The sequence below is a fragment of the Chiloscyllium plagiosum genome, unplaced genomic scaffold (assembly GCF_037043375.1).
Source record: "Chiloscyllium plagiosum isolate Xiang-an unplaced genomic scaffold, Cpla_swu_hap1 HiC_scaffold_29, whole genome shotgun sequence".
In the NCBI taxonomy this organism is placed as follows: domain Eukaryota; kingdom Metazoa; phylum Chordata; class Chondrichthyes; order Orectolobiformes; family Hemiscylliidae; genus Chiloscyllium; species Chiloscyllium plagiosum.
Genome location: NW_028270167.1, coordinates 86,159,361 through 86,303,539, shown reverse-complemented (window position 1 = coordinate 86,303,539; position 144,179 = coordinate 86,159,361). Strand labels below are relative to the sequence as shown.

The following is a 144,179-nucleotide window of genomic DNA, read 5'->3' as shown; positions in this document are numbered from 1 at the left end:
CATTGATGGAGTGGGGTCAAACTGCTGTTCCACGAGTCAGTCACATTGACACTGTGTGGTCAGTCTGCTCGTGTGAGGTCATTCTGCTCTTGCCTGTGTGTGTTATATTGACCGAGTGTGGTCATTCAGCTATTCCCTGGGTGTGTTACATTGACAGAGTGGGGTCATTCAGCTATTCCCTGTGTGTGGTACATTGACAGAGTTGGTTTACCTGCTCTTGGCTGTGTGACTTAGTTTGTCAGAGTGGAGTCAGTCTGCTCTTGCCTGTGTGAATTACATTGACAGAGTGGGTCAGGCTGCTCTTCCCTGTGTGGGTTACATTGACAGAGTGGGGTCAGTCTGCTCTTCCCTCGGTGCGTTATATTGACAGAGGAGTGTCAGTCTGCTCTTTCCTGGGTGGGTACATTGACAGGGTGGGGTTAGTTTGCTCTTTCCTGTGTGTGACATTGACAGAGTGGGGTCAGTCTGCTCTTCCCTGTGTGTGTTACATTAACTGAGTGGGATCATTCTGCTCTTCCCTGTGTGAGTTGGTTTGATAGAGTGGGGTCAGTCTGCACTTGACTGGGTGACTTATTTTGCAGTGTGAGGTCAGTCTGCTTTTGCCTGCGAGGGTTATATTGACAGAGTGGGGTCAGTCTGCTCTTGCCTGGGTGAGTTAAATTGACAGTGTGGGGTCATTCTGCTGTACCCCGGGTCTGTTACTTTGTCAGAGTGGGGTCAGTCCACACTTCACTGGGTGAGTTACGTTGACATACCGGGTCAGTCTGCTCTTCCCTGGTGTGTTAGCTTGACAGAGTGAGGTCAGTCTGCTCTTGGCTGTGTGAGTTACATTGACTGAGTGGGGTCAATCTGCACTTCCCGCGGTGTGTTACATCGACAGAGTGAGGATCAGTCTGCTCTTCCCTGGGTGGGTTACATTGACAGAGTGAGGTCAGTCTGCTCTTCCCTGGGTGGGTTACATTGACAGAGTGGGGTTAGTCTGCTCTTGTCTGTGTAAGTCTGTTTGTCAGAGTGGGTTCAGTATGCTCATAGATTCATAGTCATAGTGATGTACAGCCTGGAAACACCCACCAGATATCCCCACCCAATCTCGTCCCACCTGCCAGCACCCGGTCCATATCCTTCCAAACCCTTCCTATTCATATACCCATCCAAATGCCTCTTAAATGTTGCAATTGTACCAGCCTTCAGCACATCCTCTGGCAAGTCATTCCATACACATACCACCCTCTGACTGAACATGTTGCCCCTTAGGACTCTTTCATGTCTTTCCCCTCTCACCATAAACCAATGCCCTCTAGCTCTGGACTCCCCAACCCCAGGGAAAAGCCTTTTGCCTATTTATCATATTCATGACCCTCATAATTGTGTAAACCTCAATAAGTCTCCCCTCATCCTCCATTGCTCCAGGAAAAACAGCCCCAGCCTGTTCAGCCTCTCCCGATAGCTCAGATCCTCCAACCCTGGCAACATCCTTGTAATCTTTTCTGAACCCTTTCAAGTTTCACAACATCTTTCCGAAAGGAAGAAGACCAGAATTGCACATAATATTCCAACAGTGGCCTAACCAATGTTCTGTACAGCCGCAAAATGACCTCCCAACTCGTGTACTCAATACTCTGACCAATAAAGGATGCATACCAAATGCCACCTTCACTATCCTATCTACCTGCGACTCCACTTTCAAGGAGCTATGAACCTGCACTCCAAGGTCTTTTTGTTCAGTGACAGTCCTGATAAGATTTGCTTTCCCAAAATGAAGCACCTCGCATTTATCTGAATTAAACTCCATCTGTCACTTCTCAGCCCATTGGCCCATCTGGTCCAGATCCTGTTGTAATCTGAGGTAACCCTCTTCGCTGTCCACTACACCTCCAATTTTGATGTCATCTGCAAACTTACTAACTGTACCTCTTATGCTCGCATTCAAATCAATATATAAATGACAAAAAGTAGAGGACCCAGCACCGATCCTGTGGCACTGTACTGGTCACAGTCCTCCAGTCTGAAAAACAACCCTCCACCACCATCCTCTGTCTTCTACATTTGATCCAGTTCTGCATCCAAATGGCTAGTTCTCCCTGTGTTCCATGAGCTCTAACCTTGCTGAGCAGTCTCCCATGGGGAACCTTGTCGAAGGCCTTACTGAAGTCCATATAGATCACATGTACTGCTCTGCCGTCATCAATCTTCTTTGTTACTTCCTCAAAAAACTCAATCAAGTTTGTGAGTTTCTCATGCACAAAGCCATGTTAACAATACCTAATCAATCCTTGCATTTCCAAATACATCCACATCCTGTCCCTCAGGATTCCGTCCAAAAATTTGCCCACCACTGAGGTCAGGCTCACCGGTCTATAGTTCCCTGGCTTATCCTTACCACCCTTCTTAAACGGTGGCACCATGTTTGCCAACCTCCAGTCTTCCAGCATCTCTCCTGTGACTATCGATGATAAAAATATCTCAGCAAAAGGCCCAGCAACCACTTCTCTAGCTTCCCACACAGTTCTTGGGTACACCTGATGAGGTCCTTAGGATTTATCCACCTTTACTCGTTTCAAGACATCCAGCACTTCCTTCTCTGTAATCTGGACATTTTGCAAGATGTCATCATCTATGTCCCAACATTCTATATCTTCGAAATCCTTTTCCACAGTAAATACTGATGCAAAATAGTTAGTTAGTATCTCCCCCATTTTCTGTGGCTCGATACAAAGGCCGCCTTTGAGGCGCCCTATTCTCTCCATAGTTACACTTTTGTCCTTAATATATTTGTAAAAACCCTTTGGAATCTCTTTAATTCTATTTGCCAAAGCTGTCTCATGTCCCCGGTTTGCCCTCCTGATTTCCCTCTTCAGTATACTCCTACTGCCTTTATACTCTTCTAAGGATTCACTCACACGATCCTGTCTATACCCTACATATGCTTCCTTCTTTTTCTTAACCAAACCCTCAATTTCTTTCGTCATCCAGCATTCCCTATACCTACCAGCCTTCCCTTTCACCCTGACAGGACTATTCTCTCACTGGTTTCTTGTTGTCTAATTTCTGAAGGCTTCCCATTTTCCAGCCGTCCCTTCACCTGCAAAGATCTGCCTCAAAACACCTTTCGAAGGTTATTGCCTAATACCGTCAAAATTGGCCTTTCTCCAATTTAGAACTTCAACATTTAGATCTGGTCTATCCTTTCTATCACTATTTTAAAACCAATAGAATTATGGTTGCTGGCCTCAAACTGCTCCCCCACTGACACCTCAGTCACCTGTCCTGCCTTATTTCCCAAGAGTAGGTCAAGATTTGCACCTTCTCTAGTAGGGACCTCCACAGAACCAGAAAATTCTCTTGTACACACTTAAGAAATTCTAAACCTTTAACACTATGGCAACCATTCCCATATTTCAATCTTTCTCTTTGTTTTTGTAAATATCCACTGACCTGACCCCTGCTCCCATCGCACCTCTGTCAGATTACACCGCTATCCACAATCGTATTCATATGATTGGCCAGAACACTGGTCCCAGCACTGTTCTAGTGGAATCTATCACAATGGGATAACTCATTTTTCCTGAATACCGAATCAAAACCATTTCTTCTGAGAGTGTTGTTTGATTTTGAAATCTTCCTGCAAGCATTTGGGATCGCTCAGTATCCTGCATGTGACATCTTTTGTTCTGTGGGTGTAGCTGTTTCCTCTGCCGCCTTCTGTTGCTGCTGCCCTGAGATCCTGGGCCCACAGAATTCTCCACTCTTGAGAGAAGAGTCGAAAGATGATGTAGCACAGGCCAGGAATGGAGACAGGGATTTTCCAGATCTCCGTGAGACTCGGTATCATTTCATATGTGTAATCCTCACGACGTCAGTTTAATTTCTGAATTTGTCTATTTCTTTGTCTCTTGTAGCTGCTCAGAATTCCTGACTTAGCGGTTGGAGGGGAAATTGAAGTCTTTAAAGAGCATCCACTCCCATGTGGTTGAAGATGCCCTCCCATGCATCGTATCCACGTCCTGCACCTCTGCCCTCGAGCCCCACCCCTCCAACTGCAACAAGGACAGAACCCCACTCGTCGTCACCTTCTACCACACCAAACTCTGTATAAATTGCATCATCCGCCGACATTTCCGCCACCGACAAATGGACCCCACCACCAGGGATATATTTCCCTCTTCACTCCTATCCGCTTTGCGCAAAGACCATTCCCTCCATGACTACCTGTTCAGGTCCACATCTCCTAACAAGCCACCCTTCCCTCCTGGCACGTTCCCCTGTCACCGTAGGAATTAACCCTCGGCCCACACCTCCCCCCTCATCTCTGTCCAAGGCACCAAAGCAGCTTTCCACATACATCAAAATTTCACCTGCACTTCCACATAGATCATTTATTTTATCTGTTGCTCCCGATGCGGTCTCCCCTACATTGTGGAGACTGGACGTCTCTTAGCAGAGTGCTTTATGGAACATCTCTGGGACACCCGCACCAATCAACCCCATTGCCCCGTGGTCGAACATTTCAACTTCCCCTCCCACTCTGCTGATGACATGTAGGTCCTGGGCCTCCTCCATCGCCACCGCCTTATCTCCCAATCAACTCTAGGGTATCAACGTGGACTTCGCCAGTTTCCTCATTTCCCCTCTCACCACTTTACCCCAGTTCCAACCTTCCAGCTCAGCACCGGTCTCATGACCTGTCATAACTGTCAATCTTCCTTCCCAACTGTCCGCTTCACCCTTCTCTCCAACCTATCACCTTTACCCCCACCTCCATTCACCTATTGCAATCTTAGCTACCTTCTCCCCAGTCCCACCCCCTCCCATTTATCTCTCCAACCCGAAACTACCAGCCTCATTCCTGATGAAGGGCTTTTGTCTGAACGTCGATTTTCCTGCTCCTCGGATGCTGCCTGATCTGCTGTGCTTTTCCAGCAATACACTCTTAACTCTGATCTCCAGCATCTCCAGACCTCACTGTCTCCTAAATGTGAGATGTTGCATTCTGGTGAGGTGAACCAGGGCAGGACTTATACAATTAATGGTAGGGTCTTGGGCAGTGTTGCTGAACAAAGAGACCCAGGTGTACAGCTGCATAGTTTCTTGATAGTGCAGTTGCATGTCAACAGGGTGGTGAAAAAGGTACACTAGCTTGGTACACTAGCCTTCATTGGTCAGTGCATTGATTAAAGGAGTTGGGACATCACACTGTACAGGATAATGATAAGGCGACTATTAGAATACTGTTATCAATTCAAATCTCCCTGCTGTTGGAAAGTGTTATTCAACTTTAAAGGGTTCAGAAATGTTTTATCAGGATGTTGCCAGGACTGAGCGTTTGAGCCATTGGGAGTGGGTGAAAAGACTGGGGCTTTACTCCCTGAAGCATTGCAGGCTGAGGGGTAACCTCATAGAGGTTTAGAAAATCATGAAGAGCATGGAGAAAGTGAATAGCCATTATCCTTTTCCAAAAGTAGGGGAGTACAAAGCTAGATGGCACAGGTTTAAGGTGAGAGGAGAAAGATATAAAAAGGACCTGAGGGGTAACTTTTGCATGTAGTAGGTGGTGTGTGTATGGCAAGAGCTGCCAGAGGAAGTACTGGAGGTGGGTATACTAACAACATTTAAGAGATATGTGGATGGGGATATGAATTGAAAGGCTTTAGAGGGGTATGGGCTAAATGCTATAAAATGGCACTAGATCAGTTTAGAAAGACTGATCTGCATGGACGAGTTGGACTGAAGGGTCCGGTTCCATCCTGGCTAACTCTAGGACGCTATCTGCAAGGCACAAGTCATGAATGTGATGCTATACTCCCCTGAATGTGTACAGCTCCACAGCACTCAAGAAGCTTCATAATCTCCAGGGCAAAGGAGCCTCTTGCTTGGCATAACATCCCATAAACATTTGTTCTATCCACCAGTGACGCTCAGTGGCAGCAATGTATATTATCTACAAGACGTGCTACAGAAATTCAGCAAAGATCCTTCGGAAGCACATTGCAAAACCATGGCCACTTCCATCTTGAAGGACAGCACATACATGGGAAGACCACGAACTGCAAGTTCCTTTCCCATTCACGCAGCATTTTGTCTTGGAAATGGGATAACCTTCCCTTCACTGTCACTTGGTTAAAGTCCTGGAATTCCCTCCCACAGAACATTGTGGATCTAACAACAGCACATGGGTTGCAGAGATTCAAGTGCAATTAGGGACTTCAGGTTGCTCAGGCTGCAGCACCCATATCCCATAAAGAACAAAGAAAACTTACAGCCCAGGAACAGGCCATTCGGCCCTCCAAACCTGAGGTGATCCAAATCCATTGTCTAAACCTATCACCCATTTCCTAAACATCTATGTTCCTCTGCTCCGCATCTACTCATACATCTGTCCATACGCACCTTAAATTAATCTACCATTCCTGCCTCTACCACCTCTGCGTTCCAGGCACCTACCACCCTGTGTAATGTCTTGCCACGTATATCCCCCTTAAACCTTTCACCTCTCACCTAGAACGCATGACCTGTCGTTATTGAGTCCCTCACCCTGGGAAAAAGGTTATCTCTATCTACCCTGGCTATACCCTTCATGGTTTTGTAGATCTCAATCAGGTCCCCCCTCAATCTGAGGATCTAAAATTTGAATTTAGGCAACATGTGTATATAGAGTTTTATTAACCACAAAATAGTTTTTAATTTAAAAGAATACTATAAAATGGCTGAGAATAATGACTGAACCCTGTGAACCTATACTGCTGATTTGCAGAATTAAGCTGAAATTCAAAGACAAGAGGGCAATAGAGTTTTCATAAAATGAACACTGACACATTAATTGACCATTCGAACTAAGCTTGAACTGCTACCATGGCATGATGATTTATGTAAATAAGATTTCTTTTCCAAGGAATATCATTGGATTAACATGTTGTCAATCATGTCAGCATATTACAGTTGATTGGACTTTTCTTGTAATTAAGAAGAGACTTTGATGGGCCTTTGTAACTGGTGTGTCCACATGAAGAGTCCAAGAATGCTTGTTGTGGATGACCACTCCCAGCAGCTTGACACTCTGCACTCGTTCCACCTCTGTGGTGTTAATGTGTAGTGGGGGGGCATGAGTAACATCCCACCAAAATCAATCATGAGTTCCTTGGTTTTGCCAGCATTGAGAGCTAGGTTGTTCTCAGTGCACGATTTTTCCAGGTCTTCCACCTTCTGTCTGTATTCTGTTTTGTCGCCATCTGAGATTCGACCGACTATGGTGGTGTCATCAGCGAACATATAAATGGCATTAGTCTGATATTTGGTGACGAAGTCATGGTATACAATGGGTACAGTAGGGAGCTGAGTCCGCACCCCTGGGGGGCTCCAGTGTTGAGTGTTAGTGAGGGTGAAATATTGTCCCCAATCTTCACTGATTGTGGCCGGTGAGTCAGGAAAGTGAGGGTCCAGTTGCAGAAAGTGGGGCTTAGTCCAAGATCACTAAGTTTAGTAATCAGTCTCGAGGGGATAATAGTGTTGAAGGCTGAACCGTAGTCAATGAGTAGGATGCTTATATAGATGTTCTGGGTGTCAAGATGTTCGAGGGAGGAATGAAGGGCAAGTGATATGTCATCTGACATGGATCTGTTGGACCGATAGGCAAATTGGAGTGGGTCAAGAATAGTGGGGAGGCTGGAGTTGATCAACGCCATGACCAGCCTTTCAAAGCACTCCACAACCACCGAAGTTAGGGCCACAGGGTGGTAGTCATTGAGACATGCTGCATGAGTCTACTTAGGCACAGGGATGATGTTGGCCATCTTAAAACTGGCAAGGACAGTGGCCTGCTGCAGGGAGAGGTTGACGATGTTTGAGAAGATCTCTGCCAGTTGATCTGCGCATGCTCTGAGTACATAGCCTGGTACTCTGTCTGGTCTTATCGCTTGCCTTGGATTCACACAAAGGAAAACTGATCTGACCTCTGATGCAGTGACTGTTGGGGTAGGTTCATCAGGTTTTCACACAGAGGGTGGTACGTGTATGGAATGAGCTGTCAGAGGAAGTGGTGGAAGCTCGAACAATTGCAACATTTCAAAGGCATTTGGATGGGTATAGCAGTGTGACCGCAGACAGGTTGTGTGTTTCACTGACGCTGGTTAAAGGTTCAAAGTTCCGGCAGTTTGACAAATTTAAACCAACCCCCACTTTCATTCTTCACCAAGCACTCGCTGCCTCTCTCTCTCTCTCTCTCTCTCTCTCTCTCTCTCTCTCTCCCTCTCTCTCTCCCTCTCTCTCTCCTTCTCTCTCACCCTCTCTCTGTCTCTCTATCCCTATCTCTCCCTCTGTCTCCCTCTCTCTCCCTCTATCTCTGTCTCTCTCTCTCTCCCTCTCTCTCTCTCCCTCCCTCTCTCTCTCCCTCTCTCCCTCTCTCTCTCTCCCTCTCACTTTCTCTCTCTATCTCTCTCTCTTTCCACCCTCCCTTTCTCCATCTCTAGTCTTTCTCCCTCTCTGATATAATCTTGTCCATGGTAATCATTATTCGCCTTTTAAAAGATAGCCGTGTTTACATTTGACAAGATTCCCTTTTATAAACTGGGGCACTGTTTCCCAGCAGTCTCTATGCCAGTAATGCTGTGGGCCATTGACGCACAGGGAGATCCCACAGGGTACTTCCTTCCTGCTCCAGAACGTGCTCCAATCCCACTTTTCTATCTAGCAAGAGACCTTGGCTTTCTTTGAGAGTCCTGTTTTTAAAAAAAAATCATTCCCTCCATCCCTGGATTTAATGTTGTGGATGGTACTTTCCAGAAGGAAGTGATTGGAACTGGACGGTGATGGGATATTGGAGAGCCCCGTTCTCTCCCCCCTCTCCCAGATCCTGTCTCCCTTTCCCAGCCCAGCTACAAAGACACATCTTATCCCTCTAACGCTCCCTCCTTCCCACACACACACTCTCTCTTTGTCTGGATCTTGTGTTTTTTTACCCCATTGTCTCAGAAACAATCGCCTTGTGCTGCAAAATATTTCCATCTCCCCCACTTCAAATACCCACGAGTCACATTGCTGTGTGTGGGACGGTTTTATTTATTTGAAAAACCAACAAAAGAAAGCTGGGAGGGTGTGAGAGAGGGGACAGAGAGAGAGAAAGAGAGAGAGAGAAAGAGAGAGAGAGAGAGAGATCCCCACACAGATACTCAGGGAATTGAATTGAACTGGCCAACCTGCATGTTATTTATGCGATTATCACATTTGATCACACAAGCCTGTACACATCTCACATTACTCTGACATTAGAGCAAGTCTTTGGAGGGAGTTTCTCATTTAAGGTTTTAATTCCCTCCTTGGAGAGTCCTGTCTGTTGGACACTGTCTGGGGATTGATGTATTTGTATCAAGTCCCAAGGCCCTGGTTACTTTAACCCCAGGCTTCAAAACTGTTTTAAAAATACAGGGCCGCAATCCGAAAGGAACATGTTACGCAGAGGAGATTAAACCTCAGGGTAAATAAGCACACAACTCACGTGGGCCCCCACGGGGTGCAGCCTGTCGATCAGGCCTCAGGACCGTGTCCCCGCTGGGGAAACCTCTTGTTCAAAGATCTCCTGATCCTAAAGTAAAATTTGAAATGACGGGTTAGCTAAATAAAACACTCACTGCCTGCAATGACAGTATTGGGGCAGCTAGTGCACAGCAAGATCCCACATGCAACAATGCAGCAACAGCTAATTACTCTGATCATTTCTCCCCTCTGTGATACTGTGTCGGTTTAATTATTTCCTGTCACCCCAGAATCAAACGTTACAGCAATTTCACAATCTCAAAATGCTTCTCCTCTCTCTCCCCTTCTGTTTTTTTTTGCTCTCTCAATTTTTCACTCAATTCCTCTCACTCTCTTTCTCCCACTGTCGAATTTTCTCAATCTGCCCTTTCTACAACCCACATTACTCTGACTTTATGACAAGTCTTTCGAGAGGGTCACATCATTTGGGATTTAATTCTGCCCTCCGGCAGTCCTGCCTCTGAGATCCAGGGGATTAACATACTCTAACCCCATTCTGGGTTAGTGGTGCTGGAAGAGCACAGCAGTTCAGGCAGCATTCAAGGAGCAGCAAAATCGATGTTTCGGGCAAAAGCCCTTCACCAGGAATAATGAAGACACCCTGACACAAACAGGGCTGGGACGGCAGGGGGTATTTACTGAGGATCTCTCGGGAACGTACTGCTGGACATGTGGTTCCCAGCATCAAATGCTCTTTCGCTGTCCCTATTTGTCTGTCTGTCTCTTTTATAAATTAGATTACATTACAGTGTGGAAACAGGCCCTTCGGCCCAACAAGTCCACACCGACCCGCCGAAGCGCAACCCACCCATACCCCTACATTTACCCCTTACCTAACACTACGGGCAATTTAGCATGGCCAATTCACCTGAGCTGCACATCTTTGGACTGTGGGAGGAAACCGGAGCACCCGGAGGAAACCCACGCAGACATGGGGAGAACGTGCAAACTCTCTCTCTCTCTTTCTTTCTTTCTTTCTTTCTTTCTCTCTCTCTCTCTCTCTCTCTCTCTCTCTCTCTCTCTCTCTCTCTCTCCCCTGAGGAATAGGATCTATTTATGTTTAGAAAAGAATGAACTTATCAGTGAAAGGCAACATGGTTTTGTGTGGGGGAGATCGTCCCTTATCAACTTAATAGAGTTCTTCGAGGAAGTGATCAAGTTGATAGATGAATAAAGGGCTGTTGATGTCATATACATGGACTTTAGTAAGGCGTTTGATAAGGTTCCCCATGGTAGACTAATGGAGAAAGTGAAGTCACATGATGTGCATAGTGTTCTAATTAGGTGGATAAAGAACTGATTGAGCAACAGCAGACAGAGAGTAGTAGTTGAAGGGAGTTTCGCAAAATGGAGAAAGGTGACCAGTGGTGTTCCACACGGGTCAGTAACGGGCCACTGTTGTTTGTAATATACATAAATGATCTGGAAGAGGGCCCCGTTTGTATGATCAGCAAGTTTGCAGATGACACAATGTTCGGAGTAGCAGAAATCATAAGGGCCTGACACAGAATACAGGAGGATATATATAGACTGGAGAGTTGGGCGGAAAAGTGGCAGATGGATTGCAATCCAGACAAATGTGAGGTGATGCATTTAGGCAAGACTAATTCTAGAACGAATTATACAATGAACGGAAGAGCCCTGGGAAATGGATGTGGACGCTTTGGAGAGGGTGCAGAGAAGGTTTACGAGGATGTTGCCTGGTATGGAAGGTGCTAGCTATGAACTGCAGTTGAGTAGGTTACGTTTATTTTCATTATAAAAAGGTAGATTGAGGGGGGACCTGATTGAGGTTCACAAAATCATGAAGGGTATAGACAGGGTAGATAGAGATAAGCTTTTTCCCAGCGTGAAGGATTCAGTAACAAGAGGTCACACTTTCAAGGTGAGAGGTGGAAAGTTTAAGGGGGATACACGCGGGAAGGACTTCACACAGGGGGTTGTGGGCATTTGGAATGGGTTGTCAGCAAAGGTGGTAGAGGCAGGCACGGTAGATACATTTAGGATGTGTCTGGACAGATGCATGAGTAGGTGGGGAGCAGATGGATACAGATCCTTTGGAACTGACCGACAGGTTAAGACAGTACATTTGGATTGGCTCAGGCTTGGAGGGCCGAAGGGCCTGTTCCTGGGCTGTAAATTTTCTTTGCTCGTTTTCTCTCTCTGTCACTGTGTTTCTCTGTCTCTTTCTGTCTCTCCTTGCCCTGCTCGACATGCAGCCATTTCTAACTTAACTTTCAATGTCTTATTTCCTTTCCTCTTCTCAAATATATCAGCAGCGATTGGGAATGAAAAGCATTGATCACATGCCTACACTTCAACATCCACATTTCCACTCCTGCCTTCCCGCCCCCCCACCCCCCCCCCCACCCCGCCAACTGCCCCACCCACCCGACACCAAACTGTGCCCAGTACACGACTGTGATTTTTATGGGGAGTGTGCACAGGTTTTGTCAGGGGAGAGAGTCAGTGAGGGTCTGAGCTCAATTATCATCACATAAGTGCCTGTTTGTCTGTGTGTGTGAGAGAGAGAGAGACAGAGAGAGGAAGATCATGCCTGGTGTGTGTCCATCTGAGTGCACAGTTTCAGTGTCAATGCAGTCACTCCTTAATGTGACTGTGTGTAAACCATGTGTTCATGTACCTGACCCAGGTATGATTCACAAACCATACACCGTCCCTCACTCTCATTCACTCGCTCTCTCACACGTGTACACGCACACACACACCCTCGTATACCACATTCAGTTCTTCACGCGCACTCTCTCTCACAGGTACACTCCCTCTCACAGGCACAATCTCTCTCTCAGGCACACCCTCTCTCGGATGTACACTGACATACAATGTGCATACACACACACACTTCCTTTCACATGCACACACTCTCTCTCACGCACACTCTCTCGCACGCACATACTCTCTCACACGCGCACTCTCTCTCATAGGTACACTCCCTCTCAGAGGCATAACTTCTCTCTCAGGCATTCTGTCTCTCGCAGGCACACCCTTTCTTGGAGGTACACTGACATACAATATGCATGTGCACACTCTTCCTTTCACATGCACACACTCTCTCTTAGATGCACATACTCTCTCTCTCTCGCACACATTCTCTCTCACACGCGTGCACATTCTCTCTCTTTTGTGTATGCGCACGTTCTCTCTTGCACACATTCTATCTCTCGCACACATTATTTCAGGCATGCACATTCTTCATCTTTCCCACATGCAATCTCTTTCTCTTGCACCCACTCTCTTTTGCACACGCTATCTCTCTCACACAGACACGATCTCTCTTGCATGTGCAAACGCTCACATACTCTCATACACACACAAAATCTTTCTATTGTGCACGCATGCACTCTGTCTCTCTTACAAGGATGCACACTCTCTCTCACAGGCACACCCTTTCTCGGATGTACACTGACAGACAATATGCATATACACTCTTCCTTTCACATGCACACACTCTCTCACACATGCACACACACTCTCTCACATGGACACACTCTCTCTCACAGGCACACACACTCTCTCACATGGATACACTCCCTCTCATATGCACACAGTATCTCTCACATGCACACACTCTCTCTCAAATGCACACACTCTCGCTCACATGCATACACTCTCTCTCACATGCACACACTCTCTCTCACATGGACACACTCCCTCTCACATGCACACAGTCTCTCTCACATACACACACTCTCTCTCTCACATGCACACACTCTCTCTCACATACACACTCACTCTTCCGTGGACACACTTCCTCTCACATGCACACACACTCACTTGCACACACACTCTTTCTCTTACATGCACCTACTCTGTCTTGCACGCACAATCTGTCTTGCACACGTACACATTTCTCTTTTGCGCATGCACACGTTCTCTCTCGCACACGCACTCTCACATGCACACAATCACCCTCTCTCACACACATTCTCTCTTTTTTCTGTATGCTCACATCCTTTCTTGCACACGCACTCTATCTCTCACACGTGCACGCTCTGTCTCGCATGCACACACTTCCTTTCTCTCGCATGCAATCTCTCTCTCTCTCATGCATCCACTCTGTTTTGCATACACTATGTCTCTCACACACACCCGCTATCTCTCTTGCATGTGCACACGCTCATTCTCTCTCATGCACTCAGACACTCTTTCCCTTGTGCATGCGTGCACTCTGCCTCCCTCGCACAGGGACACGCTCTCTTACAAGGACACGCTCACTTTCTCTCACATGCACAGTCTATTGCATACACGCACACTCTTTCTCTCTGGTTCACACACACTCTCTTTCACCCACACGCAGTCTCTTTCTCTCATGCAGGCACACACACTCTCTCTCTTTCTCACATGCTCTCTTTCGCACACATTCTCTCACATGTTCTCTCTCGCACTTTCTCGAAGACACACTCCCTTGTTTGCACCCACACAACCTTTCTGACACATGAACACGCACTCTCTCTCTTGCATATGCACACTCTTGATTTCATACGTACACTGTCTTTTGCACACACGCAGAATGTCTCGCTCATGTACACACTCTTCCCCTTGTACGCACGCGTACTCTCTCTCTTGCATACACACATACTTCCTTTCGCATTTGCATACACTCTCTCTCATGCATTTGGACACACTCTCACATTCTCGTAAACTCTCTCTCTCCCATTGACATAAACTCTCTCTCGTGTGTTCGTACACACTTTCTCTCTGTCTCTCTCTTGCATTTGCACCGTACTCTCTCTCTTGCTTTCGCACAAACGCTTTCTCACGTTCGTGTACACTCTCTCTCTCACATTCATGTACTGTATAAAACAGTGTACTTGTCTGAGATGGGGATTTCTATAGGAGGGTCTTGTATGACCTGCCTCCCTCTCCTACGTTCCCTGGAGGTCACCCATCTAGCTGACTGCATCTTTGGTTTATCTCCCTCCCTGCAACTGTCATCCTTCACACCCCTGTAAATTCCTTATTGCCTCTAACGGTCGCTCCAACCTACAAAGGTAGGCAATCTGATAGGACTTGCAACAAGACATACTTTGTAGAAACATCATTCCCAGTACCATGGAAACTATCCCTAATCTCTCACGTCCGACATGAAGAGGACATCATTCTCCCAAAGGCACTCTCACTAAAGTCCAACAATCCATACACCGAGAAAATAGCACAGTCTTACTGCTCGAAAAACACTGCCCTCAGATAATTTGGTATCTGTGTTTTACATTTTTTTTAAAAAATTAATCAAGAGAGATCTCAATCAAGCATATGCACAAAATACCCATTCAAATCATTATTGTATATTTAAAAAGAGGTGTAAGGAAGGATTTTTAAAAACAAAGTGAGCAGTTCCCCTGCTGTGAGTTTTCTCCACAGCTGTGAATTTTACTGTTTGTTTTTCTGAGACTGAACTCCATGTTCAGAGCTTGAAACCAAACAGCACAGGATTTCAGCTGGGAGGGTCACTGCAGGGTCAGAGAGCGGTGCAGGGTCACTGCAGGGTCACACGGCTGTGCGGGGTCGCTGCAGGGTCACAGTGCTGTGCAGGGTCACTGCTGGGTCACACGGGCTGTGCAGGGTCACTGCTGGGTCACACGGCTGTGCAGGGTCACTGCAGGGTCACAAGGCTGTGCAGGGTCAATACAGGATCACATGGCTGTGCAGGGTCTCATGACAGTACAGGTTCAGTGCAGGATCTTTGCAGGGTGAGGGTCACATGGATGTGCAGGGTCATTGCAGGGTCACATGGATGTGCAGGGTCACTGTTGGGTCACGGGGATGTGCAGCGTCACTGCTGGGTCACACGGCTGTGCAGGGTCGCTGCTGGGTCACACTGCTGTGCAGGGTCATTGCTGGGTCACACAGTGATGCAGGGTCAGTGCTGAGTCACACGGTTGTGCACGGTCACTGCTGGGTCATACCGCTGTGCAGGGTTATTGCTGGGTCACACGGCAGTGCAGGGTCACTACTGGGTCACACGTTGATGTAGTGTCAGTGCTGAGTCACATTGCTGTGCAGAGTCACTGCTGGGTCATATGGCTGTGCAGGGTCACTGCAGGATCACATGGCTGTGCAGTGTCATTACAGGATCACACAGCTGTGCAGGGTCACATGACAGTACAAGTTCAGTGCAGGATCTTTGCAGGGTCAGGGTCATATGGATGTGCAGGGTCACTGTTGGGTCACGGGGATGTGCAGCGTCACTGCTGGGTCACACGGCTGTGCAGGGTCGCTGCTGGGTCACACGGCTATGCAAGGTCACTGCTGGGTCACACAGTGATGCAGGGTCAGTGCTGAGTCACACGGCAGTGCAGGGTCACTAATGGGTCACACGTTGATGCAGGGTCAGTGCTGAGTCACATGGCTGTGCAGAGTCACTTCTGGGTCATATGGCTGTGCAGGGTCAGTGCTGGGTCACACGACTGTGCGTGGTCATTGCTGGGTCATACGACTGTGCAGGGTTACTGCTGGATCACACAGTGATGCAGGGTCTCTGCAGGCTCACACGGCTGTACAGGGTCACTGCAGAGTCACATGGCTGTGCAGGGTCACTGCTGGGTCACATGTTTGTGCAGGGTCACTGATGAGTCACACGGCTGTGCAGGGTTACTCTGTAGTCCCACAGCTGATCAGGGTCATTGCTGGGTCACACGTCTGTGCAGGGTCAGTGCTGGGTCACACGACTGTGCGTTGTCATTGCTGGGTCACACGGCTGTGCAGGGTTACTGCAGGGTCACACAGCTGTGCAGGGTCACTGTGTGGTCCCACAGCTGTGCAGGGTCGTTGCTGGGTCACATGGCTGTACAGGGTCATTACAGGGTCACACAGTTGTGCAGGGTCACTGTGGGTCACACGGCTGTGCAGGGTCACACAGTGTGCAGAGTCACTGCTGGGTCACATTTTTGTGCATGGTCACTGCTGGATCGCATGGCTGTGCACGGTCACTGTAAGTTCACACGGTTATGCAGACTCACTGCAGGGTCACACGGCGGTGCAGGGTCACACAGTTCTGCAGGGTCAGTGCTGGGTTATACGGCTGTGCGGGGTTAGTGCTGGGTCACACAGTTGTGCAGGGTCAGTGCTGGGTCAAATGGCTGGGCAGGGTCACACGGTTGTGCAGGGTCACTGCAGGGTCACACAGCGGTGCAGGGTCACACAGCTGTGCAGGGTCAGTGCTGGGTCACACAACTGTGCGGGGACATTGCTGGGTCACACAGTTGTGCAGGGTCAGTGCTGGGTCACACGGCTGTGCGGGGTCAGTGCTGGGTCACACGGCCGTGCGGGGTCAGTGCTGGTTCACACAGCTGCAAACGGTCACTGCTGGGTCACACAGTGAGGCAGGGTCTCTGCAGGCTCACACGACTGTGCAGGGTCACTGTGTGGTCACACAATTGTGCAGGGTCTTTGCTGGGTCAGACGGCTGTGCAGGGTCACTGCTGGGTTATGTGGCTGTACAGGGTCAATGCTGGGTCACACAGTATTGCAGGGTTACTGCAGGGTCACACGGCTGTGAGGGGTCAGTGATGGGTCACACGGCTTTGCAGGGTAACTGCTGGGTCATACAGCTGTGCGGGGTCAGTGCTGGGTCACACGGCTGTACAGGGTCAGTGATGGGTCACACGGTTGTGCAGGGTCACTGCAGGGTCACACAGTGAGGCAGGGTCTCTGCAGGCTCACACGGCTGTGCAGGGTCACTGTGTGGTCACACAGTTGTGCAGGGTCAGTGCTGGGTCACACGGCTGTGCAGGGTCAGTGCTGGGTCACACGGCTGTACAGGGTCAGTGCTGGGTCACACAGCTGTGCAGGGTCAGTGCTGGGTCACATCGCTGTGCAGGGTCACTGCAGGGTCAGACAGCGGTGCAGGGTCACTGTTGAGTCACACGTGCTGTGCAATGTTACCTGTGCGCTTCTATCTCAGTGTTTCTAATCTCTACATCCATGCTTACTATGCTCTGCCTGTTTCGATCGTAAACAAAGATTTTTCTCTGTAATTTGTTGTACATGACAATATATAAATCAAATCAAATCAATTCAAATCAAACTTTTCAAGAAAGGCAATAAAGATAGATCAGGAATAACAGACCAGTGTGTGTTATATCAGTGTTAGAGAAAGTATTCGAGAAAATTTCAGAGGAGGGAATTAATCTCAATTTCAAGAGACACATCTGCTCATGGAGAGTCAGCACAGCTTTGTCAGAGTAGGGTCATGCCAAACTAATCTGGTTGAACTTTTTGAGCAGGTGACCAGGTGTGTAGATGAGAGTAGTCCAATTGTTGTAGGTTGTATGGATTTCATAAAAGCCTTTGATCAGGACCCACTTGGGAGATAACGAAGGTAAAAACACATGGTTGGAGTAACTTGGCAACTTGACTCTAATATTGGTTCAGTCGGTGATAGAAGGCTGCTTGGGTAATTGGAAGCTGGTGTGCAATGGTGTTCCACGGCTCTCAGTGCTGGGTGACTCATTATTTGTCATAATCACAAATGACATTGATTAAGGTGTATGTTTGTGTGGGGAGGGAGTGGGCTCACTGGGGGCATGCAGGGTAGGCATGGTGATTTGGGGGCAGATACAAGGGGAGATGGTACATATGTTTAAATATTGCACAAATATGGACCGAGTAGTTGGCCGCGAGAGAAATAGTCATCAGTTATAGATAGATCCAGACAGATTGGTCAGACAGGCAAATTAGTGACAGATGAAATTTAACCCTGATAAATGTGAGGTGGTGCATTTTGGAAGAAGTCACAAGACAAGGCAACACTCAATAAATGGCAGAACACCAGGACACTTAGAGGAACAGAAAGATCTTGAGGTGAATGTTAACAGATCCCTGAAGGCGGAGGACATGTTAATAGGTTAAATGAGGCAGACAGGACACATGCCCTTCCCAATCGAGACATCATTTATAAGAGCAGGGAGGGGCTGCTTTGTTTGGGTCACAGTCTGAGTATTGTGTACAGTCCTGGTCACTGCACGATGGGAAGGATGTGATTGTAATGAAAGGAGTGCAAAGGAGATTCAGCAGAATGTTGCTTGAGCTGGAGCAATGTCACTGTGAAGAGAGAGGCTGGATAAGCTCAGGCTGCTTTCTTTAGAGCAGTTATCGGGTTGTATAGGACTGAGGGGTGTGGACAGGGTGAATAGAAAACAGATATTTCCCTTGTTCAAGGGCAGATATTAAGGTGACATCATTTTAAGCTGGAAGACAGGAGGTTTCGAGGGGACATGAGGAAAGATCTTCTCACCTAGAGGATGATATGGGCCTGCATTGCACTGACCGGGAAGGTTGTTCAGATGGGAAACTTCACAACTTTTAAAATGTACTTGTATTAACACTTGAGCTGTCACATCATTCAAGGCAATGAGCAAAGCGATGGAAAGTGGAAGTGATGTGAACTTAATGTAATTTTGACAGAACAAATCGGATAGGCTGAAGGCCCTCTGCTGTTCTATGTGATTCTGCCATTTGACGATTCTGAAGGGAAGGATCTGGATTCGTTTCGGAATTTTTTTTTGATTTGTTTTGAGAAAATCTTACCTCTTCTAGATTCTACCTGTTGCTGTGATCAGCATCAGCATCAGGTTTTGTATTAGAGTGCTCGATCACAGGTCGAATTTCCCAAATGAGTTGGATAACTGAATGAACAAGGAAAGCAGTGGTATAACAGTGTGCAGTAGAAGGGATCACAAGAGGCTTTACAACATGAGGTACTGAATGACTGAGTATCCTCAGCAAAATGAAGGGCATCACTGAAAAAACAATCAAAACCATTCAGAATTTGATGGGAGTGATATTGTTTGAAATAATACAAATCTTGTTGTTTGAAGAAAATTTGCAATTAACATTTGAGACCCAATGGGATCAGATTAATCCAGTCTTTGGGGTATTCAGGAGAGACCTAAATCTCACGGGTATCACATCATTAAAATAAACATTTTGTTGTAATCTGTTTGTTCAAAATGAAGATGTGAACACAGTTTCCCAGTGGAGATACCACACAACATAAAATAAAGACTGTGGAACTGTGTCAGCTCCAATACCCAGCAAATTCTCCAATTCTGACAGACTCCCAGCACCAGGAACGGAGAGGTTGTTCCACAAGCAACAAAATGCATCTTCCAAGGCAATTGGTCAGAAAAGTGTACTACACCATCCTTGCCTGTGTTAGTATTCCTGGTAAGTCTTGGGACAATGTAAGTTGTATTAAATCATATTTATCGCATTAAATCAGACTTGTTTCCATGTTATTAATGGTAATTATTTTATTTCCATTTAGCAAAGACAATTCTAATGCCAGAAAATTGTATCCTCACTGACTGAGTTTTGAGTGAGTAGTTTGTCAATTAAGGGGCTCCTCAGTAATGTGCAGCATGTCTGTTCCTCTATACTGTGCAGAATGGGTTTGCACTGAATCCACAATGATGGAGTTTGACTGAGTACTGACCCTCGCTGGCCAAGAAAGTGTTTAGCAAGACAACACTCTCTCTCTCACTCTCTCTCTCTCTCTCACTCTCTGTCTCTCTGTCTCTCTCTCTCTCACTCTCTCTCTCTCATTCTCTCTCTCTCTCACTCTCTCTCTCACTCTCTCTCTCTCACACACTCTCTCTCACTCTCTCTCTCTCTCACACTCTCTCTCTCTCACTCTCTCTCTCTCTCACACTCTCTCTCTCTCTGTGGTAGTTCAAACCCTGCTATCAGTCAGATGGGTTTTGTAACAACCCACCTCTCAGTGCCACTTGGTGTTTCCCATTAAAATGGACAGTATCATGAACAGTGAGGAAAGTGATCAGAAATTGCAGCAGCACCTTGATCAGCTGGGGAAGTGGGCTGAGAAATGGCAAATGGACTTTAATTTAGATGTGTGAGGTCTTGCATTTTGTAAAGTCAAATTAAGGTCAGAGTTTCACGGTGAATGGTCTGGCCTTAAGGAGTATAATGGAACAGAGTGATCTTGGAGTTCAGGTTCACGGTTTTCTGAAAGTGGAGTCAGAGTTGGACAGGGCAGTGAAGAAGGCTTTTGCAACACTGGTCTTCATCAGGCACAGCACTGAGTGTAGAAGTTGGGAAGACATGCTGCAGTTGTATTCAGTTTTGGTCACATTGCTATAAGAATGATGTTAGTTAAATGGAAAGAGTGCAGACAAAATTTACAAGGATGTTGCCTGGACTCAATGGTCTGAGTTGTGGGAGAGATTGGCCTGAATTGTCCTGGATGTTGTCAAGTTTCTTCAGAGTTGTTGGGGCTGCACCCATCCAGGCAAGTCGACAATATTCCATCACACTCCTGATTTGTGTCTTGTAGGTAGTGGACAGGCATTTGGGGAAGTCCTGAGATCAGTTACTCACCATGGCATTCCGAGAATGTTGTGTACTACTGATCCAGATCTCCAGGAATCCCTCTAAGTGAAGATATTAATGATCATGAAATGGTACTGAATGGGGATGACGAAGCTCAGGCAGGACCCTCTGATTGCTGTGGCCTCACGTTGCTGGGAGGATGTGTCATTGTCGAATTGGACTGAGTGGGGGTTAATGCTGGAATGATATTTTCTGGGCCAGTGTTCTTGCTTTTCACAGCTCGCTGTAAAAGCAGTATTGTAGTAAGTGTTCAGCACTAACAGCAGAATACTCATGAACTCAATTGCAAGTTTTACTGGGAATATCTTGCACTGTCCAACTGTATTGTGTGTGTGTCAATAGCCTGAAGCGACGGAGACAATGTGATTCAGTGAACATTTTTCAATTTGAATATAACAGAGAGTGGGTTCCTAGCCAAAGGGGAATAACAAACTCCAGTCTCCAAATGTTACTGGGGGCATTTCTCAAAGTAAACTTACACTGAGTATGGGTTACTAACTGGAGGAGAACAACCTACTCAAGTGGTCTTGTGTAAGTAGGAGTACTTCTTACTGTAGAATTTCACTGTTGTGGAAAACTGGATGAAACGGAATATCTGACCACAGTGGGAAGTAGGACCATATAGATATGAATCCCATGGTTCTTCATTTCTGGGAGATTTCTCATTTCTGTCTGTCCACTGTCAATGTAGTTTGTAAAAAATACAATGGATTGTAACTGGGAACATCTTTGTTCAATGCTAAGTTTTTAAAGTGAAATGTTCCATTGGAGATGAACAGATGTGATAATAGTTTTCAGAAAGGAAAATGGCAGAGAAATAATGTTAATTCAGTAAAATACCCAGTGGACATATTATGCTGATTTAAATAATACGTTTGGTCCTGATTAATCTTTGTGAAGTTAGGACAAGTTGAGGGACATTGCTGTGCGAATGGACATTCATCAAGATTGAGATCATAAAATGGAATCCCCTACATAAGGGCCCGGGTATCCTTGGAGAAGATGCACGCGGTGTCCAGCAACACCCTGGAGTTGTTCAGGGAGAGGTGGGCGCCGCAGGGAGTGGAGTGCTTTATTTCCCCCTCCAACTCTATTTTGATTTAGTCCCTGCCCTCTCCTTCACTGTTTGATCACACAGCATTGTCTTTTGTGAAGGGCACTGCTTGTCACTGGCCACTCGGGTGTCTTCCTATCTTCCTTGTGGTGGAATTTGAATAAAGATTCGTACACCCTGTGTCTCTCACTGTGTCTCAGACCTGCACACACACACACCATGGATGCTGGTGAAAACATAAGCACTACCGCAGTTAGGTGGTAGTGTGGGGGTAAATACGAACAAAAGAAGAAAAGAAGAAAAAAAGAAGAAAAGAAAAAATAGAAAAAAGAATAAAAATGGAATCCCTATAGTGTGGAATGAGGCCATTTGAGACACACCAACCGTCCAAAGCATATCGCAACCCATTCCTGTAACCCTGCATTTCCTGTAGCTAATCCACCAAGCCTGCACGTCCTTGAACTGTGGAATGAAACTGGAGCACTCAGCGGAAACACTCCGCCACCTCCCCCCCCCCCCACCCCACCCCCACCCCGTACACCTGGTGATGGAATTGAATCTAGTCTCCCATGTACACCAAGACTAGGAAAGGATAACAGATTATACTCACTAAAGGATATTAGTGAGTGAGATGTTTTCTTTGCTAACAACTGACAACCGTTCATTACCACCATCAGACAGTAGAAGTCTTGATTTAGATCGAACATTGGTCTCTTAATTAATAATCTCGTGATAAGATATTGAGGCCATCATCTCTGCTCATCTTTCACATTGGCCTGAATCCAAAGTGGTAGGTTCAGATGCCAAGCAATAGTACGTTATTCCCGTTCTAAATGGACCCCGTCTAATTCTATGGTTGCACCCACGGGTCCTAGTATCCCCTCCTGACAGCAACAAATTCCCAGCGTCCGTCCCTTCTAAGCCACGCATTATCCTGTGAGTTTCTATCAGATCTCCCCCCAATCTTCTAAACTCTAATGAATACAATCCCAGGATCTAGCCATTCATCATATGTTAGACCAGGGTTACAGGTGATCAATTTGAATTTCCGCTGGACACGCTCCAGTGTCAGTATGTCCTTCCTGAGGTGTGGGGCCCAAAACTGGACACAGTACACTAAATGGGGCCTAACTAGAGATTTATAAAGTCTCAGAAGCACATCGCTGCTTTTATATTCCAATCCTCTTGAGATAAATGACATTGCATTTTCTTTCTTGTCCACAGACTCAACCAACAAGTCAACCTTCAGAGTATCCTGAAAGAGCACTCCCAGATCCCTTTGTACTTTGGTTTTATGAATTTTCTCACCGTTTAGAAAATAGCCCTGTATTCTGTTTTCCAAAGTGCAAGACCTCGCATTCGCTCACGTTGACCACTCCCCGAAATTGTCTAAATTTTTCTGCAGCCTCCCCACCTCCTCAGAACTACCTGCCTGTCCGCCTGACTTTGTATCATTGGCGAACTTTGCCTGGATGCCCCCAGTCCCTTCATACAAGTCATTAATATATAAAGTGAACAGCTGCAGCCCCAACACTGAACCTCGTGGGACACCATATGTCACTAACCACCATTCCGAAAAATAACATTTTACCCCAACTCTCTGCCTTCTATCAGTCAGCCAATCCCCAATCCATGCCAGTAGCTCACCTCAAACACCATGGTCCCTCACCTTGCTCTGCAACCTCCTGTGAAACACCTAATCAAAGGCCTTTTGGAAGTCTAGGTAGATAACATCCACTGGGTTTCCCTGGTCTAACCACTTGTTAACTCTTCAAAGAATTCTAACAGGTTTGTCAGGCACAACCTCCCCTTACTAAACCCATGCTGACTTGTTCTAAGCTGACCCTGCACTTCCAAGAATTTAGAAATCTCATCCTTTACCTACAACCGAGATTAGGCTAATCAGCCTATAATTTTCCATCTTTCGTCTTGATCATTTCTTGAACAAGAAGGTTACAAGAGTGATTTTCCAATTATTTGAGACTTTCCTTGACTCCAGTGATTTTTGAAAGATCACAACCAATGCCTCTGTTACTTCCTCAGCCATCTCCCTCAGAACTCTAGGATGTAGCCCATCAGATCCAGGAGATTTATCAATTTTTAGACCGTTTGGTTTTTGTTTTAGCGCTTTCGTTTTTTGTAATGGCTACCATACTCAACTCGGCCCCCAGTTCTACTTAACTGTTGGGATATTACTCATGTCTGGGTTTGGGTGGAGGCTGTGGTACACAGTGTTCGACAGGTGGAGGGGAGTCCATGCCAAATGTCGAAGTTCTCCTGATTGCATTGGGTATCCAAGCTGGGACATGGTGTTGGATACACTGGTGAATATCTTCTTAGTTCAGCTTGCTAGGATGTTCAGAGTGAGGAGCTCAATGCTCTATCATTGTTTTGTTCATATTTGAGACACCATTCATTCTTAGACATGGTTGAGTGATCCAGTGCCTTGCACTGTAATTCATGTTGTGTGGGTGCAGAATGTTGGAAGTAAACTCAACTGTGAAGGCTCCAAAACTAATTAAGGATTTTATTGTAATCCATGTCTGGGTTAGATGTATCCACTCTTTGTTTTACTGACCCTGGGAGTGTTTGTGTGGATGCTGTCATCTAATTTACAACTCCAGCGAGCCTGAGCAATGTATAAAGCAGAATAAATCAACCACTGTCAACCCCAGAAAATGTTGAATACGTCACTGTGTTTCTGAGACTAACCTGCTATTTGTGTTCATCCCTATGTAATTTCAAAGTGAAAGTGATTCAGAATCTTTAACATTTGTGATATGGAACAACAATTATCTTTGTGCTATTCCTGATGAAGAGCTTTTGCCGAAAACGTTGATTTTCCTGCTCCTCGGATGCTGCCTGACCTGCTGTGCTTTTCCAGCACCACTCTGATCTAAACTTTGGTTTCCAGCATCTGCAGTCCTCACTTTTGCCTAAAATACTTATAGTCTGGGCTCAGGCACAGATATATTTGATCAGTAACTTCAAGTCTCTTTTTTCCTTTCTCTCTGTCTTACAGTAAGTCTAGTGGTGATCCTAATCCTAGCTCGGGGCAAGTGTGGTTTGTCTAAAGTACCACTCATTATCTGGTGGCCATGACAACATCTGATCTGCTATTCATTGCTTTCGAAATCATACTTCGCTGGTTTCCAACATATTATTATCCACGGTGTTTCCTGGACATCACTCCTGTGTGTAGTGTCATCTATGTACTGAGCTGCTGGGCCATTGATTGTTCTGTCTGGTTCACCGTTACTTTCTCTTTTGATCGATTTGTTAACGTTTGTTTTCATCAAATGAAAACTAAGTATTGGACAGAGAATACTTCAATTAGGGTTCTAGCAACAATCTGTATTTTCTTTTCTTTTAAAAATATTCCCAACTATTTTCGATTTAAACCCGAAAATGTCATCAAAAATGTTCCATGGTACTGTTCTATCAGGTCCAGTTACTATACTGACCGCCGGTGGGCAAGTTTTCAATACTTTGAGCGATTTTTAACACCAATGCTCCCATTCACTTTTATTCTCTTTCTTAACATTCTGACTGTCGGACACATCTCTGAAGCCATTACGGTGCGTAAGGGGCTCAGGGTTCAGAGAAAAATAGAGAATGACCCAGAGATAGAGAGCAGAAGGAAATCTGTGATATTACTCTTTGCCATATCTGCAAGTTTCATACTTCTCTGGTTGCTGGATATTTTACGTTTCTTTCGTGTCGCTCATTCCTTGGATTCCACTGCTTTCGATATCTTTTCACAAGCCTCATATATGCTGCGGGACCTGAGCTGCTGCACCAATGCACTTGTTTATGTAGTGACACAGAACAGTTTCAGAAACCAGTTAAAGCATGCCCTGAAATATCCAGTTATAAAAATAATCCAATTGATGAATAAATCCAAGTAACAGAGAGTGAACATTAAAGGCAGCAGATAAAGGAATGAGGGGTCCAGGTGAGGAATGGACTAACAGGAGAAGGAGGAGCAGCAACACGGTAACACTCCTTTCCTAACGGACAAGGAATGATTCCATCTGAGGAGCAAACCCAAAGAGACTGGAGGAGCAAAACAGTGGGAAGTGTTGTCAGCAATCAGCAACCGTTAATAGAAAGCTGTATAACAAAAGTATAACTGAAAGAGGAATCCGACATGCACAGAAAAACATCATCCCAGCAACCAGTTGTCAGTGAGAGAACCAGATACAAGGTCAATGACCTGGAGGCAAGTATCATCGGTCACTGCAGGTCAGAGTGGGAACAGCAATGGCAGTCTTCTGCCCTCACGGAATTAACTCATCCACTCATCTGGACACAAGTAAATAAAAAAGGGAGAGTTCCTATTACACAGAGTAATATACTGTAAATAATCCGTGTCTTTTGATTACAGATGTATTTTCGGCAATGATTTCCTTTCTCTGGTTCCATTCCCTTCCCCCCTGGCCTGATGCCGATATCAGTCCCTCTCCTTATTTGTTTCTTTCCACCAATCAGCCATTATGTTGGTGGGTAATCCACGGCCCAGTCAGAGGGCTCAGTGACAGGCCGTTCCGACACTGCGTAATGGGGTTGGATGTGGCAGATGAGCCGACCCCCTCAGTGCTGCCATGAGAAGGTTTTGCGGTACTCACTGACTCCATCGAGGTCAGTGGGAACTGACTCTGGATGAACTCTGTTTGCTTGGGCCTTCATAATGGAGCCTGAGATCAATTGAAAGATTGATGGACCATCACCATCTGTAAAACAGCTCCTAAAAGACAACCTTATATCAGCTCATGATTGGCCGGTCTGATCAAGGTTCTGTTTCACACGGAGGTAAATCTACTTCACTGTTCACTACACCACCACCACCTGCCATCTGCCACCTTACTAACCATCGGAAACAAGCAGGAGGCTGGAAGAACACAGCAAGCATCAGGAGGTGGAGAGGTCAATGCTTTTGGAGTGAGGATAAAGGGAGCTGCTGATAAAGGGGTGGGGCATGGGGGAGGGTTTTGGGTGGGGAAAGAGGCGGAGTGGTGAGGTGAACATAGATAGTGGGTATGGCCTGGTTGGTCAATGGGAGGAATGAATCTGGTTAGTGGTAGGGAGAGGTGGAAGGGTTGGGTAGGGGGTGGGAAGGGAGTTAGGGAATGGGGAGGGAGCTTATTTGAAATTGGAAACTCAGTGTTGAGTCCTCCGGTCTGTAGGCAACCCAGGTGGGAAATGAGGTGTTGTTCTTCCAATCTGCGATCTGATTCATTGGACCTTGTATTGGTTAATGGGCCTGGCCAGCTAACTGATCTTTCACTTGGACAGCATTTTAGATACAGTGATCACAACTCCTTCTATTTTAAGATCGTTATGAATAAGGATAAGTCAGGACCTTGTGGGAAGGTACTGAATTCGGGGAGGCTAAATTAAGACAGTATTAAGCAGGAGCTAGGGAGAGTTAATTGGGAAGAGCTGTTATTGAGCAAGTCCACATTTCCCATGTGGGAGTTGTTTAAAGGCCTGCTGATCGGACTTCAGAATGGGCATACTCCAGTACAGAGGAAGGACAGGGTGGGCAAGGGACTGTTATACCAGCTCCAGTTACTCTGAAGACCATCCGTGAGAAAGGTGTAACTAGTCCGAAACATTTGCACACAATTTTTATCATTCACTTTTGTTCTGTTTCTCAATATTCTGACAGTAAGACAAATCTATGAGGCCGTAAGGTGTGTCAGCGACTGAGGGTTCAGAGATACATAGAGAATGAACAGAATTCTATGTTCTTACTCTTTTCCATATCTGCCAGATTCATATTTCTCTGCAATGAGACTGATACAATCCACACTGACAAACGGTGTGTCCTCTGCTGTCAGTGAACCATCCCCAATTCTAACGGATACAGACTCTCTTCATTGGCACTGAACCCACCATGACCAGGGGAAAGACAACTCTCAATATGCGTCCCACTGTACCCACCTACCCATTATCTCCATCAATCCCATGCATGGGGGTTTGAACAACAAACACAACAAACAGCAGCCCTATCCCCAACTGAAGCAGACACAGTTTCTCAGGTCAGTAGAATAGCTCAGTGTCAAGCTCGGACAGTGGAGATCTCTCTGCTGGGTAGAGCAGTGGCACCTTATCTCAGCCTCTCTCTCTGTCTGCGTCTGTCCCTCTTGTGTTTAAAGTGATACAATGCCATCCCCTGTTGGCCTCGCCGCGCCACTGCACAAGCAGCAGATTTCTTTTTCGCTGAGATAATTTGTTCCTGTCCATGTTCATTCTATTATCTCTAAACTGCAGTCCCTCTATCGCTCCCTTCTTCCCACACACACTCTCTGTCTGCATCTGTGTTTTTTTAACCAACTTTGTTTCAAAAACAATCACCTTGTGCTGCAAAATATTTTCATCTCCCCCACTTCAAATAACCACGAGTCACATTGCTGTGTGTGGGACGGTTTTATTTGTTTGAAAAATCAATAAAAGAAAGCCGGGGAGGGTGTGAGAGAGGGAAAAGAGAGAGAAAGAGAGAGATAGTCCCTCCCAGATACTTAGGGAATTGGCCAACCTGTGTCTTATCTGTGTGATTATCACATTTGGTGACTCTTGTTGCAATGTAGGCCACTCTGCAGATAGTTTGAGACACAGCAAGATCCCCCAATTAGTATTACTTTGATATTAGAACAAGTCTTTAGATAGAGTTTCTCATTTAAGATTTGAATTCCCTCCTTGGGGAGTCTTGTCTGTTAGACAGTCACTGGGGATTGATGTGTTTGTATCAAATCCCAGGCACTGGTTACTTTAGCCCCAGGCTTCAAATTTGTTTTAAAAATGACAGGGCCATATTCCGACAGGAACCAGTTAACCAGAGGCCCCTAAAACCCAGGGTTCCCCCGCCCTCCCAGAGGAGATTAAAACTCGGAGTAAATAAACACACAACTCACGTGGTTCCCACGGGATGCAGCCTGTCAACTAGGCCTCAGGCCTGTGTCCCCCTCTGAAGGCTGTTCTTTTCTGGCTTCGAACATTTTGGATCTTCGCATAGCAGCTTTCCAAACAAAAGTTCTTCGGGATAAAAGAGGGAAAAGTTTACTTGAAAGGGAGAGCGAGAACATTTTGAAGGCAAATTACACACTAAGATCCCAGGTTTAAAATCACCCCCCCCCCCCACCATCGCCAATGTATTAATGTATCTAACACAGTCAGCAGTTAGGATGGTGTGGGAACAGATCTTACCAGGGATTGTAGGACGATAGTGAGGGAAAGGCGTCAGATTACTACACTCTGCAGTGACCTGGGAATAATTGCCATTCACTGAAAACAGTTCCCAGCTTGTACATGCCTGTAGCTCCCTCCAGTCTGAAAGTCTCATTAACCTCTATCCTGTCTCCTGTGTCTGAGCCAATGGTGTATTCATTCTCAGGATAGGGACAACATGGGGCTAGATACAGAGTAAATCTGCCACCATACTGTCTGCATCAAACACTCCCAGAACATGTGCAGCATGGGGTCAGATACAGAGTATAGATCCATCTGCACTGTTTCTCTCAAACACACACAGGATAGGGACAGCACGGGGTTAGGTACAAAGTTAGGCAGCATTGTAGACAGTGCAGATAGGTACCTTAACATTACAAAGGGATATTGATAGACTGGGTAAATGGGCAAATCTGTGTTAGATAGAGTTCAGTGTCAGCAAGTGTGTGGGTATCAGGTTGGAGTACAGAGAGGGAGCACAAAGGAGGTTTACAAGAATGATCCTGGAGCTAAGGGGTTACATTCTGAGGGGAGACTGGACAAATGAGATCTTTTTCCTCCAGAATTGAGAAGGTTAAGGCGTGATCTGATCAAAGCCTTCAAGGTATAAAGAGGAGGAGACAGGAACAATCAATATCAACGATTCCCACTGGTTGGAGATTCGAGACCGAGAGGGAGCAGAGTCTGAGAATGAGGGCCCAGAGCGTTCAGGAGCACTTTGATACACTAAGGGTGGGAAAGGTTTGGGACTCTCTTCCACAAACAGCAGTGGACGCTGGATCAGTCGTTCAGGTTAAATCGGAGAGAGATACATTTTTGTTCAGTGAAGATATTGAGGGATATGAGCCAAAGAAAGAAATGTGGAGTTAGGCCAATGATCAGCCATGATCTCATTGAATGATGGAACAGGCTCGAGGGGCTGAATGGCCTCTTCCTGTTGCTATGTTACAGAATAAAGATCCCCCTACACAGTCCCCATCAAACACTCTCAGGGCAGGGATATGATAGATAAATAGTAAAGCTACCTCTACATTGTCCCCGTCAACCACTCCCACGACAGGGACAGGTTGGGGTTAGATACACAGTAAAGCTGCCTTTACTGCATCCCCATCAGCCCCTCCCAGGGCAGGGTCAGCACAGAGTTAGGTCCAGAGTTACGCTCCATCTACACTGCCCTCCCAGGATTGCTTAATGGAGCTTTAATATTCGAAAATACTTATGTTATTCTGTCATTCTTTATCCCTCAGTAAGTGTGTGTGTGCATGTGTGTGTGCATATGTGAGAGAGTGAGAGAGAGAGACAGAGACAGAGACCAGGCCCCTGCATTACTGGGTCAGGTACTCCTGTACACCAGTACTTAAGAGTCATAGAGTCACGGAAACAGACACTTCGGTCCAACTCATCCATGCCGACCAGATATCCCAACCCAATCTCGTCCCACCTGCTAGCACCTGGTCCATCTCCCTCCAAGCCTTTCCTATTCATTTACCCATCCAGATGCCTTTTGAATGTTGCAATTGTATCAGCCTCCACCACTTCCTCTGGCAGCTCATTCTAAACACGTACCACCTTCTGTGTGACAAAGTTGCCACTTTGGTCTCTTTTATAATCTTTCCCCTCTCACCCTAAACCTATGCACTCTAGTTCTGAATACCCCCATCCCAGGGAAAAGACCTTGAATATTTTCACTACCCATGCCCCTTATGATTTTATAAACCTCTATAACTTCAACACCTCAGACTCCGACGCTCCAAGGAAAACAGCCCCAGCCTATTCAGTCTTTCCTTATGGCTCAAATCACAACATCCTTCCGAGACCAGAAGTGCATGCAATATTCCAACAGTGGCCTAACCAATGTCCTGTACAGCTGCAACATGACCTCCCAACTCCAGTACTCAATACTCTGACCAATAAAGGAAAGCATTCCAAACGCTTTCTTCATTATCCTATCTACCTGCGACTCTACTTTCAAGGAGCTATGAACCTGCACTCCAAGATCTCGTTGTTCAGCAACACTACCGCGGATCCTACCATTAAGTGCTGCTCATATTTGCTTTCGCAAAACACAGCACTTCGCATTCACCTCAATTAAACTCCATCGGCCACGTCTCGACCCATTAGCCCAAATGATCCTATTGTAATCTAAGGTAACCTTCTTCGCTGACCAGTACACCTCCAATTTTGGTGTCATCTGCAAACTTAATAACTATATCTCTTATGCTTATGATGAAAAGTAGTGGAATCAACACTGATCCTCGTGGCACTCCACTGGTCACAGGCCTCCAGTCTGAAAACCAACTCTCCACCTCCCACCCTCTGTCTTCGACCCTTGAGCCAGTTCTATATCCCACGGATAGTTCTCCCTGTGTGCCATGAGATTGCTAACCAGTCTCCCATGGGGAACCTTGTCGAACATCTTACTGAAGTCGATATAGATCACATCCACCATCCTGCCCTCATCCATCCTCTTTGTTAATCCTTCAAAAAAACTCAATCAAGTTGAGATACATGATTTCCTACACACAAAGCCATGTTGAATATTCCTAATCAGTCCTTGCCTTTTGGAATACATGTCCATCCTGTTCCACACAAAAGCCGCCTTGCTGATTCTTAAGGGTCCTTATTTTCTCCCTAGATACCCTTTCGTCCTTAATGTATTTGTAAAAGCTCTTTGGATTCCCCTCCACCCTATTTGCCAAAGCTATCTCATGTCCCCTTTTTGTCCTCTGATTTCCCTCTTGTATATGCTCATACTGTCTTTAAAACCATTTAAGGATTGACTCAGTCTCTCCTGTCTATACCTGACCTGTGCTTCTTTCTTTGTCTAAACCAAAACCTCAAATTCTCTCATCACCCAGCATTCCCTACACCTACCAGCCTTTCCTTTCACCCTTACAACAAGTCTGTGGACTTCCGTAGTCTCATTTTTGAAGGCTTCCCATTTTCCAGCCATCCCTTTACCTTTGAACATCTGCCCCCAATCAACTTTTGAAAGAGCCTGCCAACACTCACACCAAGACACACACACACAACCCCAATCAGCATTTGAAAGTTCTTGCCTATACCGTCAAAATTAGCCTTCCTCCAATTTAGAAATTCAACTTTTCAATCTTGTCTATCTTTTTCCATCATATTTTAAAACTTCTGGATCGCTAGTCCCAAACTGCTCCCCTACTGACACCTCAGTCATCTGCCCTGCCCTATTTTGCAGTAGTAGGTCAAGTTTTGCACCTTCTCTCGTACATACATCCACAGACTGAATTAGAAAATAATCTTGTGCACAAATAACAAATTCCTCTCCATCTGAACCCTTAACACGATGGCAGTTCCAGTCTCAGTTTAAAATCCCCAACCATAACCACCCAATTATTCTTACAGATAGCTGAAATCTCCTTACAAACTTGTTTCTCAATGTCCCTCTGACTATGAGGGGATCTATAATACAATCCCAATAAAGTGGTCAGCCCTTTCTTATTTCTTAATTCCACCCAAGTAAATTCCCTGGATATATTTCCAGGCATATCCTCCCGAAGTACAGCTGTTTCACCATCCTTTATCAAAAACACCACTCCTTCTCCTCTCTTGCCTCCTTTTCGTTAGATTAGATTACATTATAGTGTGGAAACAAGTCCACACCGAACCGCAACCCACTCATACCCCTAACCTAACACTACGGGGAATTTAGCATGGCCAATTCACCTGACCGGCACATCTTTGGAATGGGGGAGGAAACTGGAGCACCCGGAGGAACCCCACGCAGACACGGGGAGAACGTGCAAACTACACACAGAGAGTCGCCAGAGGCGGGAATGTGAGGCAGCAGAGCGAACCACTGTGCCACTGTGCCGTCCTTTCTATACCATTTGTATCCTGGAACATTAAGTTGCTAGTCCTGTCCATCCCTGAGCTATTTTTCTGGTTTAACACTGAGGTATTCTCACTGGCACTCTCAGTGTGCTCCACTATTAGTACTGGCCCACCATCAATTCTGATCCCAATGCAATAAGGCACAATCTCAGTATTGATCCTCTGACAAAAAAGGCACTCCCTCAGAATTGACCCTCTGACAAAGAAGCACTCCCTCAGGACTGATCATGTGATGGATCTCCAATATCTCAGTACTGACCCACTAATCATGTGACACACCCTCAATTTAGATCCTGCATTATGAACCACTGCCACAGGATTGATGCAATGTAGCGCTAAGTTGGAGAATCGGTGCAGGGTAGCACTAATTAGGAGAATTGGTGCAGGGTAGCATTGAATGGGATAATCAGTGTACGGTAGCACTAAATGGGAGAATCAGTGCAGGGTAGAAACGAAATGGGTGAATCGGTGCAGGGCAGCATAAAGTGGGAGAATTGGGGCAGTGCAGCAATAAGGTAATTTAGGGACTTGATGCAGGGCAGGCCATAATTAGAGAATACTGGTAATGGAAGCAGACATGGGAGATTTGTTGCAGGGAAACACTAAATGGATAACGTGGTGCACAGTGGGACTAAATGAGAGAATTGGGGCCTGGCACCAGTAAATGGGTGAATTAGTGTAGGGCACCTCTAAATGGTAGAGTTGGGCTGGGCATCAGCAAATGGAAGAAGGAGTATCGGGGTATGAGCAAATGGGAGAACTGGTGGGGCATCAGTCGATGGATTTGGTACACAGAGCAATTACATTAGAAAATTAGTGGGAGTGCCAATAAATTAGAGAATTGGAACAGAGCAAGTCTAAATGGGAGAATAGGGACAGGGAAGCAATAAAAAGGAGTTTCAGTTCAGCGCACCACAAAATGAACAAATGTGAGTAGGGAACCAATCCGTGTAAGAAGTATATCAGAGAACAGTTAAATGTGCATCAATAATTGGAGACTTGCTAGAGAGAGTGTACATGTGAGAGAGAGATTGCGAGTGTGTTAGTGAGAGAGTGTGCGTGCGTGCATGAGTGAGAGTGTGCATGTGCGAATGAGAGAGTGTGCGCACATGCAGGACTTACACAGTTTATGGTAGTGCCTTGGGAGTGATATTGAACAGAGAGACCAAGGGGGGCAGGTACATAGTTCCTTGAAGGTGGTGCCACAGGTAGGCAGGGTGGTGAAGGAGGCATTTGACAGGCTTGCTTTTATCGGGGACAGCACTGAGCCAGGAGTTGGGATATCATGTTACAGCTGTACAAGACATAGGTGAGGCCACATTTGGAGGACTGCATACCATCATGTTCACCCTGCTATGGGAAGGAGGTTATTAAACTGCAAAGGGTCGGAAGAATAGAAGCAGAGAGGCATGGGCTATTTTATAAATGGGGAGAAAATTCAGAAATCTGAAGTGCTGAGAGACTTCGGAGTTCCCGTCCAGGATTCTCTCAATGTAAACTGCAGATTGAGTCAGTAGTTAAGAAGGCAAATGCAATGATGGCACTTATTTTGAGAGCACTTGATTATGAAAGCAGGGATGTATTTCTGAGGCTATATAAAGCTCGGATCAGACCATATTTGGAGAATTGTACACAGCTTTGGGCCCCATATTGTAGGAAGGATGGACTGATCCTGAAACGTGTTCAGAGGAGGTTCACGAGACCGGTCCCAGCGACGAAAATCTAAACACATGAAAAATGTGTGCGGACTCTGGGTCTATACTCAATGGAGTTCAGAAGGATGAGGGAATGGGGGAATCTAATAGAAACTTACAGAATATTGAATGGCCTGGACAGAGTGAAAGTTGGGTAGATGTTTCCATTTGGTTGGAGAGACTGGGACCCAATGGCACAGCCTTAGAATAAAGGGAAGAGCTCTTCAAACAGAGATAAGGCGAAACATGTTGAGCTAGAGAATGGGGAATCTGTGGAATTCATTCCCACTGTAGGCTGTGGAGGCTCAGCTCACTGAGTATATTTAAGACTGAGATAGATAGGTTCTTCATTGTCAATTCCAGAACCTGTTTACAGTGAATGCCTGAGATAATGTCAATTCCAGCAGCGTATGGAGCGATTTACTTTGTATCAAATTCTATTTTCTACCTGCCCTGGCGATTTAAATGGTGTCAGTTTAATGGGAGCTTTATTTTGTATGGAACCCTGTGCTCCCTCTGCCCTGGGAGTGTTTGCTGGGAACACTGTTTAACCTCTACAACATGGATCCTATGAAGATTGATGGGAGACTGTGTAAATGGAATTGTCAGGGTCCAATTCCTTCACGTGGATGAGAGAAGGTCTCCAATTGGAGTTGTGAGAAAAATTGGTGCCCGTGGGACTGAAGGGTCAGTAACAGAATGAATACACCATTGACTCAGTCATGAGACAAGACTCAGAGTCATGAGAGGATAATGATGGTTTCAGACTGGTAGGAGCTACAGGCACATACAAGTTGGGAACTGTTTTCAGTCAAAGGCAATTATTCCCAGGTCACTGCAGAGTGTAATAATCTGATGCCTTTCCCTCAATATCCTCCACCAATCACTGGTAAGATCTGTTCCCACACCATGTTCCATCCTAACTGATGACTGTGTTAGATATTTTGATACATTGGGGATGGGCAAGGGGGGTGCTTTTAAACCTGGGATCTTGCTGTGTAACTTGCCTCCAAAATGCTCTCGCTCCCCATTTCAACTCATCTTTTCTCTCTTTTATCCTGAGGAACTTTTGTTTGGAAAGTTGCAACATGAAGATCCAAAATATTCGAGGCCAGGAAAGACCAACCTCCAGACGGGGAGCATGGGCCTGAGGCCTGAGGCCTGGTCGACAGGCTGCACCCGTTGGGGCTCACGTGTTTATTTACCCCAAGATTTAATCTCCTCTGGGGGACTCTGAGTTTTAAAGGCCTCTGGGTAACTGGCTCCTGTCAGATTGTGGCCCTGTCATTTTTAAAACAGGTTTGAAGCCTGGGACTAAATTGTGTCAATTCCCAGGATCTGAGAGGCAGGACTGCCGAGGGGAGAAATAAAACCCAAATGATCTGACCCTCTCTAAAGACTTCTCATAGAGTCAGAGTAATGTGGGTTATCGAGAGGGCAGGATGAGAAAATTCAACAGTGAGAGAAAGAGTGAGAGAAGCGTTTAAAGAATTGAGAGAGCAGGGGAAAGAGAAGGGAAGAGAGGGGGAGAGGCATTTTGAGATTGTGAAATCACTGTAATGTTTGATTCTGGGGTGACAGGAAATAATTAAACTGAAGCAGCATCACAGAGGGGAGAAATGATCAGAGTGATTAGCTCCGGCTGCATTGTTGCATGTGGGTTCTTGCTGTGCACCAGCTGCCCCAATGCTATCACTGCAGGCAGTAAGTGCTTTAATCAGCTAATCCGTCATTTCAAAGTTTTTCCAAAGCTTTAGCATAAAAATGTAGCTCATTGCCCGATATATTTATGTTTGGGTGTTGCTGAGAGATTGACTGTGTCACTGAGAGAGGAAACCTGGGATCTTGATGTGCGATCATTCTGTAATGATTTTTCTCTTTTCAATGAATGCTGTCTCTTTCCTCCCAAGGGCCACTTGAAGATTCAAAGAGAGAAACTTTAGGATCAGGCGACCTTTGAACAACAGAGGGTAATGAGCGTTTGAGACTGGAGGGAGCTACAGGCACATACAAGTTGGGAACTGTTTTCATTAAAAGGCAATTGATCCCAGGTCACTGCAGAGTGTAATAATCTGATGCCTTTCCTTCACTATCTTCCTCCAATCCCTGGTAAGTTCTGCTCCCACACCATGTTCCATCCTAACTGCTGACTGTGTTAGATATTTTGATACATTGGGAATGGGCGGGGGTGATTTTAAACCTGGGATTTTGAGCTTGCCTTCAAAATGTTCTCGCTCCCCTTTTCCACTAATATTTTATCTCTTTTATCCCGAGGAACTTTTGTTTGGAAAGCTGCAATATGAAGATCCAAAATGTTCGAGGCCAGGAGAGAAAAACTTCCAGACGGGGAACATGGGCCTGAGCCTGTTCGACAGGCTGCACACTGTGGGGGCCCACGTGAATTGTGTGTTTATTTACCCACCAATCCAATCCGCAGGAACTGATTCTGAATAAATAGAACATTGCAAAATCATCACCAACGCATCCATGGTTTCTCGAGCCACCACCTTCAGTACACTGGCATGCAGATCATCAGGTCCTGGGGACTTCTCAGCCTTCAGACCTAACAGTCTCTCCAACACCAATTCCTGCCAAATATAAATTCCCTTCAGTTCAGGTCCTTCAGCCACTATTACATCTGGAAGATTGCTTCTGTCTTCCCGAGTGAAGACAGATCTAAAATACCAATTCAACTCTCCTGCCATTTCTTTGGTCCGCGTAATAAATTCACCCATTTCTGTCTTCAAGGGCCCAATTTTAGTCTTAACCATTTTTTTTTATTTTCATATACCTAAAAAAGCCTTTACTATCCTCCTTTATATTTTCGGCCAGTTTACCTTCGTACCGTATTTTTTATTTGCGTATTTCCTTTTTAGTTGTCCTCTATTGTTCTTTCAAAGCTTCCCAGTCGTCCGATTTCCCACTCATCTTTGCTGTGTTATACTGCTTCCCTTTTGTCTTTCTATGGTCCTTAACTTCCCTCGCAAGCCACGGCCACCCTGCCTCCCCTTAGGATCTTTATTTCTTTTTGGAATGAACTGATCCTGCACCTTCTGCATTATACCCAGAAATACCTGCTGTTCCACTGCCATCCCTGCTAGAGTATTGCACCATTGAACTTTGGCCAGCTCCTCCCTCATTGCTCCATAGGTCCCCTTATTCAATTGAAATATTGTCACTTCCGATTCTTCCCTCTTCCCTTTCAAACTGCAGATTAGAGCTTATTGTATTGTGGTCACCACCTCCTAATGGCTTCTTTACTGCGATGTCCCTGATCAAATCCGGTTCGTTGCACAACACCAAATCCAGAATTGCTTTCTCCCTGATAGGCTCCAGTACAAGCTGTTCTAAGAATCCATCTCGGAGGCACTCCACAAACTCCCTTTCTTGGGGTCCAGTACCATCCTGATTCTCCCAGTCTACCTGCATGTTGAAATCCCTCATAACAACTGTAGCAATATCTTTGTGACAGGCCAATTTCAGCTCCTTATTCAACTTACACACAACATCCAGACTAGGAGCTGCACGGTGGAACAGTGGTTAGCTCTGCTGCCTCACAGTGCCAGAGACCTGGGTTCAATTCCCGCCTCAGGCGACTGACTGTGTGGAGTTTGCACGTTCTCCCCGTGTCTGCGTGGGTTTCCGACAGGTGCTCCTGTTTCCTCCCACAGTCCAAAGATGTGCAGGTTAGGTGAATTGACCATGTTAAATTGCCCCTAGTGTTAGGTTAGGGGTATGGGTGGGCCGCGCTTCGGCGGGGTGGTATGGACTTGTTGGGCCGAAGCGCCTGTTTCCACACTGTAAGTAATCTAATCTACTGTTTGGGGGCCTGTAGAAAACTCCCAAGATGGTCTTTTTAACCCTTAGAATTTCTCAGCTCTATCCATATTTAGTCGACTTCCCCTGATGCTAGGTCCCTCTGCGTAAGGGACGAAATATCATTCCTCACCAACAGGGCTACCACACCCCCTCTGCCAGTCAGTCTGTCCTTACAATAGAGATGTACAGCACAGAAACAGACCATTCGGTCCAACTCATCCACGCCGACCAGATATCCTAACTCAATCTCGTCCCACCTGCCAGCACCCGGTCCATATCTCTCCAAACCCTTCCTATTCATATACACATCCAGATGCCTTTTAAATGTTGCAATTGTATCCACCACTTCCTCTGGCAGCTCATTCCATACACGTACCATTCTGTGCGTGAAAAGGTTGCCCCTTATGTCTCTTTTATATATATACCCTCTCACCCTAAACCTATGCCCTCTCGTTCTGGACTCCTCCATCCCAAGGAAAAGACTTTGTCTATTTCGCATTTCCATGCCCCTCATGATTTTGTAAACCTCTATCAGGTCACCCCCTCAACCTCCGACGCTCCAGGGAAAACAGCCCCAGCCTGTTCAGCCTCTCCCTATAGCTCAAGTTCACCAACCCTGACAACATCATTGTAAACCTTTTCTGGACCCATTTCAAGTTTCACAACATCTTTCCAATAGGAAGGAGACCAGAATTGCACGCAATATTCCAACAGTGGCCTAACTGATGTCCTGTACAGCCGCAACATGACCTCCCAACTCCTGTACTCAATACTCTGACCAATAAAGGAAAGCATACCAAACGCCTTCTTCACTAGCCTACCTACCTGTGACTCCACTTTCAAGGAGCTAAGAACCTGCACTCTTCAGCAACACTCCCTAGGATCTTACCATTAAGTGTATAAGTCCTGCTAAGATTTTCTTTCCCAAAATGCAGCACCTCGCATTTATCTGAAATAAACTCCATCTGCCACCTATCAGCCCATTGGCCCATCTGGTCCACATCTTGTTGTAATCGGAGGTAATCCTCTTCGCTGTCCACTATGCCTCCAATTTTGGTGTCATCTGCAAACTTACTAATTGTGCCTCATATCCAAATCAAATCAGAAAGTGCTAGAGGAAGTCAGTGGGTCTGGCAGGAGATGTGGACAGAGAAACAGAGTGAACTATTTCAGTCCTTTGTGCATCTTCTTCAGAACCCATTGCCCGGGTGGTGGAGTGCCTGGGCGATAGCTTTATAACAGTTTCACCCTCGGGTGATCTTTGAAACAAACAGCAATCTACTTGAATCCCTGGATTTTTCTGCAGGTGACATTTTTAACCAACCTGTTCAGACATGTCATGTCCCACTTGTGAAGTAGGTGTGCCTTGAGAATACAGGCCTTGTTAGTACGAGGGGAGTTCCTCAGGGTGGAGTCTCAGGGTCAACCATCTTCAGCTGCTTCGTCAATCACTTCCCCTTCAGAAGTGGGGATGTTGGTTAACGATTGGACAATATTCGGCATCATTTTCAACTGCTCAGATACTGTTGTACAGCATATCCATATGTTCAGGTTGTGAGTTTGCTCGCTGAACTGGTAGGCTTGTTCTCATTTTACTGCTCCTCGGATGCTGCCTGAATTGATGTGCTCTTCCAGCACCACTAATCCAGAATTGTTCTCATTGAGAACAATCTTACAACCTGAACCTAAACCTGAGCTAAAAAAAATCTCAAAAACGGCATATCCTTATGTAGCAAGACCTGGCCTGCATTTAAAATCTGCACAAGTGGCAAGTAACAGCCATATCAAATCTGTGCCTGGCAAAGACCATCTACGAGGAGAAAGTGAGGTCTACAGATGCTGGAGATCAGAGTTGAAAATCTCACCCTCGGAACGCGCAGCCCTCCACTCCCTCCGTTGCAACCCCAACCTCACTATGAAACCAGCAGACAAGGGAGGCGCGGTAGTAGTTTGGCGCACCGATCTTTACACTGCTGAGGCTAAACGCCAGCTCGCAGATACCTCCTCCTACTGCCCCCTTGACCATGACCCCACCCCCCCACCACCAAACCATCATCTTCCAGACCATCCATAACCTCATCACCTCAGCGGATCTCCCATCCACCGCCTCCAACCTCATAGTCCCACAACCCCGCACCTCCCGCTTCTACCTCCTGCCCAAAATCCACAAACCTGACTGCCCCGGCCGACCCATCGTCTCAGCCTGCTCCTGCCCCAACGAACTCATCTCTGCATATCTCGACACAGTCCTGTCCCCCTTAGTCCAAGAACTCCCCACCTACGTTCGGGACACCACCCATGCTCTCCACCTCCACCTCCATGATTTTCGCTTCCCCGGTCCCCAACGCCTTATCTTCACCAAGAACATCCAGTCCCTGTACACCTCCTTCCCCCATCACGAAGGACTCAAAGCCATCCGCTTCTTCCTTTCCCGCCGTACCAACCAATGCCCTTCCACTGACACCCTCCTTCGACTGACTGAACTGGTCCTCACCCTGAACAACTTCTCTTTCCAATGCTCCCACTTCCTCCAAATAAAAGGAGTAGCCATGGGCACCCGCATGGGCCCCAGCTATGCCTGCCTCTTCGTAGGATATGTGGAACAGTCCATCTTCCGCAGCTACACTGGCCCCACCGCCCACCTTTTCCTCCGCTACATCGATGACTGTATCGGCGCCGCTTCGTGCTCCCATGAGGAGGTTGAACAGTTCATCCACTTCACCAACACCTTCCAGCCCGACCTCAAATTCACCTGGACCGTCTCAGATTCCTCCCTCCCCTTCCTAGACCTTTCTATTTCTATCTCGGGCGACCGAATCAACAGGGACATCTACTACAAACCGACCGACTCCCACAGCTGCCTAGACTACACCTCCTCCCACCCTGCCCCCTGTAAAAACGCCATCACATTCTCCCAATTCCTTCATCTCCGCCGCATCTGCTTCCAGGAGGACCAGTTCCAAAAACGTACAACCCAGATGGCCTCCTTCTTCAAGGACCGCAATTTCCCACCACCCCCCCCCCCCCCCCCCGCCCGACATGGTCGACGATGCCCTCCACCGCATCTCTTCCACTTCCCGCTCCTCCGCCCTTGAGCCCCGCCCCCCCAACCGCCACCAGGACAGAACCACACTGGTCCTCACCTACCACCCCACCAACCTCCATATACAGCGTACCATCCACCGTTATTTCCGCCACCTCCAAACGGACCCCACCACCAAGGATATATTTCCCTCCCCTCCCCTATCAGCGTTCCATAAAGACCACTTCCTCTGTGACTCCCTCGTCAGATCCACACCCCCAACCAACCCAACCTCCACTCCCGGCACCTTCCCCTGCAACCGCAGGAGGTGCAAGACTTGCGCCCACACCTCCCCCTCACTTCCCTCCAAGGCCCCAAAAGAAACTTCCATATCCGCCACAAATTCACCTGCACCTCCACACACACCATCTATTGCATCGGCTGCACCCGATGTGGCCTCCTCTATATTGGGGAGACAGGCCACCTACTTGCGGAGCGTTTCAGACAACACCTCTGGGACACCCAGACCAACCAACCCAACCACCCTGAGGCTCAACATTTCAACTCCCCATCCCACTCCACCAAGGATATGCAGGTCTTTGGACTCCTCCATCGCCAGACCACAACAAAACGATGGTTGGAGGAAGAGCGCCTCATCTTCCGCCTAGGAACCCTCTAACCACAAGGGATGAACTTGGATTTCACCAGTTTCCTCATTTCCCCTCCCCCCACCTTGTCTCAGTCAAATCCATCGAATTCAGCACCGCTTTCCTAACCTGCAATCTTCTTCCTGACCTCACCGCCCCCACCCCAGTCTGACCTATCACCCTCACCTTGACCTCTTTCCACCTATCACATTTGCGACGCCCCTCCCCCAAGTTCCTCCTCCCTAACTTTTATCTTAGCCTGCTGGACAAACTTTCCTCATTCCTGAAGAAGGGCATATGTCCGAAACGACGATTCTCCTGTTGACTGTATGCTGCCTGACCTGCTGCGCTATTCCAGCACCACATTTTGACCTCTGATATAATCCAGCCCCACAGACACTGACACCAATCTCCCCCGTCTGATATAAACTCGCCCCACAGACACTGACACCAATCTCCGCCTGTCTGAGATAAACCAGCCCCACAGACACTGACACCAATCTCTCCCTGTCTGATATAAACCAGCCCCAAAGACACTGACACCAATCGCCCTCTGTCTGATATAAACCAGCCTCACAGTCACTGACACCAATCTCCCCCTGTCTGATATAAACCAGGCCCACAAACACTGACACCAATCTCCCCCTGTCTGATATAAACCTGCCCCACAGTCACTGACACCAATCTCCACCTGTCTGATATAAATCTGCCCCACAGTCACTGACACCAATCTCCCCCTGTCTGATATAAACCAGCCCCACAGACACTGACACCAATCTCCCCCTGTCTGATATAAACCTGCCCCACAGTCACTGACACCATTCTCCACCTGCCTGATATAAACCATCCCCTATGTCACTGACGCCAATCTCCCCCTGTCTGATATAAACCAGCCCCACAGTCACTGACACCAATCTCCCCCTGTCTGATATAAACCAGCCCCACAGACACTGACAACAATCTCCTCCTGTCTGATATAAAACAGCCGCGCAGTCACTGATACCAATCTCCCCCTGTCTGATATAAACCAGACACACAGTCACCGACACCAATCTTTTCCTGCCTGATATAAACGAGCCACACAGTCTCTGACACCAATCTCACCTTGTCTGATATAAACCAGCCCCACAGTCACTGACACCAATCTCCCCATGTCTGATATAAACCAGCCCCACAGACACTGACACCAATCTCTCCCTGTCTGATATAAACCAGCCCCACAGACACTGACACCAATCTCCCCCTGTCTGACATAAACCAGACCCACAGTCACTGACGCCAATCTCCTCCTGTCTGATATAACTCAGCCCTACAGTCACTCACACCAATCTCCCTCTGTCTGATATAAACTAATCCATAGTCACTGACACTTATCTCCCCCTGTCTGATATAAACCAGACCCACAGTAACTGACACCAATCCCCTCCTGTCTGACATAAACCAGCCCCACAGTCACTGTCACCAATCTCCCCCTGTCTGATATAAACCAGCCCCACAGACACTGACACCAATCACCCCTGTGTGAAATAAACCAGCCCCACAGACACTGACACCAATCACCACTGTCTGATTTAAACCAGCCCCACAGACACTGACACCAATCTCCCCCTGTCTGATTTAAACCAGCCCCACAGTTACTAACACAAATCTCCCCCGATCTGATATAAATCAGCCCCACAGTCACTGACACCAATCTCCCCCTGTCTGATATACACCAGCCCCGCAGACACTGACACCAATCTCCCCCTGTCTGATATAAACCAGACCCACAGTCACTGACACCAATCTCCCCTTCTCAGATATAAACCAGCCCCACAGTCACTGACACCGATCTCCCCCTGTCTGATATAAACCAGACCCACAGTCACTGACACCAATCTCCCCTTGTCAGGTATAAACCATCCCCACAGTCACTGACACCAATCCCCTCCTGTCTGACAAAGACCAGCCCCACAGTCACTGACACCAATCTCCCCCTGTCTGATATAAACCAGCCCCACAGACACTGACACCAATCTCCCCTGTCTGATTGAAACCAGCCCACAGTTACTGACACAAATCTCCCCCGGTCTGATATAAATCAGCCCCACAGTCACTGACACCAATCTCCCACTGTCTGATATACACCAGGCCCACAGACACTGACACCAATTTTCCCTGTCTGATATAAACCAGACCCACAGTCACTGACACCAATCTCCCCCTGTCAGATATAAACCAGCCCCACAGTCACTGACACCAATCTCCCCCGTTCTGATATAAACCAGCCGCACAGTCACTGATACCAATATCCCCGTTTCATATAAACCAGCACCACAGTCACTGACAACAATCTCCCCCTGTCTGATATAAACCAGCCCCACAGTCACTGACACCAATGTCACCCTGTCTGATATAAACCAGCCCCACAGACACTGACACCAATCTCCTCCTGTCTGATATAAACCAGCTGCACAGTCACTGATACCAATCTCCCCCTGTCCGATATAAATCAGCCCCACAGACACTGACACCAATCTCCCCGTGTCTGAAATAAACGAGCCACACAGTCTCTGACACCAATCTCGCCCTGTCTGATATAAACCAGCCCCACAGTCACTGACACCAATCTCCCCATGTCTGACATAAACCACAGTCACTGACACCAATCTCCCCATGTCTGATATAAACCAGACCCACAGACACTGAAACCAATCTCCCTCTGTCAGATATAAACCAGCCCCACAGTCACTGACACCAATCACCCCTTGTCCCTTATAAACCAGGGCCACAGACACTAACACCAATCACCCCTGTCTGATGAAAACCAGCCCCACAGTCACTGACGCCAATCTCCCCCTGTCTGATATAAACCAGCCACACAGTCACTGACACCAATCTCCCCCTATCTGATATAAACCAGCCCCGCAGACACTGACACCAATCTCCTCCTGTCTGATATAAAACAGCCGCGCAGTCACTGATACCAATCACCCCCTGTCTGACATAAACCAGACTCACAGTCACTGACACCAATCTTTTCCTGTCTGATATAAACGAGCCGCACAGTCTCTGACACCAATCTCACCTTGTCTGATATAAACCAGCCCCACAGTCACTGACACCAATCTCCCCATGTCTGATATAAACCAGCCCCACAGATCCTGACACCAATCTCTCCCTGTCTGATATAAACCAGCCCCACAGACACTGACACCAATCTACCCCTGTCTGACATAAACCAGACCCACAGTCAGTGACACCAATCTCGCCCTGTCTGATATAAACCAGCCCCACAGTCACTGACATCAATCTCCCCATGTCTGATATAAACCAGCCCCACAGTCACTGACACCAATCTCCCCCTGTCTGATATAAACCAGCCCCACAGACACTGACAACAATCTCCTCCTGTCTGATATAAAACAGCCGCGCTGTCACTGATACCAATCTCCCCCTGTCTGATATAAACCAGACACACAGTCACTGACACCAATCTTTTCCTTTCTGATATAAACGAGCCACACAGTCTCTGACACCAATCTCACCTTGTCTGATATAAACCAGCCCCACAGTCACTGACACCGATTTCCCCATGTCTGATACAAACCAGCCCCACAGATACTGACACCAATCTCTCCCTGTCTGATATCAACCAGCCCCACAGACACTGACACCAATCTCCCCCTGTCTGACATAAACCAGACCCACAGTCACTGACACCAACCTCCCCCTGTCTGATATAAACCAGCCCCACAGTCACTGACGCCAATCTCCTCCTGTCTGATATAAACCAGCCCCACAGTCACTGACACCAATCTCCCTCTGTCTGATATAAACTAATCCACAGTCACTGACACTTATCTCCCCCTGTCTGATATAAACCAGACCCACAGTAACTGACACCAATCCCCTCCTGTCTGACATAAACCAGCCCCACAGTCACTGACACCAATCCCCTACCTTCTGACATAAACCACCCCCACAGTCACTGACACCAATCTCCCCCGTTCTGATGTAAACCAGCCGCACAGTCACTGATACCAATATCCCCCTGTTTCATATAAACCAGCACCACAGTCACTGACACAAATCTCCCCCTGTCTGATATAAACCAGCCAAACAGTCACTGACACCAATCTCCCCCTGTCTGATATAAACCAGCCCCACAGACACTGACACCAATCTCCTCCTGTCTGATATAAACCTGCCGCACACTCACTGATACCAATATCCCCCTGTCTGATATAAACCAGCCCCACAGACACTGACACCAATCTCCCCCTGTCTGATATAAACCAGCCCCACAGTCACTGATACCAATATCCCCCGTTTCATATAAACCAGCACCACAGTCACTGACACCAATCTCCCCCTGTCTGATATAAACCAGCCCCACAGACACTGACACCAATCTCCCCCTGTCTGATATAAACGAGCCACACAGTCTCTGATACCAATCTGGCCCTGTCTGATATCAACCAGCCCCGCAGTCACTGACACCAATCTCCCCATGTCTGACATAAATCAGCCCAACAGTCACTGACACCAATCTCCCCATGTCTGATATAAACCAGCCCCACAGTCACTGACACCAATCTCCCCTTGTCTGATATAAACCAGCCCCACAGTCACTGACACCAATCTCCCCATGTCTGATATAAACCAGACCCACAGACACTGACACCAATATCCCTCTGTCTGATATAAACCAGCCCCACAGTCACTGACACGAATCTCCCCTTGTCTGTTATAAACCAGCCCCACAGACACTGACACCAATCGCCCCTGTCTGATGTAAACCAGCCCCACAGTCACTGTCGCCAATCTCCTCCTGTCTGATATAAACCAGCCACACAGTCACTGACACCAATCTCCCTCTGTCTGATATAAACTAATCCACAGTCACTGACACTTATCTCCCCCTGTCTGATATAAACCAGACCCACAGTAACTGACACCAATCCTATCCTGTCTGACATAAACCAGCCCCACCGTCACTGACACAAATCTCCCCCTGTCTGATATAAACCAGCCCCACAGACACTGACGCCATTCTCCCCCTGTCTGATATAAACCAGCCCCACGGTCACTGACACCAATCTCCCCCTGTCTGATATAAACCATCCCCACAGTCACTGACACCAATCTCCCCTTGTCTGACATAAACCAGCCCCACAGTCACTGACACCAATCACCCCCTGTCTGATATAAACCAGCCCCACAGTCACTGACACCAATCACCCCTGTCTGATTTAAACCAGTCCCACAGACACTGACACCAATCTCCCCTGTCCGATTTAAACCAGCCCACAGTTACTGACACAAATCTCCCCCGGTCTGATATAAACCAGCCCCACAGTCACTGACACCAATCTCCCCTTGTCTGATATAAACCAGCCCCACAGTCACTGACACCAATCTCCCCTTGTCTGATAAAAACCAGCCCCACAGTCACTGACACCATTCTCCCCCTGTCTGATATAAACCAGCCCCACAGTCACTGACACCAATCTCCTCCTGTCAGATATATACCAGCCCCACAGTCACTGACACCAATCTCCCCCTGTCTGATATAAACCAGCCCCACAGTCACTGACGCCAATCTCCCCCTGTCTGATATAAACCACCCCACAGTCACTGACGCCCATCTCCCACTGTCTGATATAAACCAGCGCCACAGACACTGACACCAATCTCCCCCTGCCTGATATGAAACAGACCCACAGTCACTGACACTAATCTCCCACTGTCTGATATAAACCAGCCCCAGAGTCACTGACATCAATCTCACCCTGTCTGATATAAACCAACCCCACAGTCACTGACACCAATCTTCCCCTGTCTGATGTAAACCAGCCCCACAGTCACTGACGCCAATCTCCCCGTGTCTGACATAAACCAGACCCACAGACACTGACACCAATCTCTGCCTGTCTGATATAAACCAACCCACAGTCACTGTCACCAATTTCCCTCTGTCTGATTTAAACCTGCCCTGCAGTCACTGACACCAATTTCCCCCTGTCTGATTTAAACCTGCCCCACAGTCACTGACACCAATCTCCCCATGTCTGATACAAACCAGCCCCACAGATACTGACACCAATCTCTCCCTGTCTGATATCAACCAGTCCCACAGACACTGACACCAATCTCCCCCTGTCTGACATAAACCAGACCCACATTCACTGACACCAACCTCCCCCTGTCTGATATAAACCAGCCCCACAGTCACTGACGCCAATCTCCTCCTGTCTGATATAAACCAGACCCACAGTCACTGACACCAATCTCCCTCTGTCTGATATAAACTAATCCACAGTCACTGACACTTATCTCCCCCTGTCTGATATAAACCAGACCCACAGTAACTGACACCAATCCCCTCCTGTCTGACATAAACCAGCCCCACTGTCACTGACACCAATCCCCTACCTTCTGACATAAACCAGCCCCACAGTCACTGTCACCAATCTCCCCCTGTCTGATATAAACCAGCCCCACAGACACTGACACCAATCACCCCTGTATGAAATAGACCAGCCCCACAGACACTGACACCAATCACCACTGTCTGATTTAAACCAGCCCCACAGACACTGACACCAATCTCCCCCTGTCTGATTTCAACCAGCCCCACAGTTACTGACACAAATCTCCCCCGGTCTGACATAAATCAGCCCCACAGTCACTGACACCAATCTCCCCCTGTCTGATATACACCAGCCCCGCAGACACTGACACCAATCTCCCCATGTCTAATATAAACCGGACCCACAGTCACTGACACCAATCTTCCCTTGTCAGATATAAACCAGCCCCACAGTCACTGACACCAATCTCCCCCTGTCTGGTATAAACCAGCCCCACAGTCACTGACACCATTCTCCACCTGCCTGATATAAACCATCCCCACAGTCACTGACACCAATCCCCTCCTGTCTGACAAAGACCAGCCCCACAGTCACTGACACCCCTCTCCCCCTGTCTGATATAAACCAGCCCCACAGACACTGACACCAATCTCCCCTGTCTGATTTAAACCAGCCCACAGTTACTGATACAAATCTCCCCCGGTCCGACATAAATCAGCCCCACAGTCACTGACACCAATCTCCCACTGTCTGATATACACCAGGCCCACAGACACTGACACCAATCTTCCCCTGTCTGATAAAAACCAGACCCACAGTCACTGACAACAATCTCCCCCGTTCTGATATAAACCAGCCGCACAGTCACTGATACCAATATCCCCCTGTTTCATATAAACCAGCACCACAGTCACTGACACAAATCTCCCCCTGTCTGATATAAACCAGCCCCACAGTCACTGACACCAATGTCCCCCTGTCTGATATAAACCAGCCCCACAGACACTGACACCAATCTCCTCCTGTATGATATAAACCAGCCGCACACTCACTGATACCAATATCCCCCTGTTTCATATAAACCAGCACCTCAGTCACTGACACCAATCTCCCCCTGTCTGATATAAACCAGCCCCACAGTCACTGATACCAATATCCCCCTGTTTCATATAAACCAGCACCACAGTCACTGACACCAATCTCCCCCTGTCTGATATAAACCAGCCCCACAGACACTGACACCAATCTCCCCCTGTCTGATAAAAACGAGCCACACAGTCTCTGACACCAATCTGGCCCTGTCTGATATAAACCGGCCCCGCAGTCACTGACACCAATCTCCCCATGTCTGACATAAACCAGCCCAACAGTCACTGACACCAATCTCACCATGTCTGATATAAACCAGCCCCACAGTCACTGACACTAATGTCCCTTGTCTGATATAAACCAGCCCCACAGTCACTGACACCAATCTCCCCTTGTCTGTTATAAACCAGCCCCACAGACACTGACACCAATCGCCCCTGTCTGATGTAAACCAGCCCCACAGTCACTTACGCCAATCTCCCCCTGTCTGATACAAACCAGCCCCACAGTCACTGTCGCCAATCTCCTCCTGTCTGATATAAACCAGCCACACAGTCACTGACACCAATCTCCCTCTGTCTGATATAAACTAATCCACAGTCACTGACACTTATCTCCCCCTGTCTGATATAAACCAGACCCACAGTAACTGACACCAATCCCATCCTGTCTGACATAAACCAGCCCCACCGTCACGGACACAAATCTCCCCCTGTCTGATATAAACCAGCCCCACAGTCACTGACGCCATTCTCCCCCTGTCTGATATAAACCAGCCCCACGGTCACTGACACCAATCTCCCCTTGTCTGACATAAACCAGCCCCACAGTCACTGACACCAATCTCCCCTTGTCTGACATAAACCAGCCCCACAGTCACTGACACCAATCTCCCCCTGTCTGATATAAACCAGCCCCACAGTCACTGACACCAATCACCCCTGTCTGATTTAAACCAGCCCCACAGACACTGACACCAATCTCCCCTGTCTGATTTAAACCAGCCCACAGTTACTGACACAATTCTCCCCCGGTCTGATATAAACCAGCCCCACAGTCACTGACACCAATCTCCCCTTGTCTGATATAAACCAGCCCCACAGTCACTGACACCAATCTCCCCTTGGCTGATAAAAACCAGCCCCACAGTCACTGACACCATTCTCCCCCTGTCTGATATAAACCAGCCCCACAGTCACTGACACCAATCTCCTCCTGTCAGATATATACCAGCCCCACAGTCACTGACACCAATCTCCCCCTGTCTGATATAAACCAGCCCCACTGTCACTGCCGCCAATCTCCCCCTGTCTGATATAAACCAGCCCCACAGTCACTGACGCCCATCTCCCACTCTCTGATATAAACCAGCGCCACAGACACTGACACCAATCTCCCCCTGCCTGATATGAATCAGACCCACAGTCACTGACACCAATCTCCCACTGTCTGATATAAACCAGCCTCAGAGTCACTGACATCAATCTCACCCTGTCTGATATAAACCAACCCACAGTCACTGACACCAATCTCCCCGTGTCTGACATAAACCAGACCCACAGACACTGACACCAATCTCTGCCTGTCTGATATAAACCAACCCACAGTCACTGTCACCAATTTCCCTCTGTCTGATTTAAACCTGCCCTGTAGTCACTGACACCAATTTCCCCCTGTCTGATTTAAACCTGCCCTACAGTCACTGACACCCATCTCCCCCTGTCTCATATAAACCAGCTCCACAGTCACTGACACCAATTTCCCCCTGTCTGATATAAACCAGCCCCACAGTCACTGACACCAATCTGCCCCTGTATGATATAAGCCAGCTCCACAGTCACCGACACCAATCTCCCCATTTGATATAAACCAGCCCCACAGTCACTGAGACCAATCTGCCCCTGTCTGATCTAAACCAGCCCCACAGTCACTAACACAGGAATGCTGCCTGAATTGCTGTGCTCTTCCAGCCCCATTGATCCAAATCTGGTTTCCAGCATCTGCAGTCATTGGTTTTACCAGTCTCCCCCTGTCTGATATAAACCAGCCCCACAGTCCCTGACACCAATCTCCCCCTGTCTGATATAAACCAGCTCCACAGTCAGTGACGCCAATCTCCTCCTGTCTGATATCAGCCAGCCCCACAGTCACTGACGCCAGTCTGCCCATATCTGATTTAAACCAGCCCCACAGTCCCTGACACCAATCTCCCCCTGTCTGATATAAACCAGCTCCACAGTCAGTGACGCCAATCTCCTCCTGTCTGATATCAGCCAGCCCCACAGTCACTGACGCCAGTCTGCCCATATCTGATTTAAACCAGCCCCACAGTCCCTGACACCAATCTCCCCGTCTGATATAAACCAACCCACAGTCACTGACACCAATCTCCCCTGTCTGATATAAACCAACCCACAGTCACTGACGCCAATCTCCCCCTGTCTGATATAAACCAGTCCCACTGTCACTGACACCAATCTCCCCTTGTCTGATATAAACCAGCCCCACCGTCACTGACACTAATCTCCTCAGGTCTGACATAAACTTTGATTCCCATTCTTCCTGGTAGGAATGGAGGGCCATGTGTGTAATGTTCAAGTCAGTAAGAATTGTCAGCAAGAATTCATCAACTTTCTTTTTGGACATTTTAATGCCGGGGAACTTTTCAGATATCAAATTTCAGTTCTTTTCCCAGGGAGCAAGTTCCATTTGAAGTAGAAATTCATAATTATTTGCACACTAATTGTCTGTGATATTTTTCTGAATTTGACAGAATGATCACAGAGAGCTGGTTTTAAAGGGTCGCTATACCCTGAAGAAAGCTGTCAGCTACGATGACAATAATCTTCAACTCTACTCTCGTGATAAGGAAGTAACTTCAGCAGAAGCAAGCCCTAACTGTCAGGACGAACTTGATTCAATGCTTGATGGCACAAGCAACAGGAGTAATGGAATATTCCAACCTCTGCAGTCACTTGTAGACTTGTTGGTGTGGGAGCTGACTCAATCCACTTGCACTGGTTGAACAGGTCACTCCCAGGTGTGAATCTGCTGATGGGTCAGAAGTTGGATGAAGTTGTGAATCCTTCCTCTCACACAGGGCAGGCGAATGGCCACGACACAGCTCCGAACGCGGAACTCTCCAAATGTTGAAGATGCTGTTATGAAGTTGAAGGTGTATACTGTACCTTTAAGGGAGAGTGAAGGATGTTTTAGCAGTGAGAGCAACTGTCGTGTGACGACTATGACTTGAAAATATGTAACATTTGGTTGTAAACTAGATACCTCAGTAGTTTGACCACCATTTGAATTCAACCAATCCATTTAAATTATGCCCCAGTATACTAAAACCCAATGGAATGTGAATCTTACCGTTTTGACAACTTAGAACCAGTGAGATGATCCGATATTTGGGGTATCAAAGGTCAGCATTTTGAGAGTTAGCAAGAGAGAGAGAGAGAGAGAGAGAGAGAGAGAGAGAGAGAGAGAGAGAGAGACTGCCATCCAAAACACTCTCGATCAAAGGTACTTTTTTTACCCTTGCAGCAGAAGTCTAAAGCCGACCCAGGGAGATCTACAAACAGGAAGATCGACACTGGAGATGGCAGCCGCTGTCTGGCTTTGAAACTTAATATGTTGCACATTTTAATCGGGGTTTATTGGATCAGTATATTGTTATAGAGTTGGACATAGAAAGGAGATCTTTAAGAGAAAAGTGGTTCAGAGTTGTAAATAGTTATTGTTTACATAGAACATAGAAATGTACAGTACAGAACAGGCCCTTTGGCCCACGATGTTGTGCCAAGGATTAATCCTAATATAAAATAAAATAAAATAACCTACACACCCCTCACTTCACTGCTATCCATGTGCATGTCCAGTAGTCGCTTAATTGTCCCCAATGACTCTGCTTCCACCACCATCGCTGGCAACAGCATTCCATGCGTTCACAACTCTCTGCGTAAAGAAACTACCTCTGACGGCCCGTTTAACCTTTCTCCTAAAAACTTAAAACTATGACTCCTCGTGCCAGTCAATCCTGCCCTGGGGAAAAGTCTCTGGCTATTGACTCTGTCTATTACTCTCATTACCTTGTATACCTCGATCAGGTCTCCTCTCTTCCTCCTTCTCTCCAGAGAGAAAAGTCTGAGCTTCGTCAATCTCTCTTCATAAAGCAAGCCCTCCAGTCCAGGCAGCCCTGGTAAACATTCTTTGCACCCTCTCCAAAGCCTCTGTATCTTTCCTATAGTCGGGCATCCAGAACCGGACACAATATTCCAAGTGTGGTCTCACCAGGGGCTTGTAGAGCTGCAGCGAAACCTCTCGGCTCTTAAACTTGATTCCCCTGTTAATGAAAGCCAAAACACTATATGCTTTCTTAACAACCCTATCCACTTGGGTGGCATATTTGCGGGAACTATGTACTTGAACACCAAGATCCCTCTGTTCCTCCACACTGCCAAGATCAGGTCTTTAATCCTGTATTCAGCATTCTAGTTCGACCTTTCAAATTGCATCATTTCGCATTTATCCAGGTTTAATTCCATCTGCCATTTTTCAGCCCAGCTCTGCATCCTGTCTATGTTGTGCTGCAGCCCTCGATACTATCAACAGCACCTCCAACCTATGTGCCATCTGCAAATTTACTAACCCACCCCTCAATCTCCTCATCCAAGTCATTTATAAAAACTACAAAGAGCAGAGACCCAAGAACAGAGCCCTGTGGGACCCCACTCAAGACTGACCTCCAGGCAGAACTTGCCATCTACAACCACTCTCTGCCTTCTGTCAGCTAGCCAATTCTGAATCCAAATCGCCAAATCTTTCAAAACGCATACCTCCTGACTTTGTGGATGAGCCTACCATGGGGAACCTTATCGAATGCCTTGCTGAAGTCCTTATACATCACATCCACTACCTCGACCTTCATCGATCTGTCCTGTCACTTCCTCATAGAACTCAATAAGATTTATGATGGATGACCTGCCCCTCACAAAGCCATGCTGACTGCCTTTAATCACGCTTTGTTTTTCCAAATAGTCATAAATTCTATCCCTCAGAATTCTTTCTAAAACCTTGCTGACCACAGACGGAAGACTGGCTGGCCTGTAATTGCCAGGGATTTCCCTACTCCCCTTCTTGAAAAGAGGAACAACATTCGCCTCCTAGCAATCCTCCTGTACGACTCCCGTGGAGAGTGAGGATGCAAAGATCTTCACCAGCGGCTTAGCAACCTCCTTTCTTGCTGCCCGGAGTAGCCTGGGATAAATCAGGTCTGGTCATGGGGACTTATCAATCTTAATGTTTGCCAAAATTTCCAGCTCATCAACTTCATCAATCTTGATCTGTTCCAGCCTGTATCCCAGCTCCTCAAAGTTCTCATTCACAACAAGGTCCCTCCCCTTAGTGAAAACCAAACCAAAACCTCATTGAGGGCTTCCCCTATCTGCTCAGACTCCACTCACAAGTTCCCTACGCTATTCCTGATTGGCCCTACCTTCTTCCTGATCATTCTCTGTTCCTCACGTATGTGTAAAATGCCTTTGGATTCTCCTTAATCCTTCTTGCCAAGCCTTTTTCATGCCCCCTCCTGGCTCGCCTCAGTCCATTTCTGAGCTCCTTTCTAGCAAGCCTGTAATCCTCTAAAGCTGTGCTGGATCCTTGCCTCCTCCACCTTACGTAAGCTGCCTTCTTCCTTTTGAGGAGAAGCTCCTCTGTTCTCGTTACCCCTTCTTACCTGTCTCAGAGGGACATATTTGTGCATCACTCGCAACAACTGCCCCACATGGCTGCTGTGCCCTTTCTATGGCACAATTGCTCCCAGTCTGTACGTCCCAACTCCTGTCTGATCGCGTCATAATTTCATTTTCCCCAGTTAAAATATTCACTTTTTAAAATGTTTAATGTTCACTTTTAGGGTTAAAGAATAAAATTGATATTTTTAAAAAAATAGTGGTATTTGGGAGTCCTCTGTCCCTTTACCAGATTACGAGGCAAGGTGAGTTTTTCTGTGTTTGGTTTAAATTGCAGAAGGGCTTACGGATCTTTTTTCTGTGCTGTAGATCTCTGTAACTCCATGCTGTCCAGGTCCTGTCTGCTGTGGATGGTGCAAAGCTTTTCCGAGGCTGTGCATCTGGTTATAACACTCCTGCTTCCAAGTTCAAACACCGAGAGCATTCAGTTCCTGATTCATTGTGTTGGATCAGATTTTGACTGTTTTTGGTTTGGTTTGAGTTTCCTTTCTCTGGCCCTCTCCTGATCCCCTGGAAAAGAAGTTTATAAAAGTGATTACTGTCAGGACAGGAGAGAAGTTCAGACCATTTCCAGTATTGGTGAATTATTTGTCCCTGTCATGTTCCCCCCTCCCCCAGAGCTGTGAATGCCTGTCTCCCCCACCCCCAGAGCTGTGAATGCCTGTCCACCCCCTCCCCAGAGCTGTGAATGTCTGCCCCCCCAAAGCTGTGAATGCCTGTCCGCCCTCAAGCTGTGAATGCCTGTCCCCCCCGAGCTGTGAATGCCTGACCCCCGAGCTGTGAATGCCTGTCCCCCTCCCCCCGAACTGTGAATGCCTGTCTCCCTCCCCCGAGAGCTGTGAATGCCTGTCCCCCCTGCCCCGAGCTGTGAATACCTGCCCCCCTCCCCCAGAGCTGTGAATGCCTGTCCCCCCCACCTCCAGAGCTATGAATGCCTGTCCACCCCACCTCCAGAGCTGTGAATGCCTGGCCACCCACCCAGAGCTGTGAATGCCTGTCCACCCCCAGAGCTGTGAATACCTGCCCCCCTCCCCCGAGCTGTGAATGCCTGTCTCCCCACTCCCAGAGCTGTGAATGCCTGTCCCCCCCACCTCCAGAGCTGTGAATGTCTGCTCACCCACCCAGAGCTGTGAATGCCTGTCCACCCCCACCCCCAGAGCTGTGAATACCTGCCCCCCCTCCCCGAGCTGTGACTGCCTGTCCCCCCCACCCCCAGAGCTGGGAATGCCTGTCCCCCCCAGAGCTGTGAATGCCTGTCCCCCCACCCCCAGAGCTGTGAATGCCTGTCCCCCCACCCCCAGAGCTGTGAATGCCTGTCCCCCCTCCCCCTGAGCTGTGAATGCCTGCCCCCTACCCCCAGAGCTGTGAATGCCTGCCCCCTCCCCCAGAGCTGTGAATGCCTGTCACCCCCCTCCCTGGGTCAGTCCCACAGGCCCCGCCCCATCCCCATTGTCTCCGTCACTGGGACCGCAGGCCCCGCCCACTCGATGTGCGTCACCAGAATAACCGCGCATGCGCCTCGTCCCAAACAAAATGGCGGCCACGACCCAGGTCCCGTGAATTAAACTCAGGGCTGAAACCGCGGGACCCGCTAATACTTCGCGGGACCTTTACGCGGCATTACCAAGACTGATCGCACCACCTCTCCCACCGCTGGCTCTATTATTCCTCCAGAACCACCCTCTCCCCGCCATGATCTGGAGACTGAAAAAGGGGCCTTCAGTCAATGTGCGCATGCTCCAACGTGCTCAATACGGCGCCTGCGCACTGGTGTCCGTTGGGGTAGCCATCGCGCGCCCTCTTCAGGAATGTCCTAGAACCTCACCCTGCAGCCAGGTCTCAGGGAGGACCATTCAGTCAGACTGTGGGCTTCTCACTCACTTTCCTTCTCTTTAATTAGCTTCACAGATTATGTGGAGGGGACAGTCTGTGGTCAGGAAACAGAACCAGGTATCATATTAGAATTGGAAAGATTGATTTTTATTTTATGTTTGGAATATTGTTCAATTCTGAACTTGGAAGGAGAAAACACCAAGTGAGGAGAAACTGTGCACCTGTCCTGTGTGTGGATGAAATCATCTGAACTGTCAAGATATAATCACAGTCACGCTGGGAGAAAGGATGGAAATATGAGGACGGTGAAGGAGGATTCAAATCCCCACCTCAACTGGAAATTCAGCAATGCACTCACACTGAGGAAAGGCCATTCATCTGCTCCAAGTGTGGGAAGAGATTGACTTAGTCGTCTTAACTGCAGGCAGACCATAGAGTTCACCCAGATAAAAGAACTTTTAAAATGACAAGACTGTGGAAAATGCCATAGAAATTCTGGGCAACTGAAGTGCCATTGATGTATTCGAACAGAGGAGAGACCATTCAGGAGTTCTCACTGCGGCATTAAGTTCAGGCAATCATTTCAACTGGGTAGAGGCTGAGAACCTGCTCTGACTGCGGCAAGGCGTTCATTCAGTCATCCAGCTGCAGATATATCGGCAAACCCAGACTGTTCCCCTGAGCCGAATGAGAAGGCATTCTGTACCATATCCTATGTGCAGAAACACCGGTGAGTTCACACAAGGGTGAGACCATTTTGTTGCGCTGTGTTTAGGGAGGGATTTACTCACTCTTCTGCCCTACTGGGAGGCCAGTGAGTTCACACTGAGACCAGGCCTTTTAAATGTCCAGAGTGTGGGAAGTGCTTTAAAGGTTCCAGGAAACTGATGTTCCACCAACATGTTCACAATGATGAGAAACCTTTCTGGGGCTCACACTGAAGGACCAGGTTCAGTCAATCATCTGACATCAAACATCATTTATATGAATAGGAAGGGTTTGGAGGGATATGGGCTGGGCGCTGGCAGGTGGGACTAGATTGGGTTGGCATATTTGGTTGGCATGGACAGGTTGGACCGTAGGGTCTGTTTCCATGCTGGACATCTCTATGACTCTATCAGTGAGTTCACACCAGGGAGAGGCCATTCACCTGCTCCGTGTGTAAGAAGGATTTGCTCACTCCCTCAACCTGCTGAGACAACGACGTGTTCATAAGGAACTACAGCAATGAGATTGTGCTGTTAACCACATCCAGGCCCAAGCCATGTTCACTGAGTCTGTTTATGCTCAGGTTAATTAACCTGTGTGAGACGGGTTTAATATTTTGGATAAAAGTCAAATAAATTAGTTTTGCATTAGATATATTGAGCCATTTTAGCATCTCTGACGCAAGGTAATTCCTTTTTGAAGGGATCACCCCCACTGTGGCATTTCACCATTGGCCCTACTGAAGGTTGAAGGTTCATGGATTAAGAACTCCCGAAATGGACTGGAGGACAGTCAAGTTTCAGTATCTAAAGGAATAGCTGGTGAGAAACAAGGGAAAACCTGACTGAAGGCTGGGCTTTCCTTGTCAGTGTACATCTAGGGTGAATGGTACCTGATTCCCTGATCTGTCTGACATTCAACCAGGTTGGTATAAGATGGGCTCAGTTTCTTCGAGAATACGGACAAATATTCCTCACAACTGAAGGCATTAAATGTAGCCATTAGAGAAGTGGAAAGGTCTTTAAAAAAAGATAGTGAATTATTGTTATAGAACTGAACAAAACCGAAATGTTGCTAAAAGAAAAACAAAATTGAACATTTCTGCCCTACACTGGTCAGGATTAGAAGACAAGTAAGCAAACTGAAACAGGGAGAACCAATTGATGAGTGATAGGGATTGCCATGGAGATGGAGCAAAAGCTATTACGATTTGGGTAATCCACGATGAAGGATGGGAAAAGCTTTGGCTGTAAGAACTGCTCGCTTTTAGGGTATATTAGGTGTTGGAAGTGAGTTTCTCGAATTCCACAAGCAGTAATTACTGTTTTTAAGCTGTTGCATTGTTTTGGAAGTTTGGGAGAAAAAAAATCAAAACACTGACACTTTAAAAAGAAGGAGGTGAACAAAGGTAGTGACCACATGGTCAGGAAGAGAGACAGAGAGACAGAGAGAAAGAAACTTACACTGCTGACTGACACAGCAGTGAATCTGCACAGTTACTGCCTTTGCTGTTTGAGTTCAAGTGTTTCCCGACATTGGGGTGCGTTGGAGAAAAATTGAAAAACAGTGAAATTCACAACTGACATCCGAAGAAACTATGTTTGAGAGCACACAGCACAGGAGCAGATAAGTGCGTGGTTTTTCAGTGTAATATTGCTGTCATTTTTAATAGTGAATGGAGTTGTTATTTTTCGTTTTTTTTTTTAGATCTGTCCATTGATTAAAATTTAAAAATATGAAACATAGATACTCAGTTAGACTGGATTATTGTTTTTTTTTTTAGTGCATAAGACTATGCTATTTTCTGTAGTTGTTAAGGTACAAAGATGGCCTTGAGTGGAGTGATGTGCTCTTCCTGTCAGCTGTTGGAGATTAGGGAGAGTTTCCTTAATACTGATGATGATGTCAGCAGTAAGTGTGTTTGGTTCTGAATCCTATCAGATCGCATCGATCAGTTGGAGCGGCAGTTTGAGGCAATGAGGAATTTACAGGAGCTAGGGGCATCTGAAAGATGATAGTTTTAAGGAAGGGAGAAAAACCAGGAAAAGTAGTAGAGGGAGGCAGGAAGTGTAGGAGTTTCCTGCGGCTAACCCCATCTCAAACAAGTATGTTGTTTTGGAAAATGTAGGGGGTGATTGCCTTTCAGGAGAACGCAGCATGAACAGCCAAGTTTCTGGGACCGAGCCAGGCTGTAATGTAACAAGGGGTATGTCAGGTACCAAGCGATCGATTGTGAGAGGGGACTCTCTAGTCAGAGGCACAGACAGATGTTTCTGCGGCCGACAGCGATAAATCAGAATGGTGTGTTGTCTCCCTGTTTCCAGGATCAAGGCAGAATATTCTCAAAGGGCAGTGGGACCAGCAGCAGGTCACTGTGCACACTGGAACGAATGACACAGGAAGGAAAAAGGATGAGATGCTGAAGAGAGGAGAAAGAAAGTGAGGCAGGAATTTTAAAAGGAGGTCCTCGAGGGTAATCTGGATAACTCCCGATGCTGTGAGTTAGTGAGGCGAGGAATAGGAGGATCGAGCAGATGAACGTCTAGGAAAAAGTGAAGACTGCAGATGTTGGAGATCAGAGTCGAGAACGTGGTGCTGGAAAAGCACAACAGGTCAGGCAGCATTTGAGCAGCAGGAGAATCGACATTTTGGGAAAACGTCCTTCATCAGGAATGAGGCTGTGAGCCAAGGAGGTGGAGAGATAAATGGAAGGGGGTGGGCCTGGGGTAAGGTAGCTGAAAGTTCATTAGCTGGATGGAGTTGGGGGTAAAGGTAAAAGGTGGGAGGGGAGGGGAGGGTGGAGTGGATAGGTGGGAAGGAAGATTGACAGGTAGGACAGGTCATGAGGGCGGTGCCAGTTGGAAGGTTGGGGCTGGGATTGGGGGAGGGAATGTTGAGGGGGAGGAGAAATGAGGAAACTGGTGAAACCCACATTGATAGCGTGTGGTTGCAATGTCCCAAGGCAGAATGTGAGGCATTCTTTCTCCAGGTGTCGGGTGGTTAGGGTTTAGTGATACAGGCCCAGGACCTGCATGTCCTCGGCAGAGTGGGAGGGGGAGTTGAGAGGTTTTCAGCCACAGGGTGGTGGGGTTGGTTGGTGCGGTTGGTTGGTGCGGGTGTCCCGGAGATTTTCTCTAAGAGCTCAACAAGTAGGCGACCTGTATCCCCGATGTAAAGGAGACTGCATCGGGAGCAATGGATACAGTAAATGACGTGTGGAAGTGCAGTGAAAGCTCTGATGGATGTGGAAGGCTCCTTTGGGGCATTTGGGAAGTGAGAGGGAGTCCGGGACACAGGTTTTGCAATTCCTGTGGTGACAGAGGAAGGTGCCAGAAGGGGAGGGTGGGTTGGTGGGGTATGGGGTGTGGACCTGACAAGGGAGTTGCGGAGGGAATGGTTTTTACAGAAAGCAAATAAGGGTGTGGATGGAAATATATCTCTGGTGTTGGGGTCCATTTGTAGGTGGTGGAAATGGCAGAGGATGATGAAATGTATCCGGAGGTTGGTGAGATGGAAGGTGAAGATCAGGGGGATTCTGTCCTTGTTTAGCTGTGGGAGCCGGTGGGTTTGTAGAAGATGTCTGTGTTGAGTCTGTCACTGTTGATGGAGATGGAGAGCCCCAGGAAGGGGAGGGAGGGCAAAGTCCAAATGAATGTATAGCTGTGGAGCTGGTGTATGGGAGAAGGGATCACATTTTAGATCACTCGAAGCCCTTCTCGGGTAGGAGTGACCTATACAAGAAGGATGGGTTGCACCTGAATTGGGAGGGAATTAGAGGGAGATTGCTGCAGTTGCTTGGGAGGATTTAAAGTAATAAGGTGGGGGTGTGGGACCCAGGGAGATAGTGAGGAAAGAAATCAATCTGAGACTGGTACAGTTGGGAAGAAAAGCAAGTCAAACAGTCAGGGCAGGCAGGGACAAAGCAGAGAACAAGGTAGGACCGATAAATCAAACTGCATTTACATTAATGCAAGAGGCCTAACACGGAAGGCAGATGAACTCAGGGCATGGTTAGGAACATGGGACTGGGATATGAGAGCATTTACAGAAACATGGCTCAGGGATGGACGGAACTGGCAGCTTAATGTTCGAGGATACAAATGCTACAAGAAGGAGAGAAAAGGAGGCAAGGCAGGGGGGGGGGGGGGGGGAGTGGCGTTTTTCATAAGGGATAGCATTACAGCTGTACTGAGGAAGATATTTCTGGAAATACATCCGGAAAGTCATTTGGGTGGAAGTGAGAAATAAGAAAGAGATTATTACCTTTTCGGGACTGTACTATGGAGCTCCACAAAGTCAGCGGGAAATTGAGAAACAAATTTGTAAGGAGATCTCGGTTATCTGTAAGAATAACAGGGTGGTTATGGTAGGGGATTTTAACTTTCTCACTGTAGACTGGGACTGCTGTAGTGTTAAGGGTTTAGATAGAGAGGAGAAACTGAGGTCTGCAGATGCTGGAGATCAGAGCTGAAAATGTGTTGCTGGAAAAGCGCAGCAGGTCAGGCAGCATCCAGGGAACAGGAGAATCGACGTTTTGGGCATAAACCCTTCTTCCTTAGATAGAGAGGAATTTGTTAAGTGTGTACAAGAAGATTTTCTGATTCAGTATGTGGATGAACCTACTAGAGAAGGTGTAAAACTTGACCTACTTTTGGGAAATAAGGCAGGGCAGGTGAGTGAGGTGTCGGGGGGAGCACTTTGGGGCCAGCGACCAGAATTCTATTAGTTTCAAAATAGTGATGGAAAAGGATAGACAGGATCTAACTGTTAAAATTCTAAATTGGATAAAGGACAATTTTGGCAGTATTAGGTAAGAACTTTGAAAAGGTGATTGGGTGCGGAGTTTTGCAGGTAAAGGAATGGCTGGAAAATGATGAAGTTTTCAAAAATGAGATAATGAGACAGTGTGTTCCTGTTGGGGTGAAAGGCAAGGCTGGTAGGTGTGGGGAATGCTGGGTGACTATAAAAATTGAGGGTTTGGTCAAGAAAAAGAAGGAAGCATATGTTAGGTATAGACAGAATAGATCGAGTGAATCCTTAGAGTATAAAGGCAATAGGAGTATACTTAAGAGGGAAATCATGAGGGCAAAAAGGGGGCATGAGATAGCTTTGGCAAATGGGGTTAAGGAGAATTCAAAATGATTCTACAAATACATTAATGATAAAGGGGTAACTAGGGAGACAGTAGGACCCTTCAAGGATCAGTAAGGCAGCCGATGTGTGGAACCGCAAGAGATGGGGGAGATACTAAAGGAGTATTTGCATCAATGTTTACTGTGGAGAAGGACATGGAAGATATAGAATGCGGGGTAATAGGTAGTAACATCTTGAAAAATGTCCAGATTACAGAGCAGGAGGTGCTGGATGTCTTAAAATACATAAAGGTGGGTAAATCCTCTTGCTGAGATATTTGTATCATCGATAGTCACAGGTGTGGTGCTGGACAACTGGAGGTTGGCAAACATGGTGCCACTGTTTAAGAAGGGTGTTAAGGACAAGCTAGGGAACTACAGCCCAGTGAGCCTGACCTCGGCGGTGGGCAAGTTGTTGGAGGGAATCCTGAGGGACAGGATGTACATGTATTTGGAAAGGCAAGGACTGATTCGGGATAGTCAACATGGCTTTGTGCTTGGGAAATCATGTCTTACAAACTTGATTGAGTTTCTTGAATAAGTAACAAAGAGAATTAGTGAGGCAGAGCGATGGACATGATTTATATGAACCTAAGTAAGGCATTCGACAAAGTTCCTCATGGGAGACTGGTTAGCAAGGTTAGATCTCATGGAATAAAGGAAGAACAAGCCACTTGGATACAGAACTGGCTTGAAGGTAGAAGACAGAGGGTGGTGGTGGATGTTTGATCATCGGACTGGAGGCCTATGACCAGTGATGTGCCACAAGGATCAGTGCTGGATCCACTGCTATAAGATTTGGATGTGAACATCGAGGTATATGTAGTAAGTTTGCAGATGACACCAACATTGTCGGTGTAATGGACAGCGAAGAAGGTGACCTCAGAATATAACGGGATCTTGGGCGGCACGGTGGCACAGTGGTTAGCACTGCTGCATCCCAGGGCCAGAGACCCGGTTCAATTCCCGCCTCAGGCGACTGACTGTGTGGAGTTTGCACGTTCTCCCCGTGTCTGCGTGGGTTTCCTCCTGGTGCTCCGGTTTCCTCCCACAGTCCAAAGATGTGCAGGTCAGGTGAATTGGCCATACTAAATTGCCAGTAGTGTTAGGTAAGGGGTACATGTAGGGGTATGGGTGGGTTGCGCTTCGGCGGGGCGGTGTGGACTTGTTGGGCCGAAGGGCCTGTTTCCACACTGTAAGTAATCTAATCTAATCTAATCTAATCTAATCTTGATCAGATGGGCCAATGGGCCAAAGGTTGGTAGATGGAGTTTAATTTAGATAAATGCAAGGTGCTGCATTTTGGAAAGGCGAATCAGGGCTGGGCTTACACACTTCATGGCAATGTCCTGGGGAGTATTGTTGATCAAAGAAACCTTGGAGTTCATAGTTCCGTGGAAGTGTAGTCCCAGGAAGGCAGCATAGTGAAGAAGGCATTGAGTATGCTTTCCTTTGTTGGTCAGAGCATTGAGTATAGGAGTTGGGAGGTCATGTTGCAGCTATACAGGGCAATGGTTAGGCCACTGTTAGAATATTGCGTGCAATTCTGGTTTCCCTCCTAAAGGAAGGGTGCTGGGAAACTTGAAAGGGTTCAGAAAAGATATACAAAGATGTTGCCAAGGTTGGAAGGTTTGAGCGACAAGGAAAGGCTGAAGAAGCTGCAGCTGTTTTTCCTGGAGCGTCGGTGTCTGAGGGGTGACCTTATAGAGGTTTGTAAAATCATGAGGGGCATAGTTCGGGTAAATAAGGTTTTCTTTGTTTCAAGGAAATGTGACAATGATGTTCCAGGTGTGATTCAGTTGGTTAAACCACTCTGCATTAAGCCAAACAGAATTTATTTAAACACTACGGTTGAAACACAAACAAAAGAAAGTGGCATTAAGAATAAGTAAACAATTGGAAAACATAACCGACTACTTGATACAGTAACTTACTCATTTCCTGATCCAATGTTGTAACATCTCATAAACACACCCCTTGGCAAAAAGGTAAATTCAAACTTGTATTCTTACAGGCGGAGGGAACAACATCCAGAGAAATGCCCGAGTGCTCAGTTAGGAATCATTTACTGAAACTTGCAACCTTCTGATACTCAAAACATCTTGGAATTGCTGCAGCGAGACCAAAACTAGAAGAACCTGAACTGGCCACTCTTTTTCCATTGTCAAACTGTTTTTAAGAAAAACCCACAGGCACTCGGGACTCTTTGGCACCTCTGCCTTTACAATCCCTCTTCAAAAAAACAGGCCAAAGTAACCTTTTTAAAGTGACAGCATCCTCACACCCCCCACTCCCCCTGCCCCCCTGACACACACACACACACAGTCTCTCTCTCTCTCTCTCTCTCTCTCTCTCTCTCTCTCTCTCTCTCTCTCTCTCACACACACACACACACACACGGTCTTTCCCTCTGTCATGCACAGACATGGTCTTTGTGTGTCTGTCGGTCTCTCTTTCTCTCTCACACACAGGCATAATTTCTCTCTCTCACACACACACACGTACTCGCACACACACACAGGCATGTGTTTCTCTCTTTCTCACTCACTCACTCACTCACACACACACACTCTTAGGCATCGTGTTTCTCTCTTATACACACACACATACGGTCTTTGTCTCTCTCACACACACACACAAGCATGGTCTTTTTCTCTCTCTCTTTCTCACTCACTCACTCACACACACACACAGATATATGGTCTTTTATGTCTCTGTCTCTCTCTCTCTCGATCTCTCTCTCTCTCGATCTCTCTCACACACACAATGAACTGTTATCTTTTTTTCATTTTATGGGTTGTGGGTGTCACTGGCTGCCAGCATTTTATGCCTCTCCCTAGTTGCCCTTGAGAAGGTGGAGGTGAGCTGCCGCCTTGAACTACTGTGGTCCACCTGCTGTGGGTTAACACCCAATGCCATTAGGGAGGGAATTCCAGGACTTCGACCCAGTGACAGTGATGGAACGGCATTATATTTTCAAGTCAGGATGGTGCATGACTTGGAGGGGAACTTGAAGGTAGTGCAGTTCCCACACATCCGCTGCCCTAGTTCTTCGAGATGGAAGTGGTTGTGTGTTTGGAAGGTGCTGTCTGACGATCCTCGATGAATTTATGCAGTGCATCATGTAGATAGTAGCAGCAGTGTGTACTGAGCATGTGTGGTGGAGGGAATATACACTTGTGGATTTGGGCTGCTTTTCCTGGATGGTGTCAAACTTCTTGAGTGTTGATGGGGTTGCACCCATCCAGGCAAGTTGGGAGTATTCCATCACACTTCCAACTTGTACATTGTAGATGGTGGACAGACTGCTGTATTCCTTGCTGCAGTATTCCTAGCTTCTGACCTGCTGCTGTAGCTACTGTGTTTGTGGTAAGTGCAGTTGAGTTTCTGGTCAATGATAACCCGCAGGATGTTGACATTATGGGATTCAGTGATGGTAACATCATTGAAAGCCAAGGGGCAGTGGTTGGATTGTCTTTTATTTTTGATGGAAATGTTACTTGCCACTTGTCAGCCCACGCCTTGATATTGTCCAGATCTTGTAGCATTTGAACATGGACACCCGAATCTGAGGAGTCGTGAATGGTGAACAGAGTGCAATCATCGGCGAACATCCCCACTTCTGACCTTGTGACGGAGGGGAAGGTCATTGATGAAGCAGCTGAAGATGGTCAGGCCGAGGACACTCCCCTGAGGGTCTCCTGCAGAGACGTCCTGGCCCTGAGGTGAATGACCTCCAACAACCACGACCATCTTCCTATGTGTCAGGTATGACTCCAACCATCAGAGAGTTTGCACCCATTGATTCCCGATTTCCGATGGTTCCTTGAAGCCACATTCAATCGAGAGCAGCCTTGATGTCAAGGACTGTCACTCTCACCTTCCCTCAAGCACCCAACCGTTTTGTCCATATTTGGATCAAGGCTGTAACGAGGTCAGGAGCTGACTGGCCCTGGCAGAACCCAAACTGGGCATCACTGAGCAGCTTATTGCTGAGAAAGTGCTGCTTTATAGCACTGTTCATGATACTTGCCATCACTTTACTAATGATCGAGAATAGACTGATGGGGCGTTAATTGGCTGGGTGGAATTTGTCCTGTTTTCTTTGTGTGTACAGGACATCCCTGGGCAAGTTTCAGCATTGCTGGTTAGGTGCCCGTGTTGTAATTTTACTGCAACATTAATAAGAGACAAAGACGATTTCATTTTAAAACCCTTAGTCTTAATCTATTATTACGCAACAATACACGCAAATTGCATCAACTGTAACCATGCATTACTGCATTCTGTTTCTGTCCATTTACTCCTGCAACCAAATCCCTCTATCTTACATCATCCAAGTTGTGACAACACATCAGCAATTACATTTCCTCATCCTGCCACGTGTATAAGTTTCAAATTGAATGACTGCAGTAATAAGCTCCATGTAAACCATCTGGAAGTGCAGTCCTTACATTTCTCCAAAAGCTTTAATGGGTTATGATCAGTACAGACAATTGTATAAGACCCATTACTAACAATATAAATGTTGGAACACCAAGCTCAAGGTCTCCTCAATCATGGAATATTCCTGTTAAATACTCAGTTTCCTGATGAAATAACCAATGGGGCTTCCTATCTTCTCATCGTCGTCTTGTAAGAATACAGCACCAACACCCACATCAATAGCCATCTCGAGTAGCTTTGTGTAATTAGGTGTAGCTAACACTGGGGCAGTGGTTAACACAGCTTTCAGGCTGGCAAATGCCTTCTGACATTCTACTGTCCGCTAAAATATCCAGCACTTCTTCAATTAGTCAGACACTACTACAATTTTGTACAAACCTCTGGTAAACTTGTTCACTGCCAGGAATCATAGTCCTGCTCTCTTTGTCAATGTTATGGTTGGGACCATATGTCCATGCCTGATAACAGGGCCCAGACACATGACTCGGACTTTGGTGAATTCACACTTAGCCACGTTTATCACCAGCCTGCCTCCCAAAGTCAATTAAATAGTTCCAATAAAGGCTGCAAATGTTCCTTCCCTGTGTGACTAAAAGATCACAAGTTTGTCGATGTACATCATACAATTGGATAACCCAGGAATGACTTTATTGGTTACCCTTTGAAATGTGGCTGGCACATTTTCCATACCAACTGGCATGACTTTAAGATAGTAAATTCCGTTCAGTGTTACAAAAGCCGAAATAGTCTTCACTCCTTCGGATAAAGGTACCTGCCAGTATCCTCGGAGCAAGTACAAATTACAAATCTAAGTTGCTTGTCCTACCTTTTTCAATACAGTCTTTCCAATGTGGAATCGGATATGAATCAGACTCTGCAACCGCATTAAGTTTGCAACAGTCTGCACACAACCATGGGTACCACCTGGCTTTGGCACCATTACTATGGCTGAGCTCCAGTTGCTGCAACTCACTTTGATTCTGTTGTTTTTGGAACTTCCGTTCAGTCTGTCTTTGAACATATGCCAACTTTCTTTGGCGTAAGTGTGTAAGGATATTGCATAATTGGAGCCAACTCCCCCTCTCAATTTAATCATTCACAGTTCAAATATGTGGTCGTTGAACTCTGACTCACTAATTTCTCCTTATTTATTTTCAGTGGTCCTCTCAGCTCATGCCCCAAAACTCATTGATGCACAAATGGAATTCCTTTATCCAGTCGTTTGGATTGTCTTGACAATAAGCCCTCGATATGGTCTTCTCTAAGCTCACTAATGGTCTTTAAAGTTTAACGCCACCTTTCGAACACTCCCTTACCATGCTTGTTGGTAAGCAGTGGATAAGCTACCCATACCTTCCATGCATACATTTGATGTAAAATTTGACCCTTGACCTGATTGTATCTCTGTGGGTGGTCTGTATCGAGTTAAACATTGGTGTACCTCTTGTACAATCTTTCTAGCTTTGGTATTGCACAAATAGAATGGCCTGTGGATATCAAATGGACGCATCTATCATTGTTAACAAATACTGATAACCACTTTTTGTTTTGTGTAGGGGTCCTACTCAATCAAGTAAGACCCTTGTAAAAGGTTCCTCAAATGGAGAGATGGGCATTAAAGTTGCCGGTTTTATTATTGCCTGAAGTTTTCCGGTTACATGATATGTATGACATTGCTGGCAATTTTCATCTCCACCTAAATGAAGTCCAGGCCAGTAAAAACGTTTTTGTATTTTGCCGGGAGTTTTTCCCTCTCCCACAATGACCCACAGGTGACTGATGTGCTGCCTGCCACACCTCCTTTCTATAAGTCCCACGTTCCCATCTGCCTGAATGTCTCATCAAGACATCATGTTTAAGTTAGTCACATTTGGGAATGCACTCAGATTCTTCTTCTGTCTTTGCTTTTCAATGCAATTGCTTCAGTTTTTCATCTTTCTGTTGTAGCTGAGTTCATTTCTCTGAACTAAAAATATCCATTAGTTCTCCATCTGTTCTTGTTTTGTCTGAGCCATTCAATCAAATGTGTGCTCTCATCATTCTGCTTCAACTTGCTTTTCTGTACTCTTTGATTTCTTCTCCTGTTTCAATTGGTGACTTTATGACCTTGTTACCTCTCCGTTAATGTTTTCCAATTCTTTCATGATTCACATAGCAGTGATGTTCATTGTATTTTATTTAGAACATGAGATAATCCATCCACAAGGATATTGAATTATTGCCCTCTATTAGAATGATGACGAAGTTATTGATTTTCACTGCCCAATTCCAACAGTCGACCTTGTCCCAACAATAGTCTTCACTCCTGACCGAGAAGTCGGTGTTTTGGGCAGGAAACTCCATGAAAGTCTTATGCCCGAAACGTTGACTCTCCTACTCCTTGGATATACTGCCTGACCTGCTGTGCTTTTCCAGCGCCACACTTTTTGACTCTGATCTGCAGTCCTCACCTTCTCCTTTTCCCTCGGATGTCTGGTCTAGTCTGAAGTAAGCTGCGAGGTACAGATGCACTTGCAAGGAGTTTTGTGGTCCTGGAACATGCAGAGGGAGGAGTGAAAAGGCTGTTGTATGGAGACTTCCAGGGGTTGTTGGGTTAATTGAGATGTGGGCGAGGGTATCCCAGTTGGAATGCTGAGATTTGGAGGTGACATGACAAACTCTTGAATTCTGTGTCCTCTCAAATGGAGAGTTCCTAAATCATCTAACAAGTGTGTCTTGGACATGTCAACAGAATGGAAGCATGTGACGTGTGAATTTACTTCCTGCATGGTGAGATTCCTACAGCCAGGCAGCTAGTGATGGACCAAAGGGTCTGCTTCAGGAATGGTGAAGAATGGTATGACAGCCCTGAACATCGACTATACATGGAGAGAGTCCCTATTGGCTGAGAGAAATGAATGGGAAGATTTCCATTGGTTTGACATGAGCTATCAGGGTGACCAGACATCACCTTAGACGCTAAAACTAAAGGCATAAAATGACACTCTTAGTGTTAGTGAGAAACTGGTGATAAAAGCTGTCTGTTATGAATTAGTATCTTCGTCAAGCAGCAAAGTTACATTGCATGGAGGCACGCAATCTGAAATACATCAGAGCACCTTCTAGCAACTGGAGCATGCTGGTGGCCTCTGACAAAGAAAGTAGTTTCAAGGAAATATGATGTGCTTCAAAATGCCACGCACACAGAAATGTACATCCGCGCGCGCGTGCGCGACACACACTCATACTCACATTCACACTCTCTCTCTCTCACACACACACACACACCTACACAGAGACAGACACATAGCCATGGATATGCACAGGCATACACACACACACCGACACAGAGACAGACACATCGCCATGGATATGCACAGACATACACACACACACACACACACACACACACACCTACACAGAGACAGACACATCGCCATGGATATGCACAGACATACACACACACACACACCTACACAGAGACAGACACATAGCCATGGATATGCACAAACATACACACACACGCGCACACACACAGACACACACACACACAAATACAGACATACACAAGCACTCACAGAACAAAATGATATCCTGTGTTAAGAATGAACAAAGGTGCACCTCAACCATCACACCTTGACTCTTGGGAGGAGCTGTGTCATTGAAATTTGAGAGGTTACGTCTCCACATTATTTTTCGGGTGGGGTGATGAGTGATATTTTGAGGTAAATGGGAAAGCACTAATGTCCACGGTTTTCTCAGAGCAATATCCTCATGAACATTGAAGATAGAAGCAGGAGAAGGCCACTCAGCCCTTTGAGCCTGCTCTGCCATTCATCATCATCCAGCTCAATAGCCTCGTCCTGTTTACTCCCCATGACCTTTGGTCCTATTTGCTCTAAATGCTACATGTAGCTGCGTCATCAATACATTCAATGCTTTGGCATTAACAAGTTCCTGTGGTAATGAATTCCACAGGCTCATCACTCTTTAGGTGAAGAAATGTCTCCTCATCTCCATCCTACATGATCCACCCCGAATCCTCAGTCTGTGTCCCCTGATTCTGGACACACCCACCATCAGGAGTATCCTCCCTGTATCTACCCTGTCTCGTCCTGTTAGAATGAGATCCCCTCCCATTCGTTTAAACTCCAGTGAAAACAATCCTAAGCTAGACAACCTGTCCTCATATGTTCGTTCCACCATCCTCGGAATCAGTCAGGTAAACCTTCGCTGTACTCCCTCCAGAGAAAGAGCATCCTTCCTCGGAAAAGGAGACCAAAACTGCACACAGTGTTTGAGGTGTGGCCTCACCAAGGCCCTGTACAACTATAACAACGTATCCCTGCTCCTGTACTCGAAACATCTCTCAATGAAGGTCAATATAACATTTTCCTTATCTACTGCCTGCTGCACCTGCATGCGTACCTTCTGCGACTGGTGCACAAGGACATGTGGGCCCTGCAGCACACTCCCCTCTCCCAATTTGCAGCCAGTCAGGTAGTAATCCACCACCTTCCTTTTGTTTCCAAAGTGAATAACCTGACATTTATCTAAAATAAACTGCATCTGCCATTGATTGGCCCGCTCACCCAATCTGTCCAGATCATGCCATAGGGTCTCTGCATCCTCGTCACAGTTCACCCTTCCACCCAACTTGGTATCATCTGCAAACCTTGAGATGTTACATTTTATTCCTTCATCCAAATCATTAATATATATTGTTAATAGCTGGAGTCCCTGTGGCACCCCACTAGTTACTGTCTGCCTGTTTGACACGGGCCCCTTCAGCCCTCCTCTGTTCCTTCTCTGCCAACCAGTTTTCTATTTATCTCAGTACACTTACCACAATCCCATGTGCTTTAATCCTGTACAGTGACCTCTTAAATGGGGCATTGTCAAATACTTTCTGCAAGTACAAATATACCATATTGACCAGTTCCCCTTTGTCAACTCTGATAGTTACATCTTCACAGAATTCCAATAGATTTGTCAAGCATGATTTCCCCTCCATAACTCCATGCTGACTCTGTTTGATTTTGCCACGGCTTTCTCAATGCTCTGTCATAAAGGGTAAAGGATTTGAGAATTTTCTCCACTACTGATCTGAAGCTTACTGGTCTCGAATTCCCTTTCTCTGTATCTCTCTTTCTGAGTGTTGGAGTGGCAGTAACTGCCCTCCAATCTACAGGGACTGTACAAAAATCTAAAGAATCCTGACAACCAAAGCATCCACTATTTCTAGAACCACTTCCTTAAGTACTCTGGGATGCAGATTTATCAGGCCCTGAGGATTTATCAGGTTCAATCCCCTCAATTTCCCAGCACCATTTCTCTACTAATATTGACCTCCCTCAGTTCTTCCCTCTCACTAAATCTTGCATTCTCCAGGATTTCTGGTACTTGATTTGTATCTTCGAGTCAGAGAGTCCTAAAGCACAGAGACATGTCGTTTGGCCCAAAGTGGTCCATACTGACCAAATTGTCCACCCATGCTAACCCCATTTCCCTGCATTTGGTCCACATCTTATCCATGTATTTGTCAAAATGCCTTTAAATGTTGTTAACGTACCCACCTCAACTACTTCCGCTGGTAGCTCATTGCATACACGTGCCAGCCTCTGTGTAAAAAAATTGCCCCTCAGGTTCCCTTTTGTACTTTTCCCCGCTAACCTTAAACTAATGCCATCTAATCCTCGATTCCCCAACCCTGGCAAAAAAGACTGAGTGTATGCCTCTCATAATTTTGTACAGTTCTGTAAGGTCCCCTCTCAGTCTCCTAGACTGCCAAGAAAAGAAGTTCTTGCTTGTTCAGCCTCTCCTTATAACTCAGACCATTGAGTGTGAGCAACATCCTTATAAATTTCTTCTGCACTCTTTCCAGTTTAATAACATCCTTCCTTGAGCAAGGTGACCAATACTGAACACATGCTCCAACTGCAGCCTGACCAACCTCCTGTACAACTGTCCTTTTTTGTGAAGACAGAACTAAAGTATGTATTCAGTTGCTTAGCTGTTCCTTTGTCCTTTGTCATACATTTCCCCATTTCTATCTGTAGGGACCTACATTTGTCTTCACCAATCTCTTTCTCTTCACGTACTGTAGAACCTTGTAGTGTCAGTCTTCATGTTCCCTGCAAGCTTACCTCCTTTTTACTGTGTTTTCCCTATCTTAATCAATCCCTTGGTCCTTCTTTGCTGAATTCGAAACTGCTTTCAAACATCAGACCTATTATTCTTCTTGGCCAATCTCTATGCTTCTTCCTTCAATTGGATACGATCTAATTTCCTTTATAAGCCATGGATTGGCCCTGTTACCCATTTTGCTTTTGTACCAGACAGGAATAAATAGTTGCTGCAGTTCCCCCATGATTTCATTGAATATTTGCCAATGCCTATCTACTGTCGCACCTTTAAGCAACTTCCACTAATTTATCAACGCCAACTCATGCCTTATATACCTTCATAGTTTCCTTTATTAAAATTCAGCACCCTAGTCTCCAAATCAGCTGGCTCACTCTCCATCCTGATAAAAAAAGCTGTATCATGTCATGGTCGCTCTTCCCGAAGGAGTCACACGCCGCTAGATTGGCAATGATTCCCTTCTCATTACACAGTACCCAGTCTCAGATGGCCTGCTCTCTAGTTGGTTCATCCACATGTTGGTTAAGAAAACCATCCCATATGTAGGCCAGGAATTCCCCCAAGTAGACATTGTGGCTAATCTGATTTGTCCAATCTGGATGCAGATTAAAATCACCCACGATCACAGATGTCTCCATATCATTAGCTTGGCTAATTTCCTGTTTAAGGAGACAGTGAGGACAGCAGATGCTGGAGATCAGAGCTGAAAATGTGTTGCTGGAAAAGCGCAGCAGGTCAGGCAGCATCCAAGGAGTAGGAGAATCGATGTTTCGGGCATGAGCCCTTCTTCAGGAATGAGGAAAGTGTGTCCAGAAGGCTAAGATAAAAGGTAGGGAGGAGGGACTTGGGGAGGGTCGTTGGAAATGCGATAGGTGGAAGGAGGTCAAGGTGAGGGTGATAGGCCGGAGTGGGGGTGGGGGCGGAGAGGTGAGGAAGAAGATTGCAGGTTAGGAAGGCGGTGCTGATTTTGAGGGTTGGGACTGAGACAAGGTGGGGGGTGGGGAAATGCGGAAACTGGAGAAATCTGAGTTCATCCCTTGTGGTTCGAGGGTTCCGAGGCGGAAGATGAGGCATTCTTCCTCCAGCCGTCGTGTTGCCATGGTCTGGTGATGGAGGAGTCCAAGGACCTGCATGTCCTTGGTGGAGTGGGAGGGGGAGTTGAAGTGTTGAGCCACAGGGTGGTTGGGTTAGTTGGTCCGGGTGTCCCAGAGGTGTTCTCTGAAACGTTCCGCAAGTAGGCGGCCTGTCTCCCCAATATAGAGGAGGCCACATCGGGTGCAGCGGATGCAGTAAATGATGTGCGTGGAGGTGCAGGTGAATTTGTGCAAGGATCCCTTGGGGCCTTGGAGGGAAGTGAGGGGGGAGGTTTGGGCGCAAGTTTTGCATTTCTTGCGGTTGCAGGGGAAGGTGCCAGGAGTGGAGGTTGGGTTGGTGGGAGGTGTGGACCTGACGAGGGAGTCTCGGTGGGAGTGGTATTTTCGGAACGCTGATAGGGGAGGGGAGGGAAATATATCCCTGGTGGTGGGGTCCGTTTGGAGGTGGCAGAAATGACGAGGATGATACGATGTATTTGGAGATTGGTGGAGTGGTAGGTGAGGGCCTGTGGGGTTCTGTCCTGGTGGCGATTGGAGGGGCGGGGCTCAAGGGCGGAGGAGATGCGGTGGAGGGCATCGTCGAATTTCCTGTTTAATTCTATTCCAACATGACCACTGCAGTCTGGGGGTCTCTGTATGACACCCACTAATGTTTTTGTCCTTTGGTATTTCATAGCTCCACCCAGACAGACTCCACATTGTCGAAGCTAATGTCCTAAAAAGAGATTAGCAAAAATACGTGACCAGGAATTGAGATATTTCTGCTCAAATATTGATCTTGGTTTGATGCTAATTAGCCTTGTCAACTTTCAGTGAATTGCTTCGTAAAATCTGGGAGCGCCAACAGAAGGTGATGAGCTGGAGCATTTGTGGAATTGTTTTCTCAGTAAATGAACATAGATACATTTTGTTGAGATTTTCACAGGAGATGACAGTGCTTCTCCAGCAGTTGGAAGTGAGAGCTGATAGTAGATCCTTCACCCAACACCTTCACTCATAAAACGTTAAGGCACACAAAAGATTGACTGAGGCTACTTAGTTTAACATCATTTATTGAAAAAAATGGTCGAGTGTTTAAAAAAGGATGTGACAGCAGAAAACTGAGAATGGCTTTCTAAAATGGAAATCTTACCTGATAAAAGTATCGGAATTCTTGAAGAAAATGGAGGAAACCGTGATTGTAATATGTTTTAATTTTCTGTAGGTATTTGATAGCACTCATGCATAAGATTACTGAATAAGAAAGGAGCCTTGGCTTTGGAGGGACTGTATTAACATGTAGAGAGGATCTTTGAAATCCCAATCAGAAAAGTTTGATTAAGAGTTTTATTTTACAAAATGTCAATCTGTGGAGTACCACATAAATCTGTTCTGGGGACAAAAAAAAATTACAAAGTATTTTGATGACTTAGATGAGGAAAGTGAGTATATTGTAGGCAAGTTTGCGAATGACTCAAAAATTGGAGCAGAGACAAGTGGTGTGTATGACACAAAAAGAAGTTTGTGGAGGGATACAGATAGGACAAGAGAGTGAACAAGGAGCTTTGCATAATAATGTAATGTGGATTAAATAAATGAGAACAAACGTAAACAGTGAAGTTATGCATTTTAACGGGCAAGATAGAGATTGAATTCAGAAATCCAAAGGGAGTCAGCATCTCCGAACCTCAAAAAGTTAGCTTTTAATTTCAACTGTCAATAAGGATGGCAAATGTCATGTTGGGGTTTGTTTAAAAACTAATGGAATATTGATATTAGGAACAGTCAGATAGAGCAGCTAATGTGTGGCTGAGGAGCTGCTGCAGGGATTAGGATTCCCATTTTTCAATCACTGGGATCTCTTCAGGGATAGAAATGACCTGCATAAGAGGGAGCTGAATTGGAAGGGGACCGATATTCTTGTGGGGAAATTTGCTAGCAGTATGCTGAAGGTTTTAAACTAGTAAGGGGGATGGTGGGAACCAACAAGATAGTGAGAAAAGAGAAATGTTTGAGGTGAGATGCGGTGAGCAATTCTAGGGGTCAAGGCAGACAACAGTTTGGCAAGAGCGAGGTAAGGCTGCTAAACTGCATTTACTTTGATGCAAGAGGCCTGACATGTGAGACAGATGAACATGGGGCATAGTTGGGAATGTGGGACAAGGATATCATTACCATTACAGAAACGTGGCTCAGGGATGTACAGGACTGGCAGCTTAATGATTAGGATATAGATGCTGTAGAATGTATAGACAGAGGAGCAAGAGAGGAGATGGAGTGGTGTTTTTGGTTAGAAAGAACATTACAGCTGGATGTAGAGAGGATATTCTTGGAGATTGCCCAATGAAGTTATATGGATGAAACTTAAAAATAAGAAAGAGGTGATGACTTTGCTGGGATTGTAAAATGGGCCTCCTAATAGTCAGTGGGAAATTTACAAGCAATTATGCTGTCTGTAAGAAAAAAGGATAATGGTAGGGAATTTTAACTTGCCAAACAGAGTTTGGAGTAGTGTTAAGATCTTGGAATGTGGAGAAATTGGTTAAGTATGAACAAGAAACCGTTGTTATTCAATATGTGGATGCACCTACTGGACAGTTCGCAATACTTGACCTTCTGTTGGGAACCAAGGCAGAGCAAGTGACTGAGGTGTCCATAGGGGCAGGCTTCAGGGAAAGTGATCATAATTCTATTGGTTTAATAATAATGATGAGAAAGGATAACATTGATTTAAAAATGAAAGTTTCAAATTAGAGTGTGGCCAGTTTCGATGGTATTAGACTTTGAGAAGTTGGTTGAGGGAGGTTATTCACAGGTAAAGGGACGGCTGACAAGTGGGAGGCCTTTAAGAATGAGACAATGAGAGTTCAGTGATGGTATGTTTCTGTCTGTGTGAAGGGCAAGGCATGGGAAAAGCTCAATGATGAGGGAAATTGCAACTCCTGTCCAGAAAAAGAAGGGGGCATTCATCAGATATAGACAGCTGGGATTGAGTGATCCTGAGAAGGGTATAAGGGCAGTAGGAGTATACTTAAACAGGAAATCATGAGGGAGAAAAAATGACATAAAATTGCTTTGGCAAATAGAATTAAGGAGAATCCGAATATATTCTAAAATTATTTTAAGTTTAAAAGAATAACTAAGGAGAGAATACAGGCCTTAAAGATCAACATGGCTTTCCTGCATGTCACCACAGGAGATGGCAGAGACACAAAGCAAATATTTTTCATCAATATTTACAGTAGACAGGAGCATGGAAGCTAAGAAACTTGGGAAATAAATAATGTGATCTTAAAATGAGTTTATTTTACAGAAAAGGAGGTGTCGGAGGTCTTAAAGTAGAAAAATGGAAATAAATCCTGGAGACCTGATTAGGTATTTCCCAGAACCTTGTGGGAAGCTAGGGAAGAGATTCCTGGACCCCTTGCTGAGATATTTGTATCGTTGATAATCATAGATGAGATGCCAGAAGACTGGAGAGTGACTAATGTGGCAGCATTACTGAAGAAAGTGGTATGGAAAAGCAAGGGAACCATGAACTGGTGAGCCTTTCACACCAGAGATGCTGCCAGACCTTCTGAGCATTTCCAGCAGTTTCTGCTTTTGTTTCTGATACACAGCATCCACAGTTCTTTCCGTTTTTCTTTAGTAGTTAGAGAGCATTACCTTTTGAATTGGAGGCCTGTTAGAACATAACAACATCCGAACATAAGAAATACGACCAGGAGTAAGCCATCTGACTCCATGAGTCAGCTCTGCCTTTCAATAATATCGGGGATAATCTTTGAATGGACTGAGACTTCACTTACCCACCGCTCACTATAACGCTTCATTCCTTTACTGTTCACAAATCTATCTTCACCTTTAAAACATTCAACAGGTTAGCCTCAGCTGCTTCACTACGCAGGGGATTCCAGAGATTCACAACCCTTTGAGTGAAGACATTGGCTTGACCAGCTATCCTTAGTAGCCACACATGCAGATGACAAGCAACATGAGTTCGACTGGTACAAAACTACTATTGGGACAAGCCAAACAGAGAACAGCCAGGGAATTCCTCGAGGCATGGCACTCATCCACAGATTCAATCAATAAGCACATCGACCTGGACCCAATACACCGGCCACTGCAGCGGACAGCTGGAACTGACAACCGGAAGCGGCAGATACAAACCACTATAAATGCCAGAGGAAACATCACAGAAGCGCTTCACAGGAGGCTCCCAAGCACTGAGGATGTCACCTAGACAGGGGACGAAACGTCTGCAACACAAATTACCAGCTCGGTGAACAGAACCACAACAACGAGCACCCGAGCTACAAATCTTCTCACAAACTTTGAGCCTCCCTGCTTCTGTCTTATCTATTGCATTTATAATTTTACAATCCCCTCCCCCATTCTTCTGAATTCCAATGAGTATAATCCCAGTCTGCTCATTACCAACCCCCTCATTTCCAAAATCAACGTAGTCAAACTCCTCAGCAAACCCCACCCCAGTGCCATCTCATGTAAGGCGATGAAAAGTGTACAGAGTACTCCAGGCGTGGCCACGCCAGCGCCCTATACAGCTGCAGCAGAAAGTCCTAATTTTAAACTCTATCCACTGGCAATGAAGGACATTATTCCATTTGTCTTCCTAATGAGTTACTGGACTTGCAAACCAGACTTTTGTGTTTCATGCACAGGAACACCCAGGTCCCCCTGCACAGCAGCATTCTGTAATTTTTCACCATTTTAAAGTCGATCACTTTGTTATTATTCCTACCAAAATGGATGACCTTATGTTTACTAACATTGTACTCCACCTGCCAGATCCTTGCCCACTCTCTTTACCTGTCGACATCCTTCTGCACACTTTGCTCTATCACTCATTTAAGTGGCTTCTGCGAACTACAATACACTGCACTTGGTCTCTAACTCGAAGCAATCTCCCTGAATTTTAAACAATTGCAGTCCCAACAATTGTAAACAGTTGCATTCTCAACACTGATCCCTGAGACACATCACTACCCACTGATTGTCAACCAGAAAAACACCATTTATCCTCACTTTTTGGGTTCTGTTAGTTAACCATTCTTCTGTCCATGCTTATGCATTGCCCGTAATACTGTGCATCTTTATCTTATGCAGCAGCCTTTTGTGCAGCACTTTGCTGAATGCCTTTTGGAAATCCAGATACACCACGTTCACCAGTTCCCCATTGTCTACACGCTCATTATAATCTTAAAAAATTCCAATAAATCAGTTAAAGATGACTTGCCTTTCATGAACCCATGCTTCATTAAATAAATGTAGGTGTTGCATTTTTGTAAGGCAAACCAGGGCAGGACTTATACAATTAATGGCTCGGCCTTGGGGAGTGTTGCTGAGCAAAGAAACCAAAGGGTGCAGATGCAGCATTCCTTGAAAGTGGAGTTGCAGGGAGACAGGGTGGGGAAAAAGGTGTTTGGCATGATTTCATTCATTGGTCATAATGTTAAGTGTAGGAGTCGAGATGCCATGTCTCAGCTGTACAGAGCATTTGTGAGGCCACATTTAGAATTATTACAGACAAATCTGGCTAACCGGTTCTATGAAGGATTTTGTGAAAGTTGAGAGGATGTAGAAAAGATTTCCAAGAATGATGCTGGAACTGGAGTGTTTAAGGTATAAGCTGAGGCTGAATAGGCTGGGGCTTCTCTTTTCCCTGCAGTGAGAGAAAAGGAGGCGAAGGAGTGGCCTGAACAAGACTTATAAAATCATGCAGGGCATTGATATGGTGAATAGCCAAGGCCTTTTTCCTCGAGCGGGAGAGTCCAAAACTAGAGGACAGCGGTTTAACGTGAGAGAAGATACGTTTGAAAGGAACCTGAGGGGTAACCTTTTCACGTGTATGTGTGGAAAAAGCTGCCAGCGGTAGTGGTGGAGGCGGGTTCAATTACTGCATTTAAAAGGCACCTGGATGGGTGTATGAACAGGTCACATTTAGAGGAAGATTGGCCAAATGTTTGGCAAATGGTACTCAGTCAGATTGGGATATCTAGTCAGTGCAGTTGGACCGAAGGGTCTGTTTCTGTGCTGGATATCTGTATGAATATAATGTTTGTTAAAACTGAAAAGAAGCTGTATTCTTACCACAGCTGGAATACTGTGACCTGTTCTTGGGACTCATATCACAAAGAAAAGGTACACTGGACAGAGAAACAATCCACATGAGGTTCAGTCGACTGATCCTGAAGATGGAGGGACTGTCTTGAGAGTAGAGATTGAGTCGTTTGGGCCTATACTCATTAGAACATAGAAGATTCAGTACTGACATTCTGAAACATCTATTATTTTCAGGAAATTTGATGGTGTGAATGCAGAAATGTTGTTTCCCCTTGTGGGAGAGTTTCGGACCAGGGAGTAGAATCTCTGAATTAGAGGTCACAAATTTCGGGCAGAAGAGAATTTTGTCTCCCAGAATGTAGAGAATTTGTGGAATTCTTTACCACAGAAGACTGTCGAGGTTGGGTCATTCAGTATTTTGAAGGCAGAATTGGACAGATTTTGATTGGTAATTGAATCAATGCTGACAGTTAAAACGCTGAAAACTGGAGGTGAGGTTGAGCAGCTCAGCCATAATGTCATTGTTTGGAAGACCAAACCCCATTGGCTGAACAGGCTGCTTCTGGTTCTCTATCATTGACCTTTGCTCTAAGTTAGTCTTTTCAGAATTATCTCGGCCTCATTTCAATTAACCTCCATTTCATGTTTGAAGCCCGGCTGCTTCAATGCCTCCTCATCATGAAAAAAGACAGGGATCGCCTTTCTCCCTGTTTGATGGCATGGCATTCTGCCTCTAATGCAGTGACTGCATTTAAATTCCTCCAGTTCTGTTGAATATTTGTCAAACACAACCACAGCTATCACAGAAAAGGTTAAAGACAGATCAAAACTACATTTAAACTACCATATCAAACGCATTGTCGGTATGCATTGCATGGAATACACACATTGCATATTAAAGGTCTCTCTGCACTTATCCATTAAACACTGCAAGGGTTGTTCATAGATGATTTGCTTATGTGTGTATGTATGTCTGTGCCTGTAGATGATAATCTACTTGTATAACAAAGTTTCGATTCATCGTGTTGTTCCCTTTTTATTCTGGTATCAAGCATTTCAAAATCAGAAAGACAGTGGGTAGGAGTTCAAGCCCCTTTACACGGCTACATCAAATGTTTTCTGTGATTGTACAGCTCATGTAATGTGCTGGGTAAATCTCCCTCTATATTGTGCTGTCCAATGCAAACATGTCAAATACATTTTGGTTTAGACACAGTATAGATCCGCATCCAGGATTCCCGAAAAAAAACCCTCCCAGAGCAGGTACAACACAGAGTCGACACAGAATAAATCTCCCTCTACAATATTAAACATTCCATGAGATGTGCAGTAAAAGTTAATTATAGACTAAATATGCATTGCACTGAACCATTAAACATTCCTCAGCCAAGAATAATACTGCTGAGTTACAATGAAAACACTATCACAGTAAAGTCTTTCCGATCAAGCATTTCCAGATCACTCAATACTCAGACAGATTTTTGAGAAAATCTGGTTCTACTGACTCAAATCTCTCAAAAGAAATGGATGAATTTGGCTGAGAGCATATGTTGGTGAGGTGTTGGCTTCATGTTATTAAGGAAAACGTTGTCCGATTGTGGAGAGGCAAAACAAGGCATCAGATATAAAGGAAAATGGGGGGAGGCAGGAGGGGAAGAGAGAAAAAGAGAGACAGAAATATTAGCTGTGCCAATGTATTACTTAATTATAGTTTTTTTTGACTAAACATGACAATTGATACCTCTGTCATTCAACAATTATACAAATTATGTATTAAAAAGTCCTAACATCAATTAGTATTGGAATCCATTGAGTTATTTGCATTTTTTCCACAATTCGTGTGCTGTGCTTGTGGGGAAATATAAATTGCGGTTTTGTTGTTCTGTAATTTATTCTGAGAATTCTATTTCTGTGTTTATTTACATAAATGCTTAATTGGTTTCAATGAAGTGATGGTGACAGCAAAGCCAGATGAAAGAAGTGATTTGTTGGTAAGATTCAAATCGAAACAAGTTTATTTTAAGAATGGTGACCATTTTCAGAAGTGAATACCAATTTATGAAGACGAATTGCAACAGATTTTATTTATTTCTGAATGATAAACACAATTTAAAACTTTTATTTAGGTTAAATATTCAGTGCTGAAAATTCTGCAATTAAACTTCAATGTTGAACTGGATCTACTCTGAATGTTGCTGCTGAAAATGTGTTGCTTATGCCTGAAATGTCGATTCTCCTGCTCCTTGGATGCTGCCTGACCTGCTGCGCTTTTCCAGCAACACATTTTCAGCTCTGATCTCCAGCATCTGCAGTCCTCACTTTCTCCTACTCTGAATGTCCCACTAATTTATATTGTAGTCCGTTTAGACGGTGCAACATCACTCAAAGTGCATTTTAGAATATTCACATGAAATACTTGAAATGACATCAGGAACTGCGTAACAATTACATTTAATTGATATAGTTGTTGTGAGGTTTTGTTACACGTATTACTTTCTGGTAAGGGTCAGCAATGAGTCCCTATCCCCAACTGCCCATTGAATAGCTTGCTAAAGCCACTTCAGAACACAGTGGGTCTGGAATCTCATGTTGGCCAGACCATGGAAAGGTGACAGATGCCTTGTCATTCGTGAACCAGCTGTTTTTGTATTTTCCTATTGACTCGGGTGACATGGTCACTATTTGGCTTTCTTTCCCATTCCAGGCTTTCTTAGAATTCAAATTTCACTCTGGGCAAACAATGGTTTTCCAAACGCCGTCCATTCAGCATCAAACTGGAGTTTGGGAATACTGGGGTCATGGTGTCACCGCTGTGATCCTAATATTGGAAATGCACAGAAAGCGGTCACAAACAGAAATGCAATCAATCTGACACTTTACCTCATGAACAAATATTGGAGTGCAATACTGGCAAGAACTCTCCTGCTGTTCACAGCAACATCACAGGAGACTTTGCATCCAATCATCAATCTCAACTGTGTACCGGACTCTGTCTGAAGAGCCTGACTCACCGTCATTTGCATTTTTTGAATTCTTCACTGACTTATGAAAAAGTTCGTCACATATCCCAAGAAGGTGCTCATCAGCTACCTTTTTGAAGGCCTGCTCCTCGGATGCTGCCTGATCTGCTGTGCTTTTCCAGCACTACACTCTCAACTCTGATCTCCAGCACCTGCAGTCCTCACTTTCTCCTGATGGGTTTCTTAGTCAGGTTCGGCACAGGAAAGGACCATCACCTTATTGTTGAACGGGTAGGGCAGGCCTGGTAGGAAGGTCAGACGACCTCCTCTGAAGGACAATACTAAACCATGTAACATGCTTCAAACCTTTGGTAGGTCTGTGATAATCGTTCATTATTCCAGCATTTTCATTTCATACTCTTTTATTAATTGAAGCTACCATGGTAGGGACTGATTCTGGAACTTTACTTCAAACCTTTTGATTGCTTATTACATACTCATAATGCCTCCTCAACCACTTTATCAAACTGTCATGTTAGCTTCAATGATTTTTTTATTGACTCCTGGAACATGGTGGTTGCTTTTACTTGTCCGTAGTTGTCCTTCAGCAGATGGCAGTAAGCTGCCTTTCTGAAATAACATGTTCCAAAATGGCCTGAGGAAGGGAATTCCAGATTTTGACCCAATTACAGTAAAGGATCGGTGACATATTTCCATGTCAGGATGCCGAGTGTTTTAGAGAGGAGCTTACAGTGGTGCTGTTCCCATGTATCTGCTGCTCCTGTCCTTCGAGATGCAAGTGGTAGTGGGAAGGTACTGTCTAAGGAAGTGGCTAAGTTACTGCAGTGTAGGATTTTAGATAGTGCATATGGCAGGTACGAAGAATCAGATTTGGAGGCAATGGACGCTTGTGGATGTGCTACTGATCAAATGGGATGCTTTGTCCTGGACAATGCCAAGCTTGTTGAGTGCAGTTGAAGCTGCTGCTATCCAGTCAAGGGGCGAGCTGTGCTATTAGCCTCCTGACCTCTGTCTCTTAGACAGTCAATTGGCTTTGCGAGTCAGGAGGGTGAGTTACTCACTGCAGTATTCCTAGCCTCCGGCCTGCTCGTACAACCATTGTATTTATATGGAGTTTCCAGCTCAATTTCTAATGAACAATAAAACCCAGGGTGTCGATGGTGAGGGATTCAGTGATGGTAACACTATTGAATGTCAAGGGGTTTTGGTTAGGTTATCTCTTATTGTCAATGGTCATTGTCTCGCAGCTTTGTGATGTGAATGCTATGTGCCACTTGTCAGCTCAAGTCTGGAAATTGTCCAAATTTTGTTGTGTTTGAATGTGGACTGAGGAGTCACAAAAAAGTGCGAGATTAATGCAGATTTCACTTCTGACCTTCTGATGGAGGAAAGGTCATTGCTGAAGCAGCTGAACATGATTGTGCCAAGGACACTTTCTTCAGGAACTCCAACAGGGATTTGCTTTGGCTGAGACGACTGCCCTCGAACAAGCAAAGCCATCTTTCAATGTGTGAGGTATGACTGCAGGCAGCAGGGAGGTTGTCACCTGATACCCATTGAACCCAGTTTTGCTAGGCTCCATAATATCACCCTCTGTCGAATGTGACCTTAATGTCAAGGCCTGTCACTCTCCCCTCATTTCTGGAATTCAGTTCTTTGTCCATGTTTAAATCAAGTCTGTAATTCAGACATGAGCTGAGTAGGCCTTGCGTAACCCACATTTACGCAGGTTATTGCTGAGCTAGTGCTGCTTGATAGCACCTCCCTACATCTAACTCATGATTGAGCATGGACTGATGGGGCAGTAAATCGCCAGGGTGGTTTGACCTATTTTCTGTGCACAGGACGTGCCTGGCCTATTTTCCACATTGTCCATGCCAGTGTTTGAGCTGTACCGGGATTGCTTGGCGAGCACAAGTCATCAGTATTATTGCCAGAATTTTGTCAGGCTCCATAGCATTTGCAGTAACCCCTGCCCTCCCCCCCCCCCCCTCCCCCCCTCACCGGCCAACAGTGTCTTGATTTCACATGGAGAGAGGCGAATTCCCTGCTGACAGGTATCTGTGATATTGGTGATCTGTGAAAGGTGCCGAGATGGATCACACAATTGGCACTTCTGGCTGAAGATTGCTGTGAATGCTTCAGCCTTAACTTTTGTGCTGATGTGTTGTGCTCTCCAAAGCAGAGCAAGGAAATATCTGTGGAGCTTATTCCTTCAATGAGTTGTTTAATTATCAGCTTTAATTCATGTCTTGATGTGGCAGCACTGTGGGCTCAGACTCCTGTTTCCTGAAAGAATGGTCTACCCACAATATCTCCAGACTATAATTCCAACCTCCACTCCATAATGTGGATATTCACAACAGAAGATCGCTTATCCTTTGTATTGTGTAGATTCCAACAATGCATCGTATATTCGCTTAAATTGTTAGTCTCGAAAATACTTTACTTCACAGACTTTAGGATATAATGTTCTGTTTTCAATTCTTCTCTCCGACAGGCAAGGCCATCGATGTCATACTGGCTTTCCTCCTCACTAATTGCAAAACCAAACGTTTTTCACCTCATCTTTGAACTTACTGATGAAAATTGCTACATTCTTGACTAGACCGTTCATATACGCTGCAAACATCAAAAGATCCAGCAACCAGTCATGTAGTAAGCCACTGGACACAAGATGTCTTCACAATGACTACCTTCGACCATTACCTTCTGCCAACAAATAAACCTTCGAATCATTTGCCAAACTGCACCAGATCCCATGAACCCTTACCATATTAAAGATGCAAGATCTGGTCAAAAACCTGATTGAAGTCAAGAAGCATTACATCCACTTTTTACACTCGATGTTACATCTCATTGCCTCTCCGGAAAACAGAATCAACCACTTCCGATATGATATCACTTCCACCAAAGCCATGCTGAATTTCATTGCTTAAACCTTACAATTCCAACTTTTAATGAATGCTGTCTCTTAGATTTACTTATTAACTTCCCTCAAGCTTTCTACTTTTAAACATAGGTTTATGAGTGAAACTACACATTGTCACTTAGCTCCTTTCACCCGATGACAACTCTTCTTATCTCTCTGACAGATAATTTACTCTAGCTGAAATAATCTTGTGTCTCTTCTGTTTCATTCTGGGAAATGGGAATGGAATTGAATACAGTGTTGAAACCAACAGCAATCTATCCGTTTGTTCTTGACACTGTTAGTGTATGTTCCCCCTCAGAGGCAGGAAGACTTTGTGCTGATAATACGGAAAGTAGCGCCTGATGTATCATTCTCAGCTGGCACACAACTTCCTGTTTCTATGTGCCAGCAGCAAGCCACACATCTCACTTCTGATCAGAAAATAAACCCGGGGAATGCAATCTAGCGGAAACATCTGCCAATGTGGCCTATATCAGGACACAGAGTGTGAAGTTATTACATTGAAGTGACATTTGCAAATTGACCTTTTGATCTCTGTTTCGCGGTCTGATTCCAGGACATCATTGGACGAGTCTCTCGACCATCTAACAAGCTCATTCGATCAAGTAACGTCTGGGACATATCGACATGCACCTTATCATGTCTTTGATCTTGTACTACTTGTTACTCTCTTTTCAGATTTAATGTTCCCAGTTTTTGATTCTGTCTTCTGTATCCATCACCTTCCCAGCCGAATACATTCTGTTTGATCTGTTTCCTAAATATTGATCAACTAAACAAATAATACAGTTTTGTACAGACAGGTATGTTGGTGTGTCAGATTAACAGAATCAATATATGGAGAGATCACCTTGGCTGTATCGAACTCTGACCGACATTAAATTCAAATAAAGCACAGCACTGTATGGTTTCACTCTTTGCAAATCCTCGCTCTTTGAAAGAGCTTGTTCTAACGGTTAATTCTTTTCTTGATTATTTCAGAAACTATGACTAAAAATCCCTATTTTTAACAAAGTTTCAAATATTATTAAAAGTTGCAGCCCTGGCATTTCCTACAGTGAGCTTTGTGGTGTTTAAATGTTCTGGTCAATATGTGCTTCAAGCAGAAGACTGAAACATTGGTTTCTCCGAGTTCCCAGCCATTGCCCTTGCAGTTCCACAATAACTGCAAGCTATTGATAAGCCCCAGAGAGAACAGAATGTCCAGGCCCCGTACACATCCAAGCGCCATGATGTAGGCCTCGAAGCCCTCCGTTTCTTCCTGTCACGCCAACCCAAGCAGTACATGCTCAACCTCAACTACATTTCCTTTCAATCCTCCCACTTCCTCCAAACCAAAGGGGTAGCCATGGACACCTGTATGGACCCCAGCTATGCCTGCCTCTTCGTCAGATATGTGGAACAGTCAATCTTCCACAGCTACACCGGTATCATTGCCCATCTTTACCACTGTTACATTGATGACTGTATCAACGCCACCTCATGCTAGCACAAGGAGATTGAACAGTTCATCAACTTTACTAAAGCCTTCCACCCTGACCTAAACTTCACAGGGACCATCTCGGACACCTCCCTCCCTTTCCTAGACCTCTCCACCTCTATCTCCAGTGACCGACTAAACATTTACTGCAAGCCCACTGACTCCCACAGCTACCTGGGCTACACTCCTCCCACCCAACCTCCTGTAAAAATGCCATCCCTTATTGTCAATATCTCTGCCTCCACCGCACCTGCTCCAAGGAGGACCAGTTCCACCATAAAACATCCCGGATAACCTCCTTTTTCAAAGACTGCAATTTCCCCTCCCATGTGGTTGACGATACCCTTGAACTCCCTCCCTCCAATCGCAACAGGGAGCCCTCCTGGCCCTCATCTTCCACCGCACCAACCTCGCATACATCATATCATCCTCCGCTGCTTCCACCACCTGTAAACAGACCCCATCACTCGGGGTATATTTCCCTCCCTACCCCTATCTGCATTCCGGAGACACCATTCCCTCCGCGACTCCCTTGTCAGGTCCATGCCCCTCCACCAGCCCGCTCCCCACCCCTGTCACCTTCCCTTGCCATCACAGGAAGTGCAAAACCTGCGCCCACACCTCCCCCTCACCTCCGACAAGGCCCCAAATGATCCTACCACATCCCGGAGAAATTTATCTATACTTCCACAAATGTCATCCACTGTGTCTGTTCCACCTACTGTGGTCTCTTCTACATCAGGGAGACAGGACACTAATTTGCGGATCATTTCAGAGAACATCTCTGGGACAGGCATGCCAATCAACCCCACGGCCCCGTGGCTGACCACTTTAACTCCCTCTCCCACTCCACCAAGAACAGGCCGGTCACATTCTGTTCATTTCCAATGAATAAATACAAAATAACCGAGCCTGAATTTGGGATGATATTAACAGGATTTATTTTGATCTAAGCATGAACAGATTATTTTGACAAAACAGGTGGAGAGATTCACTTCCTGAAAAAGCAGCTCAAGTGGTATAAGCTGGCACCAAACCGAGTTTGGTCAATACTGAGGCAAAAATACAGCATACAGTCTTGAGTGAAATAAATAAAGAAACCGTGTTAGCTCCGGAACAAGATAGAGTGTATTAAATATGAACAAAGACACAAGTATTTTAGGATATAATAGAAAAGTAATTTATAGTATATTGAAATGCAAACAGAGATGTGAATTTGTGTCTCTACATTCTTCCTAGCTAAATTAATCATTTCAGAAATGCCTTTGTTAAATTTCATGAATCATTTGTTGGTCCATTCCACGAAACTTGCGAGGTCCTTGTTAAATTCTGAACCATCACCTTCCAGGTTCACAGTGGTTGCGAGTTTCATGTTACAGCAAATTGTGAAGTTGTGCACTGTATGCCAATGTCTTAGTTAATAATTTAAAGCAATCACAGCTCCAAACATTTACAAAATATCACTGTGGATCTTCCTGGAATCCAATAACATTGTCCCTTTGATCAATGATTTCTAAAATTTACTCACATATCTGTTGTGAAGGAGGTTGTCAAATAACTTGAAGTGCAAATGGTTCACATCAGTCGGAATACAATAACATTTCATGTGTTACCCCACACAAAAAGAAATCAAGCAATATTCACGAGTTTCTCTCAGCAAGTCTATGATGGACTGTTTTATCAAACAAAATCATTTCCAATGTTGTGAGGGCTCGTCGATCTTCTGTGCAATGGTCTGAATTTTGTGTCTGACTGCAGATGAAACTGGCTGATCTGGGTAAAAGTACAGTTTGTGCCTTTCACGTTGTTAATGCATATTGCTGACTTTAGTTGAATAACGTGATGTTGTCCCAGGCATCGTCTGGCACCATTAATTAGACCATTAATTTCCACATCACTAGCCAGACTATCAGGTGGGGTGTATTGATCTCATTGAAACGAATGCTTGGAATATTTCCGGTATGAATCATGTGAAGTGGAGCCTCTGAACGAGACATAGAACATAGAACAATACAGCACAGAACAGGCCCTTTGGCCCACGATGTTGTGCCGAACATTTGTCCTAGCTTAAGCACCTATCCATGTACCTATCCAATTGCCACTTAAAGGTCATCAGTGATTCTGACTCTGCCACTCCCACAGGCAGCACATTCCATGCCCCCACCACTCTCTGGGTAAAGAACATACCCCTGACATCCCCCCATACCTTCCACCCTTCACCTTAAATTTATCTCCCCTTGTAACACTCTGTTGTACTCGGGGAAAAACTCTCTGACTGTCTACTCTATCTATTCCCCTGATCATCTTATAAACCTCTATCAAGTCACCCCTCTTCCTTCGCCTTTTCCAATGAGAAATGGCCTAGCACTCTCAACCTATCCTGGTATGACCTATTCTCCATTCCAGGCAACATCCTGGAGACAAAGTAGGAAAGATGAATTTCGAGCAGTAGGATGTTTTCACAACAGAGAGAGATCACTTCGCCCATCGCACCTGTATCACGTGAAGATAGAGCCTTCCAGCCAACACCCACTTTATAGCATGTTGTCCATAACCCTGCAGATGATAGCACTGTAAACATTCGGGAACATTGTGTAGGGCCTAACTCATTATCAACATCGATATGATCTCCAATGCTGTAAATCCTGGCTTATGGGGAAAAAGTAGGGGCAGAACTGTATCAATATTCAAACTGTTGGTCCAGCCCAGAGGAGCTAATAGGCCCATTTCTGAACGTTGTTCCTCAGGACATTTTGACTATTCTTGACTTAATATCATTGTAAACTGACATGAAAAAAATGCAGACATGTTCCCCAGAAATGCTGACAGCAACATACCTTTATTCAGCCAAGATCAGCAACATGAATTAAGAAAGTTTTGAAAAAACTTTCTTTTAACTGATTATTGACAACACGGATTTCACAAAGTGCCAAGTACAGAGGGGAAGGGTGGAGGGGTGGGGGTGGGCGATGTTCACTATTCCCTGATGTCTGGATGCGTTTGTGAGCAACAGATGAATCTGCGAACCAGATTCAGGATGGTACTGCAGGTATTTCAGCGGATACTGTGTACACGGAATTCTCCCAAAAATCAGCAATGACATGAACATTTATTTGTGATAGTGTTTGAAGCCAACTAAAATTGAACAATATGGTGGGAGAACTTCCTTTCATTTCTTTGAACTAGTAACAAGGGACACTGTCTGTGGATCTGGGGTGGCAGGAGGATCTTTCACAGCAGAATGTGAGGGAACAGAATCATGTTGGAAATCCAGATAGACTGTAACTTTTGTCACTGGAGAGTGAGATTTCGGGGGGGGAGGGGGGTGACCTCATATAAGTTTATAAAGCCATGAGTGGAAAGGTGAATGGCTCTAATTGACATGATTCATACTGGAAATGTACGAAGCTTTCGTTTCAAAAATATCACATATCAATAAACTCCACCTGACCCTTCAGCTAGCGATGTGGAAATTAATGGTCTAATTAATGGTGCCAGACGATGCCTGGGACAACATCACTTTATTCAACTAAAGTCAGCAATATACATTCACAATGTGAAAGGCACAAACTGTACTTTTACCCACTTCAGCCAATTTCATCTGCAGTCAGACACAACTTAAAATTCAGACCATTGCACAGAAGATAGACGAGCTCTCACAACATTGGAAATGATTTTGTTTGATAAAAGAATCCATCGTAGACTTCCTCAGAGCAATTCGTGTCAACAAACTTGTTTTTTTTTTTGTGTGGGATAGCGCACGAAATGTTATTTTAATCCGATTGATGTGAACCATTTGCACTTAAGAAGTTGTTTGAAAACGTCTATCACAGTAGATACGCGAGTAAATTTTATAAATCATTGATCAAAGGGGACAATCTTTTTTGGATTCGAGGAAGATCCATAGTGATATTTTGTAAATGTTTGGAGCTGGGATTGTTTTCAATTTTTGACCCAGACATTGGTGTATTTTCCCTATGGTGGGGGATTTCAACAATAGGGAACATGTTTTTCCAATGAGTGGAGAAAAATTTTAAAAAGGATATCAGATACACAGAGAATGGTTTGTGTGTGGGATGGTCTGGCGGTGGATACTTACAACCTTTAGAAGACATTTGGATAAGTAAATGAATATCAAATGTTTGGAAGGATATGGGCCATGTGCACACAGGTGGGATTAGTTTAGTTTGGGATTAGGACTGGCATGGACTGGGTGGACCGAAGGGTCTGTAACCATGCTGTATCACTACATGACTCTGTGACTATTGATCAGTTTTTCTCAATACTAAACAGTGCTGTAGTGATCCTTGAATGAACTGTTGATGTTAAGGTTGTGTCTGAGACTTTGCGAATATTTCCTTCAATGAGAGGAGTGACTAGTTCTCCAAGTTACACAACTGAAAATAAACTTTTCTCCAGCATTGTTGCTGAGTCGTTTTGTTTCTGCGGAGGTGGTGGTTATAGTTTGCAGTTGGCTTTCAACCAACTGGTCAACCGTGAGACAAAACATCTTTGATCCACTGCAGAAACTCCACCTGCTTCCAGTAAATGAAACTGGGAACTCAAGGACCTTTTCTGTAGTCAGCTTAATTGCTGCCAACTATTGGATCTGGCCGATTAAAGGGAAAATGAATCAACTAAAGTAAAATCCTACCAAACAAATTATATTTTCCCATTAACTCACAATGGATGCATTTCACTTGGCATTTCTCCCTTTAAAAGGAAAGTCACTGAATACAGCATTCACTGTATGACTATCAGAAAACAGGACATTGAATGCAGTGACGTTCTGGTTAGTTCAGCCTGTTTACTGAGTATCTTTAAAGCTCCTAAATATGAAGTTAATGGATCCAAAATCCCACATTGAAGTAACATTTGTTATCATCTCAAAGTAAATTAACAAAATTGAATTGGTTCAAACTCACATCACTTGTTTCACCATTCTCTGATTCATGTATCTCATTAAAACTGAGTGGGCCCTTTATACATGGTTAACACTGGTGTAGTATAACAGCGAATTTTTGCTGATTTTTATGAGTTAACTGCCCTGTCAGAGCTATCAGTGAGCAGAGAAATGTACTGTTTATAACCTACATTCGTGGTAATTATTACTGTAATACTCTCTAACTTAACCAAACATTCCTGATGTACCCAGACTGTTACATGCAATGGTTTAGACGTTGAGGATTTAAAAAAAAACTTATGGAATGTCTTGTTCTAGTTCATTAGATGCTCTTTCAAAAGTGTACCTCGATGTTATGTATCACTGCAAACTCACATTTTGTTTCTCAGGCACACAGCTTTCCTTTACTGTGCATTTTAGTGTCGGAGCAATTTGAAAAAATAGATGCAGGGAGAAACATTCTGCAATGTGAGGAGGTGCTTCTAATCTCCGGGTCCAAACTGTTTAGTGACATACACTCACATTCTGAACATAATCACTTTAGACATGCTCTATATTAGGTTGCCGAAACTGAATTTGGAAACGCAGATTAGAAATGGTATGTTATTTTGTAATGTGAGAGAGACTTTGAGTGACAGCAAAAATAAAGTCATTCATTTTGTTGGCTAATAATATTATTGAAGTTCTTTTTAGCTTTATCTGCTGTGGTGGAATGTAGGATTAAAGGGAGTTAACTTCTAATTGAATATTCTAAATATAATCACTTTGGACACGCTCTGTATTCAGTTGCCTAAATTGAATTTTGAAATGTTAGAATGAATTACATGTTATTTTGAGTGCGACAGAGACTTGCAGTATCCAGGGAAGAAAAGCTCAACTGTTTTATTAGCTAGTTATATGTTTGAACTTTAATTTTAGTTTTATCTGCTTGTGAAAGAATGTAGAAATAAATGGAGCTAACTTCCAGTTGAATTTGTTTTTTTAAACAAAATACATGCAACTATCATGTGAAACAGACCTGAAGCTACTCAAATTTACTTCCAAAGAAGCTATTCAGCAAAACAAATATCCCAAGATGCGTATGTGTCAATGTTTAAGCAGAACCTCATGTAAAGACATGACCCAATGTGTTCGGGCTGTGCAAGCTGACACCAGGATCCAGTCTGAGCCTCCAGCAGGACACCAACACGCGGAAGCTGTAAGCCTGCCCCTTCCGATGGCCATATAAATCCTGGGCACTGGACCATTATTCAACACTCCTGGGTCGGATCTGTTTAGAAAGATCTTAGCAGAACCGCTTCCCACAAGTTATCAGAATGATTGTGTCGACAATTTTTCTCAGTTTGTTGCTGACTTTCTTATCATGTGAGTGTTTTTTGTTCAAGTCTCTCTTTGTGACTGTCTCAATGTTAGTCTACGGCAGGAATGTAAAAGACTCAGCTATCATTTCATCAGCATTAATGCTCATGGTTTATTTGTTTTCTTTTTTAAAGGTGTCCAGTCGGAGGTTGTTTTGACCCAGCCAGAGGCAGAGACTGGCCGTCCCGCAGGCAGCCTGAAACTGACCTGGAAAACCAGCGGCTTCGATCTTGGCAGCTACGGGATGAGCTGGGTGCGACAGGTTCCCGGACAGGGTCTGGAGTGGCTGGTTCGCTACTATAATTCAAACAGCAATGACTATGCACCAGCGATTAAGGGTCGATTTACTGCGTCCAAAGACACTTCAAACAACATTTTCGCGTTGGACATGGAGAACCTGAAGATCGAAGACACCGCCATCTATTACTGTGCAAGAGACCACAGCGAGAGGAACCAGGGCTGGATCCGTTCAAAAACAGCTCGAGGGAACATTTTGTCAATTCTATCATAAACTGACGGTCAGTACGAGTTTTAAATGCAATTATACCAACTGCAATCTGAAGCAGACCTCAGGCTGCCTCTTACAAAACTATCAAAGAGGAAATGTACCATTTAAACTAGCAAACTGGTGACACATTGGGACAATGTTTTGGGCATGTCATATGTACTGCTAACACTTCCATCAATTAAATGCTCGGACAAAATGTTCGTTTTAATATATCTGACAGCTCAGGAAATCACTGCTAATTGTTATGTCAACTATGGCATTCATTCTAAACATGATCAGTACTAAATGGCTCTTTCAAATGAAAATTGAGACCTCGAGTAAAGAACAGAGAATGAGTGTACTGGTCTACATCATTGTGATACTACAGTGGGTCACAGTGTTGTGCACAGCGACATCCTCATACAAAAACCACTGACAAGTGTTTATCTCAAATTGGTGATTTCTACCATGGCAGGAGTGAGAAATAATGTGAGATGCAATTTAAACGCAATCCAGTAGTGCTAGTTTGTACAAATGTATAATTTTTTCTACCTTCTTCGTGTTGATTGTCAAGTTAAATACAGACCAAACCTGGAAAAGTATTCCAAGCTTTCAAAATACAATGGATCGTAAAAGCTGAAATAACACACTGAATCATTTTTAGAGGAGTCTGAATCACTGCTTTCCAGGAAGTGAAGAAATTCTCTGCATTTTACAGTTTACAGTCTGTCATAGTATTTGACACAACGTGTCTCACAGTGATATAACTGGGGTGACACTGCAATTATGACCAATACAAAAACCTATTCAGCCTCCATTGTTTGAAACTAGTCAGTGATTACTTCTACAAACCGTCTCAACTTGCAGTGCAGTATTATTTCTGTCCGGCTTTGTGCCAGTATCACTATTTAATTTGTAAAGGTGTTGGGTAATTATTGATACACCAGTTGGTGATTTTGCGAATCAGCTCATGTGTTACTCTGTGAAGTATAAAACAGTATTAACATTAATCAAGAATGTTCAGAATTCACTAGCGCAATTATGTGATGAAGATTTATCGTGACTTTATTTTGCCTGTGGTTCTGAAAATTTAAAATGATGTTAGATTTTTGATTTGTTTTATGCAGAGCTAGTTATTGTGTGACCCAGTCCAGAGAATGTAACACTGTGACTATCTTGAATACTGGGGCCAAGGGACCATGGTGACTGTGACTTCAGGTAAGACCCTTGAACTTTCTTAGTGACTTTTTAAAAGCTTTCTATTCATGTGACTAATTTCTGAATAAAATGAAACTCAGATTCTGTGCTGAGTTTGGTTTGGTTCGGATTGATTTTTGTTCAGACTGATTACAGACTTCAGTTAAGGCTCAGCAAATAATTACAGTGGGGATGATGGAGTCAGTTACTCGGTGTATCTCTTTTTTTGACCAGATGGGCATTGTGTGTGGCTGGGTTACTTGAAACACCTAATGTCTCTTAATCAGTCAGCTATAAATAATGTTTAATGTCAGTGACACCCTGACTGTGAGTTTTATTATCAACAACAAACGCTAAGAATTCAAAGATGTTCGGGATATTACCAAACATGATTAAAATATGCTAAAATATCATTATTCACTTCTTGAATATATGTTCTTACTCTGATTATATTTTCGCATTTATTTTGTTACTTAGTTGATGACAAGCAGGTTAGAAACTGTCATAAAATTTTCTTGCGGTGCTATATTGCATTCTGTTGATGAGATTCTGAGTTTGTTTTACTTGATTCTGTTGAATTGAGTTGATTGGATTTTGGCTTTGTTTTAGTTGATTCGGTTTTAACTGTGTTGATTGGATCCTGACTTTGTTTTTACTTGGTTTTGTTGAATTGTGTTGATTTGGCTTTTGAAATTGTTTTATTTGATTCCGTTGAATTGAATTGTTTGCATTCTTATTATGTTTCATTCAAATCTGTTGTTCTGAGTTGATTGGATTCTGATTTTATTTTCCTTGATTCTGTTTAATTGAGTTGATTGGATTCTTATTCAGTTTGTTAAATTGATCAGCGTCTTCATGCTTTCTGTAATCAGTGTTTTCTTTCTGGTGAGGAGATTGACTCTTTGGATTAGTTTTCATTACCAATATTTGTGAAGTCCTTTGGTTTTTCATGAATCATTTCTGCATTGTTTAAACTTATATGACACATTTTTCTCTGCTTGATTGAAAACATTACATCCATTTGTAACGGTCTGAAAAACAACTTCAAGCAGAAACCCAGAAGTGTGAGAAATGAAAAAAACGAGTTTTTAATGCATTGACTTTTAAAAAAAACTTAGTTCTAATTGTAAACTAACTGAATTTTGTTTTGAGTAGCCTCATTCAAAATCAAATTTGGGACTAAAATCTGAAACTGCAGAATTGGTCAGATTATGTAATTGAAATGACTTAAAATTATACTGTGTTAATATTTGTCCGTTCAGTAATTTTGTTTTGGCCATGAAGTGATTAATCAATATATGACTTCAACCGCTCTACTGTGCGCTGCACAAGATTGTCACAATCAGGAAGGATGTACAGGTTGGAAAGAAGTTGAACTGTTGCCAGAAACGTTACAGCTTTAAGTGTTAAGTCCCCTCACAAACAAGGTTGCTGTTATGACTTGTTATTTCTATTCAATTTAATCATTAGTTTGCTGGATTCTGAGCAGGTTTGTCAGACTTCAATTTGTTTTTTTTTTGTGAGGTTGCATCATGTTCTTGGTTCTTTTGAAAATGTTTGCAGAGCGAGTTGTGTTGATCACTGTGTTGTGATCTGGTGATCGTTGATCTGTTGAGAAGGGACTGTGCTTGGGTAACATTAAATATGTTATATTTGGGAAACTGTTTTTGGTTTCTACATTGTTTTTGCAATGTTAACATGGTTGGTGACAGTGAACCGCTCCAGGTACCTCATTCAATGCAATCAGCATCCGAGGTGAAATTTCATAAAGCCTATTATTAAGTGAAAGGCAAATCGCAAAGGTTTTAGAAATGAAGGGAAAACAGATACCTTCGGGCGCCATTTTTACTTAAAAGTAATAATTAAGGATTAATCTAATCCATGCTTTACAATCCAAATTCAGAACTCCACTATCTAGTTCAATCACAAGGTCTGTCTTTAAACTGTTTACAAGTCATAGAGAAATATAAATAGAATTTCAAATGTGTAATGTTCTAATAGTTCTTGCTCTTGAGCAAAAATGCCATGACTGTGTTATAATTGATCAAGAAACACCTTTTAATTCCGCTGTCCACTACATACGTATTTTTCTGGCTGGAAAAGATCATTAGCAAAGACCATTTGGAAATTCTGCTCAATTCTATGAAGAACAGGTCAGTTTCACTGCTTTGATCAGTTTCACACGTAACTTGAGTTAATTAATTGTTATGTCCCTGATTAAACTTGATTTGCAGGATAAAAATAAAACATTAACTGAATTATTTAATCTGCACAGGTGTTCCCAATCTGTGCATTTTAAATAAATAGTTACATTTTACAACACAATTTCAACTGAGAAGTCATTCTTTCGGAAACAACTGCTATCGTGAATTATGTGACCAAGGCTAAATTTTGAATTAATTAAAATAATCCACTCGCAGGGCAGCATGGTGCCTCAGTGGTTGGCACTGCTGCCTCACAGCACCAGGGTCCCAAATTCGATTTCACCCTCGGGTGACTGCCTGTGTGGAGTTATTTATTTTAATTAATATACTTGACCGATTTATTGCAATGTAGCGATCGGAAGGAATTGCTCACATTAGTTAAATGTGACAATCATTTAGATTAGATTTCCAGCAGTATGTATCGGGCCATTTGGCCCAACAAGTCCACACCGACCCTCTGAAGAGTAACCCACCCAGATCCATTCCCCTACTCTATATTTACCCCTAATGCATCTAACATTATGGACGATATAACATGAGCATGCACATCTTTGGATTGTGGGAGGAAACCCACACAGACACAGGGGAGATTGTGTAAACTCCACATAGGCAGTCACCCGAGGCTGGAACCGAGCTTGGGTACCTGGATCTGTGAGGCAGCAGTGTCCACATTTACTTAGACATCCGCTAAAGTGGGCAACTCCAGACAGAAGCATGTTTTCAATTCATACCTTTTTAAACATTTTCGTTCATTAAAAACAGTTAACAAGAAAATGACCTTGCCCTAATTCCTTCAACAGAAATGCTTTCCACACTGGAAATGCAGCATTGACTTTATGCAGTGCAAGCAAAATCTCCACAGTTCGAGGAACGTTTTAAAAGTATGTAACAATAATTTAGAGAATAATCCATTTCCTCCTCAATAATTTTGTTAAATATTATGACTTATTAATTTTATTAACTCAGTGGTTATTTATGTTCATTGTGAACACATTCTCGTTCATATTAATCCTCTGGTTAGTTCCTCTGATGAATGTTCAATTACAGTGAATATATTTGACGTGAGGAGTTGAGCAATGTATCCTCTAGGATTAAATCTGTTGTGCAGTTTGTTTCCGTGCTATCTCCGACTAACTTGTCAACGGTCCTGACCATTTGTAAATTGTCCAGTTCGGAGACCTGAATCTCAGGCGGTTCAATTTTATCTTGAGCTTCAAAACCACTTTTATCTGCCAGAAATACAATATTCGATTAGGTGCCTCAGAATTGAGAGCCCTGACTAAGTTGTTCCAATCAGAATGAACGTTTCAGGAACAAAAGGCAGATAGCAAGAGTTTTGTAATTGGTTGTTGGCAACAAGAGATATTTGATTGAGTGAGGCAGAGGGAAATATGCTGTATATTTTCTTTGTGCCTCAGTTATGCAGGACATGTTCCGTGGCACAATGTAGAATCAAAATTTTTTTGCATCTTATTATTTGAAAACCTATTATCAGCTTTTAATGTCACCGGCAACGGTCATATTACACTTCAAAACATTTTAATCTTTTCCAAACTAAGTAGACCGTCTGGTGCAGCAACATTCACAAGGGAAAGATGATGGGAGTTCTAGGTTGGAATCCAGTGACAGTGAATTGATGGCAATGCAATTCCTAGATTTATTCCTCTGTAGTTCCCATGGAGTTTGAATAATTTGGAGCTGCTGTCAAAGCATTCTTGGATAAATGTTGAAATGTTACTTTCATTGTACAAAAATTCTGGAACAATCCCTGGTTGTTGGAAGGTGATAATAACTAACATGGTTTATGTATTGTCAAAACAGGTGGGCTGTGTTCTCCGTGATAGTGTCAGGCTCATTGTGTTCAGGTGTGTTGTGATGTTGCAGTAGAGTCCCTGATTCTGTGCCAGGTGGCCTGTGTTCACTTACAACCTGTTAGAGAGGTATGTAACACAATCTCTTATCAGGTTACTTCAGTACAAGAAAGCAGATTAACATGGTTGGGTGTTTGTTGGAATTCCACTCACAGAGGCCAACGAAATCTATTCAATCGCTGTCCTGACTTGTGTCTCTTTCATATTAAACAGAATTTTGGTGGTTAGCAGCTTTTCCCAGATCAATATTTGTTCACAAGCTTTTGGGCATCGCTAGATGGGGTTAATGGAGTAAGTGCTCAAAGAAATCGCAGCTTTTGACTTGCTGTTCTAACAATATCATTTATAACTAATCCAGACTGAATCATTTTCGAAGCATATTTGATTAGATTATGCTTCGGCTGTTTTACTTTATATTAAACCAGTGCTCTAGCTGAATTTGATTGTTCAGTACGGTGGGAGTTCCGCTGAATCCAACACTTGCTGCAGCTGGTGATAGCTTTTCAGTTGGTTTTCAATTGCTATCTCAGACCATCCGGTACCTCTGCTAAGAATTATTTTTCCAACAGGAGTCAAGCCAACGTAATCACTGTTTATCTCAACAGGTGTGAGCTCTTGTGCCAAAAACATGAAAACAATTTGGTGAAGAGCGGGGGTGGGGGGGTCTCTGGATGCGAAAGGTAAACCTTGCCTTCTCTCCACAGGAGCTGCTAGACCTGCTGAGTTTCTTCAGAAATTTCTGTCTTTATTTTGGTTTTCTAGCATTTAAAGTTTGTTGTTTCATTGAAAAATGTTGTGTTCGATGAAACACGTTCTTCAAAGAAAAGATGCATTTGAACAAATTGAGAATGTTCAGAAAGATGGAATATCAGAGAATCATTGAATTGGAGCGCCCTGATCTAAAGTGTAGTTTCACGAGAAACTATTATGAAGTAACAACACACTCCAGAGCGCAGTGGCTGCTGTAATTGGGTGTAAGTTATTTTGATCTCTCAAATAGAGAATGTCAATGATCCCGTTCCAAATAATCAACAGAAGGTTTTTTCTAAAGCATGTGTGAAACAATTAATGTGTTGAAATATTTTAATAAAAAGTGTTCACCGCCAGTGCTAGCTTAATGAATGACACAATGATAGGAAGGTCGGAGCAAGAGGAGTGCACTCAGCCCCTCGAGCTGTTCCACCACTTACTTAGATCATGGAGCATCTGTGAGCTAAATCCACAGGTCTCCCTTTGGCTAAAACTCTTCAACACCTTTGATTAACAAGCACAAAATATCCCAGGTTTACTGATTCGACTGCCCGTAACAAAGGAAGACACAATTTCTGAAAGACATTCCTGTGAGTACTGTGACACAATGAGGCTGGAATTAATTGCTCATGAAAGTAAACCTTAAATCTCTGACAATTTCCAATTGAAACATCCCAATCATCATATTTCTTTAATTTAACACTATACTTCCCTGGAATAAATAAATATAATGTGTGATTGCCTTGCTAAAAATGAGGGAAGCTTCATTCCGATTATATGATTAAGAAATAGCTCTGCTCGTTCAGTGAAAACACAGTCAAATCACACAAAAGGAAACTACGTCATCTTGTGTAGACACACAAGTGCCTCAAATAATTTTCAATTCTTCCAGTGGTTGTTTGAATCTCTCGACAGGTGTGGAAGTGTCAGACTTTTTATATCGCCTTGAGAAACCAGTTGTCATCAGTCTATTTGAATTGCTGAAGTTTGTGTGGTATTGGCACATTCACAGCGCTGTTAGGAAGTGAGTCCCATGGCTGTGATTGAGGAAGAGGAAACGGCAGAGAAATAGTTGAGAGTCAAGTTGAAGTCTAATTTGGAGGAGAGCTTTCAGGTGAAGCATTTACACGCATGTGCGCCCTTATCCTCAAGGATCACAGTTTTGGAACATGCTGCTGAAGGGACATGTCAGCATGCAAACTGGAAGCTGAAAAAGGCCCCTCGGCCCCTCTAGAATGCTACTCCATTCATGGGATCATCATTAATCTTGCTGCTCACCAGTCCTCCCAACACACCTATAACATTGAACCTGATTGTTTACTGTTCAACAAAAGAATGGTGAACCTTTGGAATTCTCCACCACAGAAATTGATTGAGGACAAAACATTAAATGATTTCAATAAGGAGATAGATTTCTTCAATCCTTAAAAAATGCTACGGATATGTGGTAGAAAGGCAAACAGGGTACAATATTGGTTGAAAGTCATGAAAACATTGAATGGGACATGGTTTGTAAGTTTGCACGTAACGCCAACATTGGTGGTATAATTGGCAGTGAAAGTTATCGAAACGTACAATGAGATCTTGATTAGCTGGGCCAATGGGCTGAGGAGTGGCAGATGGAGTTTAATTTAAATGAATACGACGTGTTGCTTTTTGAGCAGACAAATCAGGTCACAACTTACAGAGATAATGGTAGGGCACTGGATAGTGATGTTAAACACAGTGCCCTGAGGGTCCAGACTCATAGAGTCTTACAGAGTTAATGGTAGGGCACCGGGTAGTGATGTTGAACACTGAGGATCCTGAGGGTTCAGACTCTTACATTCTTAAAAGCGTTGTCTCAAGTACCGAGTGTGTTGAAGGTGTTTGGCACATGTACCTTCATTGGCCAGAGCACTGAGTGCAGGAGTTAGGGCTTCATGTTGTAACTGTCCAAAACATTGGAATGAACTGCCAGGGGAAGTGGTAAATGCAGAGATAGGTCCAACATTTAGAAGGCATTTGAATAGCTACAGGAACTGGGCAGGTCTGAATGGATATGGGCCAAAGACAGGCAAGTGAAATTACTTTAATTTGGGAACTCTGGTCAGCATGGATGAGCTGGACCAAAGGAACTGTTTCTGTCCTGTATGATTTTATGACTCACTAACTTTATGGTGGAGTAGGCTCAAAGTTGGAAGGTGGTGAGCAAGTGAGGGGCTAGATAGGGAATGTGGGAGAGTTTGGGCTGGTAGGCTGTGAGGTGTTGGCTGGCTGCTGGGTAAGTTTGCATGCACTCTGTCTGGCAAGGTGGCATCAAGGTAAATGGTAATGGTCACAGGATAATTTGATCGAATTGTGCTTGGTAGGTGAGGGGTAGTTTGAGCTGAAATGCAGGAGGTCTGTCTTTGCCAGGCTGGTTTATGGAGAGGTGAGCAGGATGCCAGGCTGGTTAGTATAGAGGTGGGCAGAGTGCCAGGATGTGTCAGGGGTGGAAGGTCACTGTAATGAAGTGACAGGTGGACGTGTTGTCAAAATGCAAAGCTTGGAGTCTGGCAAAATGGTAGGTTGTAAAGCACAGATGCGAAAGGAGCTAGGATTCAATGTGCACAGGTTGACTTGGGTAAGATGAGAGGTCAGTGATCAAGGACTGAGGTCATGTGGGCTTTTGTCAGAGGTTGTGAAAATGATGGTGCCAGGTCCAGTCAGGGCCAGATTCACCATGGGCCAGGTGCAGGGCGGCAGGAGTGTAAATGAGTTAAAGGAATTGTGATCATATGTCCACCTGGAATATAGAACATAGAACATTACGGTGCAGTACAGGCACCGTAATACTGCCCTCAATATTGCGCCGACCTGTGGAACCAATCTGAAGCCTATCTATCCTACACGATTCCATTTTCATCCATATGTTTATCCAATGACCTTTTAAATGCCCTTAAAGTTGGCGAGTGTACTATTGTTGCAGGCAGTGCGTTCCATGGACCTACTACTCTCTGAGTAAAGAAACAACCTCTGGCATCTGTCATCTATGTCCTCTCCTGCTAGCCATCACTATTCAAGGAATAAGACTTTCACTGTCCACCCTCTGTTTATCTTTTATGTCTCAGTTAAGTCACCTCTCAACCTTCTTCTCTCAAATAAAAACAGCCTCAAGACCCTCATCCTTTCCTAATTAAACCTGCCCGCCATACCAAACAACATCCTGGTAAACCTCCTCTGAACTCTTCCAAAGCTTCCACATTTTGTCTATAATGTGGTGACCAGAACAGTACACAATACTCCCAAGTGCTGCCACACCAGAATCTCGGCCTTCTTAACAACTCTATCAAACTGGCTGGCAACTTTTAGGGATCGATGTACATGGACACCGAGATCTCTCTGCTCAGCTACACTACCAATATGGATTGCCTTGGATGTGTTTCGTGTGATAGGGGTTGTGTGTTCCGGGCATGAATGGGTGTATAGCAGGGTAGGGTTTGTCAATGTGAGTGGAAATTTAGGTCAAGGCAGAGTAAGTGCAGTGGTTAGTCTGAAAGATGAGGTTTGGTGGTGAACTGCGTGTCAGTTTGATAATTATTAAAGTTAAAGATCATTTCTTAATTTCTCAAATCATATTTACGTAAATACTCAGCTGTAACACTCCAAAGTCTCTGAACCTTAATGGTCCTCCATTTTTCAGGGGCATCCAGAATTCAGATAATTGTAAATTAGATGTTTCAACTTCCAGCCAATTGGCATGAGTTCAGCCGTGACAGCCATCCTCCTAGTCCCAGTGCTCAGCTCCTGCCTGTGCTGCTGCTGCAGAGACCTCTCTCCCAGTGAGAACATTCTGCCTTGCATTGATAAGTGAGGAAGGCTCACTGGACCTGATTTCCAAGTATAGGGACGACAAACACGAGGGGACACAACTTTAAAGTGAGGGGAGATAGGTATAAGACAGATGTCAGAGGTAGTTTTTTTTACTCATTGAGTAGTAAGGGTATGGAATGCTTTGCCTGCAACGGTAGTAGATTCGCCAAGTTTAAGTACATTTAAGTTGTCATTGGACAAACATATGGATGTACATGGAATAGTGTAGGTGGGATGGGCTTCAGGTTAGTATGACAAGGCAGCGCAACATCGAGGGCCGAAGGGCCTGTATTGCACTGTAATGTTCTATGTTCTATGGTTCACTCTGATTTCTCTCCGGGGGTACTGCCAGCTGTTGGGTATTTCCAGCAGCACGGCACCGAGTGGGGCAGCACGCTGGTTCCGTGGTTAGTGTTGCTGCCTCACAGTGCTAGGGACTCGGGTTCCATTCCAGCCTTGGGTGACTGTCTGTGTGGAGTTGGCACTTTCTCCCCATGTCTGTGTGCGTTTCCTCCCACAGTCCAAAGATGTGCAAGCTGGGGCAATTGCAAATGTTGTGTTCAGTGATTGGGAGGTTCGGTGCATTAGCCAGGGTTAACTGTATCATAATAGGGTAGGGGAATGGGTCTGGATGTGTTACTTTTCAGAGGGTAGGTGTGGACTTGTTGGGCCAAATGGCCTGTTTGTACATACTGTAGAATTTCGATAAATCTGCATTTCCTTGGTTTGTATTTTGTGAAACGTCTCTGCTCTTCACAGCAATCCAGTGAAAGTGTCAGTTGGTGAGATCTTCAAACAGTTACTGGGGTGCGATCAGGATGTTCTTCTTCCTAAATTATGTGGTAACGGTCAAGGTCGAGGGCATGTTTCTAAAGAGGGAACCAATGATCATGATCAGCAACTGGTAGGAAACAAAAATAAACCCCAGTTATGCTGTCGACTTCAGCGGGAGCATACTGGCAAACGTTTACAGCTGAGGATACATTTGAATAACTGATAAGGTCAAATTAACAGAAACTAACATGCTCAGTTGGTCATTCTATTGCAGAGACACCATCTCCCCCCACGCTTTATGGCCTGGTCTCCTCCTGTCAGGAGCACAACACCGGTTCTGTGATCTTTGGTTGTTTGGCGATGGATTATTCCCCTGACGTCACCAAGGTAACTTGGAAGAAAGGTGGGGAGCTAATCAAGACTGGATTGAAGACTTATCCATCAGTGAGAAACAAGAAGGGAACCTACACCCTGAAAAGCCAGTTAACCCTGCCCGAGTCAGTGGTAGAGTGCCCCAGCAAAACCTACTATGAGGTTCAACACAGCGGGTCACACAAGAGCAAAGTAATGCCATGTCCAGGTAACAGAGATAAACAGATCATCTGTGATTAACATGAATAAGGCATTATTTATAACAGTTTTCACAGAATCACCTTATACAGCACAGGGAAAAGGCCATTTGATCCACCCAATTCATGCCTATCAATAACAGCCACCTAACTATTCCAGTCTCATGTGCCAGCACATGATCCATTGCCTTGTGTGTCTTGCCCTTGCAAGGATACTTCATACTTATTATGAGGGGCTCAGTCTCTGCATGACTTGTAGGTGCTGAGCTCCAGGCTAACACCACCCTCTGTTTGATTTAGTTTTCCCCTGAGATCCACTTGGAACCTCCTGGCCTTACCTTCACAATGTGCGCCTGAGGCATTGACCTCTCCATCAAGGGGAAAGGTTTCATCCAGTTTACCCTGTCTATGGCTAAAATAATTCTAGACATCATGATAATCTTCTCCCTAATTCTCCTCTGCTTCAAGGAAAAGCCCTATGTATCTAATCTAGTTTCATATATAAAACCCTCCAACCCAGGCAAGATCCTGGCAAATCTCATCAATACTGCCTTCAGTGTAATCACATTCCTTCGATAACATGCACACAACGCTTCAGTATGGCCTAACCAGTGTTTTATTAAGTTCCAGTATCATCTCACCACTATTCATTGTCAATGTCTAGGCTAATAAAAGCAAATATCCTCCCACTTTCTTAGCCTCTTTATCCAGACGACAGAGTACTATAGGGGATCGGTGGATACATGCACCAAAGATCCTCAGGCCTTTCCAGGGTTCCACCATTCCAAACTTCATACCTCACAGATTCTTCTGCCGAATTACATCACCTTACATTTATTCAGAATAATTTCCATTTGCAACTTTTCTCTTCACATACAACCAACCCTTTTATATCCTCCTGCAATCTAAAGCCATTATGCTCATGACTTACCAACATGACAGTTTGCATTTCATCTGTGAATTCACAGGTTAATCCTCCTAAATTTGAGTCTCAATCATTGGTATGTAAGAGAAATAGCAAGGAAATCAACACCAATCCCTACAGAACACCAGGAGATATAGATTTACAGTCACGCAGACACCCGATGACTGTTATCACCTGCTCCCACCACTCAGCCAGTTCTAGATCTAATCTGTCAAATTAACTCGGGTCCCATTGGCTCTGATTATTGCTATCGTCTGGACATCGAGTTATCTCTCTGAAAACTATGATCAAATTGTTACACATGACTTCCTCTCAATAAAACAGTGCTGAAAAGTGTTGATTTAACTTCCAAATGAAGACTAATTGCACTTCTCAATAGTTTCCTTACCACTGAGACTAGCTAGACAGATCTGTGGTTTCATTATTTATCCCTTCCTTCGACCTGCATAACAGTGCAACGTTGGCTGATCTACACTCACTTGGCACAACTGCTGCGGCCAGACAGGAATTCTAAATTATTGTCAGCGACCCAACTATTTCATCCTTTGCATCGTTCAACAGCTTGGTATACTTTTCATCTGCCCTGGAAATATAACCACTTTTCGTTCAGCAAGACAACACAGAACATCACGTCATGTGTCCTAATTTCTGAAAACTACATCACAACACCCCTCCATGATTTCTGTCCCCACATTGTCCCTCTTACCGTGAACACTGACACAACAATTCGTTTTGACCACAACCTAATCCTCTGGCTCCACTCCAATAATAACACTTAATGGGCATTACTGTTTCCCGAATAATTCTTTTATTATAAATGAGCCTGTAACTTTTAAAAATATATTCCTTTATTTTGACTGCTATTATTTTCTCATGGTCCCTTTTGCTCTTCTCATTCCTTTGTCTTTCAAACTCCCCCTTGCACATTCTATACTCCATATTAGTTTCTATTGCTTTGAGATTTCAGTATAGGCCGGAAGCCTCCCTTGTTTCTCTTTATCTCCCCCTCCATGCCCTTTGGTGTCCAGAGCCCGCTGCATTCTTAGTCCCACGCAGTGGCTTCCTGGGAAATGTCCTCCCTGTGATTTTCCTATCTCTTTCTTAAATGTGTCACACTGCTCTGACTCAGATTTACCAATAAGTGTCAGCTTCCAGTACACTCTGGTCGAGTCATTACCTGATCTTACTAAAATTGTCCTTCCCCTTTTCAGAACTTTGGGCCAATTTCTATTCCTTTGCAGGACAATGTGAAATCCAACTGATTTACGATCACTGTCTGCAAAGTGCTCCACCATTGATGTTTTACCCACTGGGTCGACTTCATTCCCTAAAGTTAAGTTCAGGTTCACCCCTCACTTGCAAGGTCTGGATTAAAATTCTCTGTATTAAACACATACTTTGTTCAAATATTCTTCTGGGGGCATTTTCAGAATTGTGCTCCCTCTACATTTTTGACAAAATGAATATCCAAGCCTATGCTGAGTAAGTTAAAAACTTCTTTTCTCGTTCCCCTATTTAATTTACACGTCTCGAAAATTTGCCCATGTATTTGCACTTGGTCTTTTGGACCTATAGTAACGTCTGTCGTGCTCTCCCAGTAGTTATGTTTGCTGTATTTTGGTTTTGAAGTACTGTCCATTTGCCTTTGATTGAGGAGGTATCCATGATTTCATTTCTCTTTACAGCCGAAAATACTCTTGTCAGAATTGCGACAGAAGCAACATTCTGTACCGCACATCCCCGTCCCCATCCTTTTCCATCTTTCCCTGTCTCGCCTGAAGGCACTAAATCCTGGAATGTTGAATAGCCACTCCTGCCCGGCTCTTAATATGTCTCCGTGATAGCAACCGCATCATTTCCTCATTTATGCCGGTAATTCGTCTGCCTTATCATCTGACTCTGTCATGAAAACGAATACCATCCAACGTTGCTATCTCCCTTCTGATGATACCGGCCTATAGTTTCTATGCGTCCTTGACTCCCTTGCTGTGTCCTCTAAGTTTAGCCTTTCACATTGTCCTGCTGATCTTTCTGTGTGGATCCCAGCTTCTCCAGCACTCTGCACAATTATGATTCTTGTATCCATTAACCACAAGAAACCTTGATCTATGAGAACTGATTGTATTTGTTATGAAATTCGTCGGATAATGTATGTGATGTGTTTCCTAACGGTCCAGACATTCTCCCACCAACCCTTCTCCTAACTGTGAGCTCCAGTGAAGAAATCACAAGCAGCAAGTTTGCAACCGTCGTCTGTTCAATCATCGAGTTCCATCCGAAGTCAATCTCCGTGAGTTGGTTGAAAAATGGCCGACCCTTGGATTCTGGCTTCTTCACGTCTCCCGTGTGTGAGGCAAACGGAAACTTCTCATTGACGAGTCGGCTGATGGTCCCTTATGGTGAATGGTTCAACAGTGCGGTGTACACCTGCCAGGTCACTCATGGAGAGAACATTCAAAGTAAAAACATCACCGCATTCCAGGGTAAGAGACGCATACTGAGAGAGCTACAAATCATTCTGAACTCTGATGTGAATCAAACACACTAATTCATCAGGCGTAGTAAACAGCACGGTACAACTTCTCGTTTCTCAACTTGCCACGTATCTCATTTCATTTTGAGTGTTCCATTAGCATTGCTCATAATTCAACATTTTGGCAAGTCAGAAAAGCATGTTTCCTCTCTGTTGAAGATAGATATATAGATAGTGAGCTTTGTTAAATAGTTTGTTGCCTCACCATGCTGGGAGAGGTATTCAGAGTGCTGAATCCTTGCCTGGTAGCCGCTTCAAGGATAAGTTTGGGGGTGGAGGGGGGCTTTGGGAGAGATATCTGATTGAAACATAGAAAACACTGAGAGACTGAGGTCGAGTGAACGTGCAATAGGTGTTTTGACTGTTAGGCAAGACTAGAACCTAAGGGCACAGTCTCAGGGTCAAAGAGGCACCGTTTAGAACTGAGATGGGGAGGGATTTCTTCAGCCAGAGGGTGATGAGTCTGTGAAACATGTTGCTGCAGAGGGCTGTGGAGGCAAGGCCATTGTGTGTATTCAAGCCAGAGATAGACCGGCTCTTGTTTAGTACGGGAAGAAGACAGTAGAATGGCTTTAGCCCGGCAGGTCGATTTTCCTGCTCGTCGGATGCTGCCTGACCTGCTGTGCTTTTCCAGCATCATTCTGATCTAAATTCTGGATTGGCCGAACAGCCTTATTCTGATCCTCTATCTTATGATGTTGTGGTCTCAAAATGACGTGGTTAAAATATGCAGGGACCCTTACTTGAAAATAAATCAAAATGCGTTCAATGCTTCATTCCCTGCTCAGGAATGACCTGTTGGCCCTGGACACTGTACGACATCGATTTCTATCTGGTACTGAGCTCTTTAACTTCATTTATGGGATCAGACCACAGACCAAGTGGGTATCACATTTGATGAACTGGGGTAAACGTGATCTCACTGAGCTTTTTTAAGATGCTCTCTGTATTTAGTGGATGTGACAGGAGAATAAATTCTGGTAAGAATGCTACAATAGGAATGAATGAACTAGGAACTCGAGACAGGCTGATTTAGCCTGGTTTGGGGTGGTGATGTTTACACATTGAGTAGTGGATGTCTATAAAATTAGTGCACATTTCCATCGCGTTTGTAGATTAATTTAAGACGCTTTTGTTTGTTTTTATTTCTCCCCTGCTCTACGAAGAAATTTTAAAATGCAGCTTGGTAAATAAAGTGAAAGTACAGACCAGTTATGAACTAACTGAATGGAGGGAAAGACTTAAGGAGATGGGTGTCCTTCTTGATATCCAATGCTGTACTCAATGTCTTGTTTTCAGATCTACTCCAAATCAGCTCACGAGGAATAATGACATAAATTAGAGAATGACATCACACCAATAATGCGAAGTATTTTGATCACGTTAAATATAATGAACTGAATTTCCATGGCTGCTCACCGCTCCTGTAACACTTTAGAACTCTGCAAAGAGAATAATTATTATTTATTATAACTTGTCCAAAGTTTGGGATGCGATTTGGCAGTCAGTGTGATCAGCAGCACTTACACCTAAGGGTTATGAACATGGAAATGAACTAATTATATTCAGATTACTCTTGTCACAAGTATCAATAGATGGTCTTAAGTGAGAGACAAACTCTGAAAGAAAGGTAATTCCATGGGTTACATGATGGTACCTTCGATGATTTTACTTTTTTCATAGGTTTCACTTGTTACAAAGCCAGTGTTCTGTAGGACTAATTACACAAGGTATGTCATAGGTAATAACAAATGCTTTCACAGATCAAAATACATCAACAATGGTAAGCATCGTTTCAGCAATGGTTGGAGTTGCCATTTTGAAGGTGGTGTCTTCACACTGTGTCGAAGTAATCTGAAGATTGGCTGTTTGTATCAGAAAGGGGCATTTTTTCATTGACTTTGATTTTTGTTTCATAGAAGATACCGAGTGCCACGTCAACACCGTTAATATCCTCCCAACGCCATTAGAACAAGTCTTACTGGAGGCGACGGTGACGTTAACCTGCGTTGTGTCCAATCTTCCTTCTGGAGTCAGCGTGACCTGGACACAAGAAAAGAAACCTGTGAAATCAGAGATTGCTGAGCAGCCTGGACAGAATCCCGACAGCGTGATCAGCAAATTAGACATTTCTACTGAAGCCTGGCTGAGTGGCGTTACTTTTGAATGTGTGGTGTACCATCAGAATCTACCGACTCCGCTGAGCGACTCCATCCACAAGGAGAAAGGTGAGCGGTGATATTAAAACACAAAGCATCCCATGTGTAATCCAGATCCAGTTACATCAATGACAGGCTTTGAATGGTAATGAACAAACACCGTTAGGAGCATTAATGATGCATCTGAAGGCAGGATAGCTAGGTAGCTGCTTAGGAAAAAGATGGACCAAAGGATATTGTATTCTGATTAAGTCAGATAAGATGGGAAGAAGCCAGGGTTTTGACGTCACCATCAGCAATGACAGTTGGACAGAATGCCGTTGTTGTGGGCTGGAAACATGGAGGCAACTTTCACATTCAACTTTATTTTTTTTTACTGAACAGAATGTGTACCATACTGCTCCTTTAGAAAACGAAAGTGAATAAATCCCAAATTAAACATGGCGTATTTTAATATTTAGTGAAATTGTGATATTGGTTCAGGATTTTTTGGTTGATTTATATTTGTCTCAAATATTCTGCAGTGATTAATCCGCTGGAGCCATCAGTGTCGGTCCTTCTGCCCCCAACAGAAGAAATCTTCTCTCAGAGGTTTCTCTCCCTCACCTGTTTAGTGAGAGGTATCTCCCGCCGAGAGATCTTCGTCAAGTGGACAAACAATGACAAGCCGGTGAATCCCAGTATCTACAAGAGCACCGAGGTGATGGCGGAGAGTGACAACACCTCCTTCTTCATGTACAGCCTGTTATCCATTACAGTGGAAGAGTGGGCCAGCGGTGCTTCTTACTCCTGTGTGGTGGGACATGAAGCGATTCCATTGAAGATCATCAACAGAACAGTCGACAAATCCAGCGGTAAACCAATTTTCATAAACATTTCACTTGCACTGATGGACACTGTTAATTCATGTCAATAGAAATCTCAAAGTTGCATTTAATAATTCAACAAAAGTAATAAAGTTTCTTTTTTCCCCTCCAGTTGTGAGTTAAATACTGAATTAGTTGTTTCTCACTATGACTTACATTGCATCTGTATAGTTAAAGTGGATTATTAACAGTTCTCGGACGAGTGTCTTGTGCAGTTAATGTTCTCTGCTCAGATACACCCTGGGTCAGAGACAGAGTAAAGCTCACTCATTGCACGATTCCGCCAAGTACCTTATCCATCCTAAATGCCTCTGTGACAAAATCGGACAATGTCCATCTTATGTCAAGGGTCGAGCACGAGTTTTGAACTTGGTGTCCTTGATTCCCCCGATTGGACATTCTTACAAAATTCATGTCAGTTCTAAAGAGCCACATTGCACCAATTGGAAATGTAAATTTAAGACACTTTAAAATTAAATTTGATTGGAACATACCAATCTTAAAGAGTGCAGAACAGTTTGAATGTAACCTTTATTTCTGGGGAAATTCCAGGGATCTTGCACCAGCGCATGAGTTGACAGAATGTATCTTAACTTTCACACCAAAGAGAATTGACAGATAGGTTGTCGTGGAGCAGAGGGGAGGGGAACGATGAATGGTCTGTCCTCTTGCTCCCTGTGCAGAGTTTTAATGGTAGATGTTCTCTGTAATGCAACCCAGTTACTAACAGGAACAGTCAGCTTCTTGCTTACTGTCCAAAGATTTAACACTTCCATGCAAAATTATACGTTTGAAACATGTTGGACACTCTTGGCTCTGTAAACAAATGATTAACATTGATTCCCATAATCCAAAACTGGTGTTTGTATCGTCCCGGTTTGAATTCCATAGTTTTGTGTCAGTTTTCTGGAGCACATGGGATCAATTCTGGTATTCGAATACCTGATATCATTTTGTTTCACATACAGAACACAAGTAGACATTTTCTAATAAACATATTCAGAAATGTTATCTCTGGGGCAGTGGGGATTTGAACGCACGCCTTTTCTCTCAGAGACAGAAATTCTATCACTGCAACAGAAGAGTTGGTCATAAAATGCTTATCTCTCCACGACGATGGGAAATGTTTCCTACAACACCAATGTTAAATCTAATTATGGGCAATCCAGTAAAATTAGAACAATAAATCAGAATAATAAAAATTGCAGTCTGATATAAGAACAGATACAGAGAGATGATCGCAAATACACACGCAATGACACATATACGGGCTCTCACCTAAAGACACATATTTATGTGCACACTCAAATGTGCAAATAGATAAGATGTCACACATGCATGCTCGCACAGAGCCACACATACAAGTGGTACTTGAACACTCACCTATGATCATACAAAAACTCACATACACCGAATGAAAATCATTTGCACAAATGAACAGGGGTACTCACACATAACTATGAGAAACATAGACACACGGTAACACACAAATGGGCATGAATACATATACATTCATACAGCACAATGCATACAGACATACATGCATGAACACAGAGATACAAATTTTGAAAAATGTCCTCCCACATGTCAACTCACGCAGGCACGTAAGTGCACAGAGATAAATATTAATATCATTATTTTCCCATTTTCAGAATCACAAACATACGATGACAAGAAGCAGCTTAATTAGTTATTTTTAAACCACATTGATCAGCATGTATACAATATCACACGTACACACAAATTCAGAGTCTCGCATGCAGACACACAAGTGCAGAGATGAACAAATAGAGGGCGTTTATTAAATAAGGATAATGGGCACAAGCGTCAGCAAGCATCCACAAACAATAACACAAACAAGCTGTTCAGGGGATGGTTTGGGAAAGATTGCCACACAAGCAAACATCATCATATAAATATAAACATCCATCAAAACATAACATTGCATGCTAATATTTATTAAGCATAAACATGAAAATAACCTAGTTTAGGTAGGATCTGAAACAGACACATAAGCACACATTTTAGATAGCACTAATGAAAAGTGAACACTCACAAAGACATTACAAGATAAGCATAGGCAGCAACGAAGTGGCATATTAGCATGATGATGCTTACACAATGTGAAAAGACCAAAAATTAGGTGCACAAACACATGAGCACACCAGCAGTAAAGGAACAGGAATATGTTTATTCATGCACAGACTCCAACATGGGCGAGAGTGAAGTAAGAGACTCTCATAACCACATGCACAAACATTAAAGGGAAACCAAACACACCAAGCAGTAAATCAAATAAATTAAGGGACACGTGTACAAAAACTCATTCCTAAATATACAGATCCTACAAACAAAAATATGAAGCAATGTCCTGACTGCGATGTCACTTATATTCATGATTTACCAAGCAATTGGTCACCAATACATAAAGATGAGAATCACATTAGAACTTTTATTCAGTGATGGCCAACAATTTTCAACTAAAGTGCTGTCACAGCCTATATTTAAAATATAATGTTTTAATTAAAATAATCATTCGTAGTAAGCATTCCTCAAGTAATATTATCCTTAGATAATAGATGAAAAGAAAAATAATTTAAATCGTTCTGACATGGACAATGAAGAAAGAACATGTGCAGTTAGTATTTGTAATTTCTTGCTGAGAGTCAATAATGCACTAATAGATACAGATAAGAGTCACACTTGAGAAATACCTGACTGCTTTATGAAGATGTAATGGTCTCTAGTTACATGACTTGGAGGCAGGTAGATCGATCTGGATCAATAAACAATCTCAATGCGTTCCCTCGGCTTTATATTCAATAGATCGCACTTGGATTGAAGACTATGAGGATGATAACAGCAACATCTGGACAACTGCTTCCACGTTCATCACCTTGTTCTTCCTGAGTATTTTCTACAGCGCTGCCGTCACTCTGGTGAAGGTGAGAATAATCACATCTTTCTCACGCCAAGCAGCCCAATATGTTTTGTGAAATCTCTAAGTGTGCCTTTGAATAAACATTAAATCTGAAAGTCCCTGATCATAAATATCTGCGTCATTGCTTTATCTCTCTTTTCCAAGTTAAGTAAATGAGTTGTGGAGCCCTTTGATTTTCCTGATCTCCTTATCAAGGTCTCTGAATTCCCAATCTCCAATCTGTCCTGTTGCTGACTCTAACAGTGAGATGACTTCAGTTTATCAGCGTGTAACTGAGACAATTATTGATGGATTTTCCTTTTTACATTGATATCTTTGACATGGTTGTGGTGGAAAGAATTTGTAGCTTCCCAGTTGTTTGAAGCCCGTTTGTTTTGTTTTTATTTGTTCCTTTCTCAGAATGGTTGCCTACACTTTCTGCTGAGCCTTTGTATTCCCTTTCTTGTGACTGTTACTGATGTACAGAAAATTCCCACCTCACATCGCATGTGTTCTCATCTCAATGTGGCATCCAGCCATTATATTCTCTTCTGTTAGCTTTTACATCAACTTTTTGGATAAAAATGCTTTCTGAAATGGTTAATAAATCTCGAATGAATATTCACGAACCTTGAGTTTGCTGAATTCTTTCTTCAAGGCCAGTCAGTAATAATACATTTTCCTCCATCCAATTATTTTCCCAGCCAAATACTTTCACTTGTTCTGTTTGGTTGTGTTTCATCCAGTCATTTAGTTTAATGCTGCGCTACCATGCAGCCCACTAATGTAAATACATCTTTCACACGATATGCCTGATGGAACACTCCAGAGGCAGAATGATTAGAGAACATTTCCTCTTATGCACAAGGGTCATGTAATCTTACAAATTAGGAGCTTTGCTCCACCAGAAGCCGATAAAATGCAGGCAAAGGAGTTTGAAAGTTTACTCTACACAGGCTAAACTAAATGTACTCCCAAAGTGGGGACGGCCCTGGGTTAGTAATGCAGAAATCGCCACCTAAAGCGACCAACGAAACATTCATCAGCCAAAAATATCAACGTTCAGTCAGGTATTCAGACACAACACGTGCACAGTCCAAGGGCGGATTCTCAGAACTGGAGATTTTCTCACACATAAATCTCATGGAGCACAATTCCTGGGATCTACTTGACACACCACACCTGTCAAATCCCAGAGAATGAGACAGATCTATCTGATAAAGGGATATTACTGAACAGCAACCCTCAAAAATAAAAAATCAGAGGTCGATGTTGATCAGGCAAGGCACAGCTCATGAGTACCTGAAATATTCAGCCATTGAGATCCATATGACGCAAGACGGAATTGAGAACCAATCACAGCAACTGGTCACAGAGTCTGGAAACTATCAGCAGAGGAGAACAGTCCCAATTTCTCAGAGTCGGTGAGGTGTATCATCCCGGGAATAGTATTTTGAATCAGTCACACACCAAATCGCTTAACTTCGCATTTTTTCAAAAACGTGGCACCTGAAAATAGATGCAATATTCCAGGTGAGACAAGAGACTGTTTTATTTCAGTTTAACATAATTGCTTTGTGTTTGTTCTCTACAGCGTAGGGTGATGAAGCTGGGTTTATTTGCTCTTCTGTCCATGTGTCATGGTACATTTCCTGATTTGTGCACATACACGCGGATGATCCTCTGCTCCTTCACCCCTTTGGGTTTACACCCTTCCTATTGTATGTTCCCCTGAGTTCATCACAAAACAAAGAAGCACGTCACACCTCCCTGAGACTGAGATCTATCTGACACACCGATATTAATGAATAACAATCCTCAAAACGTATAAATCACAGGTTGATTTCGATCAGGGAAGCAGAGATTAGAAGTTCTGGAAACCCTGCTGCTTTCCATGTCCTTTCCTACAACCCCTCTGTCAAGCCTTGAAGCTCTTAGCTGTTCTTCCAATATCCTAACATTTTATTTTAAATTACTACTAATATTTTTCTGTAATTTTGCATGATAGACCAAAGCACAGGTTGAATCAACAAGGACTCCAAACACTGAACTCTGAGAACGTACACGATAAGGCAATCTACATTCTGAAACGGCAAACACCCGTTAACAAATGGTTAACAAGTACAAAACAGCGGGTGAGATTAACTTGAACTCATCAAAATAAAAGGCAAGTAATCTGGAGGTAGAGCGGTATAGGCAAGACCTGGGCAGACAGAATGGAGTTCGTTTTTTAAAATTCTTGTTTCTATCCAGAATTTTCCTTCCACACAATGTAATCTTTTATTTCCCATCACCCAAGTCACCCATAGTATCTTTACTTTCAGCTACTAACCATCACCAGTAAATTGAATAATTTACGTTCAAAGGCCCCTCCCACCATGAAAGGGACGGCAGAAGTAGGAAGAACTAGAAGGAGATTGGAGTCAATTTTTCTTGTGGTGAAACATTACTACTGTTCTAACACAAGGGATTTCTGAGGAATGGTCTAGTGAAGCTATGTGGATAGAACTCAGAAATAAGAAAAGCATGATTACTTTGATGCGATTGTAATAGTGCCCCGGTCGTCATAGTGAAATTGAGTAGCAAATATGTCGAAAGATCTTATTTAGACGTAAGAATAATAGTATTGTAATAATAGCAAATTTTAACCTTCCAAACATAAAGTGGGACAGCCATGGTCTTCAGAGCTTGGATGGTGAGGAATTTGGTAAGTGCTAAAGTCTATTTTCTTCATTAATATGCGGAAAGTCAGGAGGCATGGGATAGAGGGAAATTTGGCCAATTGGATAGAAAACTGGCTAACCGGTCGAAGGCAGAGAGTGGTGGTAGATGGTAAATATTCAGCCTGGAGCCCAGTTACAAGTGGAGTTCCGCAGGGATCAGTTCTGGGTCCTCTGCTGTTTGTAATTTTTATTAATGACTTAGATGAGGGAGTCGAAGGGTGGGTCAGTAAATTTGCAGATGATACGAAGATAGGTGGAGTTGTGGACAGTGAGGAGGGCTGTTGTCGGCTGCAGAGGGACTTAGATATGAGGCAGAGCTGGGCTGCGGAGTGGCAGATGGAGTTCAACCCTGCCAAGTGTGAGGTTGTCCATTTTGGAAGAACAAATAAGAATGCGGAATACAGGGTTAATGGTAGGGTTCTTAGTCAGGTGGAGGAACAGAGGGATCTTGGGGTCTATGTACATAGATCTTTGAAGGTTGCCACTCAGGTGGATAGAGTTTGTAAGAAGGCCTATGGAGTATTATCGTTCATTAGCAGAGGGATTGAATTCAAGAGTCGTGAAGTGATGTTGCAGCTGTACAGGACTTTGGTTAGGCCACAGTTGGAGTACTGTGTGCAGTTCTGGTCGCCTCACTTTAGGAAAGATGTGGAAGCTTTGGAGAGGGTGCAGAGAAGATTTACCAGGATGTTGCCTGGAATGGAGAGGAAGTCGTACGAGGATAGGTTGAGAGTTCTCGGCCTTTTCTCGTTGGAACGGCGAAGGATGAGGGGTGACTTGATAGAGGTTTATAAGATGATCAGAGGAATAGATAGAGTAGACAGTCAGAAACTTTTTCCCCGGGTACAACAGAGTGTTACAAGGGGACATAAATTTAAGGTGAAGGGTGGAAGGTATAGGGGATATGTCAGGGGTGGGTTCTTTACCCAGAGAGTGGTGGGGGCATGGAATGCGCTGCCCGTGGGAGTGGTAGAGTCGGAATCATTGGCGACCTTTAAGCGGCATTTGGATAGGTACATGGATGGGTACTTAATCTAGGTTAGAAGTTCGGCACAACATCGTGGGCCGAAGGGCCTGTTCTGTGCTGTATTGTTCTATGTTCTATGTTCTATGTAACTACCACAGAAGGAGCAAACCTGACCTACTCTTGTGTTATAAGGCAGGACAAGTGACTGAATGGTTAGTAGGGGAGCTTTTTGGGGCCGGGGTCATAATTCGATTAGTTGTAAAATATTTATGGAAAGGTTTGGCATTATATATAAGTTAAAGTGCTTAATTGGACGAGGGCAAATTTTGATAGTATGAGACAAAAACCTTCAAGGGTTGATTGGAGTAGACCGTTTGCAGCTCAAGGGGTGGCACAGTGGTTAGCACTGCTGCCTCACAGCGCCAAAGACCCGGGTTCAATTCTCGCCTCAGGTCACTGACTGTGTGGAGTTTGCACGTTCTCCCCGTGTCTGCGTGGGTTTCCCCCGGTGCTCCGGTTTCCTCCCACAGCCCAAAGATGTGCAGGTCAGGTAAATTGGCCATGCTAAATTGCCCATAGTGTTAGGTCAGGGGTAAATGGAGGGGTATGGGTGGGTTGCGCTTCGGCGGGTCAGTGTGGACTTTTGGGCCGAAGGGCCTGTTTAGATTAATCTAATCTAAACGAGAGTTAGGAGGCGTGATGTTTCTGTTAGTGTGAAGATAAGGCTGGTAAGAGGAGGGAACGCTGGAGGAATAAAGATATTGAGGCTCTGGTTCAGATTAAGAATGATTCGTATATTCGACATCGAGAACTGAGATCAAGTGAATCCCGAAGAGTACAAGAGGTGCAGGGACATTGTGAAGAGGGAAATGAGGAGGGCAAGAAAGGAAAATGAGATAACCTTGGGAGATAATGTTAAAGATAATCCAAAGAGATTCGACTAGTACATTAAGAGCAAAGGGGTGAATCATAGAGTCAAAGAGATGTACAACTTGGAAACAGATCTTTCAGTCTCACTCGCCCATGCTGACCAGATATCCTAAACTAATCTTGTCCCATTTGCCAGTACTTGGCCCATATCCTTCTAAACCCTCCTATTCGTCTACACACTCAGATGCCTTTTAAATGTTGAAATTGCACCAGCCTCCACTGCTTCCTGTGGCAGTTCATTCCATACACACCATCCCCTACATGAAAAAGTTACTCCTAAGGTACTTGCAACTTTTTCCCCTCTCAATCTAAACCTATACTCACGAGTATAGGTTTAGACGAGACTCCACCCACCCCAGGGAAAAATACCTTGTCTATTCACTGTATCCATGCCTCTGATGATTTTATAACCTTTATAAAGTCACCCCTCAGCCTCCAACGCTCCAGGGAAATCAGCCCCAGCTCATTCAGCCTCTCCCTATATAACTCTACATGGCTGTGAATATGTATAAGCCTAGAGGGATGGTTTCATAAATCATGTTACATTTTATATAAACGTTGTTTTTTTATTATCATTTAGTTTAAAATGGAGGATGGGTGCCTTTTCAATTTCATACCAGTCGCACAGAAAGACTTGGGGAAATAAACTGCAACAAAAAAGAAATGGACAAAAGTGATTGCACTACGGATAATCTCACCATATCATTCGTGTAAAAAATAACTCCCTGTTTTGACCTTGAAGTTAATAGAGTCTATTAATTAGTCCTGTCTGTGTAATAATTTTCATCTATCTGTCATTCTACATTTAGTTGTTGTAGTTACCGTGTGGATTGCTGCACCTCTCTAAAAATTCAAAACAAAATAAAGTAAAACTGCAAATTAATATTGTATCTAATTACGCGAAAAAAATTAGCAATTCAATGACACCAAATTGGAAAGGAATGTTGAAATGTAGCCAATTCTGAGGACTGCAAGAAGTTGCAAGAGATCATTAATTAATTTACAGTATGTTCAAATAATTAGCAAATGAAGATCCACACCGATACACGTAAGGTGTTACATCTTGGTAGGAATAATGTGCAGGTCATTTATTCAAAGATGCATGTCTAAGTGAGGGAGACAAACAAAGGGATTTCAGACAATTACATCAGTCACTAACAATTTCCCCACAGGTTCCAAAGGCCATAAAAATACAAACAAGGCTCTAAGCTTTATCTCTTACGGGATAGATTTGAAAGTAGGGTCACTATAGAAATTTCGTTGACTATAATTAAGAGTATTGCCTGCAGTTCGAGTTGACATATTATAGAATGTATGAGAGAGAGTGAAGAGAAGATTGATAAGAATGCTACACAAGTTTCTGGCTGTGTATACCAAGGAAGAATTGTTGTGCTGTTCACTTCTATCTTGAAAAGAAGGCTGACAGTTCTAAAATTATGAAAGGTTTTGAAAAGAGAATGTACAGAGAAAACATTTCACTATGGGATAGAACATAACTAGAGGCTGTCAATATAAGACGGTACCTCAAGAAATCCAAAAGGGAATTCAGAAGAAACCTCTTCACTGAAAGAATGATGAGAATGGGGAATATGTGACCAGACGGAATAGTTGAAATCAATAGTTGAGATGTATTTCAAGGAAACTAGGCAAGCACTTGGAAGGGATGGGAATAGAGAATTACAATGGGCGATGTAGATGAGAAAAGATGTGAAACACCTTGAGTGGAACATAAGCGCTGGTATGAACTGATTGTGCCAAATGGTCTGTATTTCCTCTGTAATCCTATGTAGAAAATCACCATTGTATGAAACAAAATGTGTATTAAGAACATCGAGAAGAATTATAAAGTTTCTCACAAAAAAGTCTCAAGTATTCAGCACGAAATGTAAAATGATTTTATCACATGGCCACACTTCACTATTTGCTTGATAGCACTGAAACAGCAGTAATCACAGTACTCTTACTAGGAGTAGGAGTAACCCAGTGTCCATGCACCAATTGGGGGATCTTAATGACTTATTAATGGTCTCAGTAGAACCTGCCAACCTGGTCCTGGGAATCTTGTGAACACTGTAGCCCTCACGGCTTCTTTCACTTACTTACTCTGATTTCCAGTTCCCGTAATGATCGCCACCATGGACAGGAGACTGTTCCAGTATGCAGATGGGATACCCTGTTATGAGGCATAAGGTACTTCATTAGGAGGGACATCCTGTAGGTGTGTCTCCAGGATGCAGGAGGAGGTCTCCCACACAATGGAGGACCCACCTACTGCTAACAAACTGCCAGCATTGGCGGGAACAGACTCTACATTGACCACCTGAGTGGCCATCCTTCCCCTAATTTGGGATCAATAAAATACTGCGAAGGTGGAAATATGAGAGCCACTGAAACTCCTTCCTTCCCTTATTATTATCCACCTAATGACCTTGCAGCCTGTCCCGAGAGGGCTGATAGAACCCAGTCCCATTCCAAAACTCAAGAACATGAAGAGCTGGCAAACTGGTCAAAATTGATAAAGCTTAACACAAACAGTCTTGGCCTGAGTGTTAAATTCTAAAGTGTAACTTGAGATGAGTTCAATAAAAATGGCAGAAGCACCGAAACAACCACTTCCATCCATCAGAAACAAATTTCTATGAATGGAAACGGGTGGTCCGCTATTTGGAATGGAGCAGTGCATTTGAAAAGTTAATGAGGAGCAGCAATGTTACATGATGGATGTGTGCACAGTTTGAAGCTGTTTGAAGATTCAGTTTTGCTGAAGCTTTGGCAGAGACATTCCAATTAGAATCAATTAAATCTGCCAAAGTGGAAATTAAATACTCACATTTATGAGATGCTTTAACATAGAACATAGAAAGGTACAGCACAGAACAGGCCCTTTGGCCAAGGTTTAATCCTAATGTAAAATATAATAACAACCTACACACCCCTCAACTCACTGCTAAACATGTGCATGTCCAGCAGTCGCTTAAAAGTCCCTAATGACTCTGCTTCCACCACCACCACTGGCAATGCATTCCATGCGTTCACAACTCTCTACGGAAAGAACCTACCTCTGACGTCACCTCTATACCTTTCTACTAATACCTTAAAATATGACCCCTTGTACCAGTCAATCCTGCCCTGGGGAAAAGTGTCTAGCTATTGACTTTATCTACTCCTCTCATTATCTTGTATACCTCAATCAGGTCTCCTCTTTTCCTCCTTCTCTCCAGAGAGAAACGTCTGAGCTTATTCAGCCTTTCTTCATAAGGCAAGCCCTCCATTCCAGGCAGCATCCAGGTAAACCTTCTTTGCATGCTCTCCAAAGCCTCTACATCTTTCTTATAGTAGGGCGACCAGAGCTGGACACAATATTCCAAGTGTGGTCTCAACAGGGACTTGTAGAGCTGTCGCAAAACCTCACGGCTCTCAAACTCGATCCCCCTGTTAATGAAAGCCAAAACACCAAATGCTTTCTTAACAACCCTATCCATTTGGGTGGTAACTTTGAGGGATATATGTACTGCACACCCAGATCCCTCTGTTCCTCCACACTGCCAAGAATCCTGTCTTTAACCCTATATTTATTCGAGTTCGACCTTCCAAACTAGAAAAGGATGGACCAAATGCCAAACAGGAGAAGTTTATTGACATGTATCAGAAGAGTTAGGACCAGGACCAAAAACATGAATCCGGCTTTTAAGCAAGCTTTCAAAGAGGGAATCAGTAACATGTCGCATCTGAGGACGTTTATCAGTAAAGTACAGCTAATTAAGGGGGCTTGACCATACTCATGGACAAAAAGATATAAAGCAATCAGAGAACCAAAGAACAGATTGTGTATATAAGGGGTACAAGAGACAGCGTGGATCAAGGCTTTGAAGAATTTCGAGATCGACATAAGTTTAAACTCAATGCATCAGATGATAATGAGCCTGTTAAGATCTCAGTCCTTTCTCTATGAGCACACGTTTAAGTTTACCAGTAAATGTCCAGGCCAGCAGTAAATGGGATTTTTATTTGCACTGTGCACATCTCCTGATTTCACAAGATGTCTTAGTTTTGTAAATGCAATAGAATGCATTTTGCACCATTTCAGCAATTCATTAAATAGAAATTGACCAAAGTAAACAACTTTCAAAAGCTGTCTTTCAACAGCCAGACTGATACAATATTCAAAGAGGATCTTCATGAACAAAGTGGGCTTGTCAGGGGGTTAAATCATTTCAAATTCGAAAACTGGAATCCATTTTAATCATATCAGCTGGATGTTGGATACTCCATTAACAAAAGGTTCCCAAATTCAAACAATTGTTTGCAAATACAGAAATATTTTGACATAAAGGGAAACAACATGTTATACTGAACAAGAAAAGAGTTCTAATGCTTTGGAAAGTGCACAATGATTGATCTCGATGTTCCCAATGGAAAAATGGCCTGGTCAGATGGTGATGGACGTTGACAACTGAACTTTGTTATGTTTTCAATTGGCAGGTTGCCTAAGTGGTCAAGGTATTGTCATGCCAAATGAGGCAGAGAATGGCCATCACCAATTTAGTCGAATCACAACAAGCATTGGCAGTTAACTGCCAACCATCACCTGGTCCACTCTCCATACCTTTACCAATCAGCACTCATTACCCAGATAGATTAAATGCTTTTTCCCTTTCCATTGGAATTCTTGAGAGTGTCCTGCTAAATACAATATTAAAGACTTAAATAAAAAAAAACTTTATTTTCATCAATACTCAAATTTCCATGTTGTACCAGCTGGTAGAGGTGAAACTTAACTATAATGTATCAGGCCTACAATAAACTGGTAAAGTTCTGCACTGGTCTCAGAGGAAAACCAGCAACAATGTCCTTGTGGAGACATTACTTTGCCTTTGATACTATACAACAACAATTTCAAAGCCATTGAGGAACAGAAATAAATAGAAACAAACCACATGCACATACACACAGCACACTATTATTTAAAGTAATAGAGAGAAATTCTGCACTAACAGAAAACCTAATTGTCATTCTGAATACTGAATGTGGCACCAAAAGCACCTTTGTGATAATGACGGTTTGAAAATCTAGCCCATATTGGTTTGCAGCAGTTGAAGAATTAGTCATTCTATTATGAATCCCGGTTAGTTCCGACACCAGTTTGTGACCATAGATTCAGATTGTTTTTAAAGGCAGATATCAATATGAAGTTGGCAGGAGCACAGCTCTCCTATGGACAGCACTAAAGAGATTTAACACCCATTGGCCCTTTAATAAAGAAATAGGGCAAACCTCAGAGATAGGGAAATGTAAATAAAGGTACCACTATCAAGATTTCATCCAATTTGATAGTAACTGATACCTGATCACCAAATTCAGCTGCCACTTGAAAGGATGAAAGAAGCCCCATAAGTAGAACTCCAAATTTCACTTGATTCTGTGTCACATTATCGCAAGAGAGCTTTGTAGTTGTCTTCTAGCAGATATCATATTTTTCCACAAACCACAGAGATCAGACCCGAATAGTGCAGAACCACACCATAATTCACCTTGAGAAACTGTGTCAGTGGGTGTTTGGGTTTGTAGTGCCTCTGTATTCTGAGCTTCGGCCCCAACCTCTCGCTGATCCCTAGGTTTCTTGATAAGTTGCAGTTCCAGTCAGTTTCTAATTCATCATTGTCCCAGATTATAGAGTTTCAGTATCAGTGAGTCCGCCAGTATAGCGAATTGGTTAAATCAGCAGTGGCTTCACTGAAAAGGCTTTTAAATCTCGTGGTTCATAGAACAGCACATAGTTATCCATGTTAAAAGATGTAATAACAATTAACAACATTATATTTGATCTGCTATATTTTCCATTACTGACTGCAATGAATCTACCTCATGGGATACAGAAACTCACCAATGTGAGTAAAAACCTCTTAAACTTTGGGCAAAGCCCAGGCTGTTGACTTAAGAGAATAAACTCCATACAATAATGCAACAAAGAAAAGCAGATTGAAGTCAAATGATGCACAGGTTTGATAGAGAGCAAAATCCTCTCTACCCTAGCAGAGTAGAAAAGTTGTGCATTTATATAACATCTTAATAACATCTTTGTGGGCGGCACGGTGGCACAGTGGTCAGCACTGTTGCCTCACAGCGCCAGAGACCCGGTTCATTTCCCGCCTCAGGCGACTGACTGTGTGGAGTTTGCACGTTCTCCCCGTGTCTGCGTGGGTCCAAAGATGTGCAGGTCAGGTGAATTGCCCATGCTAAATTGCCCGTAGTGTTAGTTATAGGGGTAAATATAGGGGTATGGGTGGGTTGCGCTTCGGCGGGTCGGCGTGGACTTGTTGGGCCGAAGGGCCTGTTTCCATACTGTAATGTAATGTAACCTAATCTTTATGCCACCTCAGAGTATCCTAAACATCTCTTTCCAGATCTCTGACACAAGTGCAGAACCCCTGGGGCCACTGTCAACTACATACTATCAAACCCAGGGAATCATAGACGGAAATATCAGCATGTGCCGATGTTACAGTTTAAAATGTGTTTAATACCTCCGCTCGAATAACTAACAAATTTTTTTCGAGGTATGAACAGTAAATGAGAATATGTCACTTGACCCTTCGAGCCTGCTCCACCATTCAATAAGATCCTGACTGACCCGATAATAACAAGCTTATAAAACATTCAGCTGACAATATCCCACTTTAGCTTCTCTCATTCTATCATTTTAGTATATTCCACTACATATCTATTCTAATCTGAAGAATAATTTTCCTGCTGTTAGTCAGTGTTCCACACTGTACTCCTTTCCTCATTCTCGAATTTGAAGAGCCTGCAATGCTTTTCCTCAGCATATTCTTTAGACAAGATAAAATAGATTGCAACAGACTCCACTGTTTGCTTGTACTTGACACAATGAGAACTATTGAAATATTTCAATAGACTCCTTTGGTGAAAAATATAATTTGTTTTAATCCTTTAAAACCGGTTCAGTTCGTTTTATATTTGCATTGAATGGTATTTCAGTTTAATCCAGATGTTAGTATAAAGTGAAATGTTACAGCACTGAGCTTTGTCTCATTCTCCTTTGGTGGAAGTTGGAAAGGAGCGCTTTCTTACAACAGAGGGTCAAGAGAGTGGAAAATGAACGGCCAAGTTGAGTAATAATACATGCAGGTTCTGACAAAGGCAATTTTCAATCAGAGATGTTCTATACAACAACCGCAGTACTTTTGATCATGTAGTCACATGTCAGAAATGTGATATCTAATTTGTGTACCGTGAGAATATCATCTGCTCATCGGGATTGAGCGATAAATATTGGCTGGGACACCAGATATAATCTCACTTTAATTCAAAGTAATAAGGGTCCCTTTAGAGGGCAGAGTGGCTTTGGTTTAATGCCTCATACACGTTTGATGTGCAGGATTATCTCAGGATTGCACTGCCGTGGCAGTATCAATTCGTGTATTCTAACCCGGAGGGTAGATCTTGAACCCTCCGACTCAGCGATCAGCATTATACTCAGTGGCACCTGAGCAACACACAATGCTCTGACAAGTGGCTTATTATTTACATCCCCAGGGATCAATGAAGCAATTAAGGGCAATTGCATCAATTCTGTATGAGATGCAAAACAGACCTCTGATGATAGAATGATAGTCTCCCTACCCCTTGGTCAGTAGGCTTAAGTTCCTAAATTAGATTTAGTAGACTTGGATTCCTGTCCCACCTACTCCAGAGGTGTGTCATACATCGCTGAACATTTTAATTTTAAAAAAAGGAAAACCTCTCAACCAATGGGCTGTTGTCATTTGGAAAGTGCAATATGTGTAATTAGGAACCAGCACTTCGGGTCACCTTTGCTGATTCCCTGTGTGTTCTACGGGAGTCAGTAATTTCTATCAGTGTCCACCGTTAAAGCGACAAAATGTTCTCTAATATCTCTCCTCAGTAGGTCATTCTTCCCTTTTGAATATGGGCAGTGAGCACTCAGTCCTATCTCTTTTTTAGCAACAAATGGCTACCTTGCTTCCAGCTTGCTATCAGCAAGAGGTTAACTTGCACTGTCAAAGTGTGGCAATACAGAGAACAACCCTCCCCATACATGACCCAGGCGAAGATCACAAGATGCAGCACAAGTCAGTGTTTATGTCCAGAATTAGATAACCAGGAAGGATGTTCTCCATGGCTGGGGAGTCCCGAACCAGGCCTCACGGTCTAAGGAGACTAGCTCGGGCATTTTGGACTGAGATGAGGGAACTTTTCTTCACCCTGACAGTGGTGACTCTTTGGAATTCACTGTCATAGAAATTGATTGAGTCCAAAACATAATAGATTTTTTTTCGGACTAAAGGGATCAAAGAATGATGGAACAGAGTACTGAGTTGGATAATCAGCCATCATCATTTTGAACAGCAGCGCATGGTTAAGGTGCTGAATGGCTTACTGCTCCACATATTTCTGTGACCATTCTGTGGCTTGAAGAGATGTACTTTGTTCCAAAGCTAATCAAGATGATTGTGAATTAGACATTCCTCAAATTAAATTGAACAATGAGGAAGTTCTGGAAAACTGGGATAAACTGCTGAGTTATTTCCAGATGAAAATCGAAATGACCTGAAAGAGTTGGTATAATCACATGGGGAGATATATGGGAATAAACTGGGAATTACTAATCTCACTACACATAATATTGATTGAGGAAATGCTGTTCCAATCAAGCAACATCCTACAGACTTAAACTTTGAAGGTTGGCACAGGTTCAGAAAGAGACTGAACACATGCTGAAGCATAACATGGTCGTACATTGGATCAAACTTACTTTTTGACTGTCACTTTCTTTTCTCGTGAACTTAAATTGTCAACTTCCTCAGAATTTGGACAGAGTTTGGACTCCATGTTTGTTTCTCAGCTTCAATTGAACGTAAGGACAAATTAAGACACTTCAAGCAAGCACTTTCAACTACAATTAAAGAGGCAGCTTGATATAGCACTTGGGGCAAATGGGATCGAATGTTATGGGGAGAAAGCATTAATTAGGCTATTGAGTTGGACAATCAGCCATGATCGTGATGAATGGCAGAGCAAGCTCGAAAGATTGCATAGCCTCCTCCTGCTCCTATTTTCTATGTTTCTAAACCGGCTTAAATACCCAAGAAAACTGAAGATTCAGAATTATAAGCCGTCATCAGATGATTTAGGTCAACAGGTTACACATTAGATTTTCTAGTCAGCATATAAAGTTAGTCCATATGATTTCCCAGTATTGTTGCTTGAGGCTGAGATTACAGTTCATTAGAAGCTTTCCCACCACTAAGATGAATCTGGTTGCTGGATTTATCCAGACAATTTTGAACAAAAATATTTTACATGTTGTGATTCTCCAGTCTCTGATTCCATGCCTCTATTTGCACAGCTCCTCTTCTCTGTATCCTAAGATGTCTCCAATTCAGTTGTTATCAGCTACCAACACTCAATGACAATCAGCCTTTCTAAATGGAGATGCTCAAGTGTCACAGGACTCAAAAGCATTAACTCTGCTTTCCCGCCACAGATGCTGCCAAACCTGCTGACATTCTCCAGCAATTTCATTTTTGTTTCAGATTTCCAGCATCTGCAATTTTGATTTATTTTAGCCTTTCTAAAATTCTGTCAAACTTCATCTCATCCAAGTCTCAACTACTTTTTTTCACCATGAACTGGGCATGAACTTCCTCTTCAAAATACCACAGCCAGGCCCCTGCACCTGTGAATTTTAAACAGGGGATTCATGATCATTGGCCCCACTCATTCTTTTGCTACCCTTTCACTGTTTGTGACTAATGATGACTTTTAGATTCTGTTTTAAAGTTAGCTGTCAGTCCCCCTTAATCTTTATTTCCCCTCTGAACTGCTTATATTTAGTATGGTTCTCACTGGGGTTAACAATAATCCCATATCCTTTGCAACATCATGCAGGGAATTAGAGTATTGTTTTTGCCACCATTTCCTGCTTGTGGAAATGTTCAGCTGTACTGTACAGCTGAAGCTGAACATTGCCCAGATTTGTGCTCAAATGCCCTCTTGGCCCATTGAATTCAGCCCTCCTCCAACTCAGAACTTTTCTGGATTGTTCCTTGTTCATTTTATACACAAGCTAAATTCTTTTGATACAAGTATCAATGCTTCCTTAAATGACCCCAGTCTAATATGTAATGCATTTTATACATATTGCGTGTATGCACACAAATTATGAAGTTGGCAGTGCAGATTGAAGATATCATTAGGATTCTGAACATTATAAATAGGACCGTGGCATGCAAAATAAGGAAATTATGACAAATGGTTATAAACAGTCCTGCTTTTCCCTCATGTCTAGTATTTATGCAGCACGCTTCAGGAAGGGATTTGAAATGGTGCACAAAAGGTACACAAAATTGGTACCAGAGTTGAGTAACTGGACAACTATTTGGATAGTTTGAAGAAGCTCGGGCTGCTCTTTTTGGAGAACTGAAGATAAATAAGACATTTTACAAGTGTTCAAAATCATGAGGGATTAGGATAGAGTAGAGTAAAAGGGTAGGAGAATGCATCTAGATTGGTTACTCTGTGGAGGGTTGGTGTGGACTTATTGGGCCAAGTGGCCTGTTTCCATACTGTGCGGATTATATTTTAAAACGGCTTGAGAAGAAAAGGACACTGATTTAAGATGATCAGCAAAATAAATCAATGGTGACAAGGAATACTTTAAAAAAAAAGCATAGTTCGGAAACTGGAATGTTCTGCCTAATAGTATAGTGGAGGAGGCAGCTTCAACTGAGGTCTTCAAAAGGAATCTACAAATTTCATAAGGAGAGGTTTTGCAGTATCACATAGTAAAAGGATATAGGATTGAACATAGGCAAGTTCCTCTTTGAGAGCTGATCAAATCATTGCGTCCAATCTGTTACCATTGATCGTTGTATAACATTGCACAAACTACCAGCTCACCAGTTATTTCCTAATGGTTTGTCATATTCTGATATAATGACTAACTTAGTCATGCCTGCAACTAAACTTACTTTGCAATTACGTCACTTGATGCAGGAGAACCTGCATTCCCATTTCCCTCACTGTTTGCACTGACAATGTTTCCAGAACTGCAATTCATCAAAGAGCACAAATTCAGTCATTTAACATCAGTAACCTTATCCAGAATTAAGTCCAAAGCAATTTAACAACAAAAAATAATCGCAGACTTGAGATTCAATATTCCAAGCCTGATCGACTAGTTTTCTTAAGTTAGTCAATGACTGCAATTTTAATAAATCGCATTATTTTGCCATAGTGATAATAAAAGAACAGAGATATCCATGCAAAGTGAGAATCAGGTGTAACAGGCCTTTAGGTGATCGTTGTTCTCTTCAGAAATTGTGATTATAGGCAGGAACGATCCTTTCAGTGTAAGTGTAATGAGATGCTGTAGTCCATTCCGTGGAGTGTCAGTGCGAGGTAACCCAACATCGTAGCTCAGTGATGGTGAAGGGAGTGGAAATTAGGTACGTTAGTTCTTTTGGCAGGCAATCAAACTGCTCTCTCTTTGATCAAATTGAGTTTCTTGACTATTGTTGCAATTAAACCAATCACCAGGTGAGCAGTGAAGATTCCAATGCTCCCGATTTTAGCCTTGTAATGGTAAAGTTAATGAGGGGGTAATGACAAAGCAGTATACCTTGAATCCTAGTCTTGTAATCTTGCTAATGTTATTAGTTATTGTTGCTATCACCACCCATCCCCCTGGAGTGTATTGGCAATGCTGTCCTATGATCTGGAAAATGTTGCTCTAACTTTATTTGTTTTCAAGATGCATCATGAACCATCGTGGTCGTGTTGGTATGTGGTTCCTTTGACTTCCACAGGATGTCTACAGTACACCACACTGAGGGAATGCTGGGGTTGGGATGTGGAACAGACAGTACAGGGTGAAAAGAAGAGAAAATCATTTATTTAGTATGTCACCATTGTTTATAGCCATTTCTGGGCTATGCAAGACCTTCATACTAAGAAACAAGCTAAATTCAACCGACCATTGAAAAACTTTGGATGTTTTATGCTGATTCAAGATTGGTCTCTCAAAATAAGCCAAGCATTTCTGAACCAGTCAAGCAGTTGTTTTCTGTGATTGTTCTCATCTCTGTTAGTGTTCACCACACTGCCATTGGATGCCTTCGTGAGGCAACCCTGACATGATCTTACAACAACTGCCAGCACTTCCCTTTCACAATATTGGATCCCTAACATAGCAGATTTAAATCTGACATTATACCAGACTTACTTGCCAATCTGTTTCCTTTTGTTTCTGACAAACTTAGGTTTCCACCTAATTCACAGTGTGAGTAGTCAACATTTTCACAGCTGCAACTCATCATAAAGTACCAGTTAGATCATTTTAAATATGTGCATGATCACCAAGTTAATATTTGGCACTGCTTATCAACATCGAGAGTTTTGGCTGTGAGTGCAGGAGCTGGTAGTTGGGGAGTAAAGAGGTCAAATAAAGACTTTCTGCACTGGGACAGAGGGAAAACATCCCAAATGCAAGGATTTAAGTTTAACTTCCAGATCTTAGAAAAAGAAACTCAAGCTCTTCACATACTATTGCTAATTTAACCCTTACAAGCACAATTTGTAACTCAATGTTTGATTCAGAATCCGAATATAGTAATTTCTCATTTTTCAAATTCACTGAAGGTTCATGTCATATTAGTCAGTATTGGCTGTATTGTTGAAAAAAAAATATTCCTTTCCTTTCCTGCTCCTACATCCATTCGGAGTTTACTGCAAGATCTGACCACAATAAACCCAGAAGTAATTACAGGTCTCTGACCCAGAATAGTGTAATGACCTCAGTATTTAGGCTTCGATGAATTGATGACATCAGTGAAACGGTGTGGATGTGATGCTGCCTGTATTGAATTCACCATGAAAGCACTTTATAAGTTTGATTCAAACAAATAACTATTACTAGGGAATGTGCCTGACTCTGTGGATACACATGGCCTCTGGTCAACTTAAATTATAAAAAGTGCGAAGCATTTAATGGCGACATTGTATGGGAGATAGACAAGGCGAGGAGACCAGGAGCTGTTCCCAATCCATAGCCATATTTCATCAAATGTCACCAAAGTCTGGAGACCATGGCAATGATTTTGGAGGGAGTGTGGAATGGTGGGTGGGGGAGTGAGGATGAGCAGGAAAGAGAAACAAAGAGAAGCGATTAGGTGGGGTGAAGGAGAGGAACCCAATTCTTCAGTATTTTCACTATAGCTCCAATGGCCAGAAACAGAACCTCAATATTGATCAGCAAGGAATTTCCCGTCTCAGAATTTAGGGTGGTGGTACTACTGTTTAAGACAACTCTGTCACTAATATTAAATTCCTTGGGAGGCAGTCTAGCAGCCTCTTTAATGTAGCTGCTGTTGTCTGAACTGGCATTTGTCGCATTGCACAAAACATTTTAAAGGAATCAGTGGTTCTCCAACACTCCCTTTTCACATTGTTGTATTCCAAATGAAGCATAATTAAACCACATCAAAATCAGATCAAATCAAACTTGCTTCCTCAGGGTTGCCCTCACGTCTGGCAAACTTTGATTCCCATCCTCCTGACAATCTGGTCTGTCAAAACATCCCCAGTCACAAGTCATCATGAAGCACAAATTAAGCAAAAGGCTTACACCTATAAACAACTTGCAAACATTTGGAAATAAACCCTGAAGATCAAAAGGCTCTATTGAGCTGATACAACATTTTTTTCAAAAAAAGAGGAATCACTCTACTCACCAGGAGTAATGCAAATATTGGGAGGGGCTGTGGTCTGGAATGGTGGTGTTTGCTATAGCACTGGGAGATGTTGTCAAGAGGAATCTTACAGAAATTCCTGCTTTCCAGAAATTCCTGTTCACATTACATTCTGTTAAAAAGGCCACTTCCAAAAGCTATGACTGCAATATATGTTGCCTTTTTTTCAACTTGCACAGAGGTTTGCAGGACACCATGGTCAGTTCTTTTTGAAGAGATGGGGTGAGGGGAGGTGGCCGATATAATAGTATTGGGAAGCAGAGAGTTAGGTAGTCAATATGTTTTCAATATATTTAGCCTCATTGCACAGTCCAGTGCTTTGAAGTGAACAACTGAAGGCCTGAACATTGAAGGTCTGGAAATGATTATTGAAAGAGTTTGTGTTAATGCATGCTCAATTATTCACTGGCTTTTAACTGGGAGGTGGTAGGATTTGGAAAATGGCAGGTAGGGACTCTGGCACCTTCTCAATTCTAAGCAATGCTGACATAGACAAGTTCTCTTTGACATCTTGACTCTCCATGATCTTTCAAGCCTGCCTCCCTCATTTCCCTGATTGTGCCCACCTTTGCAGCCTCAGCAATGATCAGTATGAACAGTAGGGCTCAGAAATGTGTTGATCTGTCCTCCCTCTTACTGGAGTAGCAACTCTTGAAACTAAGCTGCGCTGTCAACTGATGAGTAACCCTGGCAAGAATCTCTTCGTTTTAGATTAGGATGGAGCTGGAAAAGCACATCAGGTCAGGCAGCATCTGAGGAGCAGGAAAATCGCCGTTTCGGGCAAAAGCCCTTCATCAATGAATAATCTCTTCATTGTTCACTGCTGGCAATATACCATCCTTAGCATACGCCAAAACCTCCAGATTTCAGTCCCAGCATCAGGTCTGCAGCATTCACTGCAAGCTTCCACCTAAAATGTCTTTTTACAAGACTAACGATAGAGCAAAGATTATATGCCAGTCAATATTTTTTTTAATGTAAAATAACAAACTGTGGAAGTTGACAATCTGAAAGAAATACAGAAGTTGCTGGAGAAACTCAATAGATTTTGCAGCATCTGTGGAGAGAAAGCAGAGTTCACCTGGAGTCAAGTGACCCTTCTTCAGAGAGATCTGAAGTTGTGAACATGAGTCATTCAACGAAAAACATTAACTCTGCTTTGACTCCACAAATGGAGCCAGATCTGCTAGCTGTTAGTAGACAGTCACACATTGTGTTCAGCTTACTTTTCAATGACCTTCTTAGTTTCTGGAGAAGCAGAAAGACCAGCTCCCTTGCACTTTCAGCAGTTGATGTTTTCAGAGCTGCAAATGGTCATCAAGTGCCATTAAGTCAATTGAAGCAAACATTTACGTTCAGAATAAAAACACTTTTAGAAACTTGAATAGGAGTGTCAGGATTTCAAGCCACTGACAGTCAGGCTGGAACATGGAAATAAAGGATGTGACAAACTCATTTCTTCAATACTTTACACGTGTTGCACAGTCTAGAAAAGTTTCAAATAAGGAGATTAGGGCAATTAGAGAAGGGCAATTAACTGTCCAATTTCTCCATTGAAGAGTTTTGGATTCTGGCTCTACATACAGGATTGACTTTTCCTCATCAATGGGTATTGACTCAGCAATTGCAAACATTAATAGTGGCACAGAAAGGTTTGCCACTCTGCTATTGCTTCAATTGATCCATCAGCTCTTTAGATTTGGCCGTTTCCTTCTTGGGATAGTGACCCAGCAACAGCTACTTGATCAGTCCACATCAGCAGCATGTCAACATTAGTGGTACCATCATTCACAGCAGCGCTGGGTCCAGCTCTCAGTCCAAGCAGCAGGGCTCCACCACAATGCACAACATTATTACTGCAAATGGCTTGTGTTTAAGAAAAACCACCACAATCTAACTTCTAAAAAATAAAAAATTGGGAGGCAGAGCCCAGCAGTTTCCGTCATGTGCTAACAATGGCCTGGATTAGCGTACTTGACATTGTTCTCGGATGTATGCAGGAGGAAATATCTACATAGCTTCACAGGAATTGCTGGTTCTCCAGCAATAACCTTTATTCCAAATACAATATTAATCAGGAATTAAATTGCACTTTGGATCAAACTGACTCTTTAATTTCTTCAGTTGTTCCTGACGGACTATATGTTTCATTTCCATCGCAGTTTGGATTGTCGCACTTACCATGCCTGCAATTGGTCATAAAATATAAATGAAGTTATTTAAATAAGCATTTGGCTCCATCCCACAATTGTGTGCCAGCTGTTTGAAAGACTGAAGATTCTGGATTCAGGACTGCAGCCTGCATTCAGCCGTTTGAGTGAAACTGGTCACTGCAATAGATGGTGAATTTGTTCTTCAAAACCTTTGTTGCTGGTGATAACGATTAGCGACAGAAAGGGGATATCAAGTTCTTGAATGTATTCATATTCAGAGTTTAGAAACTTCAATAACAAAATGCAAGCAAACTTACAATGAAGTGTCTTTGATGTCCTCTCCTAATACAGTATTTTTGAACCAAAATTCTGAAGCCCTCATTCTAATGCAGATAACAGAGAGACAGTAATGCAAATGCTCTTGCCTGGAGTGGTGTTCCCTGCGCTGCAGTGTGATGTTTCCTGAAAAGTACCTAGAAAGTAATTTCCCTTCGATTTTCTGTACTGTGAATGAAACAAAACATTAATCACATATTGTTTTCAAACTTACTTTTTTCATGATGGATTTTGGAGTGTTCAGTTTTCCATCGATCTTGTACTATGGACTGTCATGTGGTCTGCTAATAGTCAGAAAAGTGCTATTCAGTCATTTTAAGCATCCACAATAAAATTATCACTATTAACCTGAAACATTGAGCAAGTATTTCAAGCCATGGACAGCTAGTTTTGTAAATCTAGTTCAAGGCACAATTACAGTAGATGGTGATTTATTACCCCCAAACCCTCATTGGCTGTTTGCAAGACAAGGTAATGAGGCTGGAGTGTGGGAGCAAAGAAAGGGAGATAAGATGCAACCAATTCATTTCCTCAATACTTTATACTTGTTGAAACGTCTCAATATATCTCAACTAAAGAGCTCCAGGCCCAAATGGAAACGAGGCAACCAATTTTCCAATGTCTCCAATGAGGACCTTTGGCACTGTATCGACATACAGGGCTGAATTTTCCACATCAACTTGCTCTTGCCCAGATTCTGATGAGTCAGGCCAAGTGGAGGGGAGTTCAGGAGCAAAGCCCAATCCCTTCTGCACCATTATATTATCGTGTCAGTGGTGGGCAAATGAAGGCACCATTTGAGAGCCACTTATGTCCGTCTGTGTTGTGAACAATAGAGCTCCTCAACTCCCACAGTGAGCTTTTGCCTGCAAATCTCTTTAGTACAGGCTCAGCAATACCCATCACTAATGGCAGCAAAGGAAACGTCGTTGCCCTGCGTTCACTCTGTTATTGCTGTTAGCTCCGGGGATCATGCCATTTCAATAATGGTTTGTGACCAGGCAGCAACTTCTGTATTAGCTACTGTCAGTACCATGCCACCCTTGGCACTGCCAACCATCGCGTTATAATCCTGCTCTCAGTTCAACCAGCAGGCTTCACCAGAATTCATAAAATTATGATTGCAAAGGTCTTGTGTAAGAAAGAACACCATCTTCCAACTTCTGGATGTAATACATATTTTGCGGGTTAAGCTGAGTGTGGTAACTAGGGCCTGGATGCAGAAGGAAACATCTACATAACTTCACAGGAACTGCTTGTTCTCCAGTAATTGACTTGGAGAATATAATATCAAATGAAACACAAATTACATAAAAGATCAAACTTATTTTGTAGTTATTGCAAACAATCATGGAGAACTATATTTTCCATATCCAAAGCAGTTTGGATTGTCAAACTTGCCATGCCTGTAATTGGTCAGGCAAGATAAATTAAATCCTTATGTTAGCATTTGCCTCCAGCTACTATTGAGTGCCAGCTATTGAGTATTATTGATGTGCGGAACGTGGCACAGTGGTGAGCACTGCTGCCTCACAGCGCCAGAGACCCGGGTTCAATTCTCCGCCTCAGGCGACTGACTGTGTGGAGTTTGCACTTTCTCCCCGTGTCTGCGTGGGTTTCCTCCCACAGTCCAAAGATGTGCAGGTCAGGTGAATTGGCCATGCTAAATTGCCCGTAGTGTTAGGTTAGGGGTATGGGTTGGTTGCGCTTCAGCGGGGCAGTGTGGACTTGTTGGGCGGAAGGGCCTGTTTCCACACTGTTAGTAATCTAATCTAGCTGCTTGAATGGCTGAAGACTCTGGATTCAATCGTGCAGCTTGAGTTCAGCTGCTTTTGTTAAACTTCTTACAATCCAGACGGATTGCAATCAATACTGATTTTATTCTTCAACCCCTTTCATAGGACACTATAGCTGGTGATAAGGGTGAGTGTGTGATGGGAAACATATTTCTTGAATATATTCATTTTAAGAGACTAAAATGATCAGGAATAAGTAACCCAAATTTGCAAGCAATTTTGAATTCAAGCTTCCTTGATGTCCTCTCCTAAAACTGTTTGTTTTGAAAAGAACTCTCTGACCCAAAGAACAATGTGGATAATGGAGAGGTAGTATGTGATTGCTATGATCGGGAATGGTAATCTCTGCACTGCTGTGTGGTGTTTTCATGAGGGGTCTGTACGTTATCTTACCATAACTGCCTGCCCACCAACAACTTACTTTCACTTTCTTGTACTCTGAATGAAGCAAAATCATGGTCACATATCGTATCAAACATCTTTTTTCGAGACTGCCTTAGATTTGGAAGGCACGGTTTCCCATCTCCATCACAGTTTAGGCTGTCACGTTTACCAGGCTTGCAATTGAAAAGGCAAGTTTAGTCACTGAAATCAGCATTTGTCTGCATATACAATTGTTTGCCAGCTGCTGGAATGGCTGAAGGATCTGGATTCAGTATTACAGCACTTATTCAGATGTTTTTTTAAAAAAAAAAAACTGCTCACAGTGCAGAAGGATGACTGCATGAGTTGGTGATTTTTTTTGTCAAACTTACATAACTGGTTTGCAAGAAGTCAGAGCACAGGTAAGGGGAGAGGCAGAGAATGTCGGGGAGATGGAATTTTTCCTTGCAATATAGACCAGAGAGGTCAATGGGAGGTAAAACATTCAGGACCGGGATGATGAAGGGGAAATGTTTCACTGAAGAGATTTGGATGTTGTAAAGCAATGGCTTTTCCAGCAACTCTGTTTTTCTTTCTGATTTACAGCATTTGCAGTTCTTTCGGGTTTTATTTGGATGCTTTCTGTTGTTCTAGTTAAATAAGAGCATCAATCAGTAGGAACAAAGCTAGCATTAGAGATGCAAATTTAGTGCGATTGCTGTGGTCTGGTCTGCAAAGGTGGTTGTTGTACTGCTCTCACATGCTTTCAAGCGGCAGCCCCTGAACAATCTAAACAACAGCTCTCCAGCAATTTCCTTTCACGTCTTTGAATTCTGAATCAAGGATCATTTATACACAAACTGGAGCAAACTTATTTTCTGCAACTGTTCCTGGAGAAATTAGATTTCCTGGTTCTTCACAGTGTAAGCAGCTGAAATTAGTCATGAAAGATAACATTGTCAGCTAGGTCTTGTATGCATAATTGGCTGATGGCTGGTATAAAATTGCTGGATGCTCAGGGATTCAGTATTATATTCTTGCATCAACTGTATTTATTAAGTAGATCAACTTCCAGAGGTAGTGGGACAATGGAAAAAAGTAGGTTCTTTCTTTAAAACTTTCATAGGGGCTTTGAAAGACATCACAGGCAGAATGAGGGGAGCAGAGGATATAGGAAACCTAATTGTTCAATATATTTATTCTTTCTTCAGAGTTCAGCTATCTAAATGTTCGAATACAAATTGAAATCTGAATATTGTATGGGCAAGCAATTTTCCACTGACCACTTTTGAAGGTTTTGTATTAATGCAACTATTTTTTAAGCAAACAAAATCTCTAATCTCTCAGAAAAATGCAAACATTATAGACATATTAAAGTAACGTTGTTAATGTGACTGCCGTAGGTTGGTGTTTGCTGCATTACTCAGACAGAAGCCCCTCCATAGAACTTACAGGAAATGGCACTAATTTTCTTTCACATTGTTGTGTTCTAGATGAATCTGAATTTAGTCACACATTGGACTAAAACTTTCTTTGTGATCACTGCATTCATTACTGGAATCTCTTCTGCCTTGGAAGTGTCACAGTTTCCATATCGGCAATTAATGTTACAGCACAAATTAAGTGATTTTAAACAAACACTTGAAAAATGCAACCATTGAAAAAGCTCTGAAGATGGAGGATTTCAGCATTATAAACTTGTTTGTTGGATCTTTACATTGAAACTCCAATTTATCAGTTTAATCAACCTGCCACATCCCATACAAACAGGGATGAGTTAGATATTCAACATGAATATGTCTCATTAATTGTAACTTGAAATCCACCTTCCTTCCTACCCTGAAAACCTTTCGCCATCTCTCTCTCAACAATAAACTGTTTATGTTTGCCTTTAAAATATTCTATAAATCTGCTTTAATAGCGTGCCAGAGTTTCCACATTTTGAGAGAAAACAAATCATCTGGATGTGTTTTAAATGGGCAACCACTGACATTTAGACAGCAATCCTTCATTCCCGTCTCTTCTGTCAGAGGGAACATCTTGTTTCAATTAATTTGCCTCTTCCTCTCCTAACCACAAACTGAGAAAAAGCCTAGACTATCCCAATTCCCGTGTATGGCAAGTCATTCTGTCAGTATTATTCTGGTAAGCATTCTCCGAATTGCCTCCAACGTATATACTTCCTTCCATAAACAGGGTGACCGATAATAATTAGTGCATTCAAGATACAAGCTCAACAGTGCTCTCTACTTTTGTGTTTAAATTCCCCATGATAAAAGGAAAACATTTATTCACTGTCCTAATTACGTACTGCTAGCACTTTGTGATTCAGGTAATGTTACACTCTCATCCCACTGCATCTCAGAGCTATGGAATCTCCGCTCTAACAAAACAAAATGCTTTTCTTCCAGTCAAAATGGACAACTTCACTTTTATCCACGTAAAGCTCTATTTGTCAGGCCTTTGACTACTCACTTAACCTATATTTCTCTATAGCGCCCCAATGTCCTCTGAAGTTACTTTTTAACCTTTCGTTGTCATGTCAGCTTTATATTAATTCCTTCGTGAGTCATGGACTGTGAGTCAATACTTGGAAAATTTGAGCAGATACAGATTTGTTTTAAGTAGCTGCTCAAGTTATATGATCCTAACCATTCTGAACTCCGGTTAATTCTCAGTTCCAAGCAAACACCGAAGTAAACGCGAACATTCATGTAAAAAAGGCTGAACCCCTGAATGTAATTAGAGTATACCAAAATAACAATAGGATTCTTGTCAGCCCCCCTCTTTCTCTGTCTCTCTCTCTCTCTCTCTCTCTCTCACACACACACACACACACACACACACTCACGCACACACACACACACCATGGATAAGTCAAAATCATGAAATGTAAGATGTCTGTAAGGCAAATGGATACTATAAACTTCCACTGTTCTATGTCAACCTTTTCGCAAAACAACAATGGTTGACTCAGACCCGTGGCCTGTGCCTCTTGCTTGATGTGGGAGCTTAGGAACGTGGCTGACGTTCCTGACTCTTACACTTGCAAGAAGTGTGTCCAGCTGCAGCTCTTGTTTGACCGCATGACGACTCTGGAGCTGCAGATTGACTCACTGTGAAGCTTCCGTAATGCTGAGGATGCCGTGGATAGCACGTTTAGTGAGCTGGTCACAACACAGTTGAGAATTGCTGAGGGAGACAGTGAATGGGTAACCAAAAGAAACAGAGTAGGAAGGCAGTGCAGGTGTCCCCTGCCGTCATCTCCTTCCAAAAGAGGTATACCGTTTTGCATACTGTTGGGGGAGATTACTTACCAGGGGAGGGCAGCAGTTACATGGTTCATGGCATCGTGGCTGGCACTGCTGTTCAGAAGGGCGGTAAAACGACTCGTAGGATCATTGTCACAGGGAATTTTCTTGTGAAGGGAGTAGAGAGGTGGTTATGTAGCCGGAATGGGACTTCTGGATGGTATGTTGCCTCACAGGTGCTCAGGTCAGGTATGCCACCGATCAGCTGCAGAGCGTTCTAAAAGGGGAGGGTGAACAGCCAGTTGTCTTGGTGCTTATGGACACCAACGATATAAGTAGAAAATGAGATGAGGTTCTCAAAGAAGAATTCAGGGAGCTAGGAGGGAAGTTAAAGAGGAGGACCTCAAAGGTAGTGATCTCGGGATTATGACCAGTGCCACGTGCTAGCCAACGTAGAAATAAAAAAAAAGACAGGTTGAACACATGGCTTGAGAGATGGTGTAGAAGGGGGGGGGGGCTCAATTTGTTGGACATTAGGACCGGTTCTGGGGCAGGTGGGACTATTACAAAATGGACGGTGTACATCTGAACCAGACTGGAACCAATGTCCTTAGTGGGTTTTTTGCTACTGCATTTGTGAATATTTAAACTAATGTGGCAGGAGACTGGGAACCAGAAGAGAAAACAAGTAGGCAGTGATGTGGAGACTGGAGACTGTAAGAATTATGAAGATAACATTCATAAAGGGAAGAGTAGACAGAGAGTAGATGAGCACAAAAAAAACTGGGAGCCTAAAATGCGTCTACTTTAATTCAACGAGTATAGTATGAAAGGCAGATGAACTTAGGGCTTGGATTGGTGCCTGGGAGTATCATGTCATTGCAATCACAGAGGCTTGGTTGAAGGAAGGGCATGAAGATTGGCAATTAAACATCCCTGGATATAGACGCATCAGACAGGACAGGGAGGGAAGTAAAAGGGACGGGTGGAGTTGCATTGCTGGTCAAGGACGATATCAAGGCTGTGCTAAAGGAGCACACTATGGAGGTCTTGGGTAGTGAGGCATTATGGGTGGAGCAGAGAAATTAGAAGAGTGCAGTTACACTGTTTGGGCTGTATTACAGTCCTCCCAACAGTGAGCATGTGGTAGAAGAAAAAATAGGTAAACAGATTTTGGTAATATGTAGAGGCAACAGGGTAGTGGTGATGAGAGATTTTAATTTTCCCAACATTGACTGGGATACACTTAGCGTCAGAGGTCTGGATGGGGTGGAATTTGTAAGAAATGTCCAGGAGAGTTTTCTACTGCAGTATGTCAATAGTCCGACGAGGGAAGGGTCATATTGGACCTGGTACTGGGGAACAAGCCAGGACAGGTGGTAGAAGTTGCGGTGGGGGATTTCTTTGGGAACAGTGACCACAATTCTGTAAGTTTTAGAATACTCATGGATAAAGAAGAGAGTGGTCCTAAGGGAAGAGTACTAAACTGAGCCAAGACCAATTATATCAAAATTCGGCAGAAGCTGGGAAATGTGGAATGGACACAGCTATTTGAAGGGAAGTCCACATTTGAGACGTGGGAGGCCTTGAAAGGTAGGTTAAAGATAGTGCAGGATAGGCATGTCCGTTGAAGGCAAAGGATAGGAAGTGCAAATTCGTGAACCGTGGATGATAGGAGAAATTCTACGACTAGCCAAGAGGAAAAGGGAAGCATACATAAGGTCTAGGCAGCAAAGAACAGAACGGGCCCTGGAAGAATATCGGAAAGGTAGGACAAGTCTTAAACGAGGAATCAAGCGGCTTAAACGGGTTATGAAATATCTTTAGCGAGCAGAATTAAGGAGAATCATTAAGCATTTTATTCTTATACAAGAAGCAAGAGAGTAACTAGAGAAAGGATTGGACCACTAAAGGATAACGAAGGAAGATTGTGTGTCGAACCTGAGAGAATGGGTGAGATTCTGAATTATTACTTTGCATCAGTGTTCACTTAGGAGAGGAACATGATGAATGCTGAGATTAGAGATAGAAGTTTGATTAGTCTTGATCACGCTGACATAAGTAGCGAAGATGTGGTGGGTAGGCTAGTGGTTATTAAGGTGGACAAATCCCCAGGACCGGATGGGATCTATCCCAAGTTGCTAAGGGACGCGAGAGGGGAAATAGCTGGGGTCCTGACACATATCTTTGTGGAATCCTTAAATACAGGTGAGGTGCCGGAGGATTGGAGGGTAGCTTATGTTGTCCCCCTGTACAAGAAGGGTAGTAGGGATATTCTGGGTAACCAAAGAC

General features: G+C 44.0%; 1 pseudogene and 1 gene segment (V, D, J or C); both read left to right on the top strand.

Annotated features, from left to right (window-relative positions):
- Nucleotides 1-57,866: 57,866 nt before the first annotated feature.
- LOC148142419 (Ig heavy chain C region-like) lies at nt 57,867-116,198 on the top strand. The segment is given in 8 exon segments: nt 57,867-57,989; nt 66,636-66,867; nt 96,101-96,191; nt 105,878-106,183; nt 109,275-109,580; nt 111,550-111,858; nt 112,314-112,643; nt 115,482-116,198. Coding segments are annotated over 6 exon segments (1,440 nt in total).
- Nucleotides 94,400-94,997, top strand: LOC122552336 (Ig heavy chain V region pseudogene; annotated as a pseudogene). The gene is made up of 2 exons (XR_015752030.1): nt 94,400-94,492; nt 94,621-94,997. The product of XR_015752030.1 is annotated as an Ig heavy chain V region pseudogene (transcript).
- Nucleotides 116,199-144,179: the final 27,981 nt, after the last annotated feature.